Consider the following 144,179-nt stretch of genomic DNA (forward strand, 5'->3'; position numbering starts at 1 on the left):
TGAATCCCATAAAGTGCTGCAAACCCTGGTCTATTCCTTAGCCAAACTGCTGAAATGTGTATACAATGAAGCTCCAATCTTTCCCAAAAGTCCAACCATGCTAATGACTGAAAATCAAAATATATAGGCAAATAACAACACATACTAGCGTCTAGGGGTCGAGCTCATGATTTTAGGAGCTGTTCCAACAAATTCTAAACTGAGAACTAAAAAGTAGGCAGTGGAATAGCATGCCTCTCAAAACTAGTGAACTGATTCATTCAGTTGCAAACTACCTTTTCATGGATGAATCTACCTCTATAAGTGTAAATTTAACATAATTAAATCAATATCCATCAAATTACATTAAATTACATCATGATTTTGACATTTAGAAGAATAAAAGTCAATCTGTCAAGAAACTAGGCAAAAAACAGAGTATTTGTGGTCAAATAGGGCAAACTTTCCCCAATGCGCAACGCTCATTTCCCTATGCGTAGCGCCTGTTTGCAGCTACTTTTGGGGGCCTTCCCGGTGTCCAAATTTTCTCCAAGTGTGCTTGCTGGAAAGGTCTACCTATCTATTTTCTAGAAGAAGAGGAATTTTTGAATTTGGCCTCCATTTTCCCCTCCAAAGCTGAGTTCGCCCAACACTGCTTCCTGTGTGTCCAAAAAGGGGCGGAAAGGTCATTTTTTGGGTGTTTTTGACATTTTTGGGGGCTCAAAACCTGTCAAAATTTCTTGGCCATTGGTAGGCATGCATATTTTTTCATGAAAAATCCCAAAATGCTAAGTTTTTATCAAAAGGAGTCCCCCATCAAAAGCGAGTGCCAGGTGGCATGGCGCATTGGGCAGAAAAACCTGTTTTTTAGGCCAAAAATTTCAAAATTGCAAAAAGTGTCCCAAATTTTTTGAAATTTGGGTTGAGTGTCCTCCATTAAGTACTATGTTGGGCCAAGGAAGCATCAGCCAAGATCTGAAGTCTATCTTGCTTTTTTCACTTCCTTGATGCCTTCTTCAACTTGGCCTTCAAGTTCCTTTTCTAAGTGGATATTTCCCTCTCAAACCAAGACTCACAATCAACATTGATTTCTTGTTCAAGTAGTATGAGCTTCACTTTCCTCCTCTTGGCAGTGCCAGTTTTCTCATTCTCCGGTGTCAAGGTGAATGTCACACCTGCTAGAGTGACTTGGCCATTATGAAGATGGAGCAAAAACAATCTGGCCAACTCATGATGGTACTGGACTCTCTCTACCATCTCACAGAACTGATAACAAGATTGGTGTTGAAAGCATGTGACAGCAAGAGGATAGGCCTGCAGCTCGGCAAGTGAAGTAGGTTCCTCTCATATATGTTTACCACCCTTTTGAGGTCTCCTTGGTGCATGCATCTCTCTAGAAGAATCACTGAGTGTCTCCCTAACTCGGTCATAGGAAGGATCGGACTCCTTGTTTGCCAATGTTCGAGTTTTCTTAGATGAGTATGAAGAGATTTATGGTGTCTTTAAGTTCTTGCTACTGAATGTATGAGGGACTATGGAGGGAATGTGTATGAGGGGTTTTGGGAATGTTTCTAACATGTTTTTGGGGAATAGGAGGTTTAGTGAATAGTATTTATACTTTTGGGACAACAATTAGGGTTTGGGAATTTGTAACTATGGTTTGGGATAGTGGGGTTAGGGATTTAGAGTTAGTAAACTTAGGGATATGGGGATTGGGGGAATGGTTTGATGAAAATGTAATGAGAGGGAGGTAATGAAAGAGTGAGGGAGTGAGCAATGGCTAGGAGTGAAATTAGTAGCAAAAATCACAATTTGTAAACCCTAAGCAATTTTTTTTGACCAAAATTTCAAGGAGGTAGGGTTTCAAGTTTTTCTCATTAAATCACCATAAACTTTTAGAGAAACTCATTCACTGGCATGGAATAATGCTTGAATTACTTGAAACAATGAGGATTGATCATATTTGGTGGTTTGGGGAGAGTTTGTGGGTGAAATCAGGCTTGAATCCCTATGCACCATGCCACAAAACCAATGCATCGTGCCCTCTCAATGCGTCGCACCCGTTCAAAATTTACACCGCAGAGCGCTGCCCAATTCGTCGCGATTTTTGCAGGAGACTTTTGGAGGCCTTTTGGGTGTCTAAATTGGGCACAGGATAGCTTTTTGGAAATATTATTGAGCCTACTTTCCAACCCAACTAGATTTTTTCAATTTGGAGTTAATTTTCCCTGTCAAAAATCAAATCTCCCAAGACTAGTCAAAATGTGCAAAATTAGGCTACCTAAATGCAGAGTGTTGTTGCAGTCAACTTTTGAAGGTCTTCCTCAACTCCAAATTGAGCGCATGATAGCTCATTTCAAAGCTCTTTATGTCTAGCTATCATTTGACTTATCCAAAAGGTCATTTGGCCAACCAATTTAGGAGAAGTATTGATTTTCCTAAGGTCACTCCAGAGGTGCATCAATTCTCCTGAGGCAACTATATTTTTGATATTTATCTAAAACCATGAAATATGTGTAAAAGGTTAAGGAGGTTTTTCTTCCTTGGCCTAGTTTGGACAAAAAGCTCTCTCAGTGTTCCCAAATTCATCTTTTCTTGCTCAGAAACATCATTGGAGTAAAACCTATCCCGATGTGTGGAACAGGGGATTTGTCGAAATGAAGTGAAATGAAGGGGATAAGTGGCTTCTAAATTCTTGAGAAAATTTTGGGAAGTAGGGAGGTGTTGTGGCCACCAACAACCCCCCTCCTTCTTTAGTATTAACAATAACACTAAAGAAGTGGAGACCCTTAGTAAAAAATTCAAAAAAATTTATAATTTTTTTTGTATTTTACTCCTTAAAATACATCGCACGGAGAAGAGTAAAACATTTCTTTATGAGCACAATAAAAAACTGTGAAGAAGAGACACGAAATTCATCGCATCGCATACATTAAGAAACACCCATAAATGAAAGAAATCTTCGATAGCCAATATGCGACATCGCATATCGCAACATCGCATAAACAACACACAATAACTTAACAAATTGCGACGATCTGCGATCTTGTGATAAGCACGATGCTGCGATCTTGCGATAAGCGCGATGTTGCGATCTTGCGATAAGTGCAATGCTGTGATCCTGCAATAAATGCAATGCTGCGATTATGTGATAAACTGATCAGGAAACCCTGCGATGACACATCTTGATAATGCGATCTGCGATGCTGCGATGCGAGTCGCAGAAGTCACCCATCGCAAATTTTCCTCGGCTCAACATTCAAGAAAAGTTGTCCCTAAACCAAAAATTGGGCGCGCGCCTTAAAGGAAATTAATGAATGTACGCCAAAGTATTCATGAAGGACAATTTTGTGTTTTTCGAAGAGTCAGTTCACTATGGGTGTCATAATTTTATAAATTCATGGAGCTTAGAGCTTTCGTGTCAAAATTTATTATCATTACCCTTTTTCTTTGCGTGAACTGCAGGAATGAAAAATAGGAAACAACATGAAGCAATGTGCAGGAAACATCTAAGGAAAAAGGAAAAGCATCAATGCTCGGAGAACAGAGAAGAGATGTCCTCATAAACGAATACCGCATGCAACAAAAATGCGGATTTCAGAGTATTACTGAACAGATGATGATATCAATAGGCGATTCGACACTCACGGTCAAAAGCTCACAAAAGCAGCATGTTTACAAAATTCTGAAACTTATGCCCAGTAAAGGAAAAAACGCTAAAGACGGAAAACGCGCCAGAAAGGCTCGGATCAAAGAACAGAGGCAGTTTTCGATGCGCGATTAGCGCCTAACGCTAATCACAAAACGCTAAGAAAATTGTTCAGAAAGTAAAGTCCCTAATTTTCTTAGTCATCCACGAGTCCAGAAACCGAGATAGCAAAAGCAGAAACAATTTGAGAGAAATTTGGGTTGTTACCAAGTATATACGTAGTAAATTCGCCCAACCAGAGGATGATTCCCAGAAATATCTTCTAGTTTACTAAAACGTGGTGCCAGCGGTTGCCATTTCTATTTGCGTAGCCCAAGCAAAAGCCGAAAACGACCGACCGACTCTTCCCAGGCAAATGTTGCATGCTCGCAACATTAAGGAGAAAATGCAGAAATAGTTAGGAATTAGATTCAATTTTTAGAAATAAGTTTGCTTAGATAAAGGGTGGTCATTTAAACCGTATCCTAAATTTATGTAATTAAGTTATTTAGTTAGCAGTATTTAAACCCTTCTCATGCATTTAGAGAAGGGTCTAGAAATTTATCAAAAACTTGTCCTCAGAACATGCACTTTTGCACCCTTAGAGGAGGTTTTGATGAATGAATGGATCAAGGTTTATTAATGTTTGCATTTGATATCTGCTACTGATGTTGCACTTCTGTACTCTTGGTAGATATTAGAACAAGGAGAGATAAATCATTGTTGCTTGAAGCTTATGAGTAGGACTAGTCATAAATGGTACTTTTATCTCTTGACCATTTCTGCTTATATTCTTAAAGTGATATACAGTTTTTAGTTGTTTATATGTTATTACATGAATGTTTGAGTTACCATTTGGCACTTTTGTACGGTGGAGTCATTTATTTTTGTTTGATATATGAATAACTTATTATGCGATATGTTGTTCACAACTATTTTTCCTAACTTTTTATGCAAAGTGGTTCATCTTAATTGATTTCCATTCTTATGATAGCCGAATGATCTTTATTACCAGTTATTATTTGAAATCTATTTAGATCGCATAATAGAAGAAATACATCTCGGGTTAGCATAGATTAGATGTGCTGTTTTCATTAGATTACAATAGCATAGAATTGGATTAAAGTAGCTTAGATTAGAACTCTTAGATCAGCATCATCCAACTCTGCACACACACACACCCTTAGATTGGGAAACTGGTCCCATTATCCCCAGTCGGACCCGCTATACCAAACGGATAAGGAGCTGCCAACCAAGGTCTGGACTGGGCGGGTATCCCCCTTGTTGTCGACCCGATTTTCGGGGCTTCAACATATTTGGCGCTAGAAGGAGGGCCTGAACTATGAATGGCACCTAAATCAAAATCTAAATACCATTATGAGAGTAAAACGCCCTCATCATCTCCCCCGACTTCTCCAGTATATTTAAATCCAGAGTTAGAATTCGCTCGAGTATCAATCGCTGCTACACACCCTGATATTTCAGACCAATCTACCATTAAACCTCCTGGAGTTGAATCTCTGATTCACAAACTTCAGGGATTTTCCATTTCTCCTCAGAGGTCTGATAAATCTCAAAGCAGTGTGACTTAGCAGTACAATCTTGCTCATCCCCTGACCAGGTTAAAGAGTGAAAAATTTGGCATCCAGCCAACTGAGTTGCCTCTTCCCACCAGGAAAAGAGCGAGGAAATCACCACAAGAGTCTGACAGTGAGACTCTTTCATCTACATCGCCCATTTCAACTACCTCACCGTGAAGTCAACCACTCACACCTCCATTTCAAACCATCATCCATCCATCTACCGGAACTCCCACAACCCCTCTTCAATCCTCTACGATCATAGTATCCTCATCTTCCCAGCCACAGAGATCATCTTCTGCACTTTTCTCTACTAGCAGCTCAACGATGGCCCAGTCTCCATGGAACAACCCTGGGGCAGTTTTAATGCCTGCGCCCTTGAGTCAAATACCAGCCCATCCTAAGAAATGGCTGCCCAAATTCAATCCAGAAGAAGGCATGCTAGCAGAAGAACACATAAACAATTTCATGCTTTCTATCAATCTCAACAGAGTTACTAACGAAGATGCTGTTGTGCGGATTTTTCCCTATACACTGCAAGGGACAGCCAGGTCATGGTATTTTTTGTTACCCTCCAGGTCTATCACAAATTGGGATATCTTCTAGAATCAATTCCTTATCAAGTTTGGTGATGATAGATCAACGACAACATTAATCAATGACCTATCCAATCTTAAGGCCCAAGCTAAAGAACCTATCAAAGATTTCGATTTACGGTTCAATAAAATTCTCAACAAAATTCCCACTGCTTCCCAACCCAGCGAAGAAGTACGATGTGAATGGTATATTACTACTTTACCATCAAACATAGCAATCTTCATGGATAGAGCAAATAAAACAACCTTAGTTGAAAAAATGACAAAGGTGATAGCAGTAGAGAAACGCGTGATAGCCCTAGAAAATAGATCCGCGATAGAGGAACGCAAGTCTAAAAAAGTCTCCTTCAAGGAAGACTCCAAGAAGAAACAAACAAAAGACCCTTTCAATTTGGAAGGATTGCATAAAGTATTAAAGACCATGTCTAATGAGATGGTTGACATAAAAAAACAAGTAGTAGAAACTTCTTTAAAAATCCCTATAGAGCTTTTAAAAGAGGTCCTTCAACGGATGCAAAACCGTCCAATACCATCTCCAATACTAAAACTGAAGAAGAGGAAGAAGAAGAAAGTGCCACTGAAGGGCAGACTGATGACAAAGAAGTTGTGGAATTACAAGGAATGTGGGATTTCATCCTCCCACAAGAAGAAGATCAAGAAATATTTCCGGTTAGCACACGAAGCAAAAATCAGCTTGATCCTCCCCAAACTACCCCTAAGCAGAAGAGCGCAAGCCCTACAACAAAAGATAAAGTCGCAACAAAGAAAACAACCGCTAAAGCGACTTAATCTAGCCCAGTCCAAGCAGATCAAACAACTCCATCAAAAACACTGATAGTTTCGGATGAAATGGAGTACAATATTATTGATGACATGAAAAAGACTAGGGCTAATATTATCCTTTATGAAGCATCAACAAAAGATAATGATGAAATAATTACATGCCGTGCCTACTGTACCTTTGCCTACTGTTGTACTCTCTCAAGATTCCCACAACATGGGAAGACCTCCAACTAACGCGATCGATAAGATTGATCCAAATGATATCGCCTTGATTGGAGGAAGATCAAGATCTCACACTCCCCGTTTCTTCTCACTTATGAAATTTTCAATAAAAATGTGCACAATTGTTTGGTAGATTCCAGTGCTTCATCAAATATTTTACCCAGATCAATATGTGCTAAGTTAAATGTTCAACCACAAAAATACGCAGTGCGCATAGTTCAGCTTGATCGATCTCAAGTCGAAGTGATTGGTGAAATTAATCAAGTAACCATAAGATTGTCATCTAACCCAAAGGTATGTCAAGTTATTGACATTCTAGTGGCTGATATCCCAGAATTCTATGGCTTAATTCTTAGCAGGGATTGGTCTGAGAAACTCCATGGATACTTTGCAACCGATTAGTCGCACATGTGGTTACCCTACAACGGTAAACCGAATCAAATAAAGGTTGAACGAGAGTTACACCAGAAGTACATAGTAACGAAATTACAGGGAGAAAATGAAGCAGTTTCGCATAACAACAGTATCATAGGCAATTACTCAGTAGATTCTTTTCTCGGTAATTTCAATGCTCACACATCACCTTACTTAGAAAATTCAGTTTTGTCCCAAGTCAAAAATTTTCCCAAACTAATAGTTCAAAGTGTGTTAATTTTGTAGATAAACGTGTAAATACATCTTTGTTTTGGAAATTATATTTCGATGGCTCTAAATCTAATGAAGGAGTAGGAGCAGGATGCGTTCTGATCAGTCCAGAAGGAAACAAGACCATGCTTACGTGCAGACTCGAATTCAATTGCACAAACAATACAGCAGAATATGAGGCCTTGGTGCAAGGCCTATACAAAGTAATCGGGTTAAACGTCAAGTATCTTCAAGTCTTCGGAGACTCTGAGATTATCGTCAAACAGGTACGTAACACTATACATTGCCTATCAGGTCATTTAAAACACTATCAATCTTTAGTACAAGATCTGACTGAGCATTTCATAGCATTTAATATCTCTTCAATCCTGAGACTCCAAAATGCAAGGGCAGACCTTTTGGCTAACGTAGCCTGTAGGCTTATTCCCTCCAAAGATTTTAGTCCAGATAGATTCTCAATAGAATTAATATTTAGACCGTCCATCCTTGACAACATTACAAATTAGAGAGTATTCAATGACGATCCTGATATTGTAAATTTCCTCACTTATGAAGGATCCTACTCCAATCAGATAATTGACGAAGACCATCACGATTGACAAATACAACTAAATAGCACTAATAATGCTATACCGAAATCGGTGGTTAAGTTAGAAGACTTATCTGAATTACAAATTAGTAAACCTAGGAACCGATGATAAACCACAAAACGTTAATCTAGGCATCAGCCTAGTCCCTGAAGAAAAAATAGCGTATATTCATCTTTTGAGACAATATAAAAATGTTTTTGCCTGGAATTGCGATGAGCTGAAGACGTATGACACTTTTATCATTCAACATACTATTCCTATGATTGACAACGAAAAACCTGTCCAACAGAAACTGAGAAAGATCCACCCCAATTTAGAAAATCAGATAAAAACTGAGCTAAATAAGTTATTAAAAGCTAGAATAATTTTCCCCGTCAGACATTCCAAATGGGTCTTCAATATGGTACCTGTTAGAAATAAAAACGGAGATATTAGAATCTGTATCGATTTTCGGAATCTTAACAAAGCCTGTCAAAAAGACAATTTTCCTCTTCCACCTATGGAACAGATATTACAGGCAGTAGCAAGCTCAGAACTGATGTCTTTCTTAGACGGATTTTCAGGATATAATCATGTGTTGGTGCATCCCGATGATCAGTTGAAAACCACATTCAGAACTAAATGGGGCACATATGCATATCGGAAGATGCCATTTGGTTTGATTAATGCCAGCGCTACATTTCAAAGAGCCATGGACATCACATTTAAGGGTTTAGTCAATAAATCTGTAGTAATTTATTTGGACGATATAACAGTTTACTCCAAGAAGCGAAGCGACCATCTCAAAGATTTAAAACAAAATTTTCAACGATGTTTAAGGTATGGGATTTCACTTAACCCAAAGAAATATTTTTTCGCATTAAGTGAAGGAAAACTTCTAGGATTCATAGTGTCAAAATCTGGTATTCACATTGATCCTGACATAATCAAAGAAATCTCTGAAATATCTCTACCTCATAATAAAAAATCCATACAATCTTTCCTTGGTCAAATCAATTTTGTAAAGAGATTTGTCCCAGCTTTTCACGAATTGTGTCTCCTTTGCAAAACATGATTAAAAAGAATTCAAATTTCAAATGGGGTCAAGATGAACATGAAGCATTCAACCTGATCAAACAAGCTATTATTAATGCTCCATCTTTAGCAACCCCGAATTTTTCAGAATCTTTTGTTTTATACACATTTTCCTCAGAGAAATCATATGTTGCGATTATAACTCAAGCAAATCAAGAAAAAACGGAAGCTCCAATTGCGTTTTTTAGCTCAAATTTATAGCGTGTTGAACTCAATTATTCAGACGTGGAAAAACAGGCCTATGTTGTTTTCAAAGCGGTCAAATATTTCAGACATTTCTTACTTAAAACCCATACTAAGATCATATTACCATTTCCAGCGGTAAGAAATCTTCTAGTACAGAAGGATATGGGCGAGAAAAGAGCAAATTGGATCACTGCTTTACAGGAATACGACCTTGATATCAAACCAACAAACATTGTAAGAGGTCAGGGCTTCTGCAAAATGTTGGCTGGAGCATCGCAAATCTCTGAAATTTCATCCAAAGAGATAAAAAAGTATGAGGTAAGCCTAAACGATGCAAAATCATTGTATGCTGATATCATTTATTATCTTAAGAACGGGTATGCTCTGAGATTGAAAGCTAAACAATATCAGCTCATAAATGATATTCTTTTTAGAAAGAATTATGATTCTTTTTTCTTAGATGTCTTGAAAAAACTGAAGCTGAAAAAGTTTTTCAGGAACTCCACGATGGACCAGCAGGCGGACACTATGCTGGAGATACTACTGCACATAAATTTTTACGTGCAGGATATTACTGGCCTACGATGTTCAAAGATTCACACAGTTACGTGAGGAAATGTCAAGTCTGCCAAACTACTGCTGGGAGACAAAAGAAGCCATCCCTGGCACTACAACCTGTAAACATCGAGCAAGCATTCGGTCAGTGGGGCTTGGACATAATAGGTGAGATCATTCCTCACTCTTCTAAGCAGCATAGATACATCCTCACGACAACAGATTATTTTACTAAATGGGTAGAAGCAATTCCTCTCAAGACGGCTAATTCTAAAAATATTCTCGAATTCATAGATCAATTTATAATCAATAGGTTTGGATTGCCAACGGCTTTAATGTTTGATAATGCATCATACTTTTCTGTAAATGCAATGACTGAGTTTGCACTTAAAAGAGGGTTCAAACTAAAATATTCCGCCAATTACTATCCGCAAGGTAATGGGTTAGCTGAGTCAACAAATAAAAACCTAATCAGGATTATTAAAAGAACAGTTGACCAGAACCAAAAGAATTGGCATAAAGCTTTGGTAAATGCTTTATGGGCAGATAGAATAACGAAAAAAGCTTCAATCGACACTTCCCCCTTTAATTTAGTTTATGGGAAAGAAGTGGTTCTTCCAACTCACTTAGTCATTCCCTCTTTGTCTTTAATACAATCCATTGATGAAGTACCTACTTCCTCCATACAACTAAGACAAATGGAAATAATTAAATTAGAAGAACAACGAGAACAAGCTAAGAAAACCCATGCTCATCGTCAAGCGCTAATAAAATCCTATTTTGATTCAAACATAATGACCAGAAAATTTTTTCAGATGGGAGATTTAGTTTTAAAATGGGATAAGGCTCATGAAGAAAAGGGCAAACATACAAAATTTCAAAAGATGTGGCTTGGTCCTTTTCAGATTGTTGAAGTCATAGGTCCATCAACGTTTGTCTTACAGGCTTTAGCAGGTAGAAGGGATTCTTTGCCTGTTAATGGACAAAATCCTTAAAATATATTTTCTATAGAAGATTATTCTTCTATTTTGTAGAATAACTTTATTTTTCTTTTTCCTTTTTTATATAATAAAACCAGTTGTAAATGGTTACTACCGGTATTCACGAAAAGACACCAATTCTCTTTCAGATTTTGAGCTTTTCACTTGTATGAATAGAAATTTTTTGAAAATCTGATCTTTATTATTGACAGATACAGTTAAAACCTTTAGCCTAAAATGATACTAGTTTCAACTTCAAAAAATTTGATGAAAGCAACCTTTAGCGAAGAAATTATTTTATATCAACACAATGAAAGGTATCAATAACAAAATAAAGATTCTCTGTAAAACTGTTGTTTTCAAACTCTATTATTATCATCCAGAGCTTTCTTAAGGAAAACAATGATTTCCTCCCTGTTAAAGAAAAATTGCAGCATTCAGAGGGACAATCCAAGAAACACTATATCTCAAAGAATAAGAGGTCTCATCATGAGCCGTCTTATCATGATCACGGATATTATAACTTTGCTGAATTTGCCAAAAACTATCCATCAAAATAGGGCAATGACTCAAGATTGTTGAAATCAAAAGACAAGGGGTCTCATCACGAGCTAGCTTGTTCAGCAAAAGTGTAAAACAAGTGAATGACTGTGTCATAATTTGGCTACCAAACCAAGACATTGTTCTTTAAGAATAAAAAAGGAAAAAGTGTCAATGTGGATTTTTCTTTGAAGGTTGTAGATAACCTTAAGCAGGATAAAGGATCATTGCTGGGTAACAGGTAACCCTGTTGAGGCTATGGACGCATGCTGGTAGCAGAGGCTCTACCTACGACAAACGAGCATATTTTAAAGCTAGCACACAGAGAAGACTTTATTTTATCTTTACAAGACCAAGTAATGGCTGATATAAATACAAGGACAAGCCTGAGGAAGCAAACAATTAGAATAGAAAGAGGTTGAAACAAAATATCATTGATAGAATAAGGCATAATGTACTTTATCTGTCCATAACAAAGTTTAGATTTATGAATTTTTTTCTCTTTTGAAAGTTTAAAAAATTCAATAGAAAAGTAGAGATAACTGGTTCTTCCAAGTGAATCGCCATTCTTGTGGCCACCAACAACTCCCCTCCTTCTTTAGTATTAGAAATAACACTAAAGAAATGGGGACCCTTAGTATTTTACTCCTTAAAAATACATCGCACGGAGAAGAGTAAAACATTTCTTTATAAGCACAATAAAAAACTGCGAAGAAGCGACACAAAATTCATCGCATCGCATACATTAAGAAACGCCCATAAATGAAAGAAATCTCCGATGGCCAATATGCGACATCGCATATCGCAACATCACATAAACAACACACAATAACTTAACAAATTGCAACGATTTGCGATCCATGATCTTGCGATAAGCGCAATGCTGCGATCTTGAGATAAGTGCGATGTTGCGATCTTGCAATAAGCGCGATGCTACGATCTTGTGATAAGCGCAATGATGCGATCATGCGATAAACGCGATGCTGCGATTCTGTGATAAACTGATCAGGAAACCCTGCGATGACACATCTTGATAATGCGATCCACGATGCTGCGATGCGAGTTGCAGAAGTCACCCATCGCAAATTTTCCTCGGCTCAACATTCAAGAAAAGTTGTCCCTAAACCAAAAATTGGGCACACGCCTTAAAGGAAATTAATGAATGTATGCCAAAGTATTCATGAAGGACAGTTTTGTGTTTTTCGAAGAGTCAGTTCACTATGGGTGTCATAATTTTATACATTCATGGAGCTTAGAGCTTTCGTGTCAAAATTTATTATCATTACTCTTTTTCTTTGTGTGAACTACAGGAATGAAAAACAGGAAACAAAATGAAGCAATGTGCAGGAAACATCTAAGGGAAAAGGGAAAGCGTCAATGCTCGGAGAACAGAGAAGAGATGTCCTCATAAACAGATACCGCATGCAACCAAAATGCGGATTTCAGAGTATCACTGAACAAATGCTGATATCAATAGGTGATTCGAAACTCAAGGTCAAAAGCTCACAAAAGTAGCATGTTTACAAAATTCTGAAGCTTATGCCCAGTAAAGGAAAAAGCGCTAAAGACGGAAAATGCACCAGAAAGGCCCGGATCAAAGAACGGAGGAAGTTTTCGATGCACGATTAGCGCCTAGTGCTAATCGCGCATCACTAAGAAAATTGTTCAGAAAGCAAAGTCCCTAATTTGCTTAGTCATCCATGAGTCCAGAAACCGAGATAGCAAAAGCAGAAGCAATTTGAGAGAAATTTGGGTTGTTACCAAGTATATACGTAGTAAATTCGCCTAGCGAGAGGATGATTCCCAGAAATATCTTCTAGTTTACTAAAAAGTGGTGCCAGCGCTTGCCATTTCTATTTGCGTAGCCCAAGCAAAAGCAGAAAACAACCAGCCGAATCTTCCCAGGCAAATGTTGCATGCTCGCAACATTAAGGAGAAAATGCATAAATAGTTAGGAATTAGATTCAATTTTTAGAAATAAGTTTGCTTAGATAAAGGGCGGTCATTTAAACCATATCCTAAATTTATGTAATTAAGTTATTTAGTTATCAGTGTTTAAACCCTTCTCATGCATTTAGAGAAGGGTCTAGAAATTTGTCAAAAACGTGTCCTCAGAACATGCACTTTTGCACCCTTAGAGGAGGTTTTGATGAATGAATGGATCAAGGTTTATTAATGTTTACATTTGATATCTGCTACTGTTGTTGCACTTCTGTACTCTTGGTAGATATTAGAACAAGGAGAGATAAATCATTGTTGCTTGAAGCTTATGAGTAGGACCAATCATAAATGGTACTTTTATCTCTTGACCATTTTTGCTTATATTCTTAAAGTGATATACAGCTTTTAGTTGTTTATATGTTATTGCATGAATGTTTGAGTTACCATTTGGCACTTTTGTACGGTGGAGTAATTTATTTATGTTTGATATATGAATAACTTATTATGCGATATGTTGTTCACAACTGTTTTGCCTAATTTTTTATGGTTCATCTTAATTGATTTCCATTCTTATGATAGCTGAATGATCTTTATTACCAGTTATTATTTGAAATCTATTTAGATCGCATAATAGAAGAAATACATCCCGGGTTAGCATAGATTAGATGTGTTTTTTTCATTAGATTACAATAGCATAGAATTAGATTAAAGTAGCTTAGATTAGAACTCTTAGATCAGCATCATCCAACTTTGCACACACACACACCCTTAGATTGGGAAATTGGTCCCATTATCCCCATTCGGACCCGCTATACCAAATGGATAAGGAGCTGCCAACCAAGGTCCGGACCGGGCGGGTATCCCCCTTGTTGTCAACCTGATTTTCGGGGCTTCAACAGGAGGGATGTTAGAAAGTAGAGGAAAGTGGAATTTCAAAGATTGAGTGAGGGGAAGGGGTCCAAAAGGGAAAAACATAGGCCTAGCCTAGAAAATTGTCAAGTTGTAGCAAGAAACTAGGGTTTGTGCAAAAATGAGGAATTTGGGGGATCTCAGTGATTTGAAGTGTTTAATAAGCTACATTAAGGATAGGGGAAGGTGTATGAACATCAGGATACAAGTTTTGCTGATAATTTGACCATTCAAGAGAAATTACCTTCAAAACCCTAGGAGAGGGAAATGAACCTTACCTAGGCACAACTAAAGCATGAACAAGGTGTGAAATGACCCAGTGGAACTTGACATGATGATGAAAACCTTCTGAATGATGGAACACTTAGTTGAATGGTGACATGGATTGAAATTTGGACAGCTTTGAAAGGAATGAAAACAAACCCTAAACCTAATACCTAGTGACCAAATTTTACTTGAAGACTAACTGAAATGACAAAATTTGACCTTGACACCTTAAAATCACTTTGTAAGAGCACGTTTGTTCACTGGAGGAAGGCTTCAAAGACTGACACTAACATTGGCTCCAATGGGGGTGGTAGCTCCTTGGAGGTGCCAAGAATGGTAGATCTTTAGGAGAGCGGACCAGTGCCTTATCCATTGGGAAATGTCAAAAACTCAAGCTGAAATGCATGACTGAAAATTGAGGACTTGACGACACAAATTGACTCTCACTCAACTAAAAACTGACTCGATACTTAAACACAACCGACAAACTAGAAATGATGCTCAAAGTAGAGCTTCTTCATCAAAACCTACTCTAACAGTTTCATTCATCACCTGATCATGTGAAATGTAATAACCAATGCAACCAAGTATGTATTCTAGCTGTTGTTTGAATTCTCCGCAGGTGCTTGCTTATGAACAACAATAGAGAACTACTGAAAGGCAACTCCCATGAAAACTTGTGAACAGATCTGTTGAATACTATGGATTCTCTATCCGCCTCCAGAAACATTGCATAAAGATCTCAAAATTCATGCACACTGGGACTTAGCTCATCCAATGGATTACTTCTCTTCTCCTCATACCATGAATGCAAACTTTGATATGAGTTTTGTGACAAGACTCCTACTGAAAATGACAAAGAAATTGGCTGCTAGATCAAGTTTGTATCAGTACACATTTCAAGCTCACAGGTAGCTAATGGAGAAGGATTTTGACTGCAGAACTCATCCAAAATATCAACTATTGGATCATGAAAAAATTGAAAAGGCTGCTGCAAGTCATTTTTTATTGGTTCCGATGAGATTGCATGACTTTCTATAGGCTGCTCATTTGAAGAGATATTATGCAAATTATCCTTCAAAAACTGAAATGATTCAAAACAAAATGGTACGGAATCATCTTATATCATTTGATCGTATGTGCCAGCTTCCAAGTCTTCATATGCAACTTGAAAATAAATGGCATTCGAGGGCTACAAATCTGGATATGAGAAATCTTGAACAAGTTTTTCTTTGCCCTCAAGATGGTCCAAATCAAGACTTGTCGACATTTGATTTCTGATTGCATGAATGTTGTCTTTGATGAACTGAAACAAAACAAAACAAAAAGGCGAAGATCCTTCACCTACTTCAAAATTGGCTGCACTTTCCTCGTCATTTCCATAGATGATATGTGATGGCTGAACATTGTATTCGAGCTGCTGAAAGTGAGGTTCTTCATCCCACAAACTAGCTGCTAATTTGTCTGCAAGATTAGCTTCTGTTTGGAGAACATAATCATCATCATACTGATCAAACTGAGGTAAATCATTAGTATAAAAGACATCATCAAGCATACATGTCATATCAACACATCTCTCTTCTCCAAGATGATCTATAAAACAATCATTATCAAATCTATGACAACTGGGATAAGAAAGAAAATGTTTTGGAGTAGCCATTTGTTCTTCTTCAATTAGTGAGCAATGGGCTTGAACACTATACTCGTTCCTTGTGGTGATCCTTTGCATCATCTCTTCCACTGCACTTGCCAAAATGTCAAGCTTTAGCTTTAGAGATGTCGATTCCTCCGGATCTATGTTTTTCATCTCTTCTTCCTTCAACTTTGCCCTTCGGATCAACAAATGAGCCTCTACATCTACTGCACTATTCTGCATCTCTTCAAGTGTTGCAAGGTTCCTTTCCCTCAGCTAAAACTCCATTTCCAAATCAAAGGCACTCGGGTAGTGCAAGAGAGCGGATCCAAGAGGAGGTCTTATACTAACAGGCATCGAATAATAAACTTGGTTAAATCTGGCAGAAAACTGTTGTACTTTCTCCCCTTGCAGTTTTTTAGCTGGTTATACTCTTCTATAATCACGAAATGGTTTTGTTTGACCACCCACCTATCGAGGAAAACTTTGATGAACTACTATAAATCTGAGATGCTCGCATCAGGTAGAGTTTTGAACCAACTCTTGACTTTGCCTTGCAAAGAAAGAGCAAAAAGCCTAATTCTGACATCCTATTCATCAACTTCAAAAAGATCAAGAAAAGACTCAAAATTCAATACATGTCTCTCAGCAGTGATGTTGTCGCGTTCACTGTCAAATATTGGTAGATATAGGTCATGATTTTTAGGTAAAGCATGGGATATAATAGGTAAAATCAGAGGCTTGTATCGATCTGGAATTTTACAAGGTAGTGGGGTATGTACAGAAGCTGTAGAATCAATCTTGGTCTCTTGAGGCTCATCAATTTGAAGACGGTCATCACAAGCTTTAGAAAAAGGGTCTTGATCAAGCTCAAAGGCATGCAAATCTTTAGTATCCACAATCTTCAAAGGGAAGGAATCAAATGCAGGCCAAGGATCTTTTCTTAAATACAATATACTTTGCAAAGCCTTCTTGACATTCTCGGGAAAAGAGAAGAAATGATTTATAGCATTGAAAAAAATTTCTTGGATGAAATTCCAACTTGAATACCTGATCTTTCCATATTGTCCTTTCATGTTTCTGTTGGTCAGGTTCATCCTCCAGTGGAGTCCTTGGATCTGATCTCGAAAATGATTTAGAGTCGCCAGATGAATGATTTTAGCTGTTGTGTCTAATTGTTGTTCACCATCAACAATCAGATCTAAACTTGATACATTTTACTGGGGAACATAAAATTTGCAAGTTAGTTGTTTAGTTCATAAACTAAACCGGAGATTGACTGAAGTAGCATTGATCTACTTATGCACTCGCAAAGCAAGAGAAGTTCGAAGGCTACCTGGCTAACGTTAGACTCTGTTCGTAGTTCATAAAGCAAACAACAATAAAAAGAAAACAAACTTGTTCTTCCCCAGTATGGTCGCCAGTATGTTAATGCCTAAATCTACCTCAGGTTGAGAAAGGTAGGCTCTAGGATAACATCAAACCACGCTTAACCTAGTAGCTAGCCCTACCAGGTTGGGAGAGGGCTCTCTCCTTGTCAATATCAGAAAAATATGATCAAAGAGGCCCGAGATGACTAATTTGAAGATTGATTTTAGGCTAGGTATGTGTGCAGAAGAGTTTGATTGAATTTAATGGTGTTTTGTTGGTTCAATGGTGAAAGGCAGATTTGGGTATGAGGAATGAGGCTTAGTTTTGCAGAGATATCTATGGGGCAAGGTAGGCAAATGGTTTGGTACTTCAAATTGAATGAAATGAAGAGCCTTAGATAGTTGAGGAGTTGAAGAGGGAAAGAAAGTCTCAGGGATCCTCTTCAAACAGCTGAAAACATAAATAACTAAACAAAACATTAGGTAGAGCACTGCAATTTCAATGGATTCTACCTTTATCCTTGTTTGATTTAGTTAAGATGAAGCAAAGAAAGATGATGACATAAATAAAACACATGTAAACTTAAAATTACAGAAGGAAACACAATACCAAAGCAAGATGCCACATGAATCCCATAAAGTGCTACAAACCCTAGTCTATTCCTTAGCCAAACTGCTGAAATGTGTATACAATGAAGCTCCAAGCTTTCCCAAAAGTCCAACCATGCTAATGACTAAAAAATCACAAGATATAGACAAACAAAAACACATCCTATCCTCTAGGGTTCAAACTCATGAGTTTAGGAGCTATTCCAAAAAATTCTAAACTGAGAACTAAAAAGTAGGGAATGGAATAGCATGCCTCTCAAAACTAGTGAACTGCTTCATTCAGTTAAAAACTACCTTTTCATGGATGAATCTACCTCTATAAGTGAAAATTTAACATAATTACATCAAGATCCATCAAATTACATTAAATTGCATCATGAGTTTGACATTTAGAAGAACAAAAGTCAATCTGTCAAGAAACTAGGTGAAAAACAGAGTGTTTTTGGTCAAACTGGGCAAAATTTCCCCAATGCGCAGCGGTGATTTCCGTATGCGTAGCGCCTATTTTCAGCTGCTTTTGGAGGCCTTTCTGATGTCCACCTTTTCTCCAAGTGTGCTTGTTGGAAAGATCTACCTGTCTAAATTCCAGAACAAGAGGAATTTTTGAATTTGGCCTCCATTTACCCCTCTAGAACTGAGTTCTCCCAACATTGCTTCCTGTCTGTCCAAAAAGGGGCAGAAAGGTAATTTTTTTGGTGTTTTTGACCTTTTTGGGGGCTCAAAACCTGTCAAAATTTCTTGGCCATTGGTAGGCATTCATATTTTTTCATGAAAAATCCAAAAATGTTGAGTTTCCATCAAAAGGAGTCCCCCATCAAAAGCGAGTGCTAGGTGGCACGACACATTGGGCAGAAAAACCTGTTTTTTAGGCCAAAAATTTCAAAATTGCAAAAAGTGTCCCGAATTTTTTGAAATTTGGGTTGAGTGTCATCCATTAAGTACTATGTTGGGCCAAGGAAGCGTCAGCCAAGATCTGAAGTCTATCTTGCTTTTTTCACTTCCTCGATGCCTTCTTCAACTTGGCCTTCAAGTTCCTTTTCTAAGTGGATATTTGCCCTCTCAAACCAAGACTCACGATCAAAATTGATTTTTTGTTCAAGTAGTGTGAGCTTCACTTTCCTCCTCTTGGTAGCTTGCTGGTTTTCTAATTTTCTGGTGTCAAGGTGAATGTCGCACCTGCTAGTGTGACTTGGCCATTATGAAGATGGAGCACAAACAATCTAGCCAACTCATGATGGTACTGGACTCTCTCTACCATCTCACAGAACTGATAACAAGATTGGTGTTGAAAGCATGTGACAGCAAGAGGACAGGCTTGCAGCTCGGCAAGTGAAGTAGGCTCCTCTTGTATATGTTTAACACCCTTGTGAGGTCTCCTTGGTGCATGAATCTCTCTAGAAGAATCACTGAGTGTCTCCTCATCTCGGTCATAGGAAGGATTAGACTCCATGTTTGCCAATGTTTGAGTTTTCTTAGATGAGTATGAAGAGATTTATGGTGTATTTAAGTTTTTGTTGCTGAATGTATGAGGGACTATGGAGGGAATGTGTATGAGGGGTTTTGGGAATGTTGCTGACAAGTTTTTGGGGAATAGGAGGTTTAGTGAACAGTATTTATGCTTTTGGGACAAAAATTAGGGTTTGGGAATTTGTAACTAGGGTTTGGGATAGTGGGGTTAGGGATTTAGAGTTGGTAAACTTAGGGATATGGGGATTGGGGGAATGGTTTGATGAAAATGTAATGAAAGGGAGGTAATGAAAGAGTGAGGGAGTGAGCAATGGCTAGAAGTGAAATTTGCAGCAAAAAACACAATTTGTAAACCCTAAGTAATTTTTTTTGACCAAAATTTCAAGGAGGTATGGTTTCAAGTTTTTCTCATTAAATCACCATAAACTTTTAGAGAAACTCATTCACTCGCAGTGGAAGAATGCTTGACTTACTTGAATCAATGAGGATTGAGAAAATTTGGTATTTTGGGGAGAGTTTGTGGGTGAAATCAGGCTTGAAACCCTATGCACCGTGCCAAAAACCCAATGCACCGCGCCCTCTCAATGTGTCGCACCCGTTCAAAATTTACATTGCAGAGCGCTGCCCAATGCGCCGCGCTCCAAATCCAATGCATCGCACTTTTTGAAGGAGACTTTTGGAGGCCTTCCTGGTGTCCAGTTTGGGCATAGGATAGCTCGTTGGAAATATTATTGAGTCTATGTTCCAACCCAACTAGTTTTTTTCAATTTGGAGTTCATTTTCCCTGTCAAAAATCAAATCTCCCAAGACTAGTCAAAATGTGAAAAAATTAGGCTGCCTAAAGGCAGAGTGCTGTTGCAGTCAACTTTTGAAGGTCTTCCTCAACTCCAAATTGAGCTCACGATAGCTTATTGGAAATAAATTTATGTCTAGTTATCATTTGACTTATCAAGAAAGTATTTGGCCAACCAAGCTAGCAGAAGTATTGATTTTCCCAAGGTCACTCCGGGGGTGCATCAATTCTACTGAGGCAATTGTATTTTTGATATTTCTCTAAAACCATGACACCTGTGTAAAAGGTTAAGGACTTTTTTCTTCCTTGTTCTATTGTGGACAAAAACCTCTCTCAGATTTCCCAAATTCATCTTTTCTTGCTCAGGAACATCATTGGAGTAAAACCTATCCTGGTGTGTGGAACAGGGGATTTGTCGAAATGAAGTGAAATGAAGGGGATAAGGGGCTTCTAAATTCTTGAAAAAATTTTGGGAAGTAGGGAGGGATGTTAGAAAATAGGGGAAAGTGGAATTTCAAATATTGAGTGAGGGGAAGGGGTCCAAAAGGGCAAAACACAGGCCTAGCCTAGAAAATTGTCAAGTTGTAGCAAGAAACTAGGGTTTGTGCGAAAATGAGGAATTTGGGGGATCTCAGTGATGGGAAGTGTTTAATAAGGTACACTAAGGATAGGGGAAGGTGTATGAAAAACATGATACGAGTTTTGCTGATAATTTTACCATCCAAGAGAAATTACCTTCAAAAGCCTAGGAGAGGGAAATTAACCTTACCTAGGCACAACTGAAGCATGAACAAGGTGTAAAATGACCTAATGGAACTTGACATGATGATGAAAACCTTCTAAATGATGGGATACTCAGCTGAATGGTGACATGGACCAACATTTGGACGGATTTTATAGGAATGAAAACAAACCCTAGACCTAATACCTAGTGACCAAATTTTACTTGAAGACTCATTGAAATGACAAAATTTGACCTCGACACCTTAAAATCACTTTGTAAGAGCATGTTTGATCACTGGAGGAAGGCTTCAAAGACTGAAACTAACAAGTATAGTATTTCAACTTTATTCATTAGAATAGAATTTCAATTTAATTATTAGCATAATTATTTTGTTTCTTCACTTAGCATAGTTGTTTTCAAAAGTCTTCAAGAAAGAACACATCTGTTAATTTAACAAGAATGAATCTTTAATAGTTGCATTTTAAGTTTTTATTTAGACTTAGAACCCTGAATCAAAAGTAATACTCCTAGCACATTTAAAGCACATACACTTCATAAGAATACAATCCCTGAGTTTGATAATTTAAATATCAATTAAATTACCTAACATTTTTGGTGTCGTTGTCGGGGAAGTGTATATAAGACTTTATTTTGTATTTTGATATAATATTAGATGCATTCATTTTCTAGATGCATGATTAAAATCATATTAGAATAATCTAGGATGCATATATCAAGAATGAGATTCTTGAGGTAGATTTGTAAGTATAGGTAGAGGACATAGTTCAATTCCAACATAACCAACCACCACTGATAGAGCAAGAAGTGCCATACCATACACCAACACTCGCATTCCATCCTTAGAAAGTAGGCATAGACTCCCTGAAGTGCATAGGATTGAAATTCAACCTATGGATTCAACAACCTCATATACATATGTTGTAGTTGAAGAGCCTACATACCTTACTGAAGGAGTCATATTTATATCTTCAATAGGGGAACAAATCTTGGGGAAGGAGTTAGAAGTACCTAGTGAAGAAGAGGAGGAATTATTTTCTGACATACCATTAGTAGAAGAACCAAAGGAAGAAGTAGACAACCTTATTTTTGAACCTCATATTAGCTCTGAGGAATCTATAATGGAAAGAGAGGCAGAAGGAGAAGTACACAATGGAGAGGAAAAATCAAGGATTGGTTGAGGAAGAGATAGAGGAGGTAGACGTGGAAGAGCTGGAAGGGGAGATGATATGTATTTTCATGAGGAGGATCCTTTTGGATTCCCCATCTTGGATATAGAAACCACTACTACAATGAAAATTATATTGCCATCCATCCTTCCTAACTTCCATGGGTTAAGAACTAAGTATCTAAAGACATTTCTTTTTGAGTTTGAAGTATTATGCAGATTGTTGGGAACGGGTCCCTTGGGAGTCAATTTTGGGGTTAAAAATCCAAGTTTTGGGGCATAAGACCTAGAGTTTGTATAAAGAAATGTGAAGGCTCCACATTTTGTGGTCGTGGAGCACAAAGAGATCTAAAGTCAAATTTTTTTTTCCACCCTTAGTCTAGATAGGTTGTGTCAGCTTTAGAGATTCGCCCTTGGTCCGTGGACCATGGGATTGTATAAACAGGAGGTCTTAGAGGAGTCTAAGAGAGAAGGAGGTGAAGTAGAAGTGTTTGACGAGTCTGTAAAGAGCTAGGAGCAAGAGTCTTAGTGTAGGAAGAGGCTCTGAAGATGAGTGCACAAAGGCCTAGGGTAGAAGTCTGCAGCTAAGTGCGCAGAGGCCTAGGGTAGAAGTTCGTAGCTAAGTGCACAAGTCAGATCGAGTGTGTATGAAAATATGAATAATCAATAAAGGGATTATTCTGAAACTACTGTGTATTTTTCCTCTCTGGATCACATGTGATTATGTTATGTTAAGTTCTAGGTTTATGTTATAATGCTAAATTGATGCGCGAATTTATATGTTTCTATCTATTATATGAAAGCAATTAATGCTATATGTTTACGTGAAGATAATCTTAACTGCATGGTAAGTTTGACAAACACTTAAGATAATTCGAGAACCTATACAATAACATACTTACTGAGGCACGTAAGTGCCTGAATCATCATGTAAAGTTGCACGAAGGACGATCGTAGACCTTCGCGAAGGTTCTCAGAGACGAAAGAGAAAGTACATTGATAAGCCGTAAAGGCTTATCAATCTACGTGAAGGAAGGATTTAATGTAGAAAGTCGACATCACGACCATCTCAGGGTGTAGAAACTCGGTTCCTACATCCCCCCATACTACTTTGGGTGAGACTTTGGCTTGTTGTTGGGCATGGAATCCCCCCAAGGCATGTTTTAGGTCTCAAAGCCCAAGTTTTGACCAAATCTTGTTGTAAAGCTCCATGAATTGTGGGCACGGGATGTGAAAGTATGATAGAGTCACAGGATTGTCTACCCTAGTTTTGTAATGTAATGTCGGCTGGATAGACCTACCCATGGTTTGCAGACCATGGGATTGTATAAATAGAGTGAGGCTCTAAGTAGAGTAAAGGAGAGGTAGGAAAGTCTAAGTGATTGAGTCAAAGTGTAAAGTGTGCCTTTGGGCCTTAGGGTAGGAGAAGGCTCTACATCTAAGTGCACAGAGGCCTAGTAGTCCATAGCTGAGTGCGCGGATCCCTACAGCTGAGTGCATAGGGCAAGTCGAGTCTGTAACCAAGGAAGGAATTAATAAAAAGAAGTTTTGTCATAATTCCGTGTATCTGTTCTTGGGTTAATGCATGTTTGTTATGATTTGCAAATATATTGTTTATTTGTTGTGGGCACCTGTATGAATGATTTATATTGTTAAGTATAACTTAAAGCATGCAAGTAGGCTAAGATAATCAACTAACATTGGAATACCAGTAAGGTCTTGGGTAACAATGCAGAAGCGCAGCGTTCAGCCCCTAGGTAGGGCTGCGCGAAGGTAGTATATCATACTACGAGGTAGGTACCCGCGGACCACTTGAACTCATCAGACATCTCCAAGGTGTGGAAACTTGGTTCTAGCACCCTCCCATACTGCTTCGGGTGAGACCTTAGTTCGGGCTCCGCAGACTATTTCTGAAAGGGCCAGTAGTATTGGGATTTCTTTGGCTAACTTAACTCTAAACCTGGGTCAGGCCCCACTAAGCCAACAAATGGCTCCATTGCTGGGACTGGGATCTACATACAGATGTTTGATGTCGTATCATTGGAATCCGACAAAGAAAGGAATTTAAGAGTGGTTGGATAGAAATATTCACGAGTTCGTGGAGCAGGAAAACAGGAATCCGCAACTATCAAAGGAAGAGTGGCTAGATTGCTACTTATATATGGAAATCCACAAAATTTTCTTTGTATCCTTCCCCTTTGAGTTGTACGAGTGGATCCTGAAGCTAGCAGATAGTCAGGGAAGGTGTAGGCTCAACAAACCTATTGTGTGGACTCCAGAATTGGTGCATAGACTAGAAGCATTAGAAGATAAGATCGTGCACACTATGGATCACTGGCTCGATCAAATTATCAGAGGATTTATCACTGAGTTCACGATAGACACTTCAGTCAGCTATAACGAGGTAGAATGACGCTTCCTCAAAGGACCGCGAGGTAAGTACGTTAAATATTTGAACACATGGATTAAAATGCTACTGTGTGAAAAGTGAGTTATGTGAATAAATTAATGTTTGGGGACACACGAAGTGGGAGGATCTACAAAAACGAAGGTAGTGCAGAACTAGAAACTAGCCCCTTGATTTCACCTCCACGAGAAAGCAAGGAAGAGCTCGCAAAGGTCTCACCAAGAAGTGTGATCAGTTTGATAAAGCAACAAATTCCATGCATACCACTTCTACCTACACCATTTCCAGTTTCACCATCTTCACCCCCATCTTCGCCCACACCACGTCTTCCACCACCATAGTTCAATATGGAAAGTGCGATAAAATTTTCAGTGTTCAAAGGAGTAGGGAATGAATATTCAGACTAGTTTTGGTTCATGGTAAGGGTTGTATGGGAAGCGCAGGGAGTCACAGATGAAAATATAAAGAAGGAAGTGCTAGTCAATGCTATGCAGGATTGCACACTGACTTGGTACATTAAGCATTCCAATGAAAATCCAAATGTAGGGATCGCAGATATCCAAGTTGCGCTAAACAAGGAATTTAGTAGGCCAAAATCAGAGACACAGTCGATCATTGGATTTAAGTAAATTGTGATGCTTCTAGGTGAGACCCCCTGGGAGCTGAATCAGAGACTGAAGTGTACAATTCGTGAAGCCAATATGACTTTGATAGATGGGAAACACCGCACATGGTTTGTAGCATCACTAACGTTTCATCTAAGGAATGTGTTGTCACAGTAGAAGCTAACCACTCAGGTCGAGGCCATGGAGATCGCAATGAGACTGCATGAGACCCTGATACAATATCCTAACCTAGGAGTTCAACAGATCCACACGTAGTTGAAAAACTTGTGCCTTGAGATGTAGAGTTTGAAACAAGATAGGACCGCTCGCCCAGAAGCACGTGAGGGGGTATGGTGAGTAAAGTGCAAAGGCCAAGGACATGACAAAGACCATTGTCCAGTCTTTGCGAACTACTTGGTGGGAGAAGGAACAATTCCATTGAGACCAAAGGCATAAGAAGGACCGAGAGAAGTGCCTGCATTGTGGTGCGTGATTTGTTAGATAGGAGGGAAGCATGCTACATATAACTACCATCTATTACAGAAGTATACACAGAATTCCCAGAAGTTGTTCTGTAATTTCTGCAGGTCAGTAGGCCACAATGAGTGCACCTGTAGAAGTTATGAACTAATGATGGATCAGACTCCTGCCTATAGAGTTCAGATCGAAACATGGGCCCTCTATCAAAATATAGGGATGGTGCGCACTAGATTTCAGGGGCGCAAACGAGGTCGAGGTGGAATGGGACCAGGAAGAGGTCACGAACAACTGACATGCTACAATTGCAGAGGACCGAGGCATTATGCCCACGATTGTACAAATCTGACAAGACCATCATGCTTGTATTGTACCCAGTTAGATCATGAGATGAAGGATTGTCCCACGCTGATAGCGAGGTTGCATGATAAAGGAGCACTCCAACCTCCCCCAACTTAGAACATGCAAATGATGAGATCTGAGTCGTGCGAGGAAGACCCGAGTGTAAATATCGTGCTCTGAAGTGATATCACGACAGGAGATGACAAAGGCAACCATCCTGAAGAGAGTGCCTAGGTGTGTAAGGCTCTAACAAAGGAACCAGAATTTGATGTAGAACGCACTAAGGAGACATTCATGGAAGCTAAGAAGAGCTTCATGGATGCCTCCACTTCAGGAAGTAAAGAAAAACTAGAACTGGAAATGGACCCATTAATGCTTACTGCATTTTTTGAGACATGCATGAAGCTACTGCGCGATAGCAAAACTGTGAAGGGACTACAAGAACTCATCACTAGATGTGATGGAACCACGCCAAGAGAATCACACGTAGTCCAGAAGCTCAGGAAGCACACAATGTGAACATGAAGAGAGATGAGATTGACTACGCAGATCAGGGAATATGAAATGGATCAAGTGATTTTGTATCTAGGATCAGACACGAATGTCCTGCCAAAGCAGACATGGGAGTGCATGGGCAGGCCCGCGTTGCAATGGTCTCTTATTCAATTGCGAATGGTGAACCAGCAAAATATCCTACCTATGGGAAGATTGCAGGGAATAACGGTAGATATCGAAGGTGCGAGTGCACTTGTAGATTTGACATACCAGTCGGAGGTCTCCCCATTTCATGAGTAGCTTGTGAGATTACAGTGGCAGGTAGAGGCGCAATAGGTATTGCATGCAACTCTTTCAAGAGCAATTTCTATTGATGCTTTAATTTTCTCAGCTCATGAAAAGTAATGTTAGCCCTAGTCTTCTTCATTTCTTCAACAATATTATACTCCATTTCATCGAAAATGATAAGTGTTTTAGATGGAGTTGTTGAATCAGATTGGACTGGGTTTTTCTAAGTAGCCTTTGGTGAGGATTTCTTACCTGTGATTTTATCCTTAAAAGTCGGGATTGGTTTTTTCTATTTCGAACTGGATCATGGAGGATCAAGTTGATTTCCATTTCTGTTAGTAACTGGTAAGGCATCTTGATCTTCTTCATCCAGAAGAATGAAGTCCCACATTCCTTGTAGTTCTACAACCTTCTCATTATCAATATGTTCCTCATTCAAAAATTCCTCTTCTTCCCCTTCTGATTCCGCATTTTTTATAGCATTGGGAGGTTTCAGATTAGTTGAAGAGTTTCTCTTAAAAGGTTTATAAGGTTTCTTGGAAGAGGTTTCTGCTACTTGTTTCTTTATATCTACCATTTCGTTTGACATGGTTTTCAAGAATTTCTATAACCCTTGTTACACAGTAATTTGTCACTGTCTCCCTGTTAGTCTCCCTACTGTGTCATGAATTCAAATTAATCGTGCTCATGCTCTCTAATCTAGCCAAATGACCCACTTTGCCAAAGTTTTTTCCATCATCGCGACTGTTATTAAAATAACCACGCTGACTGGCGCCTCATAGTGCAACGAATGCACTGCCAGCGTGGAAGCACACATGTTTTCCGCGCTGGTCGAATTTCATGAGCCAACGCATCCTCTGTTTGTATTGAGTCGCATTGACATAACCTTCTCTGTTACTCAGATGCGATGTCAGCGCTCCAGTGCAGTTATACACCCGCACTGATCCAGTTTGGGCGAGTTTGCCTTCCATATGACTCCAGACCTGGTTGTTGGCCTTGTAAATGTCGCCCTCCCTTCTATGGCATGTCTGTTCGTCATTTGAGCCACCTTCCTTGGAGATAAGCTCATCCTCCCACCATTCATGGAGACTCCTTCTCCTATTTAAACCTCTACCATGGCCATGAGCAGCTAGTTTTGCATAGTGTGGAGTTGATAGTGCTTAGAGTGCTACTGCTAGTAGGTAGTTGGTGTGACGAGTGTGGGATTGCTAGAGAGCTTAAGGAAGGTTGTAAAGTGTTGCTTGTGTGAGAGAGAGTTCTTGTCTTGGCAGATCTACCTCCAAGGGTGAATGCTTAAGACACTTGCTGGCTGGACCCGCTTGAGAAGTATTCAACGTCAGAACTTTGGTTGTACTCTTCTCTGCTATTGATTAATAATAGATGACTACTATTATGGTTCCACTCTCATTTGTCTTTGCAATGGTTAATGTGAGTTATGTCTTTTCTGACTGATGTATAATTGCCTTTATTAGATTTCACGCTTGTGTTTGTGTTTCTCTTCGTGTGTGCAGGTATCTATTCACGGGGATCGTGGAGGATTGTGACCGGCCAAAGTGAAGGAGCGAGAGCGGCATCTCTTCATCAAACGACAGCGTTGGAATCCAAGTAGGTGTTCATTACCTACCTTTTATTTGCAATTAGGAACTTGCATAGTAGCATTGACTGATTGTTGCTAGACCCGTTCTGGGCTAGTAGGGATCTCCTCTATCCGTAGAGGGGATTTACCTCTCCAACAATTTGGCGACCACAGTGGGAGCTGGCCTTTGTCTCTTTTTGTTCATTCTTGCTTTGAGTTTGATTGTTACTCTCTTTTCAAAGATCGGGGATCAGTCCTCTGCTTTTAGACTTCCTGGTTCAGTCTGGGAGGTGCCTTCATTGTTTAAAGAGTTATTGCCTTGGTTTGGGAGCTTTTGGCTTGCTTGTGCCTGTTTTTTAGCCTTAGCGCGGTTTATATCAAAACAGTCATGCTGACATCGCATAGCTGTTTCTTTGACTTCGTGGTCATCGCGCTTGTACATTTAACATTCGCGAAGATTCTGAAAAACAAACCAGCGCGGCTAAGCCGTGTACTTCCGCGCTAACAGTGCTTTGTTGCTACGCGTGGTTTCTGGTCAGCGCTTTGTTGCTGAGTGTCACCCGCGCTGATCCTGTAGAATTGAATTTTTTTCAATTTTGCCTCCTGAGCCTGTTGGTTTGACTATCCCCTGCTCTTTCCACCTAGTTTATGAATTAATTCCCATTGTCTGAATATTGAAGCACTTGCTTGCGAAGTCTTGTTGGGCAGATCTTGTTTTGTGTCCTGTGACCTAGTGTTATCATCTCGTTTTCGTTGGATTGGCTTTGTTTTGTCACTCGTTCACAAAGATTCGTTACTACTTGCCTTTGTTTTTGCGGAAACCTTCCTCTTTGCTTGATTTCCCTGGTTGTTTAGGTGATTGTCATTGAACCAGTCCTCAGATTGTTTCGATTACTTCTCACTACCCAGACACGGATTACAGTTGTCTAGGGTCAACCAGTTCTTTTCACACTTGTTGTGTTTTTCATTGAGTGATTTTATTTCTCTTTACTCAGTGTTGTTGTCTCTCAAAATTCATTTTAAGTGCATCATGCCATTGGAAATATAAATCGAACTAATATCTTTTGCATTCAATAGTTAATGAGAAAAAGAGCATTTCATTGATTTGTGTTCTCAAAAGGAAAATCTCATTTCTTTGCCATTAGCTGCATTAGATTGTTTGATTGATTGAGTTCATTTTGTTTGATTGAAAACTCTTAATCCTCTCATAGTTAGAATTCATCGAACGAAATGGTATTCTTTGGCATGTAGTTTGCATATAGGTAATTGTGAGAGATCACACGATAGGGCCTGAAACCGAAACTTAATTCAAGATCAACCATAAAATAAACCGAATAAACCTAAAAACGCATTGGAACTTAACGCAAACATCTAGAGGTCTAGGCTAGAGACGTGTTCTGGCGTCTTTAAACATAGTCACTATTGTTTCACATTACGGTTGGGTGATTCCTCCTTCTGTGACTCGATAGTGGTCTAACACGGATTGTGCTCCCACGTACTGTCGCGTATATAGGGAGACCCCACTAGGCTTATATCCTTGATCCATAGGAAGCCGAGTCTGCCGCCTTGCGAACCGTAACGCACCGAACACAGCATTCTGGAAGATTGACTGCAGTACGGAAAGTCCTTGGTTCTCATATGATTGCCAAGGTGTATAAGCAGTTTTATGGATTGCTTGGTAAACCCTTTGCCTAGAGTCTCCAGAGTAGTCACTTTTGATCCTTTTCAAACTCCTTAAAAGAAAAGGTGCCAGTGAGCGTCTTGTCACTTCGTGCTCATTAAACATTCGAAGGAGACTGGAGTCATCTTTTCGTCCTTTTCTCGACTCTTGAAACATGAAAAGGTCAAGTTTAGTTCCTGTGTCTTAAAAATTTATTCGGCCACGTTAACATCACCTGTTTAGATCTTGTGTGCGTTAGTTTGAGTAGGGTCCTTTATCGTTAGATTCCTTTAGGTCTTGTGTGGGGTTTGTCATCCTGGCTGACCCGTCAACTCCCGTTCCAAGTGATCAAGGCTCTCCATCTTCTGCTGCTCCTGAGGTACCAGTTGTAAGCGATACTCTTCCTGTTATCCCGAGTATCCAACCTATCAACTCATGTGCCCCGGGCGACGAAGATTATGAAGACGATTGGAACCCTATCTGGGAGCCTGACGAGAACGATATTCCTGTTACCCCTCCTGGTGTTTCGTCTCCAATGTCTACCTCCCACATGGATGAGACATCTCCCAGCGCAAGTGAGACACCCATGGTGTCGAATGTTGACACTCCTATCCCAGCTACTTCTCCACTCCCCCCGCGTTATCAGTCGCTAAGGGATAGAGTAGCTGTCAGGACTCCTACTACGACTATGTGGGATCCTCATGTCATTCCCACCACGGAACCCTTTGTTTCACAACCCCATACTACACCTGTTACCTCAGTTCCCTCGAATCCAACTGTTTGTGCAGCACACTCGACTCTGGTCATTAGTGCCGTGACAACGTCTTCATCTATGAACACTGATGCTGGTCCCCCTCACGGTCAAGTGAGTAGTGGCCAGCCGGAACTCTCGCCTAGAGTCGTCAACCCTGTACAAAGTGCTCCATCCTCTTCTGGTCCTGTTCCAGGAGGGGGGTCATATGATGCCTATGCGCAAGCTGTTCAGGATCCGAACGCGCAAGGTCCACTCTTTTATTACGATTCTACTGGTCAATACCTCCAATTTTCTCACACCTTGCCTCTTCAACCTTTCGTTGAGGTTTCGGTACCGTTATCCATTGCTTGGGACTCTAGTACTCATTCTTTTCATGGGGGCCAAGCAATCCCTGCACAGCTTCAAGGACCGCCTAATCAAGGCCAGCCACCTTATGTGCAAGCCCCCCAAGGGCAGCCACTTTATGGCCAGTCTTACCTAGGACAATCTGGGGGCCCACAAGGACAACCCTATCAGGGACAACCTTCGGCCGCTGGTGGTCCATCGTTTACTTATCAGAGTCAACCTTCTGGTTATCCAGGGCAACCTGGTACCCAGTAAGGTTACCCGTCTGGACAACCAGGTCAGCCTTATATCCAACAAGGCCAACCTGGTCTCCAGCAGGGTTATCCCTCTAGACAAGCTGGGCAAACTTATGTTCCACAAGGTCAACCGGCAGTCCAGCAAGGGTATCCTTCTGGGAAAGGGGGGCAACCTTACGTACAGCAAGGCCAACCCATTGCTCAGTCTAGTCATCCTTCTGGGCAAGGGGGGAAACCCTACGTACAGCAGGGCCAACCCACTGCTCAGCCTATGCATCCTTCCGGGCAAATGGGCCAGCTTTCTACGCAGCAAGGCCAACCCACTGTCCGTCCTAATCATCCTTCTGGACAGGCTGGCCAACCTCAAGGTCAACCGGCCATCCAGCCTGCTCGACCATCTGTTCCACAAGGACAACCCTTGGTTGCTCAAGGACAACCTGGCGCCCAGCAAGTACATCCCTCTGGGCAAACAGGTCTATCCCAAACCCAACCAGGCCAACCTTCCAGCCAGATGGTCCAAGCCCAACCTGTTCAAGGACATTTTTCTGGGCCCCAAACTCAAATGGGTTATCAAATGCAAGGCGGGCCACGGCCCCAACCTTCTTACCAAGCGCAGCCTTCTTATCAGGCTCAGTATGGAGCTTAGCAAACATGTGGGGTTGCAATGGGTTCCCCCCTTTCCCCTATTGTTGCTTATCTGTTTATGGAAGATTTTGAGTCCAAAGCTCTGAACTCTTCCCGTCTCCTTCCTAAGCTTTGGAAGGGATATGTATATTACACTAATGTCATCTGGTCTCATGGCCAGGATGAGCTTGACCTCTTCTTTGATCATCTTAACAGGCAGTCCGTAGCCATTAAGTTCACCAAGGAGCAGGAAGTTGAGGGATGCCTCCCTTTCCTTGATATCCTTATTTCTAGGAATGATGATGGTTCCCTAGCCCATCAAGTTTTTCGAAAGAAAACTCATACGGAACAGTATCTTCATGCCAATTCCCACCATTTCCCGGCTCAAAAGATGGGTGTTCTCAGTACCCTTGCTACTCGGGCCCTGAGGATCTCGGACAAGAAGAGCTTTGAGAAAGAAAAATCCCATCTGTTGGATGTCTTTGTGGAGAATGGTTACAGTAGATACATGGTCATAGGGCTTTTCTTAAAGCTTCCAAGAATTTGCTGGCGAAAAGAGAACCAAAAGATCATGTTCCTGGTGTCCATCTTCCTTATGTTCAAGGGACCACTGATAGAATTGGTAGGATTCTCAGGAGGCATAGTATCCCTGTGTCCTTTAGGCCCCTGAACACCATTCGTTCGTCCCTCATATCGGTGAAGGACCCCATCGACCCTAAAGATATGAAGGGTGTTTATATGATCCCCTGTTCCTGTGGGACGCCCTATATTGGGGAGACTGGTCGTTCCATTAATCAGAGGATTAGCGAGCACGAAGTGGATCTGAAGCATAGGAGATCTAAGTCTTCCGCTTTGGCTGAACATGCTGAGAAAACCAATCATCATGTTTGTATTGAAGAAGCCAGTGTTATTGCTAGGGTTTCGCATTTCCATCATCGAAAATTCAGGGAAGCGCTTGAGATCGAAAAGAGACCAAGCAATCTCAATAGAGACGATGGTTGGAAAGTCAGTAGGTGTTGGGTCCCAGCCCTCTCTGCCTAGTCATTTTTTGTCCTTTTTGGTGTCTTTGATCTCTATTTTCTTATTTATTTATTGTATTATTCTTTTTTGATTTATGTATTAATTTATTGGTTTATTTATTCATTTATGTATTTTATTTTTATTTTTATTTTCATTTTTGGTTTTTATTATTTTTTCATTCATATATATAGCATCCTATTTCTTCTGATATTTCAAGGTCCTTTACCTAATTTCCATTTTAATTCCTATTACTGCTTATTGTTTATTTTTAAGGGCCTCCATGTAACTAATTTTCATTTCTAATTCTTTACTCCTTATATCTAATTTCAGATCTATCATATTTCCCTTTGATTTCTTTATTACCTTTTATTAATTATCATTAGTTTATTCATTTAGCTTATAGCCTAATTAAAAGTTTTTAATAATACTTTTATATGAAATTAATTTATTCATTACTATTACTAATTTCCTTTTAAATTAGTAACTAACTTAAAAATTTTTAACCTTGATTAACGTTCATTTTAGTAATACTTTTAAATAGGAATTTATTTTCTTCATTTAACCAATTATTTTTTAACTTATAAAGTTTTGTAGGTCTCATTTTTATTCATTAGGTCATTTAATTAACTAATTTTCCTTTTAATTATTAGTTAAATTATGATTTTCATTATTTATTATGATTGTCTTTATTTCTAATACTTTTAAATTAAAATTATTTATATTGTTTGAGGCTTTTATTTGACTATTTATTAATTAACCTATAGTTTTTAATTATTAAGTTTTGATTTTCTTTATTTCTAATACTTTTAAATAATATTATTTATATTTTTGAGGCTTTTCAGGGTCATTTATTTAACTAATTATTAATTAACTTATAGTTTTTAAATTATTAGGTCCTTAATTTATATTTTTAAGAATTAAAATATTATAATTATTTTTGACCCCTGTACTTGAGTCAAACTAGCCGTTAGAGATGATAGCTGTTGGAGGCTCAGCTTAGACTATTTAACATGAGGAGTTAGATCTGTTTCTTCAACTTGTCCTGACGATGAACCACACTAGCTGGTTTGAAACGCGTCGACAAATGAAATTCTATGTGATATGCGCCAAAATCTCTCTCTAAAATGTATGGCTACCAGCAACCCTAGGGGCAAACCCAGTTTACCCCTTATCAAAATTATCAACAGATGCAGGTCACTCCTTACCAGAATTATCTGTATGCTACACTTGCAGGTCAAGTTGCTAATCCATGGGGTTCTGGGGGGCAGACCCAGGGTCAACTGTCTGCGTATGGACAGAATCCATCTGGACAGAGTCCATGGGGGCAACCACCACCTGGTTGGAACCCTGGTACTGCCTCTCTTGCACAGCCACAAATGTACTTTAACCCTCAGTTGCCTTTCTTAGCGACGTTGGAACTTCCAGATGTGTCCAAGTTAACGAATGATCCCATTCTTCATAATCTGTATTGGCCACCAGTTCCGACTAAAATACCCGGTGATTGTCCAAAATTTGATGGCAAAGCTGGTGAAGATCCTCAAGCGCATGTCATGACCTATCACCTCTGGTGTTCATCGAACTCATGGCTTGATGACTCTATCCGGCTCCGCCTCTTTCAAAGAACTCTCACCGGCTCAGCCGCTAAGTGGTATATTGAGCTAAATCGCTACACGTTTCAAGATTTCAACTCGCTGGCTATGGAATTCCTAACTCATTTTCAGTTACCCATTTGGTATGAGACAGGAACACATCTCCTCACGTCTCTCAAATAGGACACAACTACGCATATATCTGATCATATACATGAATGGAGAAGGCATCGTCGCTTGATCAAATTCTGGATTCCTGATCAACTCCTGATCGATTGGTTCACAACTTCCTTTGTCCCTGCGATTGCGCAAGACATCGCCATGGGAGCTTGTGTAACTGAAGAGCAAGCTATCGTGGGTGCTCAGTACCTTGACTTAGTATACTCTCAGTCGGGTACTTTATATGATTATTTGCCAGACATCCCGAGGTCTGGACAGTCCAAGGCTCCACCAAAACCATCTGTTGACGGAGTCATTGGCTCTGTAAACTCGTCATCAAAGAAATCGGCCGCGAACCCTGGGAAGCAAAAACAGAACGCTTCTAATGGAAACACTTCTCACGGCCAATCTAATTCTGGGAGTACCTCCAAGGTAAACGTCGTTCAGTCCACCGCGACAGATAAATCCTTAAAAGGGAAAAAGAAAGGGAAAGCTAAAGATAAATCTGGAAAGCCCAAGCAGGATTCCCCTAAGCCTCCACCCGAGGAAGGAGCTAAACGAAAACCTAAGTATCCTTGTCTCATCTGTGATGAGGATCACTACACTAAGGACTGCCCAAGGCGGTCCGAAGTTAGTCGATTATTGAAAGGTGCTCCTGGGCCTCCTGCTGTGCTTAAAGAGCCTTTCCCTTCCCAGCAGACTCAAATGGTGGCAGACCCATCTCAACCCTATTCATCATTCGGCTCTCAAGTGTTCATGGCTGGAACGATTCCCATCCATGTTTCTACTCGAGCAAAAGAATATCCATCTCATGCCGGGAAAGAGCCGGAGGTCCCCTCCAATGCTCCTCTGTCCAGTTCTGGTCCTCTCCACATCGAAAGGCCCAACACTGAGACGATCCCCCGACCCCCTCCAAAAGGTGTACTCCGGAAGTCGTCTTACAACCCTAATGCTCGTGCTGCCGAACATTATAGCATTGTTGAGGACTTAGCTCAGGCTCCATCTGCTATGTCCGCTCTAGAAGTCCTCTAGAGCTGCCAGAGGAAGTCCTTGCTATCAGCTATTGGTGGCATTGACCCGACTGATTCAGATTTGATTTCTTTCGATCTCGAGGGCTTTACACAGAGACTACCTCACCAAGTCGCTTTCCTTATACAGGTCATCATCAATGGCAAAACAATCCATCGTACGGTCATTGATGAAGGTGCCTCAACTTGCATCATGTCTGTTGCTTGCTGGAAGGCTATTGGTTCTCCTACTTTGAGTCAGTCTCCTACGACGTTGGAAGCCTTCGATGGAAGAGAGTCCCGTCCTTACGATATCCTCCAACGCTTGCCCATCTCTTTGGAAGGGAAGACGGTAGAAGTGGAGGTCGAAGTTGTTGACGCCAATCTCACCTACAACCTCCTCCTCAGACGTAGCTGGACATATGCAATGCAAGCCGTGGCTTCCTCCCTATTCCGTGTCATTCGTTTCCCTCACCAGGGGAAGATTGTCACAGTGGACTAGCTCTCCTTCTTCGCCTCTTCTTCTGAAGGCAATGTGCCATTTGTGGAGCATACCTCTAAGTCATTCGAGAGCATGGGTGCCGGAATTTTCAAAGATCCCGCTTTAATGGGAGTCTTTCCCCTCCCACCTCCGAATCTCGCCCCTATTAACATGATCTCTGTATGTTCTGATCCATGGGTTCTTCCTCCCGCTAATCAGGAAGATTCTTGGGGTGATATGATGCCGTTGAGTCCTACCAAGCTCAACTACGTCGAAATCGTCGCTGCATCGGCTCCCCCTGCTGAACCTGCTCTTCCGAGCAGTGTTCCCTATTCATTGTTCATTTCCCTTCGCTAGAAGATGAGGCTACTTCGGATCCATTGAAGGAAATATTTCCTTCTGATGAAGCCATCATAGAGACCATGTCTCTCGAAGAGCTCCCTTGGTCAGATCATCACGACCGGTCTTCGTTTCTCCCTCCCCATCCGGAAATGATCGCATGTCTCGAGCGGTTTGCTTCGTGTATCCCATCCCCGCCCCTTCAAACAGCTATTGAGCTTTACCAAGTGTCTTCTGAGGGCAATATGGGAAAAATCACGCAAACCCAACCCATCGACATCTCTGTGAAACCAGGGATTGTTGAATACATTTACATAGGAGTCACTTGTACTCCAAAGGAGATTCAACTTTACACTGCTCTGTTTCGCGAATTCCGTGATGTTTTCGCATGGTCCTATGAGGAAATGCCTGACATCGACCCCAGTATCGTGGTGCACGAAATACCAACGTATCCAGGGGCTAAGCCTGTCCGTTAGCGCCTACGCCCTGTGCACCCCCGAAAGGCCGCAGCCATCAAGGCCGAAGTCGAAAAGCTTCTCAAAGCCGGATTCATTTACCCCATTCCACTTACGGATTGGGTTTCTAATATAGTCCCTGTGAATAAAAAGCAGGGTACTATCCGAGTCTGTGTTGATTACCATGATATCAATCGTGCCTGTTCGAAGGATAACTTCCCTACATCCTTCATCGATCAGCTTATTGATGAGTGTGCAGGAAGCGAAATTTACTCGTTTATGGATGGCTTCTCTGGCTATAACCAGATCAACATTGCACCTGCAGATCAACATAAGACAACTTTTATTTGTCCTTGGGGCACTTTTGCCTATAAGAAGCTCCCTTTCGGTCTCAAGAATGCTGGCGCCACGTTCCAACGTACAATGTCTTATACCTTTCATGATATTCGTCACATTGTACAGTCGTACCTGGATGACCTCCCAGCTCATTCAGTCAAGCGTCAGGACCATCCCTCTCATCTTCGCGAAATTTTTCTCCGCTGTTGACTCTACCGTATTAGGCTCAATCCTCATAAGTGTGTCTTCTGCGTGGAATCAAGCCGACTACTCGGGTTCATCGTCTCCCGAGATGGCATCCGTCTGGATCCCCTCAAAGTCGAGGCCATCCTGAATCTTCCTCCCCCTGCCTCTTTGCAGCAGTTCCAGAGCTTGCAGGGCAAAGCAAATTTTCTTAGACGATTCATTCCGAATTATGCCGAGGTGGCTAAGGGCTTCACACGGTTATTGAAGCGAGACACACCCTTTCGTTGGGATGGTATCGCTCAGGAGTCTTTCGAGCGACTCAAGGACCTCCTTGTCTCGGCTCCACTCTTAAGACCTCTGAACTACCACCGTGATTATACTCTCTGTCTAGCTGCCACTGACACCACCATCGGCATGGTTCTAGTGCAGGATGATGATGACAGCAATGAGAACGTTATCTATTACCTTAGTCGCAACCTCTTGGATACAGAAACTCGCTACACTTATGTCGAGAAGTTGGCATTGGCAACTGTCTGCGCCGTCCAACGTTTCCAGCACTATATCCTGTTGCACACCACGACCGTGATTTCTGACTGCAACCCAATGACGTACATCTTGTCGCGTCAGCTGTTGGGGGGCAAATACTCGAAATGGATCATAATCCTCCAAGAGTTTGACTTGGAATTTACTACTGCCAAGTCTAAGAAGTCTCTGGTCTTTGCAGAATTGCTCTGTTCTTTGCCATCTCATTCTGCACCATCTCGTTTGGAAGAGCATATCTCGGATGAAACGTTGTTTCTAATCAGTACCCTCGATCCTTGGTATGTGGACATCATAGTATATTTGCAGACATCTTCCTTCCGTCCCAATGTTTCGAAAGACGCTCGACGAAGAATTCGTCATCAATCTCAACCCTATCGCATTATTGGCGATACCCTGTACCGCCTCGGCACCGATTATGTTCTCCACCGATGTTTGACTCTCGAGGAGGCTGAGCGGGTGTTGAATGACTGCCACTCCGGTGCTTGTGGTGGCCACATGTCCGGATATGCCACCGCCTAGAAAATCCTCCGTGCTGGTTATTTCTGGACTTCTATCTTCAAGGATTGCATCCTTGCCATCCGTGCATGCCATGAATGCCAGATCTACCACTGGAAAATGTGTGCACCTCCTGTACCACTGCACCCTATTGTTATCGTAGCTCAGTTTTCCAAATGGGGCATCGATTATACATCCTGTAACCCTCGTTCGGCCGGGGGGCATGGGTATATCATCGTTGTCGTGGATTATTTCACCAAATGGGCTGAAGCAATGCCTACATTGAATGAAGACGGTCACACAGCGGTGCAGTTTTTGTTTAATCATGTCATTACTCGGTTTGGAGTCCCTCAGGCTATCGTCACGGATCATGGAAAACATTTCCGTAATCACATGATGACGGAACTAACGACCCAACTAGGCTTGCGTCAAGATAGTTTGACGCCATACTATCCTCAATCCAATGGCCAAGTTGAAGCCGTGAACAAAATTTTGATCACAATGCTCCAACGTACCATTGGAACACACAAGTCTAATTGGCATCTTATGGTGTTCCCTGCCTTGTGGGCCTACCGGACCTCTGTGAAGGACGCCACCGGTTTCACCCCTTTTCAGCTAGTTTATGGACTGGAGGCTACCCTTCCTGTTGAATGTGAGATTCCTTCGTTAAAGTTAGCTGTCGAGTTGCTTCCCAACACCACTCCGGTGGAGGAACGACTTCTTTATTTAGAACGGCTAGACGAGACCCGTCGCTTAGCTTCTCTAGCTATCGAAGCACATAAGAAGAGAGTTAAGGCTCACTTCGACAATACCATTCAACCTCGTTCCTTTGTTGAGGGAGATCTAGTACTGCTCTATGATCAAGCTAAGGATAAGCTAGGGGCAGGTAAACTCGAATCCATGTGGCTAGGCCCCTATATCGTGAAGAGAGTTTTGCAGAAGGGTGCATATGAGTTGATTGACTACGAAGGAAATCCTCTCGATAAGCCCCGTAACGGGCTTTATTTGAAAAAATACTATGCATGATTTCGTGCACCTAGCTTGTACATACATGTGTTTCTAACAAGTGTGTTATGTGTGCATGGTTTCACGTTTTGCTTTGGTGTGAAGGCATGTTTGCCTCTTATTGTGTTTTCTGCTTCTTGTGCAGATGTCTAGTGCACCTTATGTTGGTTTCGCTGATGGTGCTTGCCGTAGCACTTGCAATTTGTCTTCTGCGGCGTGGGCAATCTATGATCCTCACGGAGAGTTGCTAGACCTTCAAGGTGTGTGCTTGGGTCGTACCACTAACAATGTTGCCGAATAGAGTGCTTTAATTGAGTTACTAGCCGAAGCAGTTGATCTCAGCATTCGTGCATTGGTGGTGAACCTGGACTCTCAGCTTGTCATCCATCAACTCAACGGGCGATATTCCGTCAGAGACCAATGCATTCTAAGGTTGTATCTACGTGTAAGATTGTTAGAAAGGAATTTTGATTACATCACATATCAACACATTCCGAGACGATTAAACACATTAACTGATGCATTGGCAAACCATGTATTAGACAGACATTTGCATAACAGATAAACATTATACAAGAAGACATAGAAATCATAATAAGACCATAGAATAAGCATATGTATATAAATAAATCCTTTTCCAAGCATAGTTTTCATGTGTGTTGTCATGTGTGCTTTTAAGCTTGCATAAAAATTAAAATATGTGGGTCGTGTGTTATGAAACTGATACATTAGATTACATTTGTATTAGGCATTTGCATAGCATATAAAAACATCATCACATGTGAAAGATCCATCCAAAATCAGTATATATATACATATATATATATATATATATATATATATATATATATATATATATATATATATATATATATATATATATATATATCACGTGGCGCACCAAGGCGCTCAAAAATAAGTGTATATGTCTAGATATGGTCGGTGTCCTGAGTACATCTGAGACACATGTCTCTCAAAAAACATCAGTGGGAAATAAGACCTAGATGTCTACTGGGGTGGGTTATGATCTCTGCAGCAAACAGCTGCCCGTGCCACTCGCCTCAAAAGGCGGTGCATACTGGGTTCCACCCCCACTATGTGGATTTGAGATGCTATGGGGACCTCCTCTATCCCCTGGTAATCTGGAACCCCCGCCAGTAAGCCCTCGAGGTTATGTGTCACAGTCTCCATCGTATCGACTCGTGGAGGAGCTAGGGCCAGGGCTCCAGCGCCTTGTCCCTCTCTCTGTGCCTCTGGGGCTAGACAAAGGGGTCTTGTGGGTCCCACATCTGCACACCATAGCATTCATCGTAAAGACATGTACATGAAAAATTAAAAAACATTACAAAAAATTAAAAATTAAAAAGAGATCAAGCGGCTTACCACCATCGTCCCAATGCTCTCCCGTAGGCAGTGGCATGTCTGGATCACCGCGGAATTCTATGCCAGCATGTTGGCATTATGTTTTCTGGTATGACTGTATGTTACAGATGTTGCACTTGATGGCAACTCCAGTGGTAAAGCTCTGAGTTTGATGAAAATTAAGAAGGACGCAGGCAATCGGTTCAGAAAGTGCGTCCCCGCAGGTATACCATGCAGAACCCGCGTCCAAGGACGCAGGCCAACTGTTCAGGGGGTGCGTCCACCCAGTGCACACATTTCAAGGCAGAGAAAAAGCACGTGGGGGCTTCTTGTGTGGTATCTAGCCGACGGTTTTGTGTTTCTATGGTGTCGGCTCGTGGTATTGTTCCATGTTTTGAGGAGGAGCTTGCCTATATAAAGCAAAGGAATTCATTTGGATGATTCATTGTCTTTGGTTGAATATCTTATTTGGTGAGATCTAGTCCAGATCTAAGAGGGCAAATCTTCTAATGGACTGTGATCTCTATGGCGCATGATCAGATCTGTAGATCTGACTGTTTGGGTTAGTCCTGAAGTCTTCATATCATTTATATCTGAAAGGACGCAGGTTCAGTGAAGGGCAAGTGCGCCGGGACGCAGCGCAGCAGAGAGAGACCTGCGTGGGGACGCAGGGCAGACGTGGCTCAGGTGCGTCCGGGACGCAGCTCAGTAACGGGAGATCTGCGTGGGGACGCAGGACAGACGAGGTTCAAGTGCGTCCCTGAGGTAAAAGGCGCGGCGCGATAGTATCTCTGGGTGCGTCTTTGGGTTAACAGGACGCGGCGCGATAGTATTTTTGGGTGCGTCCCTGTAGAAAAAGACGCAGTACAGTTGAAGGAACAGTGCGTGGTCACGCAGGGCAGCAGAAGGTTAACTGCGTCTGGTCGCAGGCCACAGAAGGGAAAACTGCGTCTCTGTTCTGTTGATTATATTTCTCTGTTGATAAGGTGTTCTGGGTTAATTCTGTTATTGCTGATATGATATCTGTAGTAATCTGTAACTGTTATGTACTTGTTGATCATCTGATGCTTTATGAAAAGAAGTAGGGGGTTGTAGCTCCCTTCCAGGAGTAGACTGGAAAACGAGAGAGAGTTGTAGCTCTTTGCAGGTTGCAGCCTGCGTACTGGTAAAGGACTGCACCAGTACAAAATCATTGTAAAAGAAGTTTCTAAATTGAAAGAAGATAGAGACATATTGCAGCAGGTGGTTTTCACCCACATTGGGTTTCCACCTTACATCTTGTGTTCTTTGGTGTGACTATCTATTTTTCATGCTCATTATTTTATGGTACTAACATGCAAAAATAATTCAAAGATCAAATAAGGAAGATTTATTAATTTGCTAGATAATACTGATTCACCCCCCCCTCTCAGTATTATTTCCAACAATTGGTATCAGAGCAGGTCCTTCAGAGAAGCTTGATCACTTGAAGGTAGATCGTTCATCATGAGCAACTACGAGAGAGAAGCATCAATCAGGCCACCGATTTTTGATGGGACAAACTTCAATTATTGGAAGGTAAGAGTTACTGCATATCTTCAATCCCTTGGTACAGAAGTTTGGGACATTGTAGAAACAGGCTATGCTTTTCCTTCAGCTACTCCTACAGATCCTGCTGAGAAAAAGAAGTATGAAACAAATGCAAAAGCAGTCAGTACTCTATTAGGAAGTATATCCCAAACAGAATTCATGAAGGTAATGCACTTCAAATCAGCAAAAGAGATATGGGACAAAATGGTCACGAGCTATGAAGGAGATGAACAGGTAAAACAAGCTAAACTTCAAACTCTCAGGATTCAATATGAGACTCTCAAGATGTATAATGATGAAAGTGTGGCTAATTATTTTCTTCGGGTAGATGAGATTGTTAATTGTATGAAAAATTTGGGTGAAGAAATAAAAGAGGCTATAGTAGTTCAAAAGATTCTAAGATCATTATCCCCCAAGTTTGAATCTAAAGTATCTGCAATAGAAGAAAAGGAAAATCTCCGTGTTCTCACTATGTCTCAGCTACATGGAATTCTAACTGCTTATGAAATGAGAAAGGGAGGTCCATCAGACAGAAGGGAAGCTGCCTTTAAGGCATCAGGCAAAGAAGATTACTATGGAGCAAGACATGTTCCAGAAGAAGAGGAAGAAGAATCAAATTTTGTCAGAAATCTTCAAAGGGGTTCTGGAAGGTTCAGAGGTAAGCTACCTTTCAAATGCTTTGCTTGTGGAAGAGTAGGTCATTATGCTGCAAAATGTCCTTATAAGGATAAAGGAAAGGAACCTGCTAGATGGAACAAGAAACAAAGTGCAAATAAGAAAAGCTACTACACCCATGAAGATAGTGATGGCTTATCAAACAGTGATGAAGATGAACAAGGTAATAAATATACGCTGTTAATGGCATTTGAAGATGATGATTATGAGGATGCTGTAGATGTGGATAATCTCTATGATGAAATTACTAGACTCAAGAGATGTATAGAAGAAAAGAATGTGATCATTGATACTCTACAATTTCAAATTGATGAAAAGGAAAAACATCTTGAAAAACTAGAAGGTGAAATTGTTGGTCTCAGAAAAGAAATTGAGAAAACAAAAGCTATTAATCTTAAGTTTGTCAAAGGATCTGAAACTTTGGATGAGATTATCAATGTGCAGCGGTCTCCTCTAAACAAGACAGGTTTGGGCTATAATGGAGAAACCTCTCAAGCATCCACCTCAAAAAGTTATCTTGATGCAGCAAGAAGAAATGAGCAAAAGAACAATGAAGATAATCAGGTAAAGCAGGGATGAATTACAAACAGAAACTATCAAGGGCAATCCATCTTAAGGGTGAACAAAAGCTACAGCCTGCCACAGGTAAAATCTTCTCAGTTTGGTTCAAGAATAGATGAAAATAGAAATTACAATCAGTTGGCTGGTAGATTCAATAACCGCAGAAGCTTCTTCAATGGACAATGCTTTTCTTGCCATAACTTCGGTCACAAAGCAGCTCAATGTGTTGCATATAAAACAATCATGACTAGGGAAGCTCAAAAACAAAGAAGTATGATTACAAAAAGGACCTATAACAACTTTTCGGCTCTTGAAAATGAAGTTGAATGTTCTATTTGCAATAATTTTGGTCATGAAGACTCTGAATGCAGGAGCAGGTTTCAAGAGAAAAAGGAACAAGAAGGGAAAAAGGAACAAGCCACAAGCACCAAAACATGGAGAATAAAGGAACCTCAAACAGAAAGATGTGGGATAGCATTTTATGCAGAAGGACAGGAAAATCTATGGTACATTGACAGTGGATGTTCGAAACATATGACAGGTGATAAAGAAAAACTTGAATCTTATTCTACTTTAGAAAAAGGAAAGAAAGTTTCTTTTGGAAATGATACTCCTGCAACTATAAAAGGAAAGGGTATTGCTCCTTTAAAAGAAAAGGTCAAGGCTGGAAATGTTTTGTATGTTGATGGATTGAAGCATAATCTACTAAGTGTCAGCCAGATGTGTGATCAAAGAACCGAGGTTATTTTCAGATCAGATGGATGTCTCGTTCGTAATCTTGATACAGGTAAAACAATACTCAAAGGCAAAAGAACTCCAAATAATCTGTACATAATTGAAGAAGGACAACAACAATGCTATCTAAGCAAGGATGAAGAGCACTGGTTATGGCATCGAAGGTTGGGACATCTAAGCTTCTCACAAATAAGGAAAGCATGCAAATATCAGGCAGTTCGCGATCTTCCAGATATCAAAATTCCTGACAACACCATATGCAGATCATGTCAGTTTGGAAAACAAACCAGGACTAACTTTCCAGAGAAAGAAGGATCAGCTAGCATGCCTCTTGAGCTAGTACATACAGATACATGTGGTCCATTCAGGAAAAGAACACCTAGAGGAGAGGAATACTTGATATTATTTATTGACGATTTCTCCAGGTTTGTCTGGTTAGGACTTATGAAGCACAAAGATGAAGCATTCGAAAAATTCAAGTCCTTCAAAGCCTTAGTTGAAAATGAATCAGGTCACAAAATTAAGTGCCTCAGATCCGACAGAGGTGGGGAATTTACTTCAAATGAATTCTTCGATTTCTATGATGAACATGGGATAAGGAGAGAATTCTCTACAGCTAGAACTCCTCAGCAAAATGGAGTTGTTGAAAGAATGAACAGAACAATCCAACAAATGGCTCGTGCTATGCTTGATGAATCAGGAACTCCCGCAACTTTCTGGGGTGAAGCTGCACATGCTGCGGTTATTATTCTCAACAAGACAAATGTCCGGGTGAACAGCACTCAAACTCCTCATGAGCTCTGGAGTGGTAAAACTCCTTCGGTAAAGCACTTCAAAATCTTTGGGAGCAAATGCTATATCAAGAATACTGATGAGAAGCTTGGCAAACTTGAACCTAGAGCAGATGAAGGCATTCTTCTTGGCTATTCTCCACATAGCAAAGCATACAAATGCTACAATAAAAGACTTGGCAGAATTGTTGACAGCATTGATGTAGTGGTTGATGAGAAGGGATATATTCCTAGGCAAGTACATCATGAAGATATAGAAGAAGATGAAGACTACCCTCAAAGAAAGAATGATGAAGAAGAAGAACCCCAAGGAGAACCTCAAGAAGAACCAGAGGAGCAGACAAGAATAGAAGAGAAAACTCCATCCAGATATGTTCAGAAGAATCATCCAGAATCTCAGATTGTGGGGCAGAAAGAAGCAGGTGTACAAACAAGAAGAACAGTTGCAGAAGCCTCAAGCTATTTGGCATTACTCTCCTCTACTGAACCACAAAATGTGAAAGAAGCATGCAAAGATGAATGTTGGGTGAAAGCAATGAATGAAGAACTTGAGCAAATCGAAAAGAACAACACTTGGGAGCTGGTTCCTAGACCAAAGGATAAGAATGTTATCGGAACAAAATGGGTCTTCAAAAATAAATTGAATGAAAATGGAGAAGTAATTAGAAACAAAGCCAGACTTGTCTGTAAAGGGTATGCGCAGCAAGAAGGAATAGACTTTGAAGAAACTTTTGCTCCTGTTGCAAGACTTGAGGCCATTCGAATGTTCCTTGCTCTCTCAAGTTTTCAAAACTTCAAAGTATTTCAAATGGACGTGAAATCAGCCTTTCTGAATGGAGACTTGGAAGAAGAAGTGTACATTGAACAGCCAGATGGGTTCATTCTTGGAAATGATCCAAATCTTGTATGCCGATTGAAAAAGGCTCTCTATGGTCTCAAACAAGCTCCAAGGGCTTGGTACTACCAGTTGGACAAATATCTTCATCAACAAGGTTTCTCAAAAGGTTCAGCAGATAGCAATCTGTATATAAAAGTTGAAAATGACAAATTGCTAATACTTGTTGTGTATGTAGATGACATTATTTTTGGCAGCAATGAAGAAGCTATGAGTCAAAGCTTTGCCTCGGTCATGCAGAAAGAATTTGAAATGTCCTTGCTAGGAGAACTGACATATTTCCTTGGTTTACAAATCCAACAAAAGGAAGGAGGAATCTTTTTATCTCAAACCAAGTATCTCAAGCAGATTTTGAAGAAATATGGCATGGAAGATGCAAAACTAGTATGTACTCCCATGGTCACAGGATGTAGTCTCAGTGCAAATGATGAATCTGCAGCAGTACATCAACCAACCTACAGATCTATGATTGGAAGTTTACTATATTTGACAGGTACCCGACCGGACATCATGCATGCAGTTGGAATAGTTGGAAGATTTCAGGCAAATCCGAAGGAGACTCATCTTCAGGCAGTAAAGAGAATTTTCAAATATCTTCAAGGGACTCAAAATTATGGCTTATGGTATCCTAGAGATACAGATCTTACTCTTCATGCTTATACAGATGCAGATTGGGCCGGAAGCGTGGATGACAGGAAAAGCACAAGTGGTGGTGCATTCTTTATGGGTTCCAGACTGGTATCTTGGTTCAGCAAGAAACAGAGTTCGATTGCCTTGTCTACAGCTGAAGCGGAATATGTTGCTGCTGCATCTTGTTGCACTCAACTCCTTTGGATGATGCAGACTTTGCAGGATTTTCAAATCACTTGTACACCACCTATTCCCATCTTATGTGATAACACAAGTGCAATCAGCATATCAAAGAATCCGGTTATGCATTCAAAAACCAAGCACATACCAATCAAGTACCATTTTCTCCGGGAACAAGTGCTTGAACAAAAAGTCAAGTTGGAATATGTTCCTTCCAAGGAACAAGTTGCTGATATTCTTACCAAACCATTGCCCAGGGACACGTTTGAATACCTCAGGCAAAAGCTGGGGGTTGTCGATGCATCATCTTGTTGAACCTCTTCTTATTGGTGGTACAGGCTCAGGGGGAGCACATAATGCATTGTTGGCATTATGGAGAAGGAGATCTTGGAAATAGCTGCAATATGTCTCTATCTCTTTCATGGTGGTGCGTTGCTGCAGATCTGGTTCATATTCAGGGGGAGCATGAGCTTAGGGGGAGCATACCCTTTGCTCTTGATGTCAAAGGGGGAGAATGAAGCTGAAGTTTGTGAGGTTGGCATTATGTTTTCTGGTATGACTGTATGTTACAGATGTTGTACTTGATGGCAACTCCAGTGGTAAAGCTCTGAGTTTGATGAAAATTAAGAAGGACGTAGGCAATCGGTTCAGAAAGTGCGTCCCCGCAGGTATACCATGCAGAACCCGCGTCTAAGGACGCAGGCCAACCGTTCAGGGGGTGCGTCCACCCAGTGCACACATTTCAAGGCAGAGAAAAAGCACGTGGGGGCTTCTTGTGTGGTATCTAGCCGACGGTTTTGTGTTTCTATGGTGTCGGCTCGTGGTATTGTTCCATGTTTTGAGGAGGCGCTTGCCTATATAAAGCAAAGGAATTCATTTGGATGATTCATTGTCTTTGGTTGAATATCTTATTTGGTGAGATCTAGTCCAGATCTAAGAGGGCGAATCTTCTAATGGACTGTGATCTCTATGGCGCATGATCAGATCTGTAGATCTGACTGTTTGGGTTAGTCCTGAAGTCTTCATATCATTTATATCTGAAAGGACGCAGGTTCAGTGAAGGGCAAGTGCGCCGGGACGCAGCGCAGCAGAGAGAGACCTGCGTGGGGACGCAGGGCAGACGTGGCTCAGGTGCGTCCGGGACGCAGCTCAGTAATGGGAGATCTGCGTGGGGACGCAAGACAGACGAGGTTCAAGTGCGTCCCTGAGGTAAAAGGCGCGGCGCGATAGTATCTCTGGGTGCGTCTTTGGGTTAACAGGACGCGGCGCGATAGTATTTTTGGGTGCGTCCCTGTAGAAAAAGACGCAGTACAGTTGAAGGAACAGTGCGTGGGCACGCAGGGCAGCAGAAGGTTAACTGCGTCTGGTCGCAGGCCACAGAAGGGAAAACTGCGTCTCTGTTCTGTTGATTATATTTCTCTGTTGATAAGGTGTTCTGGGTTAATTCTGTTATTGCTGATCTGATATCTGTAGTAATCTGTAACTGTTATGTACTTGTTGATCATCTGATGCTTTATGAAAAGAAGTAGGGGGTTGTAGCTCCCTTCCAGGAGTAGACTGGAAAACGAGAGAGAGTTGTAGCTCTCTGCAGGTTGCAGCCTGCGTACTGGTAAAGGACTGCACCAGTACAAAATCATTGTAAAAGAAGTTTCTAAATTGAAAGAAGATAGAGACATATTGCAGCAGGTGGTTTTCACCCACATTGGGTTTCCACCTTACATCTTGTGTTCTTTGGTGTGACTATCTGTTTTTCATGCTCATTATTTTATGGTACTAACATGCAAAAATAATTCAAAGATCAAATAAGGAAGATTTATTAATTTGCTAGATAATACTGATTCACCCCCCCCTCTCAGTATTATTTCCAACACAGCATATGGCCAGTCCTCTACAAAAACAACCTGTCGATCCAGCCACTCTCGAAAATAAACACCCCATGCCACTGGGCGGCCGCCACCTCCTCGCGGCATGACATGGCCCCATCGACTAGCCCTCGTCTCCCGGGGACCTCTGGGTGGATCCACGACCATGTCCTGTAGCTATAAGGCCGGCACCTGCTCCAACATGAGCGGGAGTAAAAGCGACCCATAACCGAACTGCTTCGACTCACCACGTCGACAGTTGCTTAGTTGTCTTTTCATGCTGGTTGTTACTGTTGCTGCCCAGTTGAATATGGTGGGCTGTAAACACTCGAGAGCTAATAGTAGATGGGTCTTCGAGGCCTCGTGATTGGCCAAGTAGCCCGTTGCCTGGGTTGCCATGAAGAGTATGGTTCGAAGGACGATGTCCTCCACCGTCGGAATAGCTACCTTTCCACTCCGCGTTTTACGTGCCCGCGGACACACTCGAGCCATCAGCATATCGAGGGTTTCACCACTGGGTCGTTGCCCCTCCAGAATGGGCATCTCACCTCGGCGTGATAACTCGGTCAAAAAATAAATATTCGTGTAATCGAACTCGATATCACGGCTTCGAATCGTAAACTTTCCATCAACAGGATTCCAGGCTCTGATTAGGAACTCGAGGAAATCGGGTTGTGCTCGCAGGCGCGGAGTGAGGAAAAATTTGAGCAATCCGCATGCCCGCATTGCATTACGGCACCCAGCATCGGCATAAGCCACTATATCCTCATTATCGTGAGCTCTCTCTTGCTAAACAAATGCCATTTTGTCCTGCATGACCACAAAAAACCATTAGAGCCCTGACCGTTGGAATTCATACGTTCAAATTGATAAAAATTTAATTTCACGGCATCAGCGCGGCTGTTTTTAAAACAGTCGCGCTGATAATGGTGCCCTTTGTTTTTTTCCTTGGGTCAGCGTGGAAGCACACGTGTTTTCCGCGCTGATCCGAGAGTGGTGTGTGTAAAAATTATTCAATCAGTACAGACTCGATGAGGAAATCCGCGCTGACCGAGAGCGAATTGAAGCTCACAAAATTTGCCCAAACTACCACTTCCCACTGTGGAAATGCTGCTAAAATGACTCAAAATGAAGTGTAGGAGAAGGAGAACCTACCTGGAACAGTTGCAGGATGGATGGTGTCTGCACGGGATGGAATTCGCTCTGTCAACCTCGCAGCTCCACAACGTTCTCCACGGCTCAAAATGGTAACAATGGTAAAAAATTTCTTTTATCCCCCTATTTATGGTAAAAAATTATAATTGACTATGGTTTTTCATGAATGTGGGTTTTTGTCATGTTTTTACCATGTATTTAGTGCCAATGCCGTTGTACTATGCTTTTATGCATGTTTTAATATGTTTTTAACATGTCGAACAGGTTTACGCGTGCGGTGTTCTCGTGTAGATTCTCGTAACCGGCAGGGTCACAACTGTCCTATACACACTTGGTCTCAAAACGTCGTCTTTAAGCTCTTTTTCGACGCAAAGCAAGAAAAGATGGCTGAGCTCCCTCTTGGCTCGTTAAAAGGAACGAGAGGCGGTCGCCTTTAAAGCTCTTTTTTCGACCGTTTAAACTAAAATGATTGCCGGGTGTTTGTTGTTTCGCACTCGTTATTGGCTCCAAAACGACGTACTTCTGACCGCTTTTTTACTTTTTCAGGTCGAGGTCACTACTTACGAAAAGTAATCCTCAATCATACTGGTCAGGTGGTTCTTTCGATTATTGTTTTATACTTTTTCGGGCTCGGGAGACACAACTTTACGAAAAAGGACCCCCTTGGAGTTTTCTTTTCTGCTGTCTTTTCAGACTCTCTAAACAGGAAAAGACGCCGAGTTCTTCCTTTGTCAGACTCGTTAAAACTTAATGACATCGGACACCATCGAAATGACACTTTCCAAGCATATGATATCCCCGTCAAGCTTGTCATCCAAAAATAATCAGGGTACCTGCCAGAAATGGTGGGGAAAATGGAACTGTAATAATTGTCGTGTCAGCAGTATGTCGGTCTTGAACATGGCACTAGTCTGCAATCGTGTCTGGGTGGGGATTTCTCATCTTGTTTTACACTAGCCTCCGTGGGTTTGGGTTATCCTATTTTGACCTCTCATCTACTCATTTCCGTGTCACCATGACCTCTGCTCATTTGATGTCAGATACTGCCAAATCCGCTGTCGTGCCGCCGATATGTTCAAGAGAAGTTGACCTCTGCAAACTTACCACCTCCCTCTAATGTCTCACACAAAATATTTTATCCTTCTCTATCTCGTGTCGATGATGTGGGAAACATTATGGCCCACCTTCGATCAAGGTTACTTCCTGTCGACTTCAGCTCATTATCCAAGAAAGTGACTTAGAGACTCCCTTCAGGTGCGTTAGAGCCTGCATGCCTCAATCGCAGGTTCTTCGTGTTCGACGCGAGGTTTTCATCATTGGCCTCCGATCAAATGATTCTGCGGGTGTTCGACACCAGCTCATTGATTCACACGCCGCGGATTGTACCTATAAGTACCTTGAGGACCATTGTCATTATTGGTGGTACCTCTCGTGTCTGTTAACATTTTTCATTATTGGCTGGTAATCAAACGATGTTCATGCATGTTCGACTTCAGCTCATATATTCACATGCTTGAACTTGTACTTTGTTCAGGTCAGGATGGAGTGCAAGACCCTGGTTTTTGTTTGTTGCAAACCAGGTTGCGATTTTGTGGATTATTATTACATGACTCATTGATGGATGGCTGCACCCATACCTGAGTCTTTTGGGATGGCTGCGACCATACCTGTTTATCATCATGGTCTCTTCAGCTGGGTGGCTGCGTCCATACCACAGACCTTTTCCGTATGTCTTTTGGATGGCTGCGCCCATGCCTAGACTACATGTAATAGAGATATCAGTTGTACATACGGGCAGGTTCTTCCTGGTGGTGTTCCAGTTCAGCGAGTTTTGTAAATAATTTCACCCCTCCCACTCTCTCGGGCTTCATGCTTTAGGGGGCATCCGTTACACAGTAATTTGTTACTGTCTCCCTATCAGTCTCCCTACTGTGTCATGAATTCAAATTAATCATGCTCATGCTCTCTAATCTGGCCAAATGACCAACTTTGCCAAAGTCTTTTCCATCATCGTGACTGTTATTAAAATAACCGCGCTGATTGGCGCCTCATAGTGCAATGAATGTGCTGCCAGCACGGAAGCACACGTGTTTTTCGCGCTGGTCGAATTTCATGAGCCAGCGCATCCTCTGTTTGTATTGAGTCGCGCTGACATAACCTTCTCTGTTACTCAGATGCGATGTCAGCGCTCCAGTGCAATTATACACCCACGCTGATCCAATTTGGGCGAGTTTGTTCTAACAGCCAGCCTTCCAGATGACTCCAGACCTGGTTGTTGGCCTTGTAAATGTCGCCCTCCCTTCTATGGCATGTATGTTCGTCATTTGAGCCACCTTCCTTGGAGATAAGCTCATCCTCCCACCATTCATGGAGACTCCTTCTCCTATTTAAACCTCTACCATGGCCATGAGCAGCTAGTTTTGGATAGTGTGGAGTTGATAGTGCTTAGAGTGCTTCTGCTAGTAGGTAGTTGGTGTGACAAGTGTGGGATTGCTAGAGAGCTTAAGGAAGGTTGTAAAGTGTTGCTTGTGTGAGAGAGAGTTCTTGTCTTGGCAGATCTACCTCCAAGGGTGAATGCTTAAGAGACTTGCTGGTTGGACCCGCTTGAGAAGGATTCAACGTTAGAACTTTGGTTGTACTCTTCTCTGCTATTGATTAATAATAGATGACTACTATTATGGTTCCACTCTCATTTGTCTTTGCAATGGTTAATGTGAGTTATGTCTTTTCTGACTGATGTATAATTGCCTTTATTAGATTTCATGCTTGTGTTTGTGTTTCGCTTCGTGTGTGCAGGTATCTATTCACAGGGATCATGGAGGATCATGACCGGCCAAAGCGAAGGAGCGAGAGCGGCATCTCTTCATCAAACGATAGCATTGGAATCCAAGTAGGTGTTCATTTCCTACCTTTTATTTTCAATTAGGAACTTGCATAGTAGCATTGAATGATTGTTGCTAGACCCGTTCTGGGCTAGTAGGGATCGCCTCTATCCGTAGAGGGGATCTACCTCTCCAACAACCCTTCCAAGTCAAACGGGTCTTTTGATTGTTTTTTCTTAGGGTCATATCTAAAAGAAACTTTTTATATTTTCTTTCATCTACAACGTTTTTTTTCTCTACTACTAGGATACGTTTCTCTACAGCTATTGCCTCTTTCATGTTTTCAACTAACATTGGCTTGGTAGCTCTATCTACAAAGATCGTTGAATTTGAAGGCAAAGTGGAAATATACCATTCATTTTGGACTTCATTACTAGGTTTCGACACTTTTGGTATTTTGTTTAATAATTTATTGAAGTGAGAATTGAAATCATTAATTGGTTCTCTTGGTTCAACTTTCAAATTGGAGAGGTCATTGATTAAATTTGTTGTAGATCAGTCATCTCCAAATTTGTTAAATACTGATCTTGAAATGTATCCCAGTTATTAATGGAGCATGATGGTAACAAAAAATACCATGACCCTACTGCTCCTTTTAAGGTATAAGGGAATAATCGTACAACTGCGTCCTCTTCTGTTACTCCATTTAAATTTATGGACAACATGAAGTTATTTATGTGCTCTTCGGCTGATAGACCATCATCAAGATTGAGCTTAGGGAGCCAGTTTTTAGGATGAGTTGGTAATTGCTATAAGGGTGCAGGAATGTTCACAACTCTTGGATTAGCCCATGGCCTTGGTGGTGGATTCCCTGCCATTGTTGGAGGATGAGTAGTGGAAGATGTAGTAAATGAAGGTGGTTGGGTAGAGGAGGATGTTGCTCCTGTACCAGTGTGAACCACGATCTGAAGTTGTGGGGTGGATGAATGAACTTGCGATGATATGGATGGGATGGTTGATGAAGATGATGATAAAAACTCACTCTGAGATTCTACTGGTGTTTTTCTAGCTTTCTTACGACTTGGTAAAGGAAACTCAACAGGTGGGATTCCTAATTTTTCGCTTTGTGCTCTAGTCAGTCGTTGAGTCGGGGTCAAATGAGAAGTGACACTACCTTGGGAAAACTTATATTCTTCTTGAGATAAAGAAATTCCTTGTAACTTATGAATTAAAGTCTATAACTCAGGAGGATCTGAAGAAGAATGATTTGGCTTGCTTGGGATTTTAGTAATGTGCTATGTATTTTTCTTTTCAACTTCTGGTTCAGTGATGGAAGATTTAGAATGCGAATGAGAAGTTGAGGGTGTTGGTGAGGGATTTTTACTCTTAGAATGGCGTGAAGATGTAGATTTACTTTCCATTCACAGTCAGGCCCTCCTTCTAGCACCAAATATGTTGAAGGCCCAAAAATAGGGTCTACAACAAGGGGGATAACCACGCGGTCCGTCCCTTGAAAGCAACTCATTTTCCGTTTGGAATAGTGGATCTGACTGGGGGTGATGGGACCAGTTTCCCAATCTGTTTATGATGGTGCACTAACAGGACAATGTTTTTCTTTTTAGGTTTATGGGGTGAATGCTTATTCTAAATCTAATCTATCTATTAACTAACATATGTGATTTATTCTAATGAAAGAAAACATATAACATTAAACTATCCTAGGAGTAATTTTTTACTTATGCAATCTAAAATAATTTCTAACAGCTATTGGTAATAAAAATAATTCAATCACTATTAGAAAGGAATCCTTAAAAAATGATTGTTTCGTATAAGAAATTAGACGAAACAATTATGAGAAACATATTGCATAAGAGTTATTCATAGACTCATCATAAAAAGAATAGTTATAACCATAAAGAAGTGCAATAATGACAACTGAACATTTAGACTTTCATATATCAATAACTAAAAATAATTTATTACTTGGCACATAAGTAAAAAGTATTAGGAGATAAAAATACCATTGGTAATAGGTTCTACTCATGAGCTTCAACAATATAGATTTATCTTCAAATAACTCAACATCCACTAAGAGTACAAAAGTGCATTTCAATAGCAGACATCAAACTCATATAAAAATAAATCTCGTTCCATTCATTTTATCAAAACCTCCTCGATGGGGGGCAAACTGCACGTTCTGAAGAATTGTTTTTGATAAAACTCTGGACCCCTCTCTAAATACATGAGAGGGGTTTAAATACTACTCTAATGAAATCTAAAAATAAATATTAAAAAAATAGATGAGGAGGTTTAAACCACCTTCCTCATTTTAAGAAAAAATAAACGAAAAATAAAACTAAACTGTATCTATGATAAATTATGCATTTGTTCTTTTAAGTTGCAAATATCCAGCGTCGGCTTCAAGAGCGTTGGTTGCCCGAATTCAACTTTTAAATATCCTGCAAATACAGAATTGGCGAGTGCTGGCACTATCTTCTCAGTGGAGGTTATGAGAAATTTCAGGGTCATCCATTGGCTATGTGGCTTTACTAGGTACTCCTAGTATGTGTCCCAGTTTAACTTGTTTACCTGTTTAATTGACTCAGCCTTTTCCTCTGCTATTTGTTTCCACTTTGTTTGAAGTTGTTGTGCGTTTGGGAGGAATCCTGGTGTTATCACTTAGATTTTCCTTAGAATTTATTAGAAATAAGGAAAGGATCAAGGTAGCTACAAACCAATCTTTTAAGTATAGATCCTAGCCGATCTACACTCAGATAGGGCTCTCTCTTTATGATTTAGCTTTTTTTGCTGGGATATTAGGCTAGTTACGAAAGTTTTAAGGTGTTTTGATTTTGATTGGGTGGTGGAATTCCGGGAACAGATGCGTAGAGAAAGCCTTTAGTCTATTGGGCTATGGAGTCAAACAAAGAGTAGCTTAACCGGATCAGATCAATTGCTAAAGGAGGAATTCACAAGGAAAGCTAATACAACAGAAAGCAAATCTGTGGGTTGAAATGGATGAGGTAATCCTAGTCAAGGTAGAAGGGCAATGAAGAATCCTTAAACCGAGATCAGGATGAGGAATCAAGGGAGATCAATAGTAAAGGGCAATTAAGAATCCTTTACTATTGACCTAAGGAAAAACTATGGAAGTAGGGGAGCAACTAAGATTTCCCAAACTAAGGTAATTCAATAGAAAACAATGAGAATGTAAACATGTCAAAATAGAGAGCATTTAGCTAATTCTGAAATAATTTTCTTTGTTTACCATTCAAATTTTATAAAGAAAACATGTGAATATTTATAACATTATGAGAAAACAATAATAACATGAAGATATAATAATTAGTTGGTTTCCATCGTGCACAAGAATCCTGTGAAATGTATTTAACTTTATTTCATGATCCAGCAACCAATCCAGACTTGATTACAACAGCTCACTAGCTTGATATGAAATGTATACCAGAAATGTCTTTGAATCCACCCTAATGACTTCAATTTCTGAAGTATTTATACAAAAATTACACAAAAATATCTCATAACCATATGAGATTTATTCCAGGAAATACAAAATATCTTTTACATAAAGATAGAGACAGATGGAAAACAGAATGTTGTTATCCCTTTATTTGTGAATGAGCTGGAGGTTGGAATTCGAATTTGCCTCTTGCAGTTTCCTTTGTAATTGTGTGTTGGATCTTCTTCTTACTTTCATCTGATGACACTCTTTACTTGTATTCTGATACTCTTTACCTGTGTTACCAGACCTTACCTTAGTAAATATTTTATACTTAACATATTTCCTATAGTGACTTATAGTATTTGTATCAGATCAATCCACCATTCATCATTTTGTATTTTCATTCTGATCAATTTCCTGTACCTTCGTCAACTTCAGTGTACTTTGCAAAGTTGGGCTGGACTGTGAATAGGTGTTTCACTTCATGTTCAATATAAAAAATATTTTCTATACCACCATAAAGCACCTTTCCTATAGGTAGTGCTTTGTTGTAGAAGAGCTGGCTTGACTTCTGGCTTGTTTGTGCAGCTTCTCAATGTAATCGTCATGAATCATTAACTTGTCATTTATGACCAGTGGGCTTGGAAGGCCTTTGTCTCTTAGAATTCCATATTTTAACATAAAATCATATATGTCCTCCTGGATACTTTGACATATTTTTTCCAAATTAAGCATCAAGTTATTTTTAATAAGAAATTTCTTATTCCAATTGCTCCAGTTGGTTCCTGTTTTTGCTATTCAAAAATTTAATCAATTGGGTTGCCTCTTCAAGTTTCTCTCCCAATTATTCTCTTGTTTTCTGTATGGCCTCCACAACTATTTTAACTAGCTCAGTCTGCTCAAAAATGATTTGGATGGAAGGCCAAATATCATTGATGGAATCAATGATATTGACCCATAAGATATCTTTAATATCCCTCAAAGGTTTTTCTAATGTTAAGTCCTTTTCCATGACTTTGATTCTTTCTTCCATCCTTCTATTTTTCCTTTCCTCTTCTTTGTTCTGAATCTGTGCAAGCTCATAATTGGTTTCTAAGGTTGACATTTGTTCTTTAATTTTCTTCAACTCACTTGCCTGGATACTCATTCGTTCCATGCTTTTATCATTTCATATGTCTTTTCTGATGTTGACTCTGTGTTGGCTGGTGTACCTGTATTCGAAGTGGTCCCTATTACTGGCAGTGCTGTGACTGGTGGTAGTGTTGGTGCCAAGGCAGTTGCCAGAGTAGAATGCACAGCTATAGAAACTGTGGGAATAACAGTTTGAGAAGTGGTCGACTCACTTTGCTTGAACTGTATTGATTTTTCTAGTTCGTCCTCAATTTCCTTTATTTGGTCATTTAGTCTTAGGACCAAGTCCATAAGTTCTTCCTCCTTTTTTATTTTAATTTCTGTAGTTTGGGGATGATGGAGTGGAGGGATCTTAAGCTGCTTTTTCAAGGCAGCAATGTCATCATTCTTCTTTTTAATTAACAGTTTAGCTTCCTTCACATCTTTGGGATCATGTCCCAATTCTATTATCAGATCTTCTAAAGCTTTTATTCTGGTGTCCTTAGCTTGAGAGGAAGATTTTTCTAATTGCAAATGTGCAGAAGTGTATTGCAATGAATTTTGTAGTTGATGGGCTACAATGGCTTTGCTATTTAAAGTAGAATAAACCATTTCCTCGGTCTGATTATGTAGTTCTATTTGGTCAATAGGATTAATATCCTTTGCCAATACTTCAAAATCAGTTTTAAATTAATATTCCATGGATTTTGGTTACTATATAGTGGGCTTGAGGAAACTCATCTGGATTTTCCCTTCCTTTATGTCAAAATCTGACATAAGTCTGGTCTAGTTGGTTAGGGCCATTTTAAGGTAATGGGCATAAGTTTGTGCTTTCAATGTCTCATTCCTTGCGTTTATTTCTTTATACTTACCCTTGATATCTAGGCTCTGTTCAGAGGAAGCCCTGAACGATGATACCTCTATGCTCTGTTGTCTTTCCAATACTTGCATATGTGAAGTAAATGGGGTCCCACCTGTTGGGATAATTTTCCTGCTTTCTGTCCTTTCTACGACTGTGTTGCCTGTAGTCTCCTCAATGAACTCTTCTTCTGCATAGGGATTCAACCTTTTCCTTTTAGCAAATGTTTGACCAGTAGGCTTACTAGAAGGAGTGGCCTCTTCCTGGTCTCTTTTAGGATTCCTTTCCTCATTGAGAGGAGTTTGTAAAACTGGAGGGTTACTCATGATTTCCTGAGGTTAAGCTAACTCCTCTAAAATTTCGGGATGCTCTGACTCTTCTTGTTGTTCTGAAGTTCTTGCTTGGTCTGATGTATCTTGATGCTCTGATGGTTGAGTGTTGGGTTCTTGTGGCTGTTTTGGTGATGAAATCTCTCCTTGCACCTGTACAAAGGAATTTTCATCGATATTTCTTTCCAAATCTACCCATACATTGTCAAGTTCAACTTGTGTGCTATCTTGGTCTATTAGAGTTCCTTCCACCCATTCAGACTGATTTGGATATTGCTCAATCTTTGGGTTCCTATGGTGGATGTAGGGGGATAGATTATTCTTTTTCCTTCTATCACAGATGAAGCTATGGGGGTCGTATGGCCAGATGAATCTCTTTTTTAATCTCATTCTCTTAAGGATTTCCTCCACCTCTTGCCCTGCTCTTCTATTTTTGCAAATAAAAAGGCCTAGGTGATCCTTTATCCTTAGCTGAGCTTTTCTCATAGTCTTTACAAAGTGGATCTCATCAGAATTGATCATTTTCCTGTAGTACTCCAGAGCAAATAATCGCATGGGGAGATATTTGGGCAGTTTATAGGGAGGCAGCTCACAGCCATAAATTCTAATCTCGGTATGGTTTTGGTACAAGTACTAATCACCAACCTTGTACTGCTTGGATAACTAAAGAACTCTTTTAATGTCTGCACTAATCCTAGGAGTAGGATTTCCCAATAACATAATAGTTACTGGATGTACAAATAAGTCAATGAAATCTATGTAAGGATGAGGAGAAGAGCTAGAATAGTGGAAAATTGAGGTCCAAAAGATAATAGACCTAGGATTCCCTTTGGTATGAAGCGTTCGGATAGAGAAAGGAAATTTATCAGTTTGGTAGTAGAGAAAAAGATGATACAAGACTGAAGAAAATTTAAATACTCTCTCTTGCTCTAATCTCATGAATTGGTCATGCATCTTATCTGCAATAAATGTAGCATAATCAAATTTGGCTGCAGGAGGTTGACCAGGGGTAAAAATAGACATGTAGGCTAAGGTAATCTCATCTACATACTCATTAGTAGTAAAACCCAAAATGCAAGCAATCATGGTGATGATATCCCTACCCAGACTATAAAGAAGCATGACATGTAAGGTGGGGGATCTTTTGGCCTGTATTTTTCTTCCATGAAAGTTTGATAGATTTAGGTAATTTCAGAACTGGACAGCTTTGAATACTTTTCAAGCAAATCGGCAATGGAAAGGGGAGTGAGATCCTAACTAGGCTGCAACTGTAACATCTCAATTATGGATTCAACTGTAATGGTGAATAGGATTTTCTAATCTGGGGACATTACAACTCTCATATTAGGGTCGTAGTTTGCATGGCATTGGTGGATAATATTTGGAAAAATATGGACAATGGTGTTGGGCCATGAATACGACCACTTTGTAACACTTATTTCATCCATTTTTACTCTTCTCTATTATATCATCTATTATAATTTATCATTTAAATCCATTTTATAAATAATTTATGCTCTCATGGATGAATATTATTTATTCTCCTTTATTTCTAATAAATTGATGATTATGCATTATTTTATCAATGATAGTTCTAATAAGTTGGTTATAACATTATTCACCATTTTTAGCCTCCAAAGTAACTTCCAGATTAAAGATTTGATTTTTAAATCTGCCAACTCAGAAATTCGCTGGTTTAAGGAGTGACAGTTTTGCGGTTGAGATTCTGAGCAAATAAAGACGAATTTGAGAAATCCGGAACATGGGTTTTGTCCAGAACGGGCCCAATTAACTTTAGCAAAGAACGATTTGCCCAAATTCGGCTTGTACAGGGAGAAACACAGGGTTCTTTGAACACGATTTTCTCAGATTTGCAGTTGCGGCCGTCCTCCAAATCTCAGCTGCAAACCCAAATTCGTCTTGCTTTTGTTGAGAGATGAAAGGAAATATATTTTCTTGTTGATCATCTGGTTAGAATCAACCCAATTTTGTAAAATAAATCATGTTGTACTTATCTATGTTGTAACTACTCTCTGATCTTTCTCTATTTAAATGGAAACAAAGATTAGAGAGAGGAGGGCTTCAGGATGACTTCAGAAGGACTTTTGGGATTCGAATGATGGAATTGAGGATGTAGAATTAGAGATTCAAGAGTGATAGGATAGGGGGAGAGATGGAACGAGTATTATGTTGAACTGTAATTTTATTTGCAGACTCTCACTGTTGAGAAGGCACCACTCAATATAATGTTGTTCAATTTGATGATCAATATATAAGCAGAGTTATTATTCCCTCGCATCTTCTGAAGCACTACCGGGAGTGATCGCTGGTGGTTATGGGCCCAACCCCAGTGGATTCACTTTCCGTTCTTGTACCATTATTTCATGATATTTATTGTGTGATGGTTTGATTTTATTTCTACTTATCGTAATCACGTAATTTTACTGATTGGTATTTCCAGACTGAATGAACTGATATGTTTTATATACTGTACTTAAATTGCGTTGCTGTTCATTTCCTTCTTAACGGAGCTCACTACTTTTTGTCAGCATGTTGTTGCACTGTTCATTTCATCTTCAAAGCTGTGCTGATCACTCCAGTAATTTAACAATTTTCTGTTCATTACAGTTATATAAGTTTGGCTATTCAGTTCTAATAGTTAGCATTGTTATTTATTTACTTTCTGCAATTATTTAAGCTTACCTTTCAGCATTCTTTTAATTAGCACAATTGTTTCATTTTCATCGAGTTGTAGTAATACGATTGATTTAATTCTTTGCACTTTCCAATTGGTTATTTAATGTTGTGTGTTTGATTTCAATTACATCAATATCCAGAGGAATGAGTTATTGCTACTGTATCCTCAATTGATGGTTGTTTGAATGATTTAGTTTATTGGATTGCTGTTCCATTTACTTTTTGTTGTTCCATTTACTTGCATTTGCTGTTTTGGTGTGAGAGAAGGTCTAAGGCTGTAGTGAGCCTCAGCAAGTCGCTGCTTAGCTCCCAGACCTATGGTCCATGCTCTAATTTCCTTTCCATCAGTTTCTAGAGGGATGGGTTATCACTTCCGCACCCTTGACTGATAAGCTGTCTTGTGTGATTTTATCCTTTTGAAGTAATTTAGTCATAGTTTAGCACCCGTCTACTCTTGTGTTCTCTGAACGCTATACTACTAAACATTACTCTTGAGTAAATAGCCGCCTCAGACAGAGTACACTCTTGAAATAAAAAGTCGTCCCTGGGTTGATAATTAATGTGAAGGTAATTAGGAGTTCGAAAGGCACCTTTTTATCGCTCCACAAATGGGGAATTGATATTTAGGTAGTTTTGATTCCTAAAGGCCTATGTTATCAGCATGGTTCAGATAATTGTCTCGATACTTACAGTATAACTTCAAGGGGGTTTCATCAAAAGTAAGGTCCTTTATTTGAAAATCTTTGTCGTCCAAGGGAAGGTGGTCCAAATCCCTATGGGGAGAAGTAAGTGGCATAACATTCAGGGCCATGGGATCTTCCATCCTTGGTTCTTGTGTGTTCAAGGACGTCGAGAGGGAAATTCAGGGATCGTATGGAGAACCAGGTTGTTCTAGGGAGTATTCAGAGTATTGGACCATTTAAATTTTGATAAAAAACAATCAATTTCTAAAGAAATTCAGTCCTGGTTTGATATAAACATAAGGATTTCCTGTAGAAGTGGGTAAATACCTGGTTATGGTGGTACGAAAAATGGAATGGCACTGGTATGTAGTCTAGATGGGGTGTGCTGGTCTACAGTGGCGACTGGGAGTTCATCGGCTTCTTGGAGTTGATGGTTTGAATGCAGGGTGACAACATGAACATGCTTCTGTGTGCATGGAGAATAGGAGGTTCTATTGTTTCGGTAAAACAAAAATAATGAGTATTTTCATTTTATTCGCAAAGTCAAAATGTTTGGCAGGTGTGGTGAAAGGGACAAATGGCGCCAATCAATGGATAGGAAATTTTGTCGTTTAGAGATGGTGGTAAGTGGAAACGGTAATGGTTTTCATCACACAACTTTTGAGTGCTAGGAGGTATTGGGAGAGGTCCACCCAATTCCATTCATCGTGCGACACGTAGCAGCAGGCAAATAGTGAAACCGGTCACATCGGCCGGGTAAAGTTCGGTATTGGAGGCCGCCCGATATGAGCATTGACCGTCAGATTTGAAAGAGTCAGATCGTACGATGATCGGGCGCGGATTTGATCAGGAGTTAATGGAGGGGCCAGATGGGAACTAATTGCGGATTTAGGGAAATTAATAATATCGGGGGTAATGTGATTGGGCGAGGATAGATTATTAATTACCCACAGATTGGTTAATTAATCTCCGTTATTTGGTGGGAGTCTTAGGTCATTAATTAATCTCAAGTCGATCAATTAATCCGTTTTAATTATTTTATTATTAGGGCTTATGTTTCACACCTCGGGGACGGGATTATTAATATATGGGGTTTTTAACAATAAAATATATGGGAAAAGGATGATTTTTGGGATTTAATACATAAGTAAAATCAGATGTTAATATGAGATGAAAATACTAGTGCGCTAAGTATAATGTGTCTAACATTAATTTGTTTTTCATATTAAAACATTATAACTTAGGCTAAAGGGATTTTGTGGGGTAATTACTTTTCTTTAGCAAATAGTGAATTTGATAGGGAAAAGGGGTTTTTAGAAGAAGTGAATAAATGATGAAGGGGTGAATGTTGATGAGCACCTTTGACCTTATAAGTTATTGGGCCGAGGGTCCGGTCCCTCCTGAAGTCAGAGAAATGATATGAGCCCCTTTAACTCAAGTTTTTTGGAACTTTTACTTGTGGCAAAATAATTATAATAAGGGGTAAAATGCATGAGGAAATTAATCATGCAACCTTGTAAATGTACCTTTGTCATCCATGATTTTCCAAAGTAATGGGATTTATGAAAGCAAATGATTTAAGATTTTAACTTAACCATTCATCATACATAATTCTGCAACCAATCATCTACTTACCCACCTACACATCCTACCAAATTTACTTCTTTTATTAGGGTGCACTTAAACTAGCAAACCCTTATCAAACTTTTCTTTTCTTTTACAATGGAAATATATCTAAGTCTATCCTTATTACATCCATGGGCTCAGATTAAATTGTTGAGCTCCTTCTTTTATTTACTCTACCTATCTACTTATCTACCAAGATTAAACGGTTTCGTCAGATTTTATTCTCTATCTATAAGCATGAAATTGAAAACATGGAATAACTAAGATTAAACTGTTTGGTTACCATGAATTGTGGCATAAGAACACTTTGCACCAGTGGCATTTGGACTTGCACACTTTCCTGGTCTTTTTATTTTTCTTTGGGGTTCATTTTCATATTTTTTTACCTTTTTCATTCATTTTGTCCTTTGATTTTTCTTTTAGGACATACCCTCTTTAAATTTTTTAATTTTTTTGAATTTTTGGCTATGGAAAACATTTGCAGAAGGCAAAGGTATGTACATATTACAAAGATAAGCTAAGTCAATCATAAATTATGACACCTATTGGTATAGGAGCATAATAGTGGCTCCACTTGGGGATGGCTTTCCCTGGTGGAAAGTTAAGAACTATAGATCAATGGCCGGCCTTCTGAATTTTTGTGATTTTTACTCTGCAACTCTCCTTTACCTTGCTGCTTTATTGATATTTACTGACAGTGAAACTTTTGAAGCTTAGGGACTTCTGTTAGGGCTTCAACTCCCAAATTATCATCTAATCAACACTGAACATTAGGAAGGATATAGTATGTACAACTAAACTGGTAAAATTAGTAAATTGGGTCAAAGTAATGCTTCAACATTCGACCATTGACAGGTGCTCCTTCTATCTCTGCACCATTCAATTCTTTGAGAAAGTAAGCATTATTCCCCCTAAAAGCATATATAATGTATGAGCCTTTCCATAGGAAGTCAAACTTCCCATGTTTCCCTTTGTCTTCTCTTCTGTAATCCCATTTCAAAACTTTGTCACCAAGATTAGAATTATTCTGCCTTGGTTCTTTTATTAAAAACTTTCTTAAGTTTTTCTTGCAGTACTTGGGCTTTGAGGTACACTTCTTCCCTGGTTTGTTGCAGGTGAATAGTTTGATTGATTCTTCTCTGAATATCATTTTCTTAAACTTGATATTCCTGGAGCAGTTTCATAATTGAAACTCCTAATGATGAGGGGAAAACTGCCTCCATGCCATAGACTAACTGATAGGGACTGGTACCAATATATTTCTTAGTTGTAAGCCTGTCTGCCCATAAAGCATTGATCAATTTCTTGTTCCATGTTTTCTTATTGTCTTCCAGCAATTTTTTAATAATATTAATTAAGCTTTTGTTGGAGGATTTGGCAAGTCCATTTCCTTGGGGATAGTAGGCTGTAGAATGACCAAGGGTTATATGATATCTATGGCAAAAATCAATCATTCTTTTTTATTTAAATGCTGCAGCATTGTCTATGATAATTTTGTTGGGGCAACCAAATCTGGACATAATATTAGCCTCTAGAAAACCTATGATAACAGTGTCAGTGGCTTGTCTGGAGGGAATGGCTTTTATCCACTTGGTAAAGTAATCTGTGGCAGTCAGTATCCTTTCATGTTGAGCAGAAGAGGGGGGATGAATTTCACCAATGAAGTCTAGACCCCATTGTTGAGATGGTTTTTCTGTGGAAATGGGTTTCAAAGGTAAAGGCAAAAGTTTTCGTTTTCCTTCAAAGATCTGACACTTGTGGCAAGAGGTTACAAACTTTCTTACATTAGAAAACAAGGTTGGCCAGTAGAATCCAGCTCTTAGGATTTTATCAGCTGTTGTCTTCCAGTAGAGGTGTCCTCCACAATCACCTACATAAAATTCTTGGAGTACTTTGTCAGATTATTCCTTTAATAAAAATTTTAATGGAATGCCTTCATGATTTTTCCAAAATAAAGTATTATCCATTATGCATAATTTTAAAGATTTCATTTTCAAAAACCTACTTTTAGTTCTGGATAACCCTGGAGGAGCTTGTAAGTTTTGTAAAACATATACTATATCTTCATACCAAGGTGAGTCTAAAAAGGCCTGGCTGATTTGTGGAGTCACCATCTCCTCTTCATTATCCAGTTCAGCAGTAAAATTTATACCTAGGGCTTGGCAATTAGTTTCAGCCATGAGTTGAGCCAGCCCTTGGCCTTTGATTAATTTTGTAGGTTTAATCTCTATGTAATACTCCAATATGGTAGCTATCCACTTTCCCCCTTTTCCATTAACTCCATTCCAGGTGAGAATGTCTTTGACTACAGCATTGGGTACATAAGCTACAATACGAGAATATAAGATATAGACTCGAAAATATTTGATGGCTTGTACCAAAGCAAAAGCCTGTTTTTCCATGATATTATACTTTAAGGATGCATATCTTAGAGCTTTACTAAAGAAATCTATTGGTTGTTCAAATCCTTGATCATTTTTCTGTAGTAAAACTGTAGCAATACTTTGTTCAGATGCAAAAGAGAAAATAATAAATTCTCTGTCAAACATTGGACTTATGAGGACTAGTGTTCGAGTTAAGGCTAATTTTATTTCTTCAAATGATTTTTTAGCCTCTACTGTCCACTTAATAGCCGAATCTTTTTTCAACATGTTATTCAATAATCTAATTAGTTCAGCCAGATTAGAGATGAATCTTCTCAAAAAATTTATTTTTCCTAAAAATTCTTGAAGTTCTTTAATGTTTCTTGGGTAAAGTATTTGCAAGATAGCTTCAATACGGGTTCCATATTTGGAGATAATGTGGCCTAACATTTTTCCTTCTTCCAAACCAAATAAAGACTTCTTTGGGTTCATAGAAATGCCATATTTCTTGCATTTAAGAAAAAATTGCCTAAGATGATCCAAGTGTTGTTGATTTGACTTAGAAAACACTGTGATATCATCAAGGTATATAACCAGGAATTCATGGATTTCCTTTGCAAAGGCAATATCCATTGCCCTTTGAAAGGTGGCCCCTGCATTTTTCAAGCTGAAAGGCATTTTAACATACATGAAGATGCCCCATGGGGTTGTGAATGCAGTTTTTGCTTGGTCATCAAGATGGACTAAAATTTGGTTGTAACCTGAGAATCCATCTAAAAGTGAAATCCTTATGGAACTTACTACCCTTTGCAGTATGTGGTCCATTTTAGGTAAGGGATAGTTGTCTTTGAGTGAGACTTTGTTCAAGTTTCTAAGGTCAACACACAGTTTGATTTCTCCTGTTTTCTTTCTTGTAGGGACAAGATTGGATACCCAATCTGAAAACCTAATGGGGGCAATGATTCCTGCTTCATACATCCTTTTGATCTCTTTTTCAATGGAATGTAATAAAATAGGATTGTTTCTTATTAACTTCTTCCTAAAAGGTTTCTGATCTTCTTTCAAAGGGATAGTGTGTTGTATAATGCTGGTATCATAGGATTTTAAGTCTTTGTAACTCCAGGTGAAAACATCCTAGAATTCCTTCATTAGCTCAATATATTTGAGTTTTTCATTAGGGGGTAATGATTTAGACAATTTTATCAGCTTAGGATTCTCTTGAGTTCCTACGTTTCATTCTTCAATGACTGCTTTCAAGGGCTCCATCTTAGGCTTGCTTTGAAGGGCTCCATCTTAGGCTTTTTAGGAATATCATTGGAGTCAAATAAGTCCTCCAAAGGAGTTAATCCCTTGGGTAATTGGTTATCTTTGAGATTGATGACTTCAGTTTCATCAGCAATTATTTCATCAATATCCATTTGCTTTAAGCCTTGAATTTCTGTTTTTATGAATTTAGTAGGGTGAAGCATGTTTATTGAGTTTTCTTCCAATTTGTTAATGTCTAACTCATTAGCGTGATCAAATCTGAAATCATGTCTACATCTATATTAATGCTATCAAGTTCTTCATCCAATGTCAGAAAGTGATTAATCTGCTTATCATTTTCAAAAGTTTGCCAGTTCTTAAGATTATCAGGTATAGCTGGCCTGTGCCTAACCTCAACAGTATACTAGTTATTGGGTTGAAAAGGAAATTTGTAGGTGCTGGAAAACATATCCAGGCTATGAGCTTGCATGTTATGTTTTAGGAATGGTTGCAAGTTTGGTCTCTAAAAAAGTGTTAAGGATTTCTACAACTGTTCCTCTGTAAAGTCCTAATCTAGGGTACCTGGTTAGGTAAGCACCATTAATCTGTTTAACTATCAATTCAGAATCTCCCATAGTTGACACCCTTATGGCTCCTAAGATTTTAACCAATTTAAGACCTAATAGGAGGGCTTCATATTATGCCACATTGTTTGTGCATTTGAAATTTAACCTATAGGCATGTCCTTCCGCATGATCATTTTCTAAGTTATAAATCCATACTCCTGCCCTTGCGCCTAATTTGTTTACTGAACCATCAAACTCTACATGCCATAAGATTTCATGTTCATAGTTTTCATCTAGGGTAGTGGAATCTTTCTTAGCTAAGGCATTTGGATTTTATTTGTCATCTAATATCTCTTGAATTTAGACAATTGACTTTTATTTTACAATTTATTTTGGTTCTGCTGCTATATCATTTGGAGTATTTTTTGGATTAGTTTTTGTTTAATAGAGAATAAACGAATCCATATCAGAATGCACTGAGTAAATAGGAAAGTTTTGAGGTCTCTCCTGACTACTCACTACATACTTCGTTAAAGTTTCTCTATATAGCTTCTTTGGTTGTCCAAAAATAGATATGGTGGCATATGACATGTCTAATTGTAGAGACCCTTGAAGTTTGGCCCCCAATATCTGGACAACAACATGCCATACTTGGGTGGGATATCTGCTACAACAATGTCCATGAGTATAGTTTTGGCAATGTTTTCAACCAAAGAAACACACAAATCCTTTATAAGTCCTAAAACCTCACTTGACTCGAATCAAAGGAAAATAAATCCCTACAGGGTCTAGTGATGTCTAAGTTAAGTTTCTCCATAATAAACTTGGGCATGAGATTGTGCGAGGCACTAGAATCAAACATGGAATTATGCAAAATCTTGTCATGGATATTAAGACTGACATAGAGGGGTGGTATCCCTCCTTCCATTGGTTTCCCATTTACCTCGAGGCCAAAAATTAACTCGGGCTGGTCATCAAAGAGATTTACAGAATCTTCATTTTCAGTGATATTTAATGATTTGTTTTTCTGAGACTTGTAAGTATCATGTTTTACCAGTTCTATCAAAGGAACAAAAATTTAAGCTTGGCCACCTCTGCTCCAAGTGGTAAAGGTGCTTTGTTTGTTTGAACCTTTGGAGTTCTGGCTGAAAACAATGTTTTCATTTTTTTCAGGGCTTGGAGCATTTTTTGCTGATTTTTATAATACAAATTTTGGAGACTCTTCTATTATTTCCATGGAGGGAAGTGAAGTGGAAGGTTGTTCATTATTGGGCTGAATATCAGATACATCTTCTATGGTGGGGCTGGGAGGATTTTGATTTGTTTTAGAAAGGATCTGAAGTGTTTCCGTCACTAGAACTGTTTTACCCTTTTTAGGTTGATTAGGACCTATTTTTTGGTTTGATTCTGGGGCATCGGTATTTTCTTCTTCTTCTTAAATTATACTGCTTATGTACCTCAAAAGTAGCAGAATCATACCCCTGCCTGAAATAAAATTATTCCCCTGTTTGGGTCTAGAATTGTTGGAGCACATGGGACTCCTAGTCGTCTTGAGTTAGGAAAACTCCTTCCTCATTATCTAGACCCATTAAATTTATCTGAGTGTCTTGTTCAGGGTCCTTTAAGTGGGAGGCCTCTGCATAGTTTTCTTGGAAAGGTGGTCTAATATTCTGATCAAGGATATTCTTTCCAGCATTTTGGTTCTGATTTTTTCTAAATTTATGATTTCTCCCTGAATTAGCCTGTTGGCCATCCCAGGGAGATTTCCTTTCAATGGTTTCAACTCTATCCAACAATCCATCCATTCCTTTGACTATAGCATCAATATTATGTTCAAAGGGCATATTTTCTTCTTTTACAGGTTTTGTTCTCTCATTCCTAGCTTTGGCTCTTTTGGAAAGTAGGTTAGCCTCAACACTTACTACTACACTCTGGATTTCTTCTAGAGTGGGGGGGTTCCTTTCTCTTAATTGGAAAGCCATATCTGAATCAAATCCATTAGGAAATTTAATCAGGGCTAAACCAGGTTGGGGTCTAAGGTTGAGTGGAATGACACTATAAACACTATTAAACCTAGTGTAATAGTCTTGAATGGTTTCATGAGGTCCCCTTCTAAGGTTCTCATATTCAGATAAAATCTGCAGGGGTTCCTTCTTTTTCTCCCACCTATTCAAGAATTGTTGGTAAAGGACTCTTAGACTATCTATGCTCTAAGGGGTCAAGGACCTAAACCACATTCTCACTTCCCCAGCTAGACTTTAAACAAAAATTCTCATTTGAACGTCAATTTCATATATCTCAAAATAGTCTGTCATTTTCTTAGTATGATGTTGCGCTGTGTAGGTTCCAGTGCCATCAAAAGTATTAAGTTTACTATGATAGTCTTGAGGCATGGTACCTCAGGGAGCAGGCCTCACAAGGGGAGCATATCTGTTGGCCATGATTTTAGTTTGGGTGGTAGTGTGAAAGGGTTTTGGGGTAACGGGAGGTGTTTGGGTTGTGGAGGAAGAACTGGAGGTGGTGATGGGATGTTGGGTGATGATTGGCTAGAGAGGAAGTGAATGGATGAAGGGAGGGGTGGAATGGATTTCAAAAGAGTGTGGGAATAATGATGAACTAGCAAAAAGAGATGTAGTTTCAAAAAATTTAGGTGTTCTATCGGTGGTAAGAGATGACTGAGTCGAGTTCTGCAAATATCGAGCAATTGACAAATTGGCTCGTTGGGTTTCAATTTCTCTGAGGAATTCTGGATCTTGGACTAGGTCCAATAGTTCACTGTCAGATGTGGTTTTAAACAGAGAGAGTTCAAAATGTTCATCAAAAGGAATATCTTCTAGGAAAATCCACTCAAACGGACATGAATGTGATCTGAAAAAAGGTCTGGGGCTAACTAAACTTCCTTGTCTCAGGTTGGGATTTTCAAACACAGGGAGAGGATTTGGATCAGGGTTAGCCCTGGTGTAATGATTTCTTCCTAAGGCCAGATTTCGAGCTTTTCAATGCTATTCTTTTATGGATTTTTTCAAACTAACTTCTATCACTCCTTTAAGATATTTCAAATTAAGCTTTTTAGGTTTCTTAAAGGTTTGTTGCAATTGAGGAATTATTGTTCCCTAGTATGATCGCCACTATATTATCACTCAGATTTTCTGTAAAAATTATTGGAAGGAAGGAAAGGATCCAAGGTAGCTACAAACCAATCTTTTAAGTATAGATCCTACCCAATCTACACTCAGAGAGGGCTCTCTCTTTATGATTTAGCTTTTTTTGCTGGGATATTAGGCTAGTTATGAAAGTTTTAAGGGTGTTTTGATTTTGATTGGGGGGTGGAATTCTGGGAACTGATGGGTAGAGCAAACCTTCGGTCCATTGGACTATGGAATCAAACAAAGAGTAGCTTAATCGGATCAGATCAATTGCTAAAGGAGGAATTCACAAGGCAAGATAGTACAACAGAAAGAAAATCTATGGGTTGAAATGGATGAGGTAAACCTAGTCAAGGTAGAAGGGCAATGAAGAATCCTTAAACCGAGATCAGGATGAGAAAAAGAGGGAGGTCAAAGGTAAAGGGAAATTAAGAATCCTTCACTTTTGACCTAAGGGAAAAACTACGGAAGTAGGGGAGAAACTAATATTTCCCAAACCAAGGTAATTTAACAGAAAACAGTGAGAAGGCAAACATGTCAAAATAGAGAGCTTAAAGCTAATTTTGAAATATTTTTCTTTGTTTCCTATTCATATTTTATAAAGAAAACATGTGAATATTTATAACATGATGAGAAAACAATAATAACATGAAGAAATAATACTTATTTGGTTTCCATCATGCACAAGAATCTTGTGAAATGTCTTTAACTTTATTTCATGATCCAATAGCCAATACATACTTGATTACAACAACTCACTAACTTGATATGAAATGTATACTAGAAATGTCTTCGAATCCACACTAATGACTTCAATTTCTGAAGTATTTATAAAAAAATTACACAAAAATATCTCATAACCATATGATATTTATTATAGGAAATAAAAAATATCTTTTACATAAAGATAGAGACAGATGGAAAACATATTGTTGTTGTCCCTTTATTTATGAACGAGCTAGATGTTGGAACTCGGATTTACCTCTTGCAGTTTCTTTTGTAATTGTGTGTTGGATCTTCTTCTTACTTTCATTTGATGACACTCTTTACCTGTATTTCGATACTCTTTACCTGTGTTACCAGACTTTACCTTAGTAAATATTTTATACTTTACAGATTTCCTACAGTAACTTATAGTATCTGTATCATATCAGTCCACCATTCATCATTTGGTATTTTCATTCTGATCAATTTCCTGTACACTTTGTCAACTTCATTGTACTTTGCAAAGCTGGGCTAGACCATGAACAGGTGTTTCACTTCATGTTAAATATAAAAACGATTTTCTAAACCATCATAAAGCACCTTTCCTGTAGGTAGTGCTTTTGCTGTAGAAGAGTTGGCTTGACTTCTGGCTTGTTTGTGCAGTTTCTCAATGTAATCATCATGAGTCATTAACTTGTCATTTATGACCAGTGGGCTTGGAAGGCCTTTGTCTCTTAGAATGCCATATTTTAACATAAAATCATCTATGTCCTCTTGAATAATTTGACATCTTTTTTCCAAATTAAGCATCAAGTTATTTTGAATAAGAACTTTCTTAATTTCCAGGATGGTGGCAGTTCTATCCTCAATTTCCAATTGCTCCAGTTGGTGCCTATTTCTTCTATTCAAAAAGTTAATCAATTGGGTTGCCTCTTCAGGTTTCTCTTCCAATTCTTCTATGGATTTTTGTATGGCCTCCACAACTATTTTAACTAGCTCAGTCTATTCAAAAATGATTTGGATGGAAGGCCTAATATCATTGATGGAATCAATGATATTGGCCCATAAGATATCTTTAATATCCCTCAAAGGTTTTTCTAATGTTAAGTCCTTTTCCAAGACTTTGATTCTTTCTTCCATCCTTCTGTTTTTCCTTTCTTCTTCTTTGTTCTAGATCTGTGCAAGCTCATAATTGGTTTCTAAGCTTGACATTTGTTCTTTAAGATTCTTCAACTCAATTGCGTGGATGTTCATTTGTTCCATGGCTTTGATAATTTCATCTGTCTTTTCGGATGTTGACTCGGTGTTGGCTTCTGTACCTGTAGTCAAAGTGGTCCCTGTTATTGGTAGTGCTATGACTGGTGGTAGTGTTGGTGCCAAGGCAGTTGCCAGAGTAGAAGGTGTAGTTGTAGAAACTGTGGGAATAACAATCTGAGAAGTAGTCGACTCACTTTGCTTGGAATGTATTTATTTTTCTAGTTCATCCTCAGTTTCCTTTAGCTGGTCATTTAGTCTTAGGACCAAGTCTATAAGTTCTTCCTCATTTTTTCTTTCTATAATTTCTGTAGTTTGGGGATGATGGAGTGGAGGGATCTTAAGCTGCTTTGTCAAGGCAACAATGTCATCATTCTTCTTTTTAATAACAGTTCATGTGCCTTCACATCTTTGGGATCATGTCCCAATTCTATTATCAGATCTTCTAAAGCTTTTATTCTGGTGTCCTTAGATTGATAGGAAGATTTCCCTAATTGCAGCTGTGCATAAGTGTTATGCAATGAATTTTGTAGTTGATGGGCTGCAATGGCTTTGCTAGTTAAAGTAGAATAAACCATTTCCCCGGTCTGCTTATGTAGTTCTATTTGGTCAATAGGATGAATATCCTTTGCCAATACTTCAAAATCACTTTTAAAGTAATCTGCCATGGAATTTTCCTGCTATATAGTGGGCTTGAGGAAACTCATCTGCATTTTCCCTTCCTTTATGTCAAAATCTGACATAAGTTTGGCCTGGTTGGTTGGGGCCATTTTGAGGTAATGGGCATAAGTTTTTTCTTTCAGTGTCTCATTCCTCGCTTTTATTACTTTATACTTACCCTTGATATCCAAGCTCTGTTCAGAGGAAGCCCTGAAGGATGATACCTCTATGCTCTGCTATCTTTCCAATACTTGCATATGTGAAGTAGATGGGGTCCCGCCTGTTGGGATAGTTTTCCTGCTTTCTACGACTGTGTTGCTTGTAGTCTCCTCAGTTAACTCTTCTTCTGCATTAGGGATTCAACCTTTTCCTTTTAGCAAAGGTCTGACCAGTAGGCTTGCTGGAAGGAGTGGCCTGTTCCTGGTCTCTTTTAGGATTCCTTTCCTCATTGAGAGGAGTTTGTAAAACTAGAGGGTTGCTCATGATTTGCTGAGGTTGAGCTAACTCCTCTGAAATTTCGGGATGCTCTGACTCTTCTTGTTGTCCTGAAGTTCCTGCTTGGTCTGATGTATCTTGATGCTCTGATGGTTGAGTGTTGGGTTCTTGTGACTGTTTTGGTGATGAAGTCTCTCTTGGCACCTGTACAAAGGAATTTTCATCAATCTTTCTTTCCAAATCTACCCATACATTGTCAACTTCAACTTGTGTGCTATCTTGGTCTATTAGAGTTCCTTCCACCCATTTAGACTGATTTCCATATTGTTCAATCTCTGGGATCCTATGTTGGATCTAGGGGGATAGCTTATGCTTTTTCATTTTATCACAGATGAAGCTATGAGGGTCGTATGGCCAGATGAAGCTCTTTTTTAATCTCAATCTCTCAAGGATTTCCTCTGCGTCTTGCCCTGCTCTTCTGTTGTTGCATATAAAGAGGCCTAGGTGATATTTTATCCTTAGCTGAGCTTTCTTCTTAGTCTCTACAAAGTGTATCTCATCAGAATTAATCATTTTCCTTTAGTACTCCAGAGAAATTAATCGCATGGGGAGATATTTGGGCAGTTTACAGGGAGGCAGCTCACACCATAAATTCTGATCTTGGTATGGTTTTGGTACAAGTACCAATCACCAACCTTGTACTACTTAGATAATTGAAGAACTCTTTTAATGTCTGCACTAATCCTGGGAGGAGGATTTACCAATAACATAGTAGTTACTGGATGTACAAATAAGTCAATGAAATCTGTGTAAGGATGAGGAGAAGAGCTAGAGTAATGGAAAATTGAGGTCCAAAAGATAACAGACCTAGGATTCCCTTTGGTATTAAGATTTCTGACGGAGAAAGGGAATTTATCAGTTTGGTAGTAGAGAAAAAGATGATACAAGACTGAAGAATATTTAAATACTCTCTCTTGCTCTAATATCATGAATTGGTCATGCATCTTATCTACAATAAATGTAGCATAGTTAAATTTGGCTACAGGAGGTTGATCAGGGGTAAAAATAGACATGCAGGCTAAGGTAATCTCATATACATACTCATTAGTAGTAAAACCCAAAATGAAAGAAATCATGGTGATGATATCTCTCCCCAGACTAGTAAAGAAGCATGACATGTAAGGTGGGGGTTCTTTTGGCCTGTATTTTTCTTCCATGAAAGTCTGACAGATTTGGGTAATTTTGAAACTGGACAGCTTTGAAGACTTTTCAAGTAAATCGGCAATGGAAAGGGGAATGAGGTCCTGACCAGGCTGCAACTATAACATCTCATTTATGGATTCGGCTGTAATGGTGAATAAGATTTTCTAATCTAGGGACATTATAGCTCTCATATTAGGGTCGTAGTTTGCATGGCATTGGTGGATAATATTTGGGAAAATATGGATAGTGGGGAATTGATATTTAGGTAGGTTTGATTCCTAAAGACCTATGTTATTAGCATGGTTCAGATAATTGTTCCGGTAATTATAGTATAACTCAAGGGGTTTCATCAAAAGTAAGGTCCTTTATTTGAAAATCTCTATTGGCCAAGGGAAGGTGGTAGAAATCCCTGCGGGGAGATGTTAGGCCCCTATACTACTAGTGTAATCCCTTATTGTTATTAGTGCAACCCCCTTATTATATTGTTGTACCCATGTAGTCCCCATATTTTTATTATTATGCCCCATAGAAGCCCACTATTGTTATTATTGTGCCCTTACATTATTATTGTTATGTCGGCTCTGATTATATTATGACCCCTTAGACTCCTAAATATAGAAAGGAGATCTTCTCATTTGTATCATTGAAGAATTGTTCATTTGTGTAATGTAAAGGAGGTTTCCCCCTCGAAGAGGCTGAATTCTAAGGCGTTCATCTATCTTTTCTATCTTTTTGTGAGCTAGTTTCATAACATTTGGTATTAGAGCTTTGGATTCTAGGGTTTCGCTGCTCCAAACAGGTCATTGTGGCATTTGTGCTATAAAAAATTTTCTGCAACGTTTCAGACGCTAAAAAAAAACCTATTTGGGCTGAAATTGTTTTGAAACTCAAGTCTGAATTTCAGAGATTTTTGCATCATATTGATAGAGATATGATCTGAGGAAGTTGGCCTTTTTGCAGACTCCCGAATTACATTCCAAACAGGTGACCTGGGGAAAATAGTCATAACTTTTGTTTTGAGCATCAAATTGAAATTTCATAAGAAGTTACAAAAATAGGATAGACTTTAGTTTCTTGTATATATTTTTCAGATCCTAAGGTTAAAACAGTGACACGTGGCACTTCATACAAGTTCGCTCTTCTGAAAAAGTATATAATCAGGTTATCTTGGGAGATTGTGCATAACTCTTTCTTAGAGAACCTAAATTTGATCAGACTAGTGGAATTGGAAAGAGGACATAGAAGGCTACTGCAGGTCAAGATTTTAGAACTGGAAGATCCGAAATTACAGAGTTACAGTCATTTCAAGGTCGATCTCCTAAAATCAATTAAAAGCGTGATGAGGAAATTTGATGGCAAGGATCTGGTAAATTGGATACTACAGATGGAGAAATATTTTGATCTACATGGTGTACCACTGTTACAAAAGGTATGTTTTGCATCTAATTATTTATAAACGAATCAATTTTTATGGTATAAAGGGTTTTGTTCTCGTAAACCACTTATCATGTGGTCAATTTTCATAGAGGAAATGATAGCACATTATGAGGATACAAAGAGAAACACCTTCTTTAGCCAATTGATAAATCTCAAACAAAAGTGTTCAATGGAAGAGCACATTGAGGAATTTCAAAAATTGAATATAAGGGTAAAATATATTGAAAAGAAGCAAAGGATTGATGTCTTCATAGGTACTTTAAAGGATAACATTCAACATGAGGTTCATCTTTGGGAACCTGATTCATTGGAGAAGGCATTCAAGTGGGCAAGAAAAATTGAAAGATAAATTATCGAAACAAGGAATTCTACCCCTCACAACTATAAACATGGAAGTGTTGTTTCTCCTAGCCTTCCACAACCTACAATGATGACACCACAACAATTGGAAGAAAAAAGAGAAAAAGGGCTTTGTTACAATTGTGATAGAAAATGCACTATAGGTCATAAGTGTGCTGAGAAGAAATTACTATACATAGATTATTAAGAGGAAGAAGAAAAGGATCAAGAAACATAAGAAAAAGAGGATATACACCAGGAACTAACCCCAAAGAAAGAAGAAATGAATCTGACCATATCTTGTAAAGCATTGGAAAGAATTACCACTCCCCAAACTCTCAAGATAGAAGGACATATCAAGAAGAAAAAGGTTCAAGAAGTGAAAGATCACATCGAGAAAGAAGAAATGAATCCAACCATACCTTGTAATGCATTGGCCAGAATTACCACTCCTCAAGCTATCAAGATAGAAGGACATATCAAGAAGAAAAATGTTCAAGAAGTGAAATATCACATCGAGCATCAAGAAATGAATCCGAACATATCTTGTAAAGCATTGGAAGAAATTACCACTCATCAAACTCTAAAGATAGAAGGGCATATCAAGAAGAAAAGGGTTCAAGCAATGAAAGATCACATCGAGCATCACAACAAGTTCTCCAACTTTTAAAGAATAACGCCACTTTGGTGCAGAATCGAATGAAACAACAGGTAGATCAACATCACAGTGAAAAACGTTTTGATGTAGGTGATTGGGTATTTTTACAACTACATCTCAAGCGAGCTATTTATGAGAAGGAAATGTTGGCAATACTACATGCACTTAAGAAATGGTGACCTTACACAATGGGAAGACACTTCAAGGTAAAAATGGATCATGATAGTCTTAAATACTTTTTAGAACAAATATTATCTTTAGAAGAACAGAAAAAATGGGTCACAAATATGTTGGATTATGACTTTGACATCATCTACAAAAAAGGAAGAAGAATTTTGTTGCAGATGCACTCTCAAGAAAGGATGAGGATGTGGAAGCATTGTTTTGTGCTATTTCTATTATCCAACTAGATTCGATAAACAAAGCAAGGGATGAATGGAAGAAGGACAAAGAAGTGTGGCCACTCATTCAAAAGTTGTAGAATATCATAATTCAAACAATATTTCCAGAACTTGAAGGGGAAGGAAAAATCATATTAGAACCTGAAGCAGTCACAGAAACAAGAACCCGTCAGTTGTGAAATCAATCAATTTCAGAGTATCTCATCAAGTGGAAGAACTTACCTGCTGAAGATTCCACATGGGAGGATAAGAATTCTATACAGGAGCATCAAGAACTACTAAAGTGTTGAGGAAAACACTTTTTGAAGGAGAGGGGCATGTTAGGCCCCTATACTACTAGTGTAACCCCTTATTGTTATTAGTACAGCCCCCTTATTATATTGTTGTACCCATGTAGTCCCCATATTGTTATTATTGTGCCCCATAGAAGCCCACTATTGTTATTATTGTGCTCTTACATTATTATTGTTATGTCGGCTTTGATTATATTATGACCCCTTAGACTCCTATATATAGAAAGGAAATATTGTCATTTGTATCATCGAAGAATTGTTCATTTGTGTAATGTAAAGGAGTTTTCCCGCTCAAAGAGGCTGAATTCTAAGGCGTTCATCTATCTTTTCTATATTTATGCGAGTTGGTTTCATAATAGGAGAAGTAAGTGGCATAACATTCAGGGTGACGTGAGCTTCCATCCTTGGTTCTTGTGTGTTCCAGGACATTGGGATGGAAATTCAAGGATCTTATGAAGAACCAGGTTGTTCTAGGGAGTATTCAAAGTATTGGACCGTTTAAATTTTGATAAAAAAAACTCAATTTCTAAAGCAATTCAGTCCTGGTTTGATATAAACATAGGGTTTTCTAGTAGAAGTGGGTAAATACCTAGTTATGGTGGTACGGGAAACGGAATGGAACTAGTATGTAGTTTGGATGGGGCATGTTGGTCTGTAGTGGTGACTAGGAGTTCAACGACTTCTTGGAGTTGATGGTTTGAAAGCAGGGTGTGTCGGCCGGATAAATCGTTCTTGCGGACAAGATCGATCTCCCTAGTATCAAAAGATATCTAGCGACAAGCAGGACAAGCAAATCTACCTTTCTCTAAATATATTGCGATTTATTAATAAAAAGCTAAGAGGTGTTTTAGACCCTACCTTAAGTCCAACGCTAGTTTGTGGCAACCATGCTTCGACTGTCCGAACAAGTTTCCTTTTGAGAACCTGCAATCACAAACAAGCACACATCAAATAACACCTGCATAGCTAATATATTAAATCATATTCATCATGGTGATCAAGGAATCCATGAAGTAAATCATAAAACACATCTTATTGAGAAAAATAAACGTGATTGTATTAACTTTGAAAAAAGAAGAACTTTACAACCTTTGGTGCCTTGATGTTGTACAAGCTCCTTCCAGGGCCCAAGCAGGAATCTCCTCTACTTTGACAAGCCTCACACTCTTGCCAATGAGATCAAAAAAGGTATGTAATCTCTCCTCTCAAGCTCAATTAGGAAGACTAAATTCCAACAACATTTCACCTCAAAATTATTAATCTTTCAACCTCCCTAGTAACCAGCCCAATGCTTCATTTTATAGTGCAAAGGAAGGAGGTTATAGGTCCACCTATGAAGGGATAGAGTCCCCCTTCAAAGGGATAAGCTCCTCACATCAAGGGGTTAGCTCCTTAAGGTATGGGATGTACGAAATTTAAAGGAGCGAACTTGCCACCTCAAGATTCCTTCTAGAAGCTTCCAAAAATGACTCAAACTGAATTTTTAAGAATGTACTTGTGCCTTTTTGACTTTTACAGGGGTCCGCACCCATTACACAAAGACAGAGTGGTCAGGTATGTAAGGGACATGACGAGTAGGTGCGGGACCGCTGGTAATGCTAAGAGAAAGTGTGGAACCAGAGTTTTAGAGACTTTTAAGGGCTTTCTCTTATTTTTAAAGGCTTGACATGAAGAACTGAGGTTTAAGACTTGCAAAGGAGGAAAGCATGAGTGGTTATAGACTCACATTGATTGCAGAATGTCATGGTGACAATATTTTTTGCAACAGATTACCCCCTAAAGTGCGAAGTTTGTAATAGATGAGGATAGCATTTGTCATCTAAGAAGAGTGAAGTACTTTATCATTTCAAGGATCATCCTATGGACACCGTGATCAGAACCTGTAAAAACATTCAATACAAAATATATATATGTGAACATATCATCGCTGAGGTAGGCATTCCCATGCTAAGATCAAAACTGACTAGAAAACTAACTAAATGGGTCTGATACAGGAATGATTTTGTAATACATTACAAGTATAGACATATGTAGACACAGTATGGACGCAACCATCTGTTTATGAATAGTCCATTGTATAATGAATAACAAAATTCCTCGTAGCCCAGATGGTGGAAACTAGATCCAGGGTCTTGATTTCTGCTTCCCGAACTAGTACGATTCTATCCATGTGAATGAATGTGTCGAAGTCGAACATGGTAGAAACCACTTGATTACCAGTCAATGATGTGAACTATTAACAAGTGTGAGAGAAACCACCAGTAATGTCAATGGCTCTCAAAGTACTCAGTACAATCCATGAAATGTGAATGGATGAGCTGATGTCAAACATGTCATAGAATCCTTTGATCGAAGGTGAATGATGCAACCTGTTGTCGAAGGTGAGAAAATTGCCATTATGGCATGCAGATTCCAAGGTACTGATGATTTCTAAATCATCTCTCTAGATAATGAGTTGAAGTTGATAGAAAGTGATCCATCGTAGGCAAGCCCACAACATGAAATCTTAGATCAAGTTTGAAGAAATATATTTGGCAAGGACTAACTCAGGGATGGTCAAGATGGATGACAGATATTTTGCAAATGAATGGTTTATTTGAACTAACCTCTTGAACACATAACGACACTGCAGATGGTTTGGTGACAATTGATCCAAAGCTAATACCCAAAAACCGGTTAAAGACTTTCAATATGGTTTAATTAACTGTTAGGCAAAGGATTTCCCAACCCAGGTGAACAAAAAGTGTCGTGTTCAAGAGTGGTTAAATGCTTTTCTAAAACACAAAGTATAAAAAATAGGTTCATTTTTCTCTCTTTCCCCCCACCATTTCTGGCAAGTACCTCTTTATTTTTGACAAGCTTGAGGAGGATAACATTTGCTTGGTTATAAGCTCATCCTTCAAATGAGTCTAACTTAGTTTAAAATTCGAACCCTGAGAAGGAGTGGTTCGTTTCTGTTTAAAATTGAATAGGTCCTTTACTGTTAAATTTTAACGAGTCCAGTATAGGAGAAACTCGGTGTTTTTCAATTTTAAGGAGTCAGAAGAAAAACTTAAGAAAACTCCATGGTTATCCTTTTTCGTAAATTTGTGTCTCCCAAGCTCGAAAAAGTATAAAATAATACTTGAGAGAACCACTTGACCATTACGATCAAGGAGTAATTTTCATAATTAGTGTCCCTGATTTGAAAAAGTAAAAAAGCGATCAAAGACACGATGTTTTATAGCCAATATCGTTCTTGAAAAGACAAAAATCTGGAAATCTTTTCATGTTTATGTGGTCAAAAAATAGTTGTAAGTGGACTGTCCTTTTAATTCCGTTTTAACGAGTTAAAAAGGGAAAAACTCAGAAATATTATTTTACGAGTCAGAAAAGAGCTTAAATAGGACTTGTCCTAGAGGAATGAGTGGTATAAAGGGTAGCAACTGGTTTCGGCAATGGTGGAACTGCTCAAAACATGTAATAGTTAAGAGGTTGGCTAATAAAACCACTCATAGATGCGGTCCCTCAAGAAGGGTAAACAACCAAGTGAAAGCATATGATTAGCCAAAGAGATGGTGGTGATGGAATGAAAACAACCAAGCCTCATCTAACAGAATTTAGTGGATAAAAAAGGCAATCACGAGATGTAAAACATGTATGGGTTCATTTTTACACAAGCTTGAACCATAAATAACTCTGCTTGGATTTGGTTTCATGTTTACACAAGCTTGAAATCATTCTTGCAGACAAGAGTGATCTCCCTAGTATCAACAGATATCTAGAGACAAGCAGGACAAGCAAATATACCTTTCTCTAAATATATTGTGATTTATTAATTAAAAACTAAGAGGTGTTTTAGACCCTACCTTAAGTCCAATGCTAGTTTGTGGCAACCATGCTTCGACCATCCGAACAAGTTTCCTTTTGAGAACCTGCAATCACAAACAAGCACACATCAAATAACACCAGCATAGCTAATATAATAAATCATATTCATCATGGTGATCAAGGAATCCATGAAATAAACTTGATTGTATTAACTTTGAAAATAGAAGAACTTTACAACCTTTGGTGCCTTGGCATTGTACAAGCTCCTCCTAGGGTCCAAGCAGGAATCTCCTCTACTTTGACAAGCCTCACACTCTTGCCAATGAGATCAAAAAAGGTATGTACTCTCTCCTCTCAAGCTCAATTAGGAAGACTAAATTCCAATAGCATTTCACCTCAAAAATATTCAGCGTTCAACCTCCCCAGTAACCAGCCCATTGCTTCATTTTATAGTGCAAAGGAAGGAGGTTACAGCTCCACCTATGAAGGGATAGAGTTTCCCTTCAAAGGGATAACCTCCTCACATCAAGGGGTTAGTTCCTTAAGGTATGCGATGCATGAACCTTAAAGGAGCGAACTTGCCACCTCAAGATTCCTTCTAGAAGCTTCCAGAAATGACTCAAAGTGAATTTTTAAGAATGTACTTGTGCCTTTTTGACTTTTACAGGGGTCCGCACCCATTATATAGAGATAGAGCGGTCAGGTATGCAGGGGACATGACCAGTAGGTGCGGGACTGCAGGTAATGCTAAGAGAAAGTGTGGAACTAGAGTTTTAGAGACTTTTAAGGGCTTTCTCTTATTTTCAAGGCTTGACATGAAGAACTGAGGTTTAAGACTTGCAAGGGAGGAAAGTATGAGTGGTGATAGACTCACACTGATTGCAGAATGTCATGGTGACAATATTTTGTGCAACAGGGTGACAACATGAACATGATTTTGTGTGCATGGAGAATAGTAGGTTCTATTGTTTCGGTAAAACAAAAATAATGAGTATTTTCATTTTATTCGTAAAGTCAAAATGTTTTGCGGGTGTGGTGAAAGGGATAGATGGAACCAATCAATGGATGGGACATTTTGTTGTTTAGCAATGGTGGTAAGCGGAAGTGGTAATGGTTTTCATCACACAGCTTTTGAGTGCAGGGCGGTATTGGGAGAGGTCCGCTCGATGCCATTCATCGGGCGACACGTAGCAGCGGGAAAATAGTGAAATAGCTCACATCGGGCGGGTAAAGTTCGGTATCAGAGACCACCCGATATGAGCATTGACCATTAGATTGTATGGTGATCGAGCGTGGATTTGATCGAGAGTTAATGGAGGGGCCCGATGTGAACTAATTGCGTATTTAGGGAAATTAATAACATCGGGGGTAATGTGATTAGGTGAGGATAGATTATTAATTACCCACAGATTGGTTAATTAATCTCCGTTATTTGGCGGGAGTCTTAGGTTATTAATTAATCGCAAGTCGATAAATTAATCCCTTTTAATTATTTTATTAATAAGGCTTATGTTTCAAACCTCGGGGACGGGATTATTAATATATGGGGTTTTTAACAATAAAATATACGGGAAAAGGATGATTTTTGGAATTTAATACATAAGTAAAATTAGATGTTAATATGAGATGAAAATAAAAGTGCGCTAAGTATAATGTGTCTAACATTAATTTGTTTTTCATATTAAAACATTATAACTTAGGCTAAAGGGATTTTGTGGGGTAATTACTTTTCTTTAGCAAATAGTGAATTTGCTTACGGAAAAGGGGTTTTTAGAAGAAGTGAATAAATGATGAAGGGGTGAATGTTGATGAGGGGTTTTTTAGCACCTTTGACCTTATAAGTTATTGGGCCGAGGGTTTAGTCCCTCCAGAAGTCAGAGAAATGCTCTAAGCCCCTTTAACTCCTTTAACTCAAGGTTTTTGGAACTTTTACTTGTGGGAAATTAATTATAATAAGGGGTAAAAGGAATGAGGAAATTAATCATGCTTGTAAATGTGCCTTTGTCATCCATGCTTTGCCAAAGTAATGTGATGATTAAAGCAAATGATTTAAGCTTTTAACTTAACCATTCATCATACATAATTCTACAACCAATCATCTACTTACCCACATACACATCCTACCATTTTTACTTCTTTTATTAGGGTGCAGTTAAACTGGAAAACCCTTATCAAAATTTTCTTTTCTTTTATAATGGAAATCTATCTAAGTATATCCTTATTACATCCATGGGCTTAGATTAAACTCTTGAGCTCCTTCTTTTATTTACTCTACCTATTTACTTATCTGCCAAGATTAAACAGTTTGGTCAGATTTTATTCTCTATATATAAGCATGAAATTGAAAACATAGAATAACCAAGATTAACTTGTTTGGTTACCATGGATTGTGGTATAAGAACACTTTGCACATAATCATTATTGTACAAAAAGTAAAATAGCAGCAACATTTGGACTTGCACACTTTCCTGGTCTTTTTATTTTTCTTTTTCTTTCGGGTTCATTTTCATCTTTTTTGACCTTTTTCATTCTTTTTGTCCTTTGATTTTTCTTTTAGGACATGCCCTCTTTATATTTTTTAATTTTTTTGAATTTTTGAATATGGAAAACATTTGCAGAAGGAAAAGGTATGTACATATTATAGAGATAAACTAAGTCAATCATAAATTATGACACCTGTTGGTATAGGAACATAACACCTAGAGTGGTCTTTGATATCAAATTTGCCTTGTGCATATTTTCATTGATGCACTCAATGACGTTGTTTGTTGTTGTCACTGCTTCCTCCATCACATACTCTGCTTCTTTAAGCTGGGAATCCCATTTTGGAAATAACATTTCTTTATGAGATTCATCGATTTTGGGAAATTCCGCTCTTTTTCCTTCATTTGATCTCTGCCAGCTCAAAAAGTCAGAAACCTTCTTAAAAATTGAATCATAATCAAGTCGTAAATCTATGACTTGATTTGTAATGTTATCGCTCTTTTTGCAATGAGAATTCCATTGTGAGATCTTTTGGCAAAGTGTTTCTTCCTGTTGCAAGAGTTGTGTATTAAGTGTGAGTGATTTTGTGATAAATTCTTCAATCTTAGGATCATCCTTATGCAGTCCTATCATGGTATATAATTGTTCTTCATTATTTGCCAGACTACTTTGATAATCCAATTGCATTTTCTATAAGTCCTGCTCGAGTTTTGTCAATTGTATCTCTACTTCTTGACTGATGCTAGCCTGCTGTAGTTGTTGTTCCAAAAATAGAATCCTATCCTCCTTTTCTTTTAATAGCATTTGAACTTCAGTTGCCTTATCAATTGTTGCAGAAGCATATGCCCCTGCGATCTGAGAGAGTCTAGTTAGGTTTTCCGATGGGTCTATAGTTGGGTCTTTCCATAGAACATCCAGAGGTTCAACCTCTGGAGAGAGCATGACATCTATTTTTCTTTTCTTCCTTTGCCTCCTAATGACAGCCTTATGTTGCGGGCTATAAAATACATCTAGAGGAGGAATCTCCTCTATTTTCAGTACGATTTCGGATGATGGAGCAAAAGGAATATGGTCTGTCTCTTGAGTATTGGTAGCCTCTTCCACCACCATTTCGGTGGACGTCTCTCCTAGGTTTGTCAGTGGCTCTGTTCTTTGTTCCTCAGTGCTGATTATGTTAGGACTATGGACACCACATATCTCCACAATGGTATTATATTTTCCACTTTGGGCCTTAGCCCTCATGGATTTGTTTTCGGGCTTTACCCAAAAGGCATCATACCAATGGAGATATTTGTCCATCCTTATATACCCATGATCCTCCCCACTTCTAGTCAATGTGGGACTTTGGTCGTATACCCAAAAATCCTCCCCTCGAAAAAAGGACCATCGAGCCTCCCCCCAAACGATTATCTATCCTTCCACTCTCTACCAACCAGGATTCTCCGCTCCAATGTGTTTGAAGCACACGCCTTACGTGGAAGCACCACTTTCCTTGAGAGCTTGCTCTATCCCAGGTCAACTCCTCTTCACCATGTTGGGACCAGGACACGTCCATGAAGAATCCAGAGCACACCGCTTGCCCACCACCTTCGTTCGGCATTCTGAGGATTCATCCACTTGGCTAACTTCGGGGCATGGCTCTGATACCACTTGTTAGGACTCTCGACACCACATATCTCCACAATGGTATGATATTTTCCACTTTGGGCCTTAACCCTCATGGATTTGTTTTTGGGATTTACCCAAAAGGCCTCATACCAATGGAGATATTTTTCCATCCTTATATACCCATGATCCTCCCTACTTCTAGTCAATGTGGGACTTTGGTCGTATACCCAACAGATTAACTCATTAAAATTTTCCCATTCCTTTTATAGATCCACTTCAAGTGGCTTTGTTGGCTTCAGAAGGGAAGTGGGAGTTTTAGTTTGTTTTGGGGACAAAACCTGCTGATCAGGCTTCTCTGTAGATTGAGTTGTATCTTTAACTGACCCTTCACTTCTGTTGTTTTCACTTTTGGATTGATCATCAAACTTTTCAACCAATTCTTTTTCAGAATTGGATTTAGACTTCTCTTCTTCTGAACTTCCACTTATGCTAATACTAGGAGTGGGCTCCCTTATTGGTTCAATACACAATTTTTCCAATGCGACCTTTTTTAACCTCTATTCTCTATAATTGTTAAACTTTTGAAGTTTTTCTTGATCAAACTGAATTTGTTCCATATGTAAGACCTCTCTAAAATTGTGCTTCTACAGAAAGACATCATCTAAGTTCTAGCAGCATTTCACCTAAAAAATATTCGTCTTTCAAACTCCTCAGTAACCAACCCAATGCTTCCTTTTATAGTGCAGAGGAGGAGGTTACAGGTCCATCTATGAAGGGATAGAATCCTCCTTCAAAGGGATAAGCTCCTCACATCACGGGGTTAGCTCCTTAAGGTATGGAGTGCATGAACCTTAAGAAAGCGAACTTGCCACCTCAAGATTCCTTCCAGGAGCTTCTAGAAATGGCTGAAAGTGAATTTTTTAGAATGTACCCGTGCCTTTTTAACTTTTACAGGGGTTCGCACCCATAACACAGAGACAGAGCGGTTAGATGCACAGGGGACATGACCATTAGGTGCGGGACCGCAGGTAATGCAAAGAGAAAGTGTGGAACCAGAGTTTTAGAGACTTTTAGGGCTTTTCTCTTACATTCAAGGCCTGATATGAAGAATTGAGCCTTTAGACTTGCAAGGGAGGAAAGTATGAGTGATAATGGACTCACATAGATTGCAGAATATCATGGTGACAATTTTTAGTGCAACAGATTGCCCCCTAAAGTGTGAAGTCTGTAATAGATGAAGATGAAGTCTTTCATGTATGAAGAGTGAAGCACTTTATCATTTCAAGGATCATCCTATGGAAACCCCAATCAGAACCTGTAAAAACATTCAATGCATATATATATATATATATATATATATATATATATATGTAAACATATCATCGTTGAGGTAGCAATTCCCATACTCAGATCAAAACTGACTAGAAAACTGACTAAATTGTTCTGATACAGGAATGATTTTGCAATACATCAAGAGTATAGACATGTGTAGACACAGTATGGACGTAGCCATCTGTTTATGAATAGTCCACTGCATAATGAATAACAAAATTCCTCGTAGCGTGGATGGTAGAAACTAGATCCAGGGTCTTGATTTCCGCTTCCTGAACTAGTATGATTCTATCCATGTGAATGAATGTGTCAAAGTCGAACATGGTAGAAACCACTTGATTACCAGTCAATGATGTGAACTGTTAACAAGTGTGAGAGAAACCACTAGTAATGAAAATGGCTCTCAAAGTACCCAGTACAATCCATGAAATGTGAATAAATGGGTCGAAGTCGAACATGTCATAGAATCATTTGATCGAAGGTCAATGATACAACCTATCATCGAAGGCGAGAAAACTGCCATTAGGACATGCAACTTTCAAGGTACTGACGATTTCTAGATCAACTTCCTAGATAATGAGCTGAAGTCAATAGAAAGTGATCCGTCGTAGGCAAGCCCACAACATAAAATCATAGATCAAGTTTTGAAGAAATATATTTGCAAGGACTGACTCAGGGATGGTCAAAATGGATGATAGATATTTTGTAGATGAATGGTTTGTTTGAACTATTCTCTTGAACACATAATGACAATGCACATGGTTTGGTGATAATTAACCCAAAGCTAATATCCTGAAACCAGCTGAAGACTTTCAATGTGGTTTGATTAACTATTAGGAAAAGGATTTTCCCAACCCAGGTGAACAAAAAGTGTCGTGTTCAAGAGTGGTTGACGGGTTTTTTATAAAACAAAGTGTAACAAACAGGTACATTTTTCTCTCTTTTCCCCCACCATTTCTGGGAAGTACCTCTTCATTTTTGACAAGCTTGAGGAGGATAACATTTGCTTGTTTATAAGCTCATCCTTCGGATGAGTCCAACTTAGTTTAAAATTCAAACCCTAATAAGGAGTGGTTCGTTCCTGTTTGAAATTGAACAAGTCCTTTACTGTTAAATTTTAACGAGTCCAGTATAGGAAAAACTCAGTGTTTTTCAATTTTAGGGAGTCAGAAGAAAAACTTAAGAAAAATCCATGGGGGTACTTTTTCGTAAAATAATCCCTTAGGCCCAAAAAAGGATAAAATAATACAAAAGGGATGACTTTCAATACTTTAACGATCTGAAAAAGACAAGCGCTCGACAATATTTTCATATTTAACGAGTTTGAAAAGGGTTTAAAAAGGACTCTATTGACCGTAATTAGTCAACGTATACCTTTTTCATAAATTTTTGTCCCTCGAGCCTGAAAAAGTATAAAATAATACTTGAGAGAACTGCTTGACCATTACGATCAAGGAGTACTTTTCATAATTAGCGACTCTGATCCAAAAAAGTAAAAAAGTGATCGAAGACACATAATTTCATAACCAATATCGAACTTGAAAGGACAAAAGTCTGGCAATATTTTCATGTTTATATGGCTAGAAAAGAGTTGTAAGTGGACCACCCTTTTAATTCTGTTTAATGAGTTAAAAATGAAAAAACTCGGCAACCTTTTCATATTTTACGAGTTAGAAAAGAGCTTAAAAAAGACTTGCCCTAGAGGAACGAGTGGTATAAAGGGTAGCAATTGGTTCCGGCAATGGTGGAACTGTTCAAAACATGTAATGGTTAAGAGGCTAGCTAATAAAACCACTCATAGCTACGGTCCCTTAGGAAGGGTAAACAAACAAGTGGAAGCGTATGGTCGGCAAAAACAATGGAGGTGATGGGAGGAACACAACCAAGGCTCAAAAGGCTGATAACATGGAAATCACAAAGGTTTTTTACGAAAGGTGGGTTCATTTTTTAATGAGCTTGAACTGTGGGGAACTATGCTTGGTGGTAGGTTCATTTTTGAACGAGCTTGAACCATGCGATAACATATGCTTGGTCTTTTAATGCAAGCTAGTAACGACAAAACTAAAAAAAACTAGAAAAGACAAAGCTAAAAAGCTAGGAAAGCTAAAAAATGAATTTGAAAAAAGGTTTGCATGCCCCCAGCATGGTGACTCAAATCAAGGTACATGCCCCCCAAGCTTCATTGCATTCAACAAGGTAGATGGAATGAAGGTTCACTTTCGAGATCTTGGAAAGACTCGACTTGGATTTTACGAGATCTAAATCAAAGACTCGATTTGGAAAAGGGAGTTGTTTCATTTTTTAATGAGGTTGACACAATAAAAGAACTATCCTCCTTGTTTCATTTTTTAATGAGCTTGACACAAGACAACGAACTATGCTCGAGACACCTGGTTTCATTTTTTAACGAGGTTGACATAGGAACAGACTATCCTCGAAACACTCGGTTTCATTTTTTAACGAGGTTGACACAGGAACAAACTATCCTTGGAACACCCGGTTTCATTTTTTAATGAGGTTGACATAGGAACAAACTATCCTTGGACTGCCTTGTTTCATTTTTTAAATGAGGTTGACACAAGATCAGAACTATCCTCAGGCTGCCTTGTTTCATTTTTTAAACGAGGTTGACACAAGATCAGAACTATCCTCGGACTGCCTTGTTTCATTTTTCAAACAAGGTTGACACAAGATCAGAACTATCCTCAGACTGCCTTGTTTCATTTTTTAAACGAGGTTGACACAATATCAGAACTATCCTCAGATTGCCGTGTTTCATTTTTTAAATGAGTTTGACACAAGATCAGAACTGTCCTCGGATCACTTGGTTTCATTTTTTAATGAGGTTGACACAGGAATAAACTATCCTCGGAATACCTAGTTTCATTTTCTTAACGAGGTTGACATAGGAACAACTGCCTTGTTTCATTTTTTAAACAAGGCTAACACAAGATCAGAACTATCCTTGGGCTCCTTGTTTCATTTTTTAACGAGCTTGACACAAGACAAGGAACTATGCTCGAGCTACCTTGTTTCATTTTTTAAATGAGGTTGACACAAGATCAAAAATATCCTCAGGTATCAAAAGCCTTTTGAAATTGTCAGAGACTGATTGAGTGTGGAAGAACCAAGAGATTTCAACACTGGATCGACATAATACACGTAGAAGCCCCTTCATCAATGACAGTCTGAAATCAAGGTTTGTTTTTTACTGGAATCTGGAAAGCCATTTGATGAGGCAGGTGGTGTGTACTATTCTCTAAATCGAAGATTATTAGGTTCGATTCCTGAATATCGATACCTCCTATAGCAGACAATAGTAATTTACGTTGTGCTGGGTACGATTATAGCACATCCAAAGCCGACATTGCTAGAGTGGAAAGAACTAAGTCTTCAACAATGTTATAATTCTGAGCAGCTCTCGCATGTGGATTGAAAGCTAATTGACAAAGTATACCTTTAGAAAGTGGTTTCATTACTAATTCAGGGTTGGTTTTCTCGATCTGTAGTGGATCAGAACCAGGAGGAGATGTAGTTGATGTGTTTAAGTTAGAAGATTCTACTTCTTTACCATCAACAGGATTTTTACTACCATAATCTTGCGATAGCGTCACAATTCTGACATGAGACATCATCATAACAGGTTCTTCTGAGGTATTCGAGGAAGAAGAAACCATCATACTATCTTGAGTGGGAAAGGATCCTTAAAGACAGCAGGCGTTTGAGAACCTTTAATAAATTTTGAAAAGGATGAAAAGGAATTCGAGGTGGTGAAAAACTAAGACCCGGGTTTTACTCAGGAGGTTTCCCCTGAAGTCTATGAGATTGTCTCGGTAATTCGGCCACAACTAAATATTAATTAATCACACGCAAACAAAGAAAATTTCAATAAAAACACCTAAAGTCTCTAAAGAAACAAATAGCTAAATCACACACCTAAAATATCTAAGATTTCAAACCACACACAAACAGTAACTTCCTGTACTAAAAACACTAGTTGGTGATGAAATCCAACTTAGTAGAAGTTTAATACAGAAAGGGCGGTTGGAGCAGTTACCCCAATGACCTGCTTAATGAAATAGACTGGCACAAGTTTCTTCACAAGACCATCTTGAGTGAAGAGAATCCCCCAGAGAGTCCAAGTGAGTCTAGTTGACGTCTACTCCAGGTATAGTGAGACCCGTCCTTCACCGTCACCTTAGGAAATAATCTTAATTTAATGGACACTAAGGTTACCAACAAAAACAAATACAATTGGGGGAACAGTCTACGATCCGATCTACGCGCAAGGGCAGAGTAACAAAGCTCAATCCCCTTGAAGGCTCCTCGGCATGATCAATCCAAGGTTTACCAACAAGTGACCCCAGGCTCCTTGACAATGGTTAATCTGAGGTTTACCATTTATAATACGTGCAAATCTTCTATCTTTCCCAATGAAACAGACTTGATTGTCTCAAAGGTTCAGACATGATCTCGTGATTGACTGCTTTAAGAAAAACTTCCCAGAATGTATCAGTTACAATTGGATTTATTTCCTACCGCAAGATGTATCTATTTGTTTGTTTTCACTATCTTGGATATTTAATTACTCCCTACTCCAAGATACTAGCCTAAGCTATATTGGTGATAAGAGCCCTAGAAATAGAAAAATTTACTAGATCAATTTTAATTAAGAGTTGATTTTATGTGTTGTTCCTTAAGTCAATAGGTATGGAAATGAAACTTTGATGGTGTGAAGAATCGACTCCAAAAAACACTAAATAAATGCACCTAAAATGATAAGCAATTCGTTTTTCTTTCAATGAAATTCTAGCTAAAAGAAAGAGTTCGAGAATACAATTCTTTAAGAAACAATTCTTTATTTCAACAAGGAAATGGAAAGAAAAACTTTTTGTTTTTGTTTTTTTTTGTTTTTTTTTTTGTTTTTTTTTTTTTAATAAGAACTCAAAACGATACTAATACTTAATGCTCACAACAAATCCCTTTCCTTTTTCAAAACTCGAAACTACAAAAACAATTGCTTCAAAAGAGATCTACAAGTTCTAGAAAAACACTCAAAACTACAAAAACTAATTTTGAGATCTAAAAATTAAAAATCTAATTAAATAAAAGCTTCAATTCTTTTTGAGGATGTTTTGCTTAGTTTTTCAAAAAACTAAGGATTCATTTTTTCAGAATAAAAAACCAATCAAAAAACATCTAGATATGTTTTCTTTTGTAAAATTGGAATTCAAAACTTATAACAATGTTTGTTCAAAGATTTGCAACGAGAAAACTAAATCTATTTCTCACAAAGGATATATTTTACAACCAAGTCAGACTCATCAAGAAGACAAAAAGACACCAGGGTGATCTAAGGTTTCTCAAGCTTCTGATCTTTGAGTCACTACAAAGACAAAGTGAAAATCACTCCAAGCATGCAAAAATTATAGAAAATAATCTAAAACAAAAATACTATCGGAACTTATTCACAAGAGATTTTTGAAAGGAAAAATACAGATCTGGGTAGACAACAAAAATCCTGAATGAAACCTAAACCTAACTAGAATAAGATATCTTAGGTTTTCCAAAAAAAATTACAGGGTCTGCAGGATCCAGAAGAAACGGGTGCAGTTCCACTCTGTTTACTAAAGGAAAAGTGCGGAGATGCTCGCACTGTCTATAAAGAGAAAGTGCGGTCCCATGAAAACTTCGAAAAAAAACAAAAAATAATCCAGATTCTATAAACCACCCAAGCCAGTATACATCAATCAAAAGCTAGAAAATAAAACAATTTTCTCAAGTCAAAACAAAGGAAAACCAAAAACCAAATTCATTCCCTAGCGGAGTCGCCAATTTGTTGGCCGGATAAATTGTTCTTGCGGAGAAGACCGATCTCCCTATTATCACAAGATGATCTAGCAACAAACAGACAAACAAATCTATCTTTCTCTAGACATGTTCAATTCAAAAATAAAAACTATATAGGTGTTACGATCCTACCTTAGATCCAACGCTTGTTCGTTGTAGTCATCCCTCGATTGTCCAAAAGAGTTATCTTTAAATACCTGCAATTACAAACAAGCAAACATCAAATATCACTTGCATAGAAAATATCATAAATCATGTCTATTATGGTGATCAGGGAATCCATAAAATAAACCATAAATGAACAATTTATTGAGAAAAACAAACTTATTTGTATTAACTTTGAAGTAGAAGAACCTTACAACCTTTTCAACCTTGATGTTGAACAAGCTCTTCCTGGGGTCTGAAATAGGAATTTCCTTTACTTTGACAAGCCTTGCACTCTTCCAAATGAGATCTTAGATGTATGTAATCTCTCCTCATAAAAGCTCAACTAAAGAAGACTAAGTTCTAGCAGCATTTCACCTCAAAAATATTCAGCTTTCAACCTCCTCAGTAACCAGCCCAATGCTTCATTTTATAGTGTAGAGGAGGAGGTTACATGTCCATCTATGAAGGGATAGAATCCTCCTTCAAAGGGATAAGCTCTTCACATCAAGGGGTTAGCTCCTTAAGGTATGGAGTGCATGAACCTTAAGAGAGCGAACTTGCCACCTCAAGATTCCTTCTAGAAGCTTCTAGAAAAGACTGAAAGTGAGTTTTTTAGAATGTACTCACGCCTTTTTAACTTTTACAGGGGTCCGCACCCATAACATAGAGACAGAGCAGTCAGATGCACAGGGGACATGACCATTAGGTGCAAGACCGCAGGTAATGTAAAGAGAAAGTGTGAACCAAAGTTTTAGAGACTTTTAGGGCTTTTCTCTTACTTTCAAGGCCTGATATGAAGAACTGAGGCTTTAGACTTGCAAAGGAGGAAAGTATGAGTGATAATGGACTCACACAGATTGCAAAATGTCAAGGTGACAATTTTTAGTGCAACACCGCTGTGGTAAAATTCTTTACAACACCAAAGGGATCATACTGCCTCCCCGGGAACTTTGGTAGCTGTAAACATAACATATTATCAACCTATTTAAAAGCATGACCTAAATCAAATAATGCAAAAGCCCCGTAGACTACAAGGAATTGAGGCCAAATGACCTTCTTAGAATCCTTGAGTACTTTTCTCATTCCCCCAACACCATAGGTCTGGTAAGCTATTTCCCTGGCCATTAGTTTGTCAAGGACATACAAAGAAAGCATGTGGGGGGAAGTACTTGTGGAGTTGTAACAAGGGTCTTTTTCACCTCTAGTTATCTCACATTACAAGTCAATCTGGGAGCATTTTGTTATTGCAAAGGATATCTCAATTTGAGGCTATTTGTCAGGATAATGATTCGTAGTATAGATCTAAAGAATACAAGAGTAAACGGATGCTAAGCTACGCTAAACTACTTTTGCATAAAGAAATCACACACGCAGCAACTTCGTCGGTCGAGGGTATGGAATTAGTAACCTATCCCCCTAGAAACTGATGAAGGAGTATGGATCATGATCTGGGAGCATTATAGCGTCTGCTGTATCTCACAACAGCCTTGACCCTCCTCTCATGCCACTTCAATAAATGCAAGCAAAAGGAACAGCAAGAAAACAGAATGGAACAGCAACTTCAGAAATGGAACAGCAATAAAAGGAACGGCAGTAAATGGAACGGCAGTAAAGAAACTAAGTCTCGCGAGGTCAACACTTCCAATCCTTGGCACACACTTACATACAAAAAGGAAAGCAATTGTTTATACAAGTTTGCAGCTTAATCAAATGGAACAGCAAATTATTAAAGACAGGAAACGTCAATCATATATATATCAAATGGAACAACAAATCATTAAAGACAGGAAACGTCAATCATATGTACACGATCTGCGATAATCACCAATAGTCCATTACTCCAATCACCTGTAGCTGAAATACTCTACTTATGAATTCTGTAATTGATGCAAACAACTCAGATCAACAGTATGCGAAGAATCCTGAAAGTATGATATGAACTTGTTACAGAGATTTATAACAGGATAGCTACAGATGAATAAGTATGAGACTACATGCAATCATAACAGATTATAAGAAACAAACCACACAAAGCAAAATTGTAATGGTACAATCAGCCAGTGTCCGTTGGAGCTGGGCCCGAAGCTTCCAATGGCGCACTGCCGTAAACTACTTCAGACGCAGAGAGAAATTAACACCAAAGATATTATATTAACGCATCAATGAGAGTACAAAACTAAGTTCAGAGAGACTCAATGGTCTGAGTTCAACTGACAGTAAAATCCATGAACAGAAAGTTAAAGATACAACATAAAAATCCCCCTTCATTTCCAATGCTGCCCCCCTTTTATACAATTAACGGCGGAGTTCTCCAGACGACAAAACGATTGAACATAGCGATCCCTCAGGATCAAAGATCCTGAGTGATCCGCTAAACTGTTAACGCCTTTCTTTACTCGGCCTGTATTTCCGAACTGGCAGTCCTTCATCTCGTTCCGGACTGATCTTCCTTGATTTACTCGACCTGGTCTGAACCTTATTTGGAATTGGAGGGACAGCCGTTATCTTCTCATCAAATTCTCGTTTTGCGTTGCGCTTTCCTGCTTTTACCTTTCCCTGTGTAGAGAAGACAACTATTAGTGATTGGATCATTTTGGACTCGTTCTTATTGCGTTTTCCCTACTTTATAATAAAGAAAAGATTACAACTATTGCTTAAAACATCACTAAATTATTTATTAAAACATACCTTCCCAATGCTCTACACACCCCCCGACTTACTCTGTTTCATGGCCTCATGAAAACGTTATAATTAACATGGAGAGCAGTAAGAGAATAGGCTGGAGAGGGTACTTCATGAGGGGGTCTGCAACCATGATAGGCAACTAGATTATCAAAGAAGTAATGCAACTGATCTGCAGGCATATTATACAAGGCCTGGTACCCCGGTGCAGGGTGCCAGATAATTGGGCTACGGAACCGATATCGTAACCATGATGGTCCAGCTTGCAGAATGCACTGGCCATAAAAGGGCAATCGTTCAGCAGCCAGCTCAAAGTTCTCGTATTTGAAGGGCTCCCTGAGCTGGACGCTTGGGGTGGAAATCCGATAACGGAGTTTGGCAGCCTCCAAGGCGGAATCTTTAATAACCAGGAAGTATTCTAAGCTATTTCAGATCAACTCCTCATGCATGGGTCCTAGTAGTTCTATAACGCCAGGGTTTCTCATAAGGCTTTTGTGTGATTGCCATAGGCGAACTGGATCTTGAGGCTCAGCCCTGACCCATAGATCTAGGCTGTGCTCCTGCCTCTGAAAGGCATTGTAAGCCCTGAGCCACTTTAACTGATTGACCCCGAATGAAACAAAGGCTTGCAGCTGTATATCCCCCACAAAGGGACCAGGGTTTAGGTCAGTTTCCTGCTCAAGCACCATATTGTGCAAATAAAATTCGCATAATAATCGTTGGACCTTAACCCCATAATGTTTGCAACAATCAATGAAATCATTAACAATATTAATCTGAATGGGGGCACCTGCCCTGACAGCTTTTATTTTCAATCTTAAGTATCTTTCAAGGAGGAATAAAGCATAATTCTTCGCGGGGGCCCTGCAAGTCAAAACATCATCATACAACGAACATACAGTGTCCAATTGTTTAATAACAACATCTAGTCGACGTGTTACCTTAACAACCTTTTCCTGTTCCTTCTGCCATCCTTCAAAAGCCTAACTCTCCGATTGACTCATGTTTCTCAGCTGCTGTTGCAGTTCTTCATGTTTTTCCAGAGGGATCCTTTGTTCCTCTAACTGCTCAGCCCTTTGCCGCAATTCTTTGTATTTTTCTCGAGGAATCCTCTGCTCAACTTCCTGTTGCAGCTCCTCATATTTCTCTCGAGGGATCATTTGTTCCCGTAGCTGTTCAGCCTCTTGTTGGGCCTGTCTTATCTCGCGGCGCAAGGCCTTGGTTTTTGGATCCCTTTCCCATGATTCCTTGGAGGCAAGAAATTTCGCCTGGACCTTCACATTTCGTCGCTTAATTTTCCCTGAAGGTGGTGTCTCAGTGTGAACTGCTCTATTTTCCCCTTCCTTCTTGACATGTATAAAGGGGTACGGTGGTCCCTCTGTAAATGGGATGTCGTCTTGTGGCTCAGTTTTAATTGGAACGGCCGTTGGTTCTATTGGGCTGTTTGGAATATCAGCCTGCTCCCCTATGTCAATAGGAACGGCATTCTGGTGTTCTATTCCAGATGGAACAGCATTTTGTTCCTTAGTATTAATTGGAACAGCTGCAGGTTCGCTGGCAGAGTATCGACCTACTAGATGCCTATAGGTGCTCTGCCTTCTCCTCTGACAGGACCCAGCTGTATTTGTCCTTCTTTTTCTTCTTACAGTCCTCCTTATTCTCAAACTGGCTTTCAGACTTCGAATTTTCTGCCGAAGCTGGCCTATAATATTCAGCAATTTCTGTTGTTTTCTTCTCAAGTTCGTAATTTCTCTTACCTCGGCTGTGGGCACATGGGCGGCCCTCAGTTCTGCTCCGCTTTCATCGAGGGTTTCTTCTGTCATTCGGGGAACGTCCTGTTCCCGACAAACATTTTCATCCTCCACGCCATCAGCACGTGGATCTCCTTCTGGAGTTTTAGGAACGGCTTGTTCCTGATTGGTATTCACATTTTCTTTGTCAACGACAGGGGGGTTTTCTTCCCCTGCCATTCCATCATGCAATTCTTCACGCGTCTCTTCCTCAGAGGGTCCTTCGGGAGGCTCTGCCGGACTGGAGGGTGAAGGATAACCTCTAAGGCTGGCCAAGATGGTGGCCAGCTCTTCTTCCTCCACAGGGGTTTGCGGATGGCTACCCCCCAATTGTTCCATCACCTTCTCCTGAATTGGCTGCTCAGTAGCTGCCTCTGGATAGCTGGTCTCGGCCGCAGAGTCATCATTCTTATTTCCTTCTTCAGCTTCTACTTCATTCTCTGTTTGTCCCACGTTTTCCCCAGGTATTTGTTCTGGCGCCGGAGGTTCCTCTATTATTTCAATCGGCTGGTCAATGTTTGGCTGGATTTTTTCCAGCCTACCTCTTATCTTTGCCAACCGAGCTGACTTTCTAGGTCTCTCGGGCTGTTTGGGTGTGCTGGCCACCTGTTCTTCCACCTCCACCTTTCTGCGTTTTTCAAACTGTTCTGGCGTGCCAGAGGAATACCTTCGCTTTAAGGTAGCACGTCTCTCTTCGAGCAATTCCTTACGTTTTTCTGCATGTCTAGTTGCTTTAGGGGTACATTTTTGTTTCCCCAGCTTTATGCGTTTCTTCGTTTGCTCGGTTGTGCCCGAGGGTTGCTTAGGTTTTGGCGATTCTCTGGGTTTTTTAGGTGTTTCAGAGGTGCTTGCGGGGTGCTTCGCCTTTGGGGATGGTGATGCTGCTTCCCCTCCAATTGCTGTAATAAGTTCCCGCCAGCTACTCTGCTGCTGAGCGAGACTGTATGTCACTATCAGGCGGATTAACCCGTGGTGGCTAACCACTGCGTCTTCATGGTGTGCCTTTTTCAGGCTCCGAGAGGCATCATGCAGCAATGAATTTAACAATGCAGGGAGATTCACAGCACATTTTCCTTTTAACACAGCTAAGAGCTTAAGGTGACGTGGCCTTACCACATCTTTTCGTCCTTCGCAGGTGATGTAGCTTTGTACTACCTTTGCCAGTTCGCTCCAAGGTTCTCCCAGTGTTGCCGGCAGCACTCCTTTTCCCTTCACTGTCAGCTTCTACCCTTCATCTTGGAAGATTTCTACGATCTTTTGCAGTCTTTCTTTCTTTGTTGTCCATATTGGACCTGAGTCTGGTAATCCGGTTACTTCCGCGATTATTTCCTTCGTGACTGCTATCTGCTTCCCATCTACCACTGAGTGTTCTTCCTGCAAATTCTGCAGGAATTCCATGGCCACTATTTCGTTTGATTTGCGCAGGCAGCTAAAATAAGTTAACCACCCTGCCTTTTCTAAGATCTTCCGAGCGGCTTCGGAGACTACGAGCTCGCTCGGCTCGCTTCTGATAGACTTTCCCCCCATGGTTCTGTTTCAGGGTCTAGATGGAACAGCAATGCAAAGAACGTAATTGCGGCAAAAAAAGAAAAGACACAGAGCATGCATGAATAATTGATCATAAATAACAACTTTTGCAAAAAATAGCATTGTCATGCCGTTAACGCATATCGTACCTTCGTATCATATCATTTCCGAATGATGTGTTAACACGTGGCCAGCGGAGTAATGAAGTCACCTCCCCCCCGCGCGAAATGATAGGCTGCCTCAGCCGTCAAATAGAAGAAGGCGGTCATCCCATCACCGAGTCATAATGGAACAGCTTATAAAGTTTTGCCATGTTTCAGATTAGACAAAGAAATACCAAGATCGATGCGACAGATAGATCGCGTTTAACATAAGCCTTCGTGATGTGATGCAGAACATAAGGATAGGACGTCTAGCACTCATGGAAAGTCTGAGATAATCATAGTCAATGCCTTTGCCATAATTGGTAATGATAGATGTTCATGTGACGTATGCATTAAGGTGTAAGATATAATTATTACGAGGATAGAAAGAAATATTTAATAAGATCCAAATTGGTGTATATGTTTTGACTCCAATACCATTAACAGAGCTCTGCTGCCGACCGGTGTTTATAACCGTGGCAGAGTTGTTTATTTCACCCCGGAACCATAGTCCTTTGTGTAGTTTTGAAGAGCAATTCTTGTCAACATGCAGGCCATCATGCTGGCTTGGTAACCAGATAACCATGACGCCATTCACCAGAGAGGCGCGAAACGTGGGCAGGCTGGCTCATGATGAGACCCCCTGTTCCAAGGTTTGTTTATATAATGAACCTGTTGGACCATATCCCTGGTGTGGTGGCCATGATGGGAATGCCACTTCGCTTCCAATCTTATGATCATAGTAGGCTGGTTCTTTAATGAAACCCCCTATCCTGCATTTGACAAATAATTTCTTTTGATTTTGCTTTTGCTTTTTTTCTTTTGAGATGGACTTTTGCTCTTGTATAGTTACACATAAGGGTGGTTCAGCCCTCCTTAAGAGTGGGAATGGCGGAAGAAGTCTTGTTATCCCAATAGGAAGATATAAATTTTCTATTCTTATTTCCAAGTAATAATAAAGAAAATTGTAGGAACGTAACATGATGAAATTTTCCAACAGGGCAGAGGAGGTGAGACTTATGACTGAAAAAATGATGAGTGTATGGATCCTTCCTTTGTTGCATCAATACTAGGGCTGTTATAGATAGCGATTTATGATGTGCTGATCTCGATATATCATGCCTTTTATATTTGTTGCATATATAGCTGCTACTTATGGCCTCAGGAAAAGGATGGACAACGCTTTCTTCGTATAGAAAGGACGAGGGCATACTATTTCTTTCTTACAAGGGAGGGTGGGAGGGTTCTTTTGATGCAATGTCCTAAGATAACGAAAGCACTCAAATGCTGCTTGCTAAAAAAGAACTGAAAAAAAAACACACAAATGTTGCTCCTTCTAAAAAGGAAAAAAATTCAAAAGTGCTGTTCCTTTTTAAAAAGGAACAGCAAAAACTCAAGGGTGCCGTTCCTTTTGAAAAAGGAACAACAAAGATTCAAAAGTGTTGTTCCTTTTGAAAAGGAACAGCAAAACATGCAGGTGCTGTTCCTTTTCAAAAGGAACAGCAAAAACACACAAGTGTTGTTCCTGTTGAAAAGGAACAGCAAAACACACGAGTGCTGTCCCTTTCGAAAAGGAACAGCAAAACACACGAGTGCTGTCCCTTTCGAAAAGGAACAGCAAAAAGTGCTGTTCCTTTTGAAAAGGAACAACAAAACGATGTGGAGCTGTAACAAGGGTCTTTTTCACCTCTAGTTATCTCACATTACAAGTCAATCCGGGAGCGTTTTGTTATTGCAAAGGATATCTCAATTTGAGGCTATTTGTCAAGATAATGATTCGTAGTATAGATCTAAAGAATACAAGAGTAAACGGATGCTAAGCTACGCTAAACTACTTTTGCATAAAGAAATCACACACGCAGCAACTTCGTCGGTCGAGGGTATGGAATTAGTAACCTATCCCCCTAGAAACTGATGAAGGAGTATGGATCATGATCTGGGAGCATTATAGCGTCTGCTGTATCTCACAACAGCCTTGACCCTCCTCTCATGCCACTTCAATAAATGCAAGCGAAAGGAACAGCAAGAAAACAGAATGGAACAGCAACTTCAGAAATGGAACAGCAATAAAAGGAACAGCAGTAAATGGAACGGCAGTAAAGAAACTAAGTCTCGCGAGGTCAACACTTCCAATCCTTGGCACACACTTACATACAAAAAGGAAAGCAATCGTTTATACAAGTTTGCAGCTTAATCAAATGGAACAACAAATTATTAAAGACAGGAAACGTCAATCATATATATATCAAATGGAACAACAAATCATTAAAGACAGGAAACGTCAATCATATGTACACGATCTGCGATAATCACCAATAGTCCATTACTCCAATCACCTGTAGCTGAAATATTCTACTTATGAATTCTGTAATTGATGCAAACAACTCAGATCAACAGTATGCGAAGAATCCTGAAAGTATGATATGAACTTGTTACAGAGATTTATAACAGGACAGCTACAGATGAATAAGTATGAGACGACATGCAATCATAACAGATTATAAGAAACAAACCACACAAAGCAGAATTGTAATGGTACAATCAGCCAGTGTCCGTTGGAGCCGGGCCCGAAGCTTCCAATGGCGCACTGCCGTAAACTACTTCAGACGCAGAGAGAAATTAACACCAAAGATATTATATTAACGCATCAATGAGAGTACAAAACTAAGTTCAGAGAGACTCAATAGTCTGAGTTCAACTGACAGTAAAATCCGTGAACAGAAAGTTAAAGATACAACATAAAAATCCCCCCTCATTTCCAATGCTTCCCCCCTTTTATACAATTAACGGCGGAGTTCTCCAGACGACAAAACGATTGAACATAGCGATCCCTCAGGATCAAAGATCCTGAGTGATCCGCTAAACTGTTAACGCCTTTCTTTACTCGGCCTGTATTTCCGAACTGGCAGTCCTTCATCTCGTTCCGGACTGATCTTCCTTGATTTACTCGACCTGGTTTGAACCTTATTTCGAATTGGAGGGACAGCCGTTATCTTCTCATCAAATTCTCGTTTTGCGTTGCGCTTTCCTGCTTTTACCTTTCCCTGCGTAGAGAAGACAACTATTAGTGATTGGATCATTTTGGACTCGTTCTTATTGCGTTTTCCCTACTTTATAATAAAGAAAAGATTACAACTATTGCTTAAAACATCACTAAATTATTTATTAAAACATACCTTCCCAATGCTCTACAGTACTGCTACCAAATACCCTGGTGTACGTGAATAATTCCTCCCCGAACCATCTTCCCACAGGGAGTATGGCAACTTTAGCTTTTGGGGAGAATATTGAGGCGTCTTTGCTGTAAAGCATTCTATGAATAGGGAGCATCACTCCATGACAAATCTTGTGGAAATGTGGGATGAAAATGGATTCCCTCAGTTCCTTGTGATAAACCTGAATAGGAAGAGGGTTCTGTACTATCCTTTTCCACCCCATGATAGGAAAATCAGAGACAAAACAAATGGCATCCATGATGTAGGTACTTAAAAATAATGGAGGGTAAACCCTTTGAGAAAAAATTCTTTTAGTTCGATATCCTAAAATAGCAGAGGCCAAATTATCTGATAAAATTTGGGCACAATTCATTATGGTGGCATTGGTGGCCGCATCCAATAGAGGTAACCGCTATGATGAAAACTTATTGATGTCTAGTCTTTCAAACAATCTACACAACATTGTAGCGGCAAAAAAATAAGGAGAGCAAGAGGGCCAGTGGCGTACATACCATTTTTATCCTTAGTGGTTCTTCCTTGGCAGACCAACTTTTTGTGCACTCCGCCAAATCTTCATTGTCCTTGGTGAATTTTTCTACAAATTGCTTGTTGTAGGAAACCTGAGGTTCTGGCAAGTGATACATGCTTCTCAAATTACTTGGGGTAAATGACCCCATGACTAGTTGATGGGCCGTCTTGAACTCTCTATCAGATATATTGTCATGATATATGACCCATTTAACCATATCAGTGTAGGGAAGTATCTTGGGCCTCGCCACAATACAATGTAGAAACGAGCATGCAAGCTCAGTTAGGGATGCTTTGGAGCAGTCACGTCCATCTGTGGCAACTGTAACCTTCATTATTATCAGGTTTTCCTCTTCTAATAATCGGTACATGGCTTCCCAGGTAGATATCCCTACTTCCTTAGTATATGTGGTGTCTATGAATAACCGAGTGATTTATGACTTTTCAGATGCAGGAGCCTTGCCTTTCCTTCCCATTACGATCTGTGTGCTGCTCTACATACTGCTCTTGAAAATTGCAAGCAGAGAACAAAGATACGATAAGGATGATAGTGAATAATGAACAAAAATAAGGTGACAGGAAAGCTTTTAATTCTTTAAAGCATATCAAAGATATCACCTTGCGTGAGATGGTCCTTTTACTCTGATCTGAAACATTTTTAATAAATAAACACTAATGGACCGTTAAGTTAAAATTTAATGCTCATAACTTTGCATCGAATGATAGAAAGTACTATCATAGAACTCTGAGCCCTTAGATTTGCAATAAAGAGATTTTGCAATTTGCTTCATAATATCGCAGATCATGATATCACAAAACCTATTATCATTAACAACCATTGTTTCATCAGGCGGCTGTGATATGCAATTTATGAGAAGCTTATCGCATTTCGCAATATTTGGGCGTTTTACATTAAGTGGCGTTGCGGAATTTGAAATTTGTGACATGCGATGAGGTTGTAAGGCTTTGTGATCTTGCATTCTCGCAGATCACATTTTCAAGGAGTTCTTTGTGTAAGAGATGTCACCATGACCTTTTTGCAATGCGATATTGTTGTTTGAATTGCGGGTTTTATGAAAGGTTTACTTAATATTTGAGCGTTTCCGCTTATAAAGCTTTTCTAGGGTTTTATGGCCATATAGCGCTTAGATATGGAAAAGGTAAATTTACATGTTTTTATCAAGTTTCACTTTGATATCTGGTTTTATTTTAAACAAAAAGCATTATTAAGTGCTAAGTTTTGATTTTTTGGAAGGGTCCCCATTTATTAATGTTATTGCTAACACTAATAAAAAGGGGGGTTGTTGATGGTCACAAAAGACGAGTTGAGTGAGGTGGATGATTCCCTGAAAAAATTTGAAAGAGAAGTACCGGAACAACAACGTTTTGATTCTTTAAAATGGGTACTACGCGGTACGCATGCAAGATGGTGGGGTATACATCAAAGAAGTTTGAGGACTAGCACGAATGTAGAAGGATGATGTGCATGCAGTTTGGAAAGCCTTAGATGTGGATGAAAGCCAAGTATGATGGAGGAAATAGCCCACACACCTAACTTTCTAAATGGGTATAGGTTTATGGTGCGAAACCTGCATAACCGCACACTGTCCTCATGATAGGAAACATGACCGACAAGTAGGAGCGGGCAAGACAATGACGTGAACAACCCCTCCGTTTGGGACCAGGAGGTATGATAAGACCAAGCGCGTAGAAGGTTATCTGCATGGAAGCCTTTGAAAAAGTGTGCGAAGTACTGAACAGGGTCCACAATGAGAAATAGACTGATTCGGACCTACGCGTACCAATGGTTCTATGGGCGTATAGGACCACGTGCAAGAACCTGACCGCACAGGCACCGCCAAGGTGGGAATATGAGACAAATGTTGCAAGCCCTCTAGTACTTGAAAATCCTAATCTAGAATTGGTAGGGATGACAGTTCGCGGAACCTTGGAAGCCCAAATCCAACAGGGAAACCTTAGGCTCCAAGAACTTGAAGAAGAAAGGGTACGGTTAAGAAAGAAAAGCACTCTAGTGGACGCAGAAGTCAAGAAGATGGAGGACGAGATAAAAGAAGATTTTCTCACTGAAAGAACTAGGATGGTAACGTAAGGTTCATATGATCATACTGACAAGTTTGAGAACTATCTCCATGAATTGATTAGTCTGATGCCTTGGCTTGGACCGCATGTTGCTAAGCATAGTGACTAGGGTAAGACATTGCAAGTGGTGAAGTGCATGATGCCGACCATAACAATAAAAGTTGGGGATTCTCCAAGAACCATGACGGAGGGCAGGATGGAACTCTACACGGGTGGTTCAACCACCTGACTAGCTGAAGGAAATATAGTCTTAGTGCTCCAAGCAATTGAAAGGAAGTGTGGGACTATAAACTACTCTGCCCGAAAGCTGCGCGAGGATGGAGCTGCATGTAGAAACAAAAAGTCACAAGGTCTATGACCACACATGGGCAGCTGCGCTTCCACGCGGGTTGGTCAAAAAGTGACTATTGAAGTCACTATTCATGATGGGATGCTCGACTTGAGGCTAAATGGAGTGGGCGGCAGACATTTAAGACACGATTTATGGGCAAGGTTTAAGAAAATCTGCTGCCAAGAAAGCACTAATGAACCAGAATTGGGGGGAACGGTTGAATTCAAATTCAAAAAGTGCTATAAAATAAAAAGGGCTACCCAACAAACAACACTTGGTCATTTGTGAATTGAGCAATTGAGCAGAGCCTTGAGTGTTGTGAGCCTAGTGTTGATTGAGCCCATGAATTTGCGAGTGATAGATTGCAACACAGATACAATGGCAACAACTAAGGATGGCATGGAGATAGCAACCATGACCATCGAGGAGGCCGTGCAAGCCCTAATTGTGGGGGATGTTCCAGAAGGTGCCTGGATTATGGCAGAAATCCCAAAATCACCGTGCACGCCAAGACCCAAGAAGGATAAACAAGCAATGGCTCTTGTACACATGTCCCCACGAAACCCGTTGTGCAGTAAATTGTCGATGGAGGAGAAGGGGAAATCTATCACTATAGAAACAAATTAAGAAGAAGAAGGTTTGCACGAGCTTATCATCACAGAAGAAGAAGATGAAGCCATGGAGGTGGATACTCAGCCTACGCACTCTGTGACAAAACTGCCTACCTATGTCCGCCCGCGAAAGGGGAAGGCCAAAGTGCCTAAGGACCTCGACAAACCAAGAACTCACTCCAGACCCCGCTCCTCCCAAATGGAATTAGGTTTTAAGGCACACAGCTGGGTCATGTGCCGAGCATGAAATTCGAAGATTGGGACCTTGTTGACCATGAGAAGTTCCCTCACCTTGAGACGGAAACCTCATGAAGCAGAACACTGCGAGGGTGGTGACAGCATTATAGCTGTGGAAGTCATTGTGCGGAGTAGAAAAGGTTGGGCTATTGAACCTACTATGGGTGCCGCATTTCCACCACAGCCCATTAATCATTTTCATCATCAGGCAGCTACTTTTCTTGGTGCATGATGGGTGTTTATGGCTGGAGGAGCCCATCCCCATCACGAAAAACTTGATTCATCATGTCTCTCGGCTTCCATACAAATGGGAGGACGTCGCGGCCATATCAGAAGGGAAGGGCAGTGATTTGGCCATCATGGAGGCCATGAAGAAGAAGTACAAGATGGAAAAGAGGAAGAGGGGCTACGCCATCTCCAGCATCAAGGACAAAACAGTACGTGTAGAAACTCAAATCCTCGTAGTAAAAGTTATGTGCAAGTGCCACGCGGACAAGGTACCTGCGCCGATGATCGCATTGGCTGAGCAGTGATCAGAGGGGGTTTAGTTTAACTGGTCCAAATTGCTCTGCACAAAATTTTTAGAGAATTGCCGTGAAGCCCAGGAATAGGGAAAAACATTCCACTATGCATGGTTATTGTTGTCACTAGTGCTCATAGCTGGGAAGTTGCCAGAGGATAGTCAATTACCCATAATTAATAGAGATTTACTAGAGTCCGCGAAGTACGCTTTGCTCTGGGCCACGAAGGATGATAAAAGGATACATGACAACAAGATCTTCTGGGTGCTCATGGAGATGAACATTCAAGTGTGGATCAACTGTAAGCCACGGTTGTCACCCACGATTTACAATAGTCTGCAGATTTTTACATAATTTGAGGCAGACATGCATAACATATATATCAAGTCGCGCAAGGACCCGATGAAGCAGTGGATAAAGCTACCCTTTGTAGCCACTGACGACGCCATTTTCAATGTCTTGGAGGCATGGCCGCAAGAATGGCACGCCCCAGACATTGCAGAAATTGAGAAGTCAACAACGGAAAAGAAGAAAGACGAGGCCAAGTTATGCATCGCATAGTTGGCCAAAAAAAGAAGGAAGGAAATAGTAGTAGCAGAAGTGCGGACAACGCGAGATGCAACATAGAAAGTAGCCGAGTAGGAAAAGGCCATCGCAACAGCAACAACACATGAAGTAGCCGCGAAGGTGGGCAAGGGCCAAACAATGCCTTTGCAGGGGTAGGAAGCAGAGGAAGAAGAAACATAAGAAGTAGGCGTGGACCCACGAGTTGCGTCCACACAGCTGAAGTACCAATACCCAGCAGAGCGGGCAGGGTCATGGAAGAAGGTCAAGGCCTCTAAATTTTCCATTGAAACGATCACCCTAATCGAGGGTGATCTGCATGACATCAACGAGATGGTGCACGATGTCATCAATGAGGCTCTCCAAGATTTCATGCAGGAGAACCAGATTGTGTTGGGGGGCCTCAGAGCGCAATTGTAGGAATTACAGGTGCGCCCCCCTTAGGTTGGTACCCTTTCAACCAACCGCACAATCAGATCCTTGGCAGCTGAGCAGATGTTGCGTGTGCGGATGACGAACATAATAGTGCTACTAGAAGGGGAACTAGTGACATAAAATGAGGCCGACAAGCCTTCGGTTATCACGCTGAAAGGTCTTTGATCCAGGTGGATATTGGTGGCCACCTGCCATGTCCACCTGGACCCCCACCATTGTATTTCTCAGCATTTTCAGTTTCCTTAATTGTAGCACAACTTACTATTTTTAGCAGTTTTTCGGGTCCTGAACTTCCGGAGCCGTTTTGAGGCCCTAAACGACGTTTTTTGGGGAATCCGGGGGCAACACGAGTCCATGGAATGGATTGGTGTTGCCCGTTCCAACAATGATAGTGCTCGGATAGATCTTTCTAATGAGCTATTGTACGCGTCAAACGGAGATCATATGCCAAAGTTACGACCCCGGGAAGTTGATGTACCAACTTACCCCCAAACGGGGCCCACAGTTTGGCGTTTCATCTCCTAGGGTTAGGTTTTGGAATGTTAAGGGTTTTTCCATTGTTTCTCAACAATAAATAGGCCTTCGAGCCTCATTGTAACACAGTTCAGAGGCATGTAGCCATCACATCTCTTCTCAGAGATAAGCTACCATCGCCCTAGCTAGTTTATTTCCATTTCTGTTTGTAAGCATATTTCAGTATTTTCCATTAATGAAATGAAGTATTATTTCCGCTGCATCTTTGTGTATATGGTTATCTCTGTAATTTGTTGCGTTCCTGTTTAAATCCGGATCAGTGGTATCAGAGCGGTCTGCTTTTTCTCTGTTTTTCTTTGCATGTCCCCAACAAGGTCGGGATATAAGGAGTTAGGGCTTGAACTGGTTGAACCTTTGCAAGACCAACCTCGCAAATCCCGACGGCCTCCCATGGCGGACGAGAAGAAAGACGAGGGGGCAGGAGATCCCATCAAAATCTTGCTCGAAGAAGCGCTCGAGCGACAACGGAACGCGATGATGGACAGCTTTGCGCAGATCCTTCAGCGGCTACCCAGAAGCGGCGCATCGGCTTCCAGCAGCTCCTCTGGAAACGCCACACCCTTTAAGGTACAAGTTAATTTTGAAATCCCCATATTCGAGGGTCAGATAGATGCCGATGCCGTAGATAAATGGTTAAATCTGCCAGAGGGTTATTTTTTTGTTCATGAATTTTCGAGTCGGGAAAAGATTGTTTTTGCTCTTCTCAAAGCAGCCCCCCACGTCAAGGACTGGTGGGAAACCTACTGCGAGCAGAAGGATGAAAGTACTGGCTCACTATTTTCAGCCGCACCCACCTGGGATTCGTTCCGGGATGCCATCAAGGAGCAGTACTACCCTGTCGGAAGCTATGAGGATGAATACATAAAGTGGACCACGCTGCGGCAGGGAAGGGACCAAGACGTGCCGGAGTTCACCAATCTTTTCCATACCCTTCGCACAAAGTTGGGTATCAAGGATTCGGAGCAACATTTGATACTCAAATACCATGGCTGCCTGCACAAGTACATCCAAGAAGAAATACAGTTCCTAAACATCCCCTCGCTCGGCGTGGCATACCGGTATGCCGTCAAGGTTGAGCATAAGTTTAAAAAAAAGAAGCGAGACTTTGGATCTGCGAATCCAAAGCAGGGGAAAGGTGCCCCTAAACCACAGAACAAAGGACAAAGCCAAGGCGGGACAGCCCAAGACAACCAGCTGAAGCTGCAAGCAAAGAGCAACGCCGCGAAGCCGAGAAAGGACACTGGAAAATGGTGCGAGTTCCATAAGAGCTCCACTCACAACACAAGTGAGTGTCGGGCCAAGCAGTCACTGGTGGCTGAGCTAAAGGTTTCAGAATCAGATGCATGTTCCGACTCTGAGTCAGAACCCGATAAGGGGTATGAAAAAGGGAAGCAGATCATTGATGCGGATCCCATCGCCACTGTTGCTGCCGCAAAGATCCAGAAAAATGAACCCGAAGATCCAGAGGAGGAGGAGCGTCTCTTCCACTCCCAGATGTGGGTAAAGGGCTCCCCGATACAGTTCATTGTTGATAGCAGGAGTCAAAAGAACCTCATTTCGGCAGAGGTCGTGAAGCGGTTGGGCTTACCGACCACAGCACATCCACAACCATACACCATTGGGTGGCTTCACCAAGGGCGAGATCTTCGCGTGAGCCAGCAGTGTCGCCTTCCATACAACATCAAGCCCTTCACGGATGAGGTATGGTGTGACATTGCTCCCCTTGAAGTTTGTGATGTATTACTAGGACAACCATACTTGTGGAAGCGACATGCTGTGTATGAATCAAGGCCCCATGCTGTTATTATTACATTGGGAAATAAGTTGTTCAGGATACCAGAGGTAGCACCACCTACCGCCATCTCTTTGATTACTGCAAAACAATGCAGTAAGATCATTTCCAAAACCAGGAAATTTGTTTTCCTGATGATACGCCCTCAAGGGAAGAAGAAGACAGTGGCCGCGGCCTCCAAACGGGGTCCCTCTGCACGGCAGCTACAGATGGACAAGATTGTGGAGGAGTACGAAGACATCTTCACCTCCCCGGCAGGGGTTCCTCTGCACTGTCAAGTCAAGCACTCCATCGATCTGACCCCAGGTGCGCCGCTACCCAATGGACCAATTTATCGGCGCTCCGTTCTGGAGAACAATGAAATCAAGAGGCAGATTCAGGAGCTCCTGCAGAAAGGTCACATCCGTCCGAGTTCTTCGCCCTGTGGGAGCCCGATAGTGTTGGTACAGAAGAAGGATGGGACGTGGAGACTCTGTATTGACTATCGGGCGCTGAACAAGATCACTGTTCGTAATAGGTACCCAATCCCGTGGATTGATGACCTCCTAGACCAATTAAAGGGGGCGAAATATTTCAGCAAGATCGATCTGAAGTCAGGATATCACCAGGTACCAATTGAACCCTCAGATGTGTGGAAGACTGCCTTCAAATCCAAGGAGGGCCTCTTCGAATGGTTGGTCATGCCTTTCGGATTGACGAATGCTCCTGCAACCTTTATGAGGCTAATGGATGACATCTTGCGGCCATTCACCAACTCCTTTGTAGTAGTATACTTGGATGACATTCTGATCTTCAGCCAGAGTTGGGAAGAGCACCTCCACCACATCCGACAGGTTCTCCAAACACTGCGGCAACACAAGCTATGTGCCAATTTGGAGAAATGCACTTTTGGCATGACCGAGGTTCAGTATCTGGGATACATCATTGATGAACAGGGGGTGCATGTCGATCCAGCCAAGGTCCAAGTCATTCGGGATTGGCCCTCTCCAACCACTCTAACAGAGCTCCGCAGCTTTCTAGGTCTTGCCAACTTCTACCGCAGGTTTGTGTTGGGATTTTCTCATATTTCTTGGCCCTTGAGTCAAGTCACCAAGGGCGGGGCGAAAGAAAAATTCTTTTGGTCTGAATCTCAACAGAAGGCATTCAGGGAGTTGAAGGATCGCCTCTGCACGGCACCAGTGCTCGCGTTACCAGATTTACAACAACCATTTGAGGTCGAGACAGATGCCTCTGACTATGCTATTGGGGTAGTCCTTACTCAACATGGACATCCAGTGGCATATCACAGTGAAACACTTTCAGACACAGTCCGGAAGTACCCCACTTATGATAAAGAGATGTATTCCATTGTACAGGCCTACCGACAATGGAAGCATTACATTTTGGGGAAGGAAACGGTCATCCACACAGACCACCAACCTCTGTAGTTCATACAGACCCAAGGGAAATTGCAGAATGATCGCCATCAGAAGTGGTCTACATACCTGCAACAGTTTCACTTGAATATCAAGTATAAAAAGGGCAGAACCAATAATGTTGCAGATCGCCTCAGTCGACCACCGATCATGGCGCTAACCACCGTGCTCAACTCTTGCGGGCACGAGATTTCTGATTGGCCACTTCTCTACAAAAGCGACCCAGAATTCGGCCACACATACCAGACACTCTTGGAGGGTCGGCAGGTTGCAGATTTTCACCTCCAGGATGCCCTATTATGCCACCTCGGTCACCTTTGTGTTCCTTCAAGCGAGCGTGCCAAGATGATTTGGGAAGCACACTACAGTCGGGCTGCTGGGCATTTCGGGGTCGAGAAAACAGTGGCAGTACTGCAAAACTATTTCTATTGGTCGAATCTTCGACAGGATGTTGGGAAGTACATCCGATCATGTACTGCCTGTGCCATTGCCAAACCGACCATTAAGAAGCAAGGCCTTTATACCCCGTTGCCTACCCCTAGTCGACCTTGGGAATCCATCTCCATGGATTACATGTCAGGCCTTCCTTCCACTAAGCATGGAAATGACTGTGTTTTTGTGGTCGTCGACAGGTTCTCAAATATGGCCATTATGATGGCCTGCAAGAAGAATATCACAGCAGAAGCCACTGCTAAACTCTTCTTTGAACGAGTGTGGGTGCACTTTGGGATCCCACAGTCTATCATCTCAGATCGGGACAGTCGGTTTCTCAGCACCTTTTGGTCCAGTCTCTGGTCAATGCTGGACACCAAACTCACGAAGTCCACAGCCTTCCATCCTCAAACTGATGGCCAGACAGAGGTTGTCAATAGGATGATTGTGCACATTCTGCGCATGTATAACTCAAAGCATCCACGCACATGGGACGAGAGCCTCCCCTACGTTCAGCACAGCTACAATCGAGCTCTTCACAGCTCCACTGGCCATAGCCCTTTTCAGGTGGGTTTGGGATTCCAGCCACTATGCCCCATTGATGTGGCCATGCCACTTGCAGCTACTCACATGAATTCAGCTCATGTCCAGTCCGAAACAGATAAGGCCACCAGCTTCATTGAGCGCATCCAACATATTCACCAGCAGGTCCATGACATTCTTGAGAAATCAAATGCCAAGTACAAGCAGTGACATGATCAACATCGGGTGCCACACAAGTTTCAGGTGGGCGACAAAGTCTGGTTGCATTTGCAAAAGGAACGTCTTACTGGAGCCTATCGGAAATTGAGACCACTCCGATATGGTCCTTACACCATTACTAAGGCTATGGGAGATAATGCATTTGAGCTCAGCATTCCCCCATTCCTTGGCCTGCACCCAGTATTCAATGTGGACCGCCTTCGGCCATACTTTCCACCATTGCTAGACACATCCGACATTGCAGAACAGCTCAAACCCACAGAATTAAATCCAGATTGCATGGAACAAGCTGCAACTGATCGGATCATGGACACACAGATCAAGAACACTCGCCAACAGAATATCCAACTGTATCGAGTTGTCAAAGCGGGCCAACTCCTTCAGCAGGGCAAGTGGCTCACCAGGGAACAAGTTCAGCAGAAGTTTCCTCATCTCATGGAGGAGCTCAACGCAATAGGGACCATTGCTTCCTAAGGGGGGAGGAATGATCCAGGTGGATATTGGTGGCCACCTGCCAAGTCCACCTGAACCCCCACCATTGTATTTCTCAGCATTTTCAGTTTCCTTAATTGTAGCACAACTTACTATTTTTAGCAGTTTTTCGGGTCCTGAACTTCCGGAGCCGTTTTGAGGCCCTAAACGACGTTTTTTGGGGAATCCGGGGGCAACACGAGTCCATGGAATGGACTGTGTTGCCCGTTCCAACAATGATAGTGCTCGGATAGATCTTTCTAATGAGCTATTGTACGCGTCAAACGGAGATCATATGCCAAAGTTACGACCCCGGGAAGTTGATGTACCAACTTACCCCCAAACGGGGCCCACAGTTTGGCGTTTCATCTCCTAGGGTTAGGTTTTGGAATGTTAAGGGTTTTTCCATTGTTTCTCAACAATAAATAGGCCTTCGAGCCTCATTGTAACACAGTTCAGAGGCATGTAGCCATCACATCTCTTCTCAGAGATAAGCTACCATCGCCCTAGCTAGTTTATTTCCATTTTTGTTTGTAAGCATATTTCAGTATTTTCCATTAATGAAATGAAGTATTATTTCCGCTGCATCTTTGTGTATATGGTTATCTCTGTAATTTGTTGTGTTCCTGTTTAAATCTGGATCAGTCTTGGTGTTAATCTCGCTACCTTTCTACGTGAGACATTATATTTGTTGCAGGATGGGATAACTGCAGAGCTATGAGCTAGCGAGAGTTGCACGCTCCAAGTCCTGAGTGAGCAGAAGATAAAGATGGAACAACTAAGCTTGCAGCACTACGAATTGGTGTCACAAAAGCAACAACTGGTGCAGGTGATAAACGACGCTTAGTGAAGTGTCGTGGAGTTGGCCATCCCAGCAGATATACCAGCAGAGGTGCGGATCCACAGGTTAGCAGCAGGGGTCCGCAAGGCCAGGGAGGAAATGAAAAATGTTCAGTTGGAGCTGATCTTCAAATCACCAAACTGTAGTTAAAACCGTAGCCATCCACTCCCCCAAAAGTCAGAGAACAACGTGCTAGTGCTATCACAATGGGATTGGAGGAAATCAGAGGTGCAGTGCGAGACTGCACCAGCATGTTGGAATAATCACTTGAGGTCTTCACAACTCTGTAGGATGACCCCAACATCTAGTGCTTAGAAACAGAGGCACGAGAAATCCAACAACAGTATGATAGTGTCCGAGGAACTACGCAGATAATGGTCCTCACCTAGAGGCTTACATGTCACGGATGCAGTAGGCTAAAGCAATGAAGAAGCAGGTGGACGTGGCATGACGTAAGGAAGCAGTCCTAAAAGAGCGTGTACAGACTTGGATCGACAAAGCCTTCACCATCATGACAGACGCCGAAGGCAAGCTCGCATAGATATAGAGGATGCGCACATTGATGCAGAGAGGTACTCCCGACAGAGAGGTCTCGGAACAACGTATGCAGCAGATCCATAAAGCAGCAGATCAGTGCTCTGTTGACCTCTGTGCAGTTTGAGAATAGTTGGAGGGACTTCATGCAAATATCACCATGCCAATAGAGTGACTTGAGGGCAAGTCACGATGTTTGTGTTAGGGGCCTGTTGGGCATGGAATCCCCCCAAGGCATGTTTTGGGGCTCAAAGCCCAAGTTTTGACTGAATCTTGTTGTAAAGCTCTGCGAATTACAAGTGCAGTGTGCAAAACTATGATAGAGTCACAGGGTTGTCCTCCCTAGTTTTGTAATGTAATGTCGGCTAGATAAACCTTCCCATGGTTTGTGGACCATGGGATTGTATAAATAGAGCGAGGCTCTAAGTAGATTAAAGGAGAGGTAGGGAAGTCTAAGTGATTGAGTCGAAGTGTAAAGTGTGTCTTTGGGCCGTAGGGTAGGAGAAGGCTCTTAAACTGAGTGCACAGAGGCCTAGTAGTCTACAACTGAGTGCGCGAACCCCTGCAGCTGAGTGCGCAGAGGCCTAGTAGTCTACAACTGAGTGGGCGAACCCGTGCAGCTGAGTGTTCAGGGCAAGTCGAGTCTGTAACCAAGGAAGGAATTAATAAAGAGAAGTTTTGTCATAACTCTGTGTATTTGTGCTTGGGTTAATGCATGTTTGTTATGATTTGCAAGTATAATTTTTATTTATTGCGTGCACATGTATGAATGATTTATATTGTTAAGTATAACTTGAAGCATGCAAGTATGCTAAGATAATCAACTAACATTGGAATACCAGTAAGGTCTTGGGTAACAATGTAGAAGCGTGACATTCAGTCCCTGGGTAGGGGTGCGCGAAGGTAGTATATTTGACTGCGAGGTACGGGAAAGTGCGCAAAGCAACCTGCATGCAAGGTCCAACCCACGGACCACTTGAACTCATCAGACATCTCCAGTGTTTGGAAACCTAGTTCTAGCACCCTCCCATACTACTTCAGGTGAGACCTCAATCTGTGCTCCATGTACTATTGCCGAAAGGGCCAGTAGTACCAAGATTTGTTTAGCTAACATAACTCTAAACGTGGGTTAGGCCCCACTAACCAAACACCCGCGTTCTGCGGACTGATGCCGAAAGGGCCAATAGTGTATGGATTTGCTTGGCTGACTAATGCTGAACCTGGGTTAGGGCCCATCAAGCCAACAAATGGTTCCATTTCCGGGACCAAGATCTGAATAATGATATGTGTGATGTCACATCATTGGAATCCAACTAAGAAAGTGATCGAAGACTGGTTGGATAGAATGATCCACGAATTGGCGGTGCAATAGAACAGAAATCCAAAATTAACGAAAGAAAAATGATTGGATAGATATATGTACACAAAATTACACGAATTCTTCTTATGTTCCTTCTCGATTGAGTTATACGAGTGGATCACGAAGTTCGAAAACAACCAAGGGAGGTGGAGGCTTGACAATTCAATTTTTTGGACACCAAAATTAGTGTGAAGATTGGAAGCCTCTAAAGATAAGATCACACGTGTTGTCGACCATTGGCTCGACTGCATCATAGGAGGATTTGTGACAGAGTTCACGATTGATACTTCTATCAGTTATAGCAAACCAGAGCACCAATTCTTCAAAGGAACCCAAGGTAAGTATTTGAAATCACTAAATGCTTGGATTAAGATGCTCTTGTGTGAAAAGCGGGTCATGCAATTACCTTGATGTTTTGAGCTACATGATGAGCCTCGGAAATGAGTAACTATATGGGCTCATTTTGCCTATTATTCTCATTTAATCTACCATTATCCATAGTTTTATGCATGATTTTGAATATATTTATGTTAATTGAGTGAATGGGAATAGTCACTTTACCACAAAGTCTAATATGTGTTTATTGCAGATTTTTGGACATTTTTGGACCAAGACTAGGCATTTATGAGCAGATTGACAGCCAAATTCGAAGAAACAAGGATGAGGATTTATAGGAGGGGTGTCTCTTGCACTAAATGACCCCTTCCTCGAGTTCTCCACCAACAACTTGGAGTTCAATAGCCCACCAAAGATGATTTCAAGGAGCAGCCGAGCAGGTCTAGTGAAGTGGCTGTTATATGCAGTTTTGGACAGCTGAGTTCCTGAAGTTTAGGAGGATTGTTGGGAGTCCTCACTTGTATAATAAGAAGGCTTCAAGCCTTAGTAGTTTATCCATTTGATAGTCTATTTTCACACTTTAGTTCAACCTTGTAATCAGCTCATTTTTGAGCTTTTTTTGTAGATAGTTTGGTGATGTAACTATTATTTTTTTATCAATGAAGATGAATCCAGCTTTGAACCAACATTGATCTTTCCTAGGGGGCTGTAGCTCTTGGGTTTGGGCCCAAAACAAGTTCCCAATACCTCCTTTGTGTACTTTTATGTGTTTTTATTCCATTCATAGAATAATTTCTGTTATTTAGGTTAAACCTTGGTTTGTTACTTAGGTTGTTTTTTATGATTAAGATAGTTGTTCTTGCTTCAAGTTGATTTTATAGTTTGATAGCAGAAAAGATCCACAAAAGGCTACCAAGGAGGCCTTGATCTCCTTTCTCCATCCTTGGGACCATGAATTGATAACAAGGCACTCTTGCTGCCACAAAAACACTATTTTTGCCTTCCAATGCAATTGCTAGTGTTAGAGTTTGAGTTGGAAAAGTTGATATCAGTTGTGTTTTCATGCTTAGATCTATTCTTGCTCAGTTTCCATAGCTTTCTTTCATAACCTCCTGTCCATAAATTTTTGTTCATCGCTTTTCTAGTTTCTAGGTCAGATTGGGTCAAAAATAGATAAAGCTCTGTTTTCTTAGTCTTTGCTTGGGTCAGTTTTGGAAAGAAGTGTGCAGAACACCTGTAAGACACTCCATCCTATCCTCCCTCCATCATACAACCTACTACAGGCTCTCTCTCAATATTTCCTTCACTCATTCGCCATACTTTGCCAACTTGCCCTAATCTCTATATTTTTGTGCAACATTGCTTCCTTCACCTTTGAACAAATCTAGCCATCTTCTTCACTCCTGACCTTCATTTACCGGGTCCTAGACCCCTTAACATCCCTATCCATCATTTATTTCCACTTTCCCACCATTTTTTCCACCTTCAACCCTCTAAAACTACTTTCAGCCTGTTTGTGTAGATCTTCGTATAGAATTTCCTGTAGATCCCCTGCAGCGTCCTGTAGAAGTTAATGCGATCGATTTTTTGAAATCTGAGTGCAGTGGAAATATCCAGAAGGGTGCTAGGGACTCCTTAGGTCCTCTCCACACCTTCCCAACCTCCTGAAAATGACCACTCCATTTCCTTTCGATAATAAACCTTTGCACAATCACAAGTAGTTAAAACACATGCATAATAATTCTGCATAAAATTGCTCAAAAGTACGAAAAGATGATTTTTCCATATTTTCCTTTAGAAGTAGCTTAAACACATGCATTTTACCTTTTCAAGAGTTGATGGCATCCATTTCAGTAGTTTACATCTCTTTTCTTGCACAAATAGGGTTAGTCGGTAAAACTAGGGTTTGCTAGGGTTTGTGTTTCCTTTCAGCTTTCATCTTCTTTCTGCAAGTAGACTAGCCTCTTTTGAGTTAGCTTCCTTCAATCACAGTTGAAAAAATCTTCTGAGAACTCATAGAAGTTGGCTTGAGCTCCTAGTGAACTTGTGCCAGCTGATCAAGTGATAGCCCGCAGTGAGAGCTAGTACTTGTGCATATAGCACCGTCGCTTCCAAGTTTGTTACGAACTTGTTGTGGTCACCAACAACCCCCCCTCTTTGTTTGATATTAGCTATAACATCAAGCAAAGGGGGGACCCTGAACAAAAAATCCAAAAAATATTTTGTTAAAATTTTTGTATTTTTCTCCCTAAGGCTTAAATCACATCGCAAGGAAAGACTGAAGCATCCCCCAAGCGCGAAAAGCAAAACTGCGAAAGAGCGATGCGAAGTTCATCGCGTCGCATGCATTCCAAGCACTCTTAAAAAGAAGATCTTCAAGAAACGCCGATCGCCGATATGCGACATCGCACATTGCAAACGTCGCACTAAGAAGCGTAAACCATTGAATGAAATCAGCGATGTGCGATCTGCGATGTCAGCGATGTGCGATCTGCGATATGAAAAGACTCATTGCAAAAATTCTTCGACATACATGATAGACCCAAGATTGAGCGCGCACCTTAAATGAAATTAATGACCGCATGCTTGAGTATCCATAAATGATTGCATCGCATTTTTCGAAGAGTCAAGTCATGATGAATGTTAGGATTATGCATTCATTAGAATTTAATGCTTTCATGTCAATCTTTTCATTTTTCCTTCTTCTTTGCGTAGACTGCAAGACACGCAACTGATATAAATCTATATGCAGGAAACATCTAAGGAAAAGGGGAAAACGCCAATCAGATAACAGAGAGAAGATGCCTCCGCAAATGGATGCCGCATGCAGCAGGACCGCGGATTCCAAACTATCAGTGAACCGGCACTGATGAAATTAGACTGTCCAAGACGAAGAGTCAAAGGCGCACAAAAGCAGCGTGTTTGCAAAAGATCCTGAAGCTCAGACTTGGTAAAGCAGAGAAAGAAGCGCAAGAGAAGGAGGACGCTCCAGAAAAGCCTGGAACAAAGAACGGAAGAAATTCTCAACACAGGGAATTGTCCATACAACACGACTCCTAACTCACTCAGTCATTCGCACGACCAGAAACCAAAATAGCAACAACAAAATCAGTTCGAGAAGAACCTGGGTTGTGCTAAGTATATACGCAGCGAATACACCCAGCTAGAGAAAGATTTTCGAAAAATCTTCTGGTCTGTCAGAAGGAGTTGCCAGCTCTTGTTATTTCCACTTTTATCTCCCGAGCGAAAAAAAGAAGGCAGCCAGCCGACTCTTCCCAGGCAAACGTTGCACTGTTTACAGCACTAAGGAGAATATACAGAAACGGTCAGAAATTAGATTTAAGTTTTAGAAATAAATTTGCTTTTAGTAAAGGGCGGTGATTTGAAGTCGTTTCCCTAAATTCGTGTAATTAAGATTAATTAGTTAGTAGTATTTAACCCTTCTCATGGCATTTGGAGAAGGGTCCGGAAATCTGTCAAAAAACTTGTCCTCAGAACATGCACTTCTGCACCCTCGGAGGAGGTTTTTGATGAATGGATGGATCGAGATTTATTTATGTTTGCATTTTAATGTCTGTTACTGATGTTGAACTTCTGTACTCTTAGCAGATATTAGAACAAGTAGAAATAAATCATTATTGCTTGAAGTTTATTAGTGAAGTCAGTCATAAATGGTACTTTTATCTCTTGACTAAATTCTGCTGGTATTCCTAAAGTGATATGCAGCTGAGTTCTTTATATGTTACTGTATGAATGTGTGTATTACCATTTGGCACTTCTGTACGGTGGAGTCATTTATTTATGCTTGACATATGAATAACTAATTATGCGATATGTTGTTCACAACTGTTCTGCCTAACTTCTTATACAGAGTGGTTTATCTTTATTGATTTATATTCTGATAATAGCTGAATGATCTTTATTACCAGCTGTTGTTTGAAATCTTTCTAGATTGCATAACAAAAGAAAACACCCCGGGTTAGCGTAGATTAGATGTATTGTTTTTCTTCATTAGATTACATTAGTATAGAGTTAGTTTAGCAGTTAGAATTAAGACTAGCTTAGAAAAACCTTTAAATCAATACCATCAAACTCCACACACACACGCACACCCTTCACATTGGGAAACTGGTCCCATTACCCCCAGTCGGACCTGCTACTCCAAACGGGCAAGGAGCCGCCAACCAGGTTCCGGACCGGGTGGGTATCCCCCTTGTTGTCGACCCGATTTCGGGGTCGTCAACATTTCTGGCTCTAGAAGGAGGGCCTGAGCTATGAATGGCACATAATTCAAAATCCAAATACCATTCTGAGAGCAAATCACCCTCACCAACTTCCCCGACTTCTCTGGTACGATTAAACTCGGAACTAGAGGTCGCTCGGGCATCCACCGCTGCTACACACCCTAATACATCAGACCAACTTATCATTGATCCCCCTGAAATTCAAAATTTGATCCGTAAACTCCAGGGATTCTCTATTTTTACTCAGAGGTCTGATAAATCTAAAGACAGTGTGACTTCGCAGTACAATCCTGCTCATCCCCTGACCAGATTGAAGAGTGAAAGGTTTGGCATCCAGCCAACTGAAATTCCTCTCCCCACTAGGAAAAGAGCAAGGAAAGCACTTCCAGAGTCTGACAGAGAGACTCTTTCGTCCACTTCGTCCATTTCAACTCCCTCTCCGTGAAGTCAACCACCCACATCTTCACCTCAAATCACCCATCCATCTTGCACAACCCTTCCTCCGCAATCATCGAAGAGCATAATATCTCCATCTTCTCAACATCAGAGATCACCTTCTGCACTTTTGTTAACTAGCAACTCAGCGATGGCCCAGTCTCCATGGAACAATCCTGGGGTGGTTTTAATGCCTCCACCCCTAAGTCCAATACCCGCCCATCCTGAGAAATGGCTACCGAAGTTCAATCCAGAAACAGGAATGCTAACTGAAGAAAATATCAATAATTTCATGCTTTCTGTTAATCTCAACGGAGTTACCAACGAAGATGCCGTGGTCCGACTTTTTCCCTATACAATGCAAGGGACAGCCGGGTCATGGTATTTTTCGCTGCCCTTCGGATCTATCACGAGCTGGGACATTTTTCAAAATCAATTTCTTACCAAATTCGGTGATGATAGATCGACAGCGACACTGATCAACGATTTATCCAATCTCAAAGTTGAGGCTAGGGAACCCATTAAAGATTTTAACTTACGGTTCAACAAGATCCTCAACAAAATCCCCGCTGCTTCCCAACCCAGCGAGGAAGTGAGATGTGAATGGTACATCACGGCCTTACCTTCAAACTTGGCCATCTTCGTAGATAGGGCAAGCAAGACAACCTTAGTTGAAAATTTGACTGAGGCGTTAGCAGTTGAAAAACGCGTAGTAGCCCTAGAAAAGAGATCTGCAATCGAAGAACGTAAATCTAAGAAAATCTCTTTCAAAGAAGACACCAAGAAGAAGCAAACGAAAGATCCTTTCGATATGGAAGGATTACAAAAGGTGTTAAAGGCCATGTCTAATGAGATTATTGACATAAGAAAACAAGTAGCAGAATCGTCCCCAAGAAAGCCTTTTAGGAATTTTAAAAGAAATCCTCCCATGGAGACGAAGCCACCCAATGTGGTCTCAAACGTTGAATCTGAAGAAGAAGAAGAAGAGAGCACCATCGAAACACAGACCGACGATGAAGAAGTGGTGGAACTGCAAGGAATGTGGGATTTCATCCTCCCACAAGAAGAAGATCAAGAAGCATTTCCGGTTAGCATGCGAAGCAAAAATCAACTTGATCCTCCCCAAACTACCCCCAAATAGAAGGGCGCAAGCCCTGCAGCAAAAGAAAAGGTCGCAACAAAGAAAACAACTGCTAAAGTGACCCAATTTAGCCCAGTCCAATCAGATCAAACGCCTCCATCAAGAACACTGATAGTGTCGGATGAAATGGAGTATAACATCATCGATGACATGAAAAAGACTAGGGCTAATATCACTCTGTACGAGTTGAGCAAATTGAAACACCAACAGAAAATCATGATGAAAGAGCTACATGCCGTGCCTACTACACCTTTACCTACAGCTGTAGCTTCCCACCATATAGGAAGACCTCCGGTTAACATGATCAATAAAATCGATCCGAATGACATCGCTTTGATTGGAGGAAGATCTAGATCTCATACTCCTCCTTTCCTCCTCACTTATGAAATCTTTAATAGAAACGTGCACAACTGCTTGGTTGATTCTGGTGCCTCAACCAATATTTTACCCAGGTCAATATGTGCCAAACTGAATGTTCAACCGCAAAAATCCGCAGTGCGCATAGTTCAACTTGATCGATCGCAAGTCGAAGTGATAGGTGAACTTAACCAAGTGACCATAAGACTGTCGTCTAACCCCAAGGTATGCCAGGTTATCGACATTCTAGTGGCTGATATCCCTGAATTTTATGGTTTGATTCTTAGCAGGGACTGGTCCAAGAAACTCCACGGATACTTTTCAACCGACTGGTCGCACATGTGGTTACCCTCCAACGGGAAACCAAATCAAATAAAGGTTGAACGAGAGTTGCACCAAAAATACATAGTGACGGATTTGGAAGGAGAGAATGAAGCCATAGCATACAACAGCAGCATCATAGGCAACTACTCGGTAGATTCTTTCCTCGGAAATTTCAATGCTCACATATCACCTTATTTGGAAAATTCAGTTTTGTCCCAAGTAGAAAAATTTTCCCAGACTGATGATTCAAAATGTGTTAGTTTTTTAGATAACCCTGTAAATACATCTTTATTTTGGAAATTATATTTTGATGGCTCTAAGTCCAACGAAGGACCAGTAGCAGGATGCGTTCTAATTAGCCCAGACGGAAATAAGACTATGCTTACATGCAGACTCGAGTTCGATTGCATGAACAACACAGCAGAATACGAGGCCTTGGTGCAAGGCCTATACAAAGCAATCAGATTGAACGTAAAGTATCTTCAAGTCTTTGGAGATTCCGAGATTGTCATCAAACAGGTACGTAACACCATACACTACCTGTCAAGTCATTTGAAGCACTATCAATCTTTAGTACAAGATCTCACTGCACATTTCATAGCATTCAATATTTCGTCAGTCCCGAGACTCCAAAATGCAAGCGCAGACCTGTTAGCTAACGTAGCCTCCAGACTCATTCCCTCCGAAGACTTTAGTCCAGATAGATTCTCGATAGAGTTAATTTTTAAACCGTCCATCCCTGACAACATCACCAACTGGAGGGTATTCAACGACGACCCAGACATCGTAAGTTTCCTCACCTATGAAGGATCCTACTCAAACTAGATAATTGACGAAGACTGTCATGATCACCAAATACAAAAAAATAGCACTGATAATGCTATACCCAAATCGGTGGTCAAACTAGAAGACTTATATGACTTAAAAAGTCAGTTCAAAAGGTCAGCTAATGCCATGCTCTACAGTTCAACTCTGAACTATGAATCAGTGAACCTAGGAACCGATGAGAAGCCACAAAACGTTAATCTAGGCCAAGGCCTAGCCCCCGAAGAAAAATCAGCATATATCCGTCTTCTACGACAGTACAAAAACGTTTTTGCCTGGAATTACGACGAGCTGAAAACTTACAACACTTCTATCATTCAGCACACTATCCCTATGATTGACAACGAGAAACCTGTCCAACAGAAGCTCAGAAAAATCCACCCCAACTTGGAAAATCAGATAAAAACTAAGCTGCATAAGTTGTTGAGAGCCAGAATAATCTTCCTGGCCAGACATTCCAAATGGGTATCCAATATGGTACCTGTTAGGAAGAAAAACGAAGATATTAGAATTTGCATCGACTTCCGAAATCTCAACAAAGCCTGTCAGAAAGACAATTTTCCCCTCCCACCGATGGAGCAAATATTACAGGCAGTAGTAGGCTCAGAGTTAATGTATTTCCTGGACGGATTTTCAGGATATAATCAAGTGCTAGTACACCCGGATGATCAGTTAAAAACCACCTTCCGAACCAAATGGGGTACCTACGCGTATCAGAAGATGCCATTCGGTGTGATCAACGCCGGCGCTACTTTTCAGAGAGCCATGGACATTGCATTTAAAGGTTTAGTCAATAAATCAATAGTGATTTACCTGGATGATATAACTGTGTACTCCAAGAACAGAAACGACCATCTCAAAGATTTGAAGCAAATCTTTCAAAGATGTTTAAGGTATGGGATCTCGCTTAACCCGAAGAAATCTTTTTTCGCGTTGAGTGAAGGGAAATGGCTAGGATTCATAGTATCCAAATCGGGCATCCACATTGAACCTGACAGAATCAAGGAAATTTCCGAGATACCCATGCCCCATAACAAAAAGACCATGAAATCTTTCCTAGGACAGATCAATTTTGTGAAAAGGTTTGTCCCAGATTTTTCATGTATTATTTCTCCTTTACAAAAAATGATAAAAAAGAATTCAAAATTTAAATGGGGTCTAGACGAGCACGAAGCGTTTAACTTAATCAAACAAGCCATCATCAACGCTCCATCTTTAGCAACCCCAAATTTTTCAGAACCTTTTGTCTTATACACGTTTGCCTCAAAGAATTCTTATGCTGCAATTTTGACTCAAGCAAATCAAGAAAAGGTAGAAGCTCCAATTGCATTTTTTAGCTCAAACTTACAAGGTTTTGAACTCAATTATTCAGACGTAGAGAAACAGGCATACGCCGTTTTCAAAGCGATCGAATATTTCAGACCTTTCTTGCTAAAGGCCCATACCAAGGTCATAGTACCGTTTCCAGTGGTAAGAAACCTCCTGATACAGAAGGATGTGGGCGAAAAGAGAGCGAATTGGATCACCACCTTACAAGAATACGACCTGGAGATCAAGCCGACACACATCGTAAGAGGTCAAGGCTTCTGCAAGATGTTAGCTGGAGCATCGAAAATCCCTAAAAACTCGTCTGAAGAGGTACACGCGTATGAGGTAAGCCTAAATGACGCAGAATCATTATATGCTGACACCATTTATTTCCTTAAGAACGGGTATGCTCCATTTCACCTGGATCACACCAAGAAGAGAGCCCTGAGATTGAAAGCTAAACAATACCAGCTCGTAAATGATGTCCTGTTTAAAAGAAATTATGATTCTGTGCTTCTTAGATGTCTTGAGAAAACTGAAGCCGAAAAGGTTTTGCAGGAACTCCACAATGGACCAGCAGGTGGACACTATGCTGGAGAAGCCACCACACATAAAATCTTACGTGCAGGATATTACTGGCCCACGCTGTTCAAAGACTCGTACAATCACGTAAGGAAATGCCAGGTATGTCAGACTACTACAGGAAAACAAAAGAAGTCATCCATGCCACTGCAGCCAGTTAACATCGAACAGCCGTTCAGTCAATGGGGCCTGGACGTAATAGGTGAGATCGTTCCTCACTCCTCTAAATAGCATAGGTATATCCTCACAGCAACTAACTATTTTACTAAATGGGTAGAGGCGGTTCCTCTCAAGACAGCTAATTCTGAAAACATTATTGAATTCATAGATCAGTTTACTATCACTAGGTTTGGATTGCCAACGGCCTTAATATTTGATAATGCTTCATATTTTTCTGGAAATACCATGACTGAGTTCGCACTCAAAAGAGGGTTCAAACTGAAGTATTCTGCCAACTACTATCCGCAAGGTAATGGGTTGGCTGAATCGACAAACAAGAACCTAATCAGGATTATTAAAAAGACAATCGACCAAAACCAAAAGAATTGGCACAAAGCGCTGGTAAACGCTTTATGGGCAGACAGAATTACAAAGAAATCCTCTATCGGCACTTCTCCCTTTAATTTAGTTTACGGGAGAGAAGCAGTTCTTCCTACTCACTTAGTCATTCCCTCCTTGTCCTTAGTACAATACATTGATGAAGTATCTACTTCCTCCTTACAATTAAGACAAATGGAAATAATCAAGCTAGAAGAACAATGAGAACAGGCTAAGAAAACCCATGCTCACCACCAAGCGCTAATAAAATCCTCTTTTGACTCGAACATAATGACCAGAAAAAACTTTCAGATGGGAGATTTAGTTTTGAAGTGGGATAAGGCTCATGAAGAAAAGGGCAAACATACGAAATTCCAGAAGCTATGGCTTGGTCCTCTTCATATTGTAGAAGTCATAGGCCCATCGACCTTTTTTGTTGCAGGACTTAACAGGCAGGAAAGATTCTCTGTCTGTGAATGGACAAATTCTCAAAATGTATTTCCCATAGAAGGTCACTCTTCTATTTTTGTAGGATAATTTTAGTTTTATTTTAGTTTTTCATTTCTTATAAATAAAGGTTGGTTGTGAATGATCATAAATAGTATTCATGAAGGAACATACAATTTATCTATAAGATTTTGATTTCACTTGTATAAATAGCAAAAATTTTCGAAAAATCTGGCTTTTATTATTGACAGATAGAGTTAACTTCAGCCTGAATATGATGTTAGTTTCAACCTCAAAAAAAATCTGGGATGAAAGTAACTTTTGGCAAAAAATTGTTTTATGCCAACGTAATGAAAGGTATCATAAATAATAAAATAAGTATTCTCTGCAAAAATTTTGTTTTTAAACTCTATTATTGTCGTCCAGAGATTTCTTAAGGAAAAACAATGACTTCCTCCCTGCTAAGGAAAATCGCAGCATCCAGAGAAACAATCCAAGAAAACACCATATCTCGAAGAATAAGAGGTCTCATCACGAGCCAGCTTATCATGATCACAGATATATAACTTGCTGACTTTGCCAATACTGTCTACCAAAACAGGGCAATGACTCAAGATTGTTGCAATCAAAAGACAAGGGGTCTCATCACGAGCAAGGATAATTTTAGGGGCGAATGTTCGCCCTTTGGCGAAATTAAGGGGTTTTAAATTTTTAGTGGGCGAATATTTTGTATCATAGTACATTTTTACAAATCACCTCAAATAGCCCACCTTATTTTAAGGGAGAGGGTAAAAAAGGTAAATTTAGCCCTTGAAATTAGGACTTACAACCTTCCATTCGCCCATTTTCAAGAATAGGTTTTATTTAAGTGAATCCTATGGGTCAAATACCATATTTATAAAAGAGGTATGGTAAATTAATAAAAATATAAATAAATGAGAGGTATGGTAAATAAATAAAACATTTTTTATATTTACTCCATAAGTCACCTTATATACATGTAAGGGTGTAAACAAATAAAAATATAAGTAAAGTGGAGGTATGGTAAATAAATAAAACGTCTTTTTATACTTACTCAAAAGGTATGGTAAATAAATAAAAATATAAATAAACTAGACGTATCGTAAATAAATAAAACCTCTTTTTATATTTAGTCCATAACCCTCGTTCTATTTATGAAGGCTCAAGAAAGAGGTTTTATTTAAGTGAATCCTATGGGCCAAATACCATATTTGTAAAAGAGGTATGGTAAATTAATAAAAATATAAATAAACGAGAGGTATGGTAAACAAATAAAACATTTTTTTATATTTACTCCATAAGTCACGTTATATTTACGAACACTCAAAAAATGGGTTATATTTAGGTGAAACCTATGGCCAAAATACTATGGGACAAATACCATGGACTAGATTGTTATTAATACCATGCAAAAAACCATTATTAACCCTAATATTAGAATTAATAAAAATAAAAATGGCACATGGTATTGACCCATGGTATTCACAAAAATGGCACATGGTATTGACCCATGGTATTCACCTGGAATGGAGCCTATTTAAATGGGGGAATTAAACCAGCATGTAGCCTATGCTAAGATTCACTAGGACTTTACAAAGTTTTATTATTTAGTGAAAGACTCGCCAAGATCTTACAAGATTTTATAATTGAGTAAAATATTCGCCATGCCTGGTGAGAGATTCGCCAAAAAATTATATATACATATTATATTATTGATAAAATCGCCTTCCATTTTTCCTATATACCATGGAGATTCGCCCATTTATTATATTTATAAATTTAGGGGGGGGGTTCTTAAAATTTTCCCTGATCACGAGCCAGCTTGTTCAGCAAAAGTGTAAATCAAGTGAATGACTGTGTCATAATTTGGCCACCAAACCAAGACATTGTTCTTTAGAGAATAAAAAATTAAGAAAGAAAGAAAAAGGGTCGAAAGTATTTTTCTCTGGAATGTTGTAAATGACCTCAAGCAGGAAAAAGGATCATTGCTGGATAACATGGTAACCCTGTCGAGGCTATGGACGCTTGCGGGCAGCAGAGGCTCTATCTACGACAAATGAGCATATTTTACAAAGCCAGTACGCAGAGAAGACCTTATTTTATCTTTGAAAAGACCGAGTAATGTCTGGTGTGAATACAAGAAATAACCCAGAGGAAGCAAACAATCGGAATGAAATAAAAGTTGTGAAGAAACATCATTAACAGGATAAGGGGTAATACTCTATCTGTCCATAACAAAATTTAGATATACGAAAATTTTTCTGTTTTGGAAGTGAAAGTGCAATAGAACAAGCAGAGATAACTGGCTCTTCACAGTGAATCACCATTGTTGTGGTCACCAACAACCCCCCCTCTTTGTTTGATATTAGCTATAACATCAAGCAAAGGGGGGACCCTGAACAAAAAATCCAAAAAATATTTTGTTAAAATTTTTGTATTTTTCTCCCTAAGGCTTAAATCGCATCGCAAGGAAAGACTGAAGCATCCCCCAAGCGCGAAAAGCAAAACTGCGAAAGAGCGACGCGAAGTTCATCGCGTCGCATGCATTCCAAGCACTCTTAAAAAGAAGATCTTCAAGAAACGCCGATCGCCGATATGCGACATCGCACATCGCAAACGTCGCACTAAGAAGCGTAAACCATTGAATGAAATCAGTGATCTGCGATCTGCGATGTCAGCGATGTGCGATCTGCGATATGAAAAGACTCATCGCAAAAATTCTCTGACATACACGATAGACCCAAGATTGAGCGCGCACCTTAAATGAAATTAATGACCACATGCTTGAGTATCCAGAAATGATTGCATCGCATTTTCCGAAGAGTCAAGTCATGATGAATGTCAGGATTATGCATTCATTAGAATTTAATGCTTTCATGTCAATCTTTTCATTTTTCCTTCTTCTTTGCGTAGACTGCAAGACACGCAACTGATATAAATCTATATGCAGGAAACATCTAAGGAAAAGGGGAAAGCGCCAATCAGATAACAGAGAGAAGATGCCTCCGCAAATGGATGCCGCATGCAGCAGGACCGCGGATTCCAAACTATCAGCCAACCGGCACTGATGAAATTAGACTGTCCAAGACGAAGAGTCAAAGGCGCACAAAAGCAGCGTGTTTGCAAAAGATCCTGAAGCTCAGACTTGGTAAAGCAGAGAAAGAAGCGCAAGAGAAGGAGGACGCTCCAGAAAAGCCTGGAACAAAGAACAGAAGAAATTATCGACATAGGGAATTGTCCATACAGCACGACTCCTAACGCACTCAGTCATTCGCACGACTAGAAACCAAAATAGTAACAACAAAATCAGTTTGAGAAGAACCTGGGTTGTGCTAAGTATATACGCAGCGAATACACCCAGCTAGAGAAAGGTTTTTGAAAATATCTTCTGGTCTGTCAGAAGGAGTTGCCAGCTCTTGTTATTTCCACTTTTATCTCCCGAGCGAAAAAAAGAAGGCAGCCCGCCGACTCTTCCCAGGCAAACGTTGCACTGTTTACAGCACTAAGGAGAATATACAGAAACAGTCAGAAATTAGATTTAAGTTTTAGAAATAAATTTGCTTTTAGTAAAGGGCGGTGATTTGAAGCCGTTTCCCTAAATTCGTGTAATTAAGATTAATTAGTTAGTAGTATTTAACCCTTCTCATGGCATTTGGAGAAGGGTCCGGAAATCTGTCAAAACACTTGTCCTCAGAACATGCACTTCTGCACCCTCGGAGGAGGTTTTTGATGAATGGATGGATCGAGATTTATTTATGTTTGCATTTTAATGTCTGTTACTGATGTTGCACTTCTGTACTATTAGCAGATATTATAACAAGTAGAAATAAATCATTATTGCTTGAAGTTTATTAGTGAAGTCAGTCATAAATGGTACTTTTATCTCTTGACTAAATTCTGCTAGTATTCCTAAAGTGATATGCAGCTGAGTTCTTTATATGTTACTGTATGAATGTGTGTATTACCATTTGGCACTTCTGTACGGTGGAGTCATTTATTTATGCTTGACATATGAATAACTAATTATGCGATATGTTGTTCACAACTGTTCTGCCTAACTTCTTATACAGAGTGGTTTATCTTTATTGATTTATATTCTGATAATAGCTGAATGATCTTTATTACCAGCTGTTGTTTGAAATCTTTCTAGATCGCATAACAAAAGAAAACACCCTGGGTTAGCGTATATTAGATGTATTGTTTTTCTTCATTAGATTACATTAGTATAGAGTTAGTTTAGCAGTTAGAATTAAGACTAACTTAGAAAAACCTTTAAATCAATACCATCAAACTCCACACACACACGCACACCCTTCACATTGGGAAACTAGTCCCATTACCCCCAGTCGGACCCGCTACTCCAAACGGGCAAGGAGCCGCCAACCAGGTTCCAGACCAGGTGGATATCCCCCTTGTTGTCGACCCGATTTCGGGGCCCTCAACAGAACTACCGGGTTGATAAAAGTAAAGTAGGGAGTCCCAGGAGTTGCAACATCATTGCTGCAATGATGGAGCTCATCATATTTTTGGCGCCGTTGCCAGGGAAGCGTCAGAGTATTTTGTGATTACTGCTTTTCTTCTATTTTCTACTGCAACCTTCTGCTAAGTAGTTTATTTCATTAAGAGTAGAGTAGTTTTTTCATTTCCATTCTGCAATTTCACTTCAGCAAGTGTATATTATCATTTCCTACTTTCATTTTAATTCATTCAACAAGCGTAGATTAGCATTTCCTGCTTTCATTTCAATTCTACACTTTCATTTCAGCAAAATAGATTAGTCCTTTCCTGCTTTCATTTCAATTTTGCATTTTCATTTCAGCAAGATAGATTTTAGTTAGTTGCAGTTCAATCTATTTTAGTTTTTGCAGGTACAAGTAGAAAAAAACACAAATCACCCAAGAAAAGAGATTTCCTTTCATGCCTCGTAGGAACAGAGACAATTCAGGAAAATTCCTACCCAACATCCCCACCACATCACTTAGTCACCCTTCTCTCTTCTTTGGTGGCAGTGATCCAGAAGAACCTATAGGTGAACCTCCAGACATATACGAAGATCTTATAACAAAAGAAGAGCAAGAAACTATTCCTCCTGAGACCATGGTTGAAAACATAACGATAGGGGAAATGGGGAGAGAGTAGAAGGTTCATTTCCCATCCGAGAGACCAATGGTGACACAAAAATGAAAAACATAAGTCCCTCAGCCTTACCTCACTTCCATGGATTGACTACTAAAGACCTTGATACCTTCTTGTTTGAGTTTTCTGTCCTCTGTCAAACTTATGACTATGCAGAAGACAAGCAAAAGTTGAAACTCTTTCCCTCTACCCTTAAGGATGTAGCACTATGCTGGTTCATGGGGCTACCTAGAAATAGTATCACAACTTGGTCTCATATGCAACAAGTACTTTAAAAACAAATACCAAGGCTACTGTAGGTCAAAGGACACAAAGGAAGAAATCTTTCAACTGACCATGGAAAGTGATGAATCTTTAGAAGACTATGAAGAGAGGTTTCAACTCAGTTATAAAATGGCCAAGTGCACACTTGACCTTGAATCTCTGAAGTTGGTTCTGCTCAGAGGAGTCCCTGAAGACCTTCTAGATACCCTCCATTTGCTGGTCGAGGGAGACCTCTACTAGCTACCTTATGATGACATAAAGACTGTGTTTAGAAACCATTCTAGGGCAACCAGAAAGAGAGGTAGGGGAAGTCAACTCTTTGCTAATACCCCCTTATCTAGTTCATTCCTTAAAAATGAATTTTCAAATCAGATGGAAGATTTCAAAAGCGAGATGAGATAGATTATTGTCATGCAGATGGATACCTTGTGAATCCAAAAAGAGAAAGAGGAAGCCGAAAGGGCTTTGGCCATCTTTTGTCCCAGGTGCACTAGAAAGCATCCTAGGAACGAATGTCCATTGCACTCTGTAGAAGTGTGTTTTGTCTGTGAAGAAGACCATCCCACAAATTAGTGCCCTTCCTTGCCCGGATTTAAAGCTATGTACCAAGGGGCTGAAGGAGCCACTGAACCACTCTACTTCATGAACCAAAGGAGGCCACATGGACCTAGACCTTACTAGCAGGGAATGCAAGGGACATCCCAGACATATTAAAACCCCAATCAAGCCACTTCCATGCCTTTTTGGGGTCCCCCTACTCATCCTTCCTTCTCCACACCCCCTCCTCGGTCGTATCCATCTCAATACCATACTCAACCAGTTGCTCACTTGTTTCATTCTCACACTCAGCCACAACCTTAGTGGAATGCCCCTCATCAAGTGTGGAGGCCCCAATACAACTCTCCTCCCACTCTTTTGCCTCCACCACCTACTCAACCACAACCATTACCTCCTGCTCCTCCAAGACAACCCCAGATACCTATTCAGCCGAACCCGAACCCCAATAAAAAACAGGCCCAACAGGTATATACTGGAGAAACAACATGCCCTACCTATGCTATGGAGATTCAGGAGATCAACCTACGATCTTGGAAGGTGCTCCCAGATAGCCAACCTCCTCCTAAGAAGGATGAGGAAGAGAAACAGGAAAGTGAACCCAAAGCCATTCCACCCTTTCCTAAGAGACTAACTAGAACCACGCAACCAACCCCAGAGGAAACATAACTTCTAGGAGAACTTAAACAATTATGTGTGAAAATACCACTTCTCCAAACCATAAAAGATGTACCAATTTACAACAAGTTGATCAAAGAGAAGTGTTTTAGGTAACTAGGCAGGCATAAGAGAGATGACCCAACTATCAATGTCATAGGACAACTGTCTGACCTAATGTTGGGACAGGTAATCTGTCTGAAATATCTAGACCCTCGGAGTCCTGTAGTCGATGTACACATCAATGGCACCATAATCCCCCACACCTTGATTGATCTAGGGGCTGCCATTAACGTAATGACTAGGGATACTATGCTCAAACTCAACCTTCAGTGTTCCCTAAGAAAGATCTCAACAGTACTGCAGTTGGCAAACCGCTCCATTGTGACTCCTGAAGGGATTGTCGAAGATGTCATGGTCTCCATTGATTCCTAGGAGTACCCTGTTGACTTCTTGGTTCTTCAGCCAAAGGCAAAGTTCACTGGGTATCCCCTCATCTTGGGAGGCCTTGGTTAGCTACTGCAGATGCTTACGTCAGTTGTCGAGCTGGGAGCATGACCATCAAGAATGGGCATATGTACAAACAGCTAGTCCTATATCCTCCCGCCCAACCTCTACTAGAACATGACTTACCTCTCTGGTTGGAGGAGGGAGATGAGGATGAAGTCTACTCCACACCATTGTGCACAGTGGAAGCCACCAAGGGAGGTCCTTAAACTGAGGATGATCTTATTAAGAATTTGATTCAAAATCCACCCCCTAGTGTGTTGCCATTAGAAGAGTTGGTGGAAGAAACCCAAGCCAATGCTTTAGTTGATCTTAGTGTGGCTGATCCGACCTCTCTCTGAGTTAAGATTGTGGAATTTGGCCCTAAAAGAACCTTGAACATCAACTCATCCATATCCACCTCTCAGGAGAAAGAGATGTGTAGCTTATTGAACAACCATTTGGATGCTTTTGCTTGGAGCTATAAGGAGATGAAAGGAGTCCACTCTTCAGTATGTACTCATCACATTTACATTAAAGAGGATTGTAAACCAATCAGGCAGCCTCAAAGGAGGATGAATCTAGCCCTTAAGGACATTGTCAAAGAAGAATTGCAAAAGTTGCTGGATGCAAGATTCATCTACCCCATCTATGAGAGCAAATGGGTTTCTCCTTTGGTTCTTGTGTCTAAGAAAAACGGGAAGTGGAGAATATGTGTAGATTATCGAGAACTTAACAAAGCCACCAAGAAAGACCATTTCCGTTGCCTTTCATAGATCAAGTGTTAGATGGCCTGGCAGGGAAGAAGTTTTTTTCCTTCCTAGATGGGTTTAGTGGGTACAATCAGATCCAAATCAGCCTGGAAGACCAAGATAAGACCACTTTCACTTGTCCATGGGGTACCTTTGCCTACCGGGTCCTTCCCTTTGGGTTGTGCAATGCTCCTGCCACTTTCCAGAGAGCAGTACTGAGCATATTCACTGAGTTGGTTCATGATTCAATGGAAATCTATATGGATGACTTTACCCCTTATGGTTCTAACTTCCAAGAAGCTTTGACTAACCTGAGGAAAGTTTTATCCAATTGTATTGAAAGGAACCTGTCCCTCAGTCTTGATAAATGTGAATTCCTAATGACTAAAGGGACTGTGCTAGGTCATACAATTTCTCAGCAAGGGTTACAGGTGGATCCCAACAAGATTGCTATCATCCAAAGGGTCCCGCCTCCTTAAAAGGTAAAAGATGTTCGAAGTTTTCTAGGCTTAGCAGGATATTATAGAAGATTCATTAAAGATTTTAGTAAGCTAGCCTCTCCATTATTTGGTCTTTTGGGAAAAGATGCTGAGTTCATATGGACTGAAAACTGTCAAGAGGCTATGGATTCTTTGAAAGGTAAGTTGATAACTGCCCCAATCTTGAGAGGTCCAAACTGGGCCCTACCTTTCCACATTCACATAGATGCCTCAAACAAAGCTATAGGAGCAGCCCTAGGACAAGTTGAAGAGAAGCTACCGTATGCCATATATTTCATCAGTTAAAACCTATCCAAGGAAGATTTAAACTACACTGTAACCGAGAAATAGCTCTTGGCTGTAGTCCATTCCCTAAACAAGTTTAGACACTACATCACTAGCTATCAAACATTCGTGCATACTGACATGCTGCAATTAGGTATTTGATGAATAAACCTGATGTAAACGCTCATATCATTAGATGGTTACTTTTATTGCAGTAATTTGATTTGACCATTGTTGATAATCAATTGGATGATCAATTGCTAGATGAACACCTATTTTCTATTTCAGTACTCTCTCCATGGTTACTTCTATTGCAGTAATTTGATTTGACCATTGTTGATAATCAGTTGGATGATCAATTGCTGGATGAACACCTATTTTCTATTTTAGTACTCTCTCCATGGTTTGCTGATATAGAAAATTATTTGGTTTCAACACAATTTCCGCCATACCTATCCTCAAAATAGAAGAGCAAGATCATGAGGAAAAGTGCCCCATTCACTTGGATTGGGAGCAATATTTTTAAACTTGGCCCAGATCAGATCCTGAGGCGATGTGTCAGGGAGGAGGAAGTTTTTGACATCCTCCTAACCTGTCATGATGGGGCCTAAGGGGGCCACTTTGTAGCAAAGAGATCTGCCTTCAAAATTCTCCAGGGAGGGTACTATTGGCCCACTCTTCATCAAGATGTTAGGATATCCATCAGCCAATGTGACCAATGTAAAAGGATGGGGAAACCTACTCCAAAGGATGAGATGCCCTTACAGACTCAAGTGACTTTCGAGCCATTTGAGAAGTGGGGCATGGACTTTATGATTCCTATAAACCCTCCTTCAAAACTTAAGTCCTACATCATTGTGTGCACAGATTACTTGAAAAAGTGGGCGGAAACAAAGGCAATCAAAGTAGCAACAAAAGAAAAAGTAGTTGCGTTTTTTAGGGAAAATATCTTCTAAAAGTTTGGCTACCCAAGAGAATTAGTCACAGATCAAGGAAGTCATTTTACCTCTAACTTGATTAAAGACCTGCTCACCCATCACAAGATTAAGCACAAAACTTCCACCCCTTATCATCCGCAAGAAAATGGATAGGTGGAAGTTAATAACAGAGCTTTGGAAGGGATTTTGACTAAGGTAGTGAGCAACAGCAAAAAAGATTGGGCAGATCGCTTGGTTGAGGCCACCTGGGCCTATAACACTACTTGGAAAACTACAATAGGTTTCACACCCTATGAGCTGGTCTATGGGAAGAAGGCTTTGTTGTCCATAGAATTTGAATATAATACATTGAGGATGGCACCTCAGCTAGACCTAGATCTCATCCATGCACAACAGGAAAGATTACTTCAGCCGAATGGATTAGATGAATAGAGAATTCATGCCCTTCTACACTTAGAGGTAGTCCAACTCCAAAGAAAGATATGGCATGACCGGCACCTCAAAGAAAAACAATTTCAGCTAGGAGATTGGGTGCTGCTATATGATTCAAGATACAAGGATTTCAAGGGCAAGCTGAGGACAAGATGGCTAGGACCATATACAGTGGAAACATGCAATGACAATGGTTCAGTCCTTATTCGGACCATTGATGAAGAAGACATCCCCATGCTCGTCAATGGGCATAGATTGAAGATCTACATGAAGCCCCTTTCCAAGTAGGAGTTCATTGAGACTGTGGGTAAATCAGTATTGGTAGTGGAGCAGGTCCCTGTCTCCATTCTACCTACACCATGAGCAAAACAAAAAAAAAAAAAACAAAAAAAACACAGAAAAAACAAATGGAATAAAAGATCCCTGGGTGAAAACCTCTCGGAGGTGCCCAGGGTAGACAGTGAGGGTGAAAACCTCCTGGAGGTGCCCCAGCTGTCTCAGACTAAAAAAAAAGAGGAAAAAGAAAAAAAGATAAACCTAACTTCTTTTGAATAAATTGCAGGTTTTAGGAAGGTCATTGCAGGTTGTAGGAGGATCGTACAAGACAAAAACAAAGGACATGACTAGGCTGCATCCATCCCTCACAGTCCATTCCTCCATCGTTGTTACCCTTTCCCAAGTTTTGGTCTCATTTGGTCTGAAAGTTCGCATCCTACACGAAACTATGTATCTTCTATAGGAGGATCTTGTAGAAACTACAGAACAGCCAAAAGCAATCTCAGAAGATGACCTGAAGGTTGGAAATCTGTCTATGTGGCCTGTGAACCTCCCTACCACCATTCATCACCCTATGTCACCATTCCATCTCTGTACACCTTCATTGCAATCATTTTTATGTCCCTGCACAATCACACACAGAGATTCTGTTTCCTTCATGCTACAAACACAAAAAAAAAGAAAAATGATGACAAATAAACACACCAGACTTTTTACTCACCCCTACTTGATACCTTCCATCTGTGATTCCTTTTCAGCCAAGACCTTCTTCAGCAGTTGTAGCCCTACTCAGATATTATCCTGAATTTTAGAAGGAGAAGCAGCTACAGGAAATCCTACAGGATTCCTATAACAACTGATCCATATGAAAAGCATACTCCAGAGACAGGGTCAACAAAGTATGGCATATGAAACATGCAAGGAGCTCTGTTTGAATGTAAGATCATCAGCAAAAGCCTGAGGCCAAGCATGCAGGTGCAAGCAGCAACAACAGTGAAGGAATGTGTTCCAAAATCCAAATTATGCATAACACGGCCGCGGCTGAGCAGGTAAGTGCCTAAACATATTCCTCGATTGCATGAATCATATTTCAAGGGTGCATGACTATGGGAATGGTTACGATTGAATGGAATTAGTGGCTAGTTAACTGGCCACCCTTGTTCAATTACACATCCTCGTGGAATTCAAATGAGTCCCGTCAAATTCAAAACTGCCGATTAGATATGCAGCCAACACGTGTGGTATGTCCATTCATGGAAAAACATTCGGGACTGGTAGTGGTGGCGGCAGATAATGGGAGTAAGGGAGGTGATGGCGGTCAAATGGCATGGAGAAACATTATGACAATGACATAGGACCAAAGGTCCAGATGGGGATAACGTACCCATCCGACCACCTCATCTCCTCACCACGGATTACGCCAACAGTTAAAAGAAAGCTCAGTTGAGGCCTTTGCCACCCTTTGTTCATTTTCCATTCATGACGCTCTCGACTGGAATACGCACCTACCACTTCCAGAGCAGCTAACCAGTCATCCTCCGCAATTCTTCTGCTAGTTTTTTAAAAACCCTCCCGCCTATCGGGCTCTACAGGAGCACTGTTTCATTCTATAGGAGCCGAGAGATTTCTACAGGAAGTTTCTACAGGAAAGGTAGAGAGCAACTCTGTAGAAGGAAAACCTGGGATTTTCATCGAAATTCAAGCTCAAAATGAGGTAGGCTCAGGAAAAACTCTCTGCATATGACTTGTTTGAGTAAGGTGGTGAATTAAACATGGCATTGGATTGAAAAAAGAGAGTGAAAGTCTGCCTGCATATTTTCCCTGAGTTCTACACAATTTTCTATTTTCTTCTCTGCATCTGAAATCTGCCTCCTCCTTTTTCAAATTCTACTATAAGGGAGATACATGCAACCGTAGAGGCTAGCTTTTGTGTGTGAAAAAAAATGAATTTTCATATCTATCCACTTGCTGAAAAGAACCTGTGTCCTTATCCTCTATTTTGTAATTATTTTTTTTCAAAAACAAGAAGTCAAATTCAGGATAACAGTAGTTTAAAATAGGGGAATTATTGCAATTTGATGTTGTAAGGAGAATCACATGGGAAATTCCTTCTTTGATTTCATAAAAAGACAGAATTCAACTATCCTCTATTTTAGTGTTGCCTGCTTTTCCCACCTGAGCATTTTTTCTAGTTAAAACGCAAAAAAGAAGCACTCAACACCACGCCAGGGGGATTCATAAGGAAAGAACCTTTAAAGTCTAGCAAATTGCATGAGCACCCTGAGGTGGTGGCCCTCTTCACCAGGGAAAATTGGATATCCTTCTTTGATAGAATTCAGGGATATGATGAGGAGGTGACTGAAGAATTTTTGATGTCCATAAGACCACATTCGAAGACACATGCCACAGTTAGTTTCAGGGTCTGATCCAAGTGCTCACACCTAATTTCATCGGTAGAATCACCAGTTTCCCACTCGGGCTCCCTTGGAGCAAGGAGGAGAAATCATTGGGACAAGTTGCTAAGAAGACATTTTTTCTGCTTGAGGAGCATCCTGTAGAGGATAAAAACTGGGTCAGAAGGACAAGCTTAACTCCTCTCTGGAGTGAAGTTAGCTACCAAATAATGAAGTATATCACATGTGAAGGGAGGTTCAGAATAATTTATGGTTATCATTTCAGGTTGTTGCATGAGTTGAGATATGGGATGTGTTAGTGTCAGTATCTTCATCCCTTCGTCAGAGATCAAATCCTCTTGTTGCATTTCATATTAGGCATGCTGCCCAGTCAACCACATTCCATTAGGCGCATGGATCATTTGACGGTAGTGGTTTCTCCTACAGTTTCCCTCATGTCATTTACCTGCTGGCTCATGTTTATTCGTCAAAAGCATACACAGTCACCTTTTGTCTTAAAGATTGCAAAAGTCTTTTTAGGGTTTCATTGTCATTAGGTCTAGGGTTTCATAAAAAAGTGTTTCAAAGTGTTCAATAACAACTAGCAGGCACATGAGGAGGTTCCAGTGCCAATAAATCTTATAATCAAGTATTCAGAGATGTGTCTTTCCTCAAAACTCTGTTTTGAGGAAAAATAGAGTATTTTTGCTTTTAATGTACAAATTTATGTAATTTCATTTTGTTCATATGTAAATCATTTCATCTATAACCCTGGTCACTTTCCCTAGACCCAGTAGCTCCAACCCCCTGTAAAACAAACAAGACATAGGCCATTCAGTTCATCACAAGCTCTAATAAGGTGAAAAAGTTCAAAATAGAGTTCAAAATAAAGTCATTTTCAAAACATTGTAAAAATGGGTTTTGCAAACCAAAAATTTAAAATCCTCTTGTATATAAGTCATTTATTCAATTTGAAAAGCTCATTTGCACTCTTGAAAGAAAAGCAAAGGCGTGTCTAGAGTGAGCAAGAGAAAGTGGGAGAATTTTTCCAAAAAACAAAGTTGCAACGCATTGGGTAACTGGCGTGGCGCACCTAGCAGGTGTGGCGCATTGGGTCGTGATCTCCAGTTCAAATTCACACGGGCGTGACACACATAATTGGCGTGATGCGTTGGGTTTGATGTGCGGCGCATACAACTAGCAAACCTGAAACCTTCAAACAACTTGCTCCAAATCACCCAATACGCTTGGATCTTCACTTGTACAAGTAGGTTGAGCCTTTATCACTGCTAATAAAACAATTTTTTGTGCAATTTATGGTGGTTGTCTTATGGTGATTATTTAAAAGGAAACCAAACCCTATCTTTTGAAATCTCTCAAAGGAAACTGCTTCCTAGGGTTTGTGTTAACTATTTAGCCACCAAGTCCACCTTTCTACTCCCTCACTCCATTTTTCCTCATTTCCCTATTCCCTTAACTCACATGTCCCTAAATTTACTAATCCCATATCCATGATTCCCATTTCCTAAAATCCCAATACAAATTTCCAAACCCTAGCCCTATACCAAAAGCTCCCAAATTACTCCCTAATTCCCTGTTCCCTTAACTAAAACCCTACCCAACAGTCCCTAAATCCCTCACTGTTTCCTCCCTCCACAGTCCTTCATATCATTGTTTCCCTTGGTGGTAAAAGTAAACAAAAACATCACAATCACTTACTTCTAATCGAGGTAGCTCCAAGACAGTTCACCCACTAGCAGAGATTGCATCTGATCCTTCTGTTGAGGGCCCAGAAATTGGGTCGACAACAAGGGGGATACCCACCCGGTCCGGAACTTGGTTGGCAGCTCCTTGTCCGTTTGGTATAGCGGGTCCGACTGGGGATAATGGGACCAGTTTCCCAATCTAAGGGGTGTGTGTGTGTGTAGAGTTTGATGATGCTGATCTAGAAGTATTTTTTAAGCTAATTTAATTCTAACTTCTAGATTGACTCTATGCTATTGTAATCTAACAAAAACAACACATCTAATATACGCTAACCCATGGTATATTTCTTCTATTATGCGATCCAAAAATATTTCGAACAATAACTGGTAATAAAGATCATTCAGCTATCATAAGAATAGAAATCAATTAAGATAAACCATTCTGCATAAGAAGTTAGGCAAAACAGTTGTGAACAGCATATCGCATAATAAGTTATTCATATGTCAAACACAAATAAAATGACTCCACCATACAGAAGTGCCAAATGGTAACCCACACATTCATATATTAACATATAAACAACTAAAACTGCATATCACTCTAAGAATATAAGCAGAAATTGGTCAAGAGATAAAAGTACCATTTATGACTGATTTCACTCACAAACTTCAAGCAATAACGATTTATCTCTACTTGTTCCAATATCTACTAAGAGTACAGAAGTGCAACATCAGTAGCAGACATTAAAATGCAAACATAAATAAATCTTGATCCATCCATTTATCAAAACCTCCTCTGAGGGTGCAGAAGTGCATGTTCCGAGGACAAGTTTTTTGACAAATTTCTGGACCCTTCTCTAAATGCATGAGAAGGGTTAAAATACTACTTCCTAATTCTAATAATAGTATTATTACAAAATTTAGGATGCGGTTTTCAAACGACCGTCCTTTTTCTAATCTAGTTGAAGGAAAAAAAAACAACATTCTAAATGAAGTCACTTATGAACTTGGTCCTTAAAGTTGCAAGTGCTCAGCATAGGCTTGAGAAGAGTCGGCTGACTGATTTCTGCGCTGAGATGGGCTGCGAAATGACATCTACGAGAGCTGGCACTACCATTTTGGCTGCATTTGTAATGCATTTCACCGTCATCCATTGGCTGTGCGGTTTAACCAAGTACGTCCAGTAACATTCCCAATTCAACCTGGACAATGGCTGGATTGCTTTCCCTTTTGCCTGCACTTTCTTCCTCCATTCTGTTTCCAGTTGCGACTTGTTTGGTAGGTACCCGAGGTGGTCTCTGCAATTAAATTGGACCTGTGTAAATTCTCATTTACACATTCAATAAGAATACTTGCCTGAGTTGCCGCTGTCTCTGCTGCTTGCTCCGCCTGCCTGATTTGATCGTCCCATTTATTAAAGAGAAACTCCTTATGATTTTCATTTATCCTGGGTGCACCTGCCCTTTTGCCTTCATCATCATCTTGCCAAGTCAAATATTCTGTCACCCTCTTGTCATTCTGATCATAGTCACTCCGCAAGTCCACCACTTGACTGGTGATTTTGTCGCTTAGCTCACAAAAGTGCCTCCACTGTGATATTTTACGTCCCAACTCTTCCTGTTGCTGCAGTAGTTGCTCGTTCAAGCCAATAGATTCTGAAATGAATTCTGCGAGCTTGGGCTCATCTTTATGCATTTCTTGTAAAGTCTGCAATTGTTTTTATTTCTCTTCGAGACTCGTTTAATAGCCTATCTGCATTTTTTGAAAGTCTTCTTGTAGTTTCTAGAGCTATCTGGAAGCTTCAGTGTTAGCGTTGTCTTGTTGCAACTATTGTTGTAGTAGATGTATATGATTTTCCTGTTCCTTCAATAGTCGCTGAACTTCCGAGGCCTTGTCAATAGTTGCAGAAGCATATGCTCCTGCAATTTGAGATAGCTTCGTGAGATTTTCAGTCAGATTATTATTGGGGTCTTTCCATAAGACGTCCAAATGTTCAGCATCTTGAGACAGTGTATTCTCTAGTTTTCTTTTCTTTCTCTGTCTCCTTACAACTGCTTTGTGTTGGGGACTATAGAATACATCCAGTGGGGGAATTTCTTCTACGCTAAGTAGAATCTCTGAAGGTGGAGCGATAGGAAGGTGTTCTACTTCTGCGGCACTACTGACTATGGTCGAAACCACTTCTTGCACCACCTGTGTATTATTCACAGGTGTGTTTGGGGCTTGCCCTTCAAGATTGATCAATTCATTGAAGGTTTCCCACTCTTTATCTAGCTCTGTTGTGGCAAGTGGTGCTTCGATGATAGGAGGGGGGAGATTCCTTGGTGGGGAGGCGATAACTTGCTGTTGAGACATTGCACTTGCCTCAGCTGTATCTTTGGTTGTTTCTTCGTTTTTTCCTTGGTCGTGAACAGACTCTTCAGGATGCTCAGATACTTCTTGCACGGCGTTGGACTTAGATCTGGAAGTGCTAGAGTTTTCACCGAGGCTGATGCTTGGAGTTGGTTCTCTAGCAGGCAGTCGCAGCTTCTCTAGCGGAATACTGGCCAGTCTTCTTTCTCTGTATAACGTGAATTTTTGGAGGTCACCTGGGGACAACCTCGACTGAGCTTCCCACAAAATTTCTTGGAGCGAACTCTTATTCTGAAACAGATCATCAAACAAATCTTTCTTTCTAGAGAACACTCTTATCTTGACATTCGTTGTGAATTCTTGGGCCACATCATTTGGGTCGAATGGCCTCGCTGGGAATTTAAATAA

This window comes from Pinus tabuliformis, chromosome 2_2 (assembly GCF_031772625.1).
Source record: "Pinus tabuliformis cultivar Carrire ecotype Pingquan chromosome 2_2, CPIR1, whole genome shotgun sequence".
NCBI classification, from domain to species: Eukaryota; Viridiplantae; Streptophyta; class Pinopsida; order Pinales; family Pinaceae; genus Pinus; species Pinus tabuliformis.